Source organism: Loxodonta africana, chromosome 3, assembly GCF_030014295.1.
Source record: "Loxodonta africana isolate mLoxAfr1 chromosome 3, mLoxAfr1.hap2, whole genome shotgun sequence".
Lineage (NCBI taxonomy): Eukaryota > Metazoa > Chordata > Mammalia > Proboscidea > Elephantidae > Loxodonta > Loxodonta africana.
In genome coordinates, this window is record NC_087344.1 from 193,536,441 (window position 1) to 193,659,279 (window position 122,839).

Consider the following 122,839-nt stretch of genomic DNA (forward strand, 5'->3'; position numbering starts at 1 on the left):
TGCCTCATAGAGTTTCCAAGGACTGCCTGGTGGATTTGAATTAGGGTAGAGGCCGGCAAATATTTTCTTAAAGGGCCAGAAAACAAATATTTCAGGTATTGTGATTCTCACATTCTCTGTCATACTCAACTCTGCCATCGTAGGGCAAAATCAGCCATAAACAGTATGTAAATGATTGAACGTGGCTGTATTCCACTAAAACTTTATTAAAACAAGTCACATGTCTAATTTGGCCCCTGTGCCAACCTAGCCCCCCAGATTGCAATTTGGCAAACTCAACCCTCTCTCCCTCCCTGCCTTCCCCCCTCCATAGACACATAAAACAGTTGCTGAAGAGTGGAGTCTGACTCATGACATCCCCATATGTGTCAGACTCATAGGGTTTTCAGTGGCTAATTTTTTGGAGGTAGATTAAAAAAAAAAAAAAATTTTTTTTTTTTTTTTTTAGATTGCCAGGACTTTCTTTCAAAAAGTTCTCTGGGGGGGGGGGAGCTAAGATGGCTGACTACGTAGAAGCTACCTCGAATCCCTCTTGCAAAAAAGACTCGGAAAAACAAGTAACTCGATCACATACATGACAAACTATGAACCATGACCATCAAATACAGATCGAAAGAGTTGGCCTGAGTGACAGAGACTCAGACAGTGCAAGCAGGCTGCACACTGACGCGGCTAACAAGAGAACAAGCAATCGTGAGGAAGCAGCGACTGTTTTCAGAACCTGGAGCCAGCGTCCGAGTCAGAAAACCTTGGGGCCAGGCTTTGGACTGGGCACAGGGGAGTTGAGTACGGCATTCTCAGACGGCGCAAACGCAGGACGCAGCCCTAGCCCCCAGAAGTGACCTCTGGGGAAAGCCAGCCAGCGCACGCAGGCAGCGCAGCGACGCAGCTGACAAGAGGAAAAGTCACTGGGAAGCAGCAACTGGTTTTGGAGCCCGGAGCGTGGCATCCCAGCCAGAGAACCTTGGTGCTGGGCTTTGAACTGGGAACGGAGGAACTGACCGTGGCTTCTGAGACAGCACAAGCACAGGATGCAGGCCTGACCCTTGGGGGCAATCTAGACCCAGCCAACACACACAGGCTACACGCCCCTCAGGAATCTCAGATAAAATAGTCATCACCAAGCAAGATAAGTAACTTTGTCTATACTCCTGGGTGCTACTCTCTCCTATCTATCTGATCCCTCCCTTCCCCTTCCCAGGAGGCTTCATTAACATTGGAATTTCCTGGGCCAGGGAGAGAAGTGCTCTGCAGTTTTTCTTTGTTTTTGTCTTTTCCTAACCCATTCTCCTGGCCTGAGAGAAGCAGATACAAAAAACCCAGAGACCAAAAATCTTTCCCTGACTTCCCAAAATTGGACTAAAAATACAGAAGCAGATCCAGCTAAGCATATGAGATCCACAGTCTTGGACTTTCATCCCTACAGGGAACAAGGTGGCTATTAAAATGCAAAGGCCATTCTGATAGTGATCTGACAGTAATTGCTTTAGTGGATTACAGGAAAGACAAGTTTCCCAGGTCTGATATCTCTACCTATTAAACAGAGCCCTCACTGACCCACAATGGGGAACTGAGGGCTGAAGCTCCACCCAAACCACACAGCCTCCTGCCATAGTGGTCTAAGGATAGTGACACCCACCAATCTATAGAGGTACATGCATTGGGTGCCTAAGGTACAGCTGCAGAGCCCATCTACCAAAGTGCTTTAGGAATAGAGACATAACTACCTCACTGGCACTTGGGGGAAGCCTGTCAGCATCCTGACCCCCCTGGAGTGTGACCCCCTGCTGCTGCTAGAATCTGGTGCACACAACCATCACCACTACTCCTCTAAGTGAATAGGTGACAGTCTACACCACACACTTGGTAACTGAAAATCAGATTCTACTCAAGAATAGTGAATAGACTCTTAGGCTTATATATCTGGTAACAGCCCAAACCAGCTGGTAGTGGGACATAAGTGATTCAAAGGCTACAACAATCAAGACAGAGCAATCTAGTACCCATCGACGTATATTGAAAGAAAACAAAACAAGACAAGACTCAGTGAACAAATACAAAATAAATCATTACAATATCTTATAGATGGCTCAGAGACAGCAGTCATTATCAAACCACATAAAGAAGCAGACCATGATTCCTTCTACAACTCCCCAAATTAAAGAATCAAAATCTTTCCCAAATGAAGATACAATCCTGGAATTGCCAGATGCAGAATCTAAAAAACTAATTTACAGAATGCTTCAAGACGTCAGGGATGACCTCAAAAATGAAATGAGGCAATCTACAGAAAAAGCCAAGGAACACACTGATAAAGCAGTTGAGAAATCAAAAAGATTATTCAAGAACATAGTGGAAAAATTAATAAGCTTCAAGAATCCATAGAGAGACAGCATTCAGAAATCCAAAAGATTAACAGTAAAATTACAGAATTAGACAACACAATAGGAAGTCAGAGGAGCAGACTCGAGCAATTGGAATGCACAGTGGGGGATCTGGAGGACAAGGGAATTGACACCAATATAGCTGAAAAAAATCAGATATAAGAATTAAAAAAAATGAAGAAACCCTAAGAATCATGTGGGACTCTATCAAGAAGAATACCTTCCGTGTGATTGGAGTCCCAGAACAGGGAGGGATAACAGAAAATACAGAGAGAATAGTTGAAGATCTGTTGGCAGAAAACTTCCCTGACATCATGAAAAACGAAAGCATATCTATCCAAGATGCTCATCGAACCCCATATAAGATTTATCCAAAAAGAAAAACACCAAGAGACATTATCGTCAAACTTGCCAAAACCAAAGATAAGGAGAAAATTTGAAAAGCAGCCAGGGAGAAAAGAAAGGTCTCCTACAAAGGAGAATCAATAAGTTCAGACTACTCAGCAGAAACCATGCAGTCAAGAAGGCAATGGGATGACATATATAGGGCACTGAAAGAGAAAAACTGCCAGCCAAGGATCATATATCCAGCAAAACTCTCTCTCAAATATGAAGGTAAAATTAAAACATTTACAGATAAACACAAGCTTAGAGAATGTGCAAAAACCAAACCAAAGCTACAAGAAATACTAAAGGAAATTGGTCAGAAAATCAATAATATCAGACACCAACAAAACACAAGGTCACAGAACAGAATATCCTGATATCAACTCAAATAGGGAAATCACAAAAACAAATTAAGATTAATTTTAAAAAGAAAAAAATAGAACAGGGAATCATTGAAGTCATTACATAAAAGATCACAATAACCAAAAAGAGGGACTAAATACAGGAGGCATAGAACTGCCATATGGAGAGGAAAACAAGGTGATATAGGACGATACAAGTTAGGTTTTTACTTAGAAAAATAGGGGTAAATATTAAGGTAACCACAAAGAGGTCTAACAATTCTATAACTCAAAATAAAAACCAAGAAAAACATAGCGACTCAGTAAACATAAATTCAAATACTATGAAAATGAGGAACACACAATTTACAAAGAAAAACGTCTCAGCACAAAAAAGTAACTGAAAAAATGAAATTGTCAACAACACACACAAAAAGGCATCACAATGACAGCACTAAACACGTACTTATCTATAATTACGCTGAACGTAGATGGACTAAATGCAGCAATAAAGAGACAGAGTCTCAGACTAGATAAAGAAACACGATCCATCTATATGCTGCCTACAAGAGACACACCTTAGACTTACAGACACAAACTAAAACTCAAAGGATGGAAAAAAATATATCAAGCAAACAACAAGCAAAAAAGAGCAGGAGTAGCAATATTAATTTCTGACAAAATAGACTTTAAAGTTAAATCCACCACAAAAGGTAAAGAAGGACACCAAATAATGATTAAAGGGACAACAGACCAGAAGATATAACCATATGAAATATTTATGCACCCAATGACAGGGCTGCAAGTTAATAAAGCAAACTTTAACAGAACTGAAAAGTGAGATAGACACCTCCACAATTATACTAGGAGATTCATCACACCACTTTCAGAGAAGGATAGGACTACCAGTAAGAAGCTCAATAGAGACACGGAAGACCTAATTGCTACAGTCAACCAACTCGACCTCATGGACTTATAAAGAACACTCCACCCAAAAGCTGCAAAGTACACTTTTTTTTCTAGTGCACACATAACATTCTCTAGAATAGATCACATATTAGGTCATAAAACAAACCTTTGCAGAATCCAAAACATCTAAATATTACAAAGCATCTTCTCAGACCACAAGGCCATAAAAGTGGAAATCAATAACAGAAAAATCAAGGAAAAGAAATCAAATACATGGAAACTGAACAACACCGTGCTGAAAAAAAGACTGGGTTATAGAAGACATTAAGGAGGGAATAAAGAAATTCATAGAATGCAACGAGAATGAAAACACTTCCTATCAAAACCTCTGGGACACAGCAAAAGCAGTGCTCAGAGGTCAATTTATATCGATAAATGCACACATACATAAAGAAGAAAGAGCCAAAATCAGAGAACTGTCCCTACAACTTGAACAAATAGAAAGTGAGCAACAAAAGAATCCATCAGGCTCCAGAAGAAAACAAATAATAAAAATTAGAGCTGAACTAAATGAATTAGAGAACAGAAAAATAATTGAAAGAATTAACAAAGCCGAAAGCTGGTTCTTTGGAAAAATTACCAAAATTAATAAACCATTGGCCAGACTGACAAAAGAAATACAGGAAAGGAAACAAACAACCCGAATAAGAAATGAGATGGGCCATATCACAACAGACCCAACTGAAATTAAAAGAATCATATCAGATTATCATGAAAAATTGTACTCTAACAAATTTGCAAACCTAGAAGAAATGGATGAATTCCTAGAAACACACTATCTGCCTAAACTAACACAAACAGAGGCAGAACAACTAAATAGACCCATAACAAAAGAAGAGATTGAAAAGGTAATCAAAAAACTCCCAACAAAAAAAAAGCCCTGGTCCGGAAGGCTTCACTGCAGAGTTCTACCAAACTTTCAGAGAAGAGTTAACACCACTACTACTGAAGGTATTTCAAAGCATAGAAAATGACGGAATACTACCAAACTCATTCTATGAAGCCACCATATCCCTGATACCAAAACCAGGTAAAGACACCACAAAAAAAGAAAATTACAGACCTATATCCCTCATGAACATAGTTGCAAAAATCCTCAACAAAATTCTAGCCAATACAATTGAACAACACATCAAAAAAATAATCCACCACGATCAAGTGGGATTTATACCAGGTATGCAAGGTTGGTTTAATATTAGAAAAACCATTAATGTAATCCACCATATAAATAAAACAAAGGACAAAAACCACATGATCTTATCAATCGATGCAGAAAAGGCATTTGGCAAAGTCCAACACCCATTCATGATAAAAACTCTCAGCAAAATAGGAATTGAAGGAAAATTCCTCAACATAAGAAAGGAAAAAAAATTTTTTTTTTTTTAATACAAAGCCAACAGCCAACATAACTCTAAATGGAGGGAGCCTGAAAGCATTTCCCTTGAAAACAGTAACCAGACAAGGATGCCCTTTATCACTGCTCTTATTCAACATTGTGCTAGAGGTCCTAGCCAGAGTAATTAGGCTAGACAAAGAAATACGGGGCATCCGGATTGGCAAGAAAGAAGTAAAATTATCTCCATTTGCAGATGACACGATCTTATACACAGAAAACCCTAAGGAATCCTCCAGAAAACTACTGAAACTGAGAAAAGAGTTTGGCAGAGTCTCAGGTTACAAGATAAACATAGAAAAATCACTTGGATTCCTCTACATCAACAAAAAGAACATCGAAGACGAAATCACCAAATCAATACCATTCACAGTACCCCAAGAAGATAAAAACACTTAGGAATAAACCTTACCAAAGATGTAAAAGACCTATACAAAGAAAACTACAAAGTACTAGTGCAAGAAACTAAAAGGGACCTACTTAAGTGGAAAAACATACCTTGCTCATGGATAGGAAGACTTAACATAGTAAGAATGTCTATTCTACCAAAAGCCATCTACACATACAATGCACTTCCGATCCAAATTCCAATGACATTTTTTAATGTGATGGAGAAACAAATCACCAACTTCATATGGAAGGGAAAGAAGCCCTGGATAAGTAAAGCATTACTGAAAAAGAAGAAGAAAGTGGGAGGCCTCACTCTACCTGGTTTTAGCACATATTATACAGCCACAGTAGTCAAAACAGCCTGGTACTGGTACCACAACAGGCACATAGACACATAGACCAATGGAACAGAATTGAGAACCCAGATATAAATCCATCCACATATGAGCAGCTGATATTTGACAAATACCCAGTGTCTGTTAATTGGGGAAAAGATAGTCTTTTTAACTAATGGTGCTGGCATAACTGGATATCCATTTGCAAAAAAATGAAACAGGACCCATACTTCACATCATGCACAAAAATTAACTCCAAGTGGATCAAAGACCTAAACATAAAGACTAAAACGATAAAGATCATGGAAGAAAAAATGGGCACAACATTAGGAGCCCTAATACAAGGCATAAACAGAATACAAAACATTACTAAAAATGATGAAGAGAAACCAGATAACTGGGAGCTCCTAAATATCAAATCCCTATGCTCATCTAAAGACTTCACCAAAAGAGTAAAAAGACCACCTACAGATTGGGAAAAAATCTTCAGCTATGACATCTCCAACCAGTGGCTGATCTCTAAAATCTATATGATTCTGTTAAAACTCAACCACAAAAAGACAAACAACCCAATCAAAAAGTGGGCAAAGGATATGAACATGCACTTCACTAAAGAAGATATTCAGGCAGCTAACAGATACATGAGAAAATGCTCTCGATCATTAGCCATTAGAGAAATGCAAATTAAAACTACGATGAGATTCCATCTCACTCCAACAAGGCTGGCATTAATCCAAAAAACACAAAATAATAAATGTTGGAGAGGCTGCGGAGAGATTGGAACTCTTATACACTGCTGGTGGAAATGTAAAATGGTACAACCACTTTGGAAATCTTTCTGGCGTGTTCTTAAAAAGTTAGAAATAGAACTACCATACAACCCAGAAATCCCACTCCTCGGAATATACCCTAGAGAAATAAGAGCCTTTACACGAACAGATATATGCACACCCATGTTTATTGCAGCTCTGTTTACGATAGCAAAAAGCTGGAAGCAACCAAGGTGTCCATCAACAGCTGAATGGTTAAATAAATTGTGGTATATTCACACAATGGAATACTACACATCGATAAAGAACCGTGACGAATCTGTGAAACATTTCATAACATGGAGGAACCTGGATGGTATTATGCTGATTGAAATGAGTCAGAGGCAAAAGGACAAATATTGTATAAGACCACTACTATAAGATCTTGAGAAATAGGATAGACTGAGAAGAACACATTCTTTCGTAGTTACGAGAGCGGGGAGGGAGGGAGGGAGGGAGAGGGTTATTTACTGATTAGTTAGGAGATAAGAACTACTTTAGGTGAAGGGAAGGACAATACTCAATACACGGAAGGTCAGCTCAACTGGACTGGACCAAAAGCAAAGAAGTTTCTGGGATAAACTGAATGCTTCGAAGATCAGCGGAGCAAGGGTGGGGGTTTGGGGACCACGGCTTAAGGGGACTTCTAAGTCAATTGGGAAAATAAATTCTATTATGAAAACATTCTGCATCCCACTTTGAAATGTGGCGTCTGGGGTCTTAAATGCTAACAAGCGACCATCTAAGATGCATCAGTTGGTCTCAACACACCTGGATCAAAGGAGATGAAGAACACCAGGGTCACACGATAACTATGAGCCCAAGAGACAGAAAGGGCCACATGAACTAGAGACTTATATCATCCTGAGACCAGAAGAACTAGATGGTGCCCGGCCACAACCAATGATTGCCCTGACAGGGAGCATAACAGAGAACCCCTGAGGGAGCAGGAGAACAGTGGGATGCAGACCCCAAATTCTCATAAAAAGACCAGACTTAATGGTCTGACTGAGACTAGAAGAATCCCAGCGGTCATGGTCCCAAAACTTTCTGTTGGCCCAGGACAGGAACCATTCCCAAAGACAACTCATCCAACATGGAAGGGACCGGACAATGGGTTGGCGAGAGATGCTGATGAAGAGTGAGCTACTTGCATCAGGTGGACACTTGAGACTGTGTTGGCATCTCCTGTCTGGAGGGGAGATGGGAGGGTAGAGAGTGTTAGAAATTGGCAAAACGGTCACGAAAGGAGAGATTGGAAGGAGGGAGCAGGCTGACTCATTAGGGGGAGAGTAAATGGGAGTATGTAGTAAGGTGTATATAAGCTTATATGTGACAGACTGACTTGATTTGTAAACTTTCAATTAAAGGAGAATAAAAATTATTTTTCCAAAAAAAAAGTTCTGGGTGGACTCGAAACTCCAAACTTTTGATTAGCAGCCTATCTATTTAATTATTTGCATCACACAGAGACTTTCTTTCCTTGCGCATGGGTGCAGCTACTTGCACACATTTTATTTTGAATAAAAGTTATCAGACGCTAGCAACTTGACTGCTCCCATTTGTTATGATGCTTGAAAAGCTATCTCTTTCTATCCCAGAAAACACTGATCCAGCCAAAAAGGGTAAATGTCTTTAAAGCAAATAGATGTTCTCCTGCAAGATTTCTCTTATTTGGGCTTCAATGTCCTTTACAAATACAGACTCTTAGAGCCCATATCCACCATGAACCCTGTCTTGGACTTGCAGGCAATGTCTTTTTAAGGCTAGTTTGGCTGGGCTATGGCAGAGATAACTCCAGGCAAACTCCTGGTGAGGACAGTGGTTACAGTGGAAACATTGCATAAGCCCCTTTTTGAGAAAGGAAAATATGAAATCACAAAAATAACCATCCTATTAAGGAGGAAATAAGCTATAACTAAAAGGATGCTGTAAAGCATATGACTTACACCTGGAAGTTTGTTTAGAAACTTTTGTTGTGAGTCTCTTGATTACTGTTGATAAGAGAAACTAAAGGATATAATTATGTACAAGCCAGGGCGGTAGATAAATATGCATACTAAACAAAGTGTAACAAAGTTCTTAGGTAAGATTAACATTAACTGCACTGCAGTCTATTGTAAGCCTAAATCTCATCCATTGTGTTTCTATGCATTCAAGGAAAGAAACAAAGGCTGTATTGGTGTTAATTTTTATTATGCATGTAGACCGCAAACCGTCATGTTTGATATGATTCCTAACCATTATTTGGCAGATTCTAGGGAGTCATAAAGCCTGTTCAGTATGAAAGATTAAGAATGATTCACAAATCGTATTTGTGTTTAATCATTTCAGATGTATCTGAATCTGGTATTTTCCCACCAAAAAAGTAGATAGGTAGGTAGGTAGACAGGTAGGTAGATAGATAGATAGATAGATATAGGTAGATGATGATGATAGATAGATTAGATAGATAGATAGGTAGGTAGGTAGGTAGATAGATAGATAGATAGATAGATAGATAGATAGATAGATAGATAGATAGATAGATAGATAGATGATAGATAGATAGATAGATAGATAGATAGATAGATAGATAGATAGATAGATAGATAGATAGATAGATAGATTAGATAGATAGATAGATAGATAGATAGATAGATAGATAGATAGATAGATAGATAGATAGATGATAGATAAGGCTCAGCCTTTATTTTCAAAATATATATGTCATTCTTGTTGTTAGATGCCATTGGACTTTGTTGAATGTTTTTTCTGCATCAATTGAGATTATCGCGTGATTCTTTCCTTTTATTTATGTGGTGGATTATGTTGATTGCTTTTCTGATATTGAACCATCCTTGCGTACCTGGTATGAATCCTACTTGGTCGTGTTGTGTTCTTTTTTTGATATGATGCTGATTCTATTGGCTAGAATTTTGTTGAGAATTTTTGCATCTATATTCATGAGAATACTGGTCTGTAATTTTCTTTTTTGGTGGTGTCTTTGCCTGGTTTTTTTATCAGGGTTATGCTGGCTTCATAGAATGATTTTGACAGTATCGCTTCCTTTTGTATGTTCTGAAATACTTTGAGTAGTACTGGTGTAAGCTCTTCTCTGAATGTTTGGTAGAATTCTCCAGTGAAGCCCTGTGGGCCACGGCTTCTTTTTTGTTGGGAGTTTTCAGTCTCTTCTCTTGATATGGGTCTGTTCAGATTTTCCACATCATTTTGTGTTAGCTCGAGTATGTAGTGTGTTTCTAGAAATTTATTCATTTCCTCTAGGTTTTCAAATTTGTTATAGTTTTTCATAATGCTCTGTTATGATCTTTTTTGTTTCAGTTGGGTCTGTTGTAATATTCCCTATTTCATTTCTTATTTGGGTTATTTGCATCCTCTTCTGTTTTTCTTTTGTCATATTGGCCAGTGATTTGTCTATTTTGTTGATCCTTTCAAAGAGCCAACTTTTGGTTTTGTTGATTCTATTGTTTTTCTATTCTATATTTAATTTATTTCTGCTCTGATTTTTATTTCCTTTCTTCTAATGACTGTGGGGGATACCACCAGTGTGGTTGCTGGTCTGGGGAGCTGTTCCCTAGTTGAGTGGTGCTTCATAGCCTTTCAAGAAGAAGCAAAGGTGTAACACAGAGCCAGGTGTTTGAGAGAAAGGAGGGGGAGGTAGTGAGATGCATGGATAAAAACAAAAGAAATGGAAAAAAAGCAACATCAGCAACAAATGAATGGCACTCTGGGAGCCAGCCAGTGTGGGTGAGGTGTAGCCAAGCAATGAGAGGCTGAAGCCAGTGCCTCTTGGCCAAGAGACTGTGGCTGGCAGGAAACAGAGGAGGCTCAGCAGCAGGGGGGAGGAGAAAGGGGGGTGGGAAAGCATATATCACTGGTTACCAGGTGCTCTGTCTCCTTCTAGAAGCTCCTATAAACTGCTTTCCCATACTTCCTGTCTGCAGGGTGAATTCAAACAGCAAGGACCCTGCACTTTTCAGCTGGCTGAGCAACTGCAGCCAGCTATGCAGCAAGGGTGGTTGAGAAAGGGGGAGAGAAGGGTGGGGGGTGGGAAAGTATATATCAGTGGTTACTGGATATTCCGTCTCCTGCTGGGGGCTCTGCGAAGCTGCTTTCCCATACTCCCTGTCCGCTGATCTCCAACAGGAATCCAAGATGGCAAATCCGTGTTGTGTTAGCTGATAGGGGACGTCTGTACCCGTTTCTCGTTGCTCTCTTTCCTCTGTCAGTTTCTTGTTCATTCAGTGCTTGGCTGAGTTCTTTAACTCATCGTTTGATGGTTAGGGTTCAAGAGTTAACATTTGTCTCTGCTTTACTTAGTTTTTTGGGTCTTTGCTATGGAGGGATGGTGTGGTGCTTCCATCTAAAACTCCATGTTGTACAGAAGACTCTTGCTGCTATTATAACTGTTGTTCTTTAATTATGTGTTTGATTTTTACTTGTATACAATACAGTTGGCTTTCTTTTCAGTTGAATTGTACCTATCAAGCTTGTTAACTGCTATATTAATTCTAATAATTTATCTGAAGTTCTGTTTATGTTTCAACATAAATTAGAATATCATCTGCAAATAATTTGCAGGTTTTTGTTTTTTCTTTCCAATATTTATACTTCTATTTTCTTTACTCCTCTTTTTTTATTTGCTGCACTAGGCAGTATATCTCTTGAGCAATGATGATTAGAAGTTGTATTAGCCATTAGTCTTATTTTGTTTATGTTCTTAAGGGAATTGATTTTCACTCTTCACTTCTAGATTTGTTGCATGTTTTTACAGGATGCCCTTTAATAGGATAAGGAAGCTTTTTTCTATTTGTAGATTTGTTTTTATTGTTGTTTCTTTCTTTTTTCTAATTAGATAGCAATGCTTCTTGAATATTGGATATTTGAAATGGATATCGAATGTTTTCTTTTTTATTTTTGCATTGAATGAGATAATCATGCTTTTTCCTTTTATTTTGTTAATATGATAGATGACATTATTCAATTTTCAAATATGAAACCTATTTTACATTCTTGAGATAAACCAAACTCAATCATTACCACTTTGTACACATTGTTGGACTTGGTTTAGGAGTACAGTATTGTGGATTGGGGTGGGGAGGTTGCATTTATGCTAATGAGTAAGATTTGCCTCTAATTATTTTTTCATTGTTCTGGTTTTTTTCATTATGGAATATGTGCTAGGCTAGCTTCTTAAACTTTGTTGTTAAATTGTATTTCCAGTGTTTCCATTCTCTGAAAAGTTTATGTAAAAATAAGAATTATCTTTTTCTTCAGTATTTAGTAGAACTCACTTGTTAAGCAACTTGGACCTGATTTTTTTCTTTTCAGAAATATTTTTGACTTCTAATTCAATACAATTCATATTTTTCTATTGCTTGTGAGATTGGTACTGGGAATTTTCAATTTTCTGGAAATGAATCTAATTTAACTTTTTAATGAATTGGCAGTAATAGTATCATTTTATTGTTTTAAACTTTGCTGTACTTGCTGTTGTATTAATTGTTCATATTCAATATTTCTTATTTTTCTCCCCCCCTTTTATTCTTTGTTAATCTTGTCAAAAATTTGATTTTTTTAAACTTTTCTTCCAAGAATCAGCTTTTTGATTTATAAGTCAAATATAAATCTGCTTCTATAGTTATTTTTTTCTTCCTTCTATTTTCTTTGTTTTTCCCCTGTTGTGATTTTTCTGATTTCCTAATTTGGATGCTTAGCTAATTAAATTTGCACATTTCTTCATTTATAGTGTAAACATTTAATTTTATGAATTTCTCTAAGAAGGAGTTTAGCTTCATCCCAAAAGTTTTGTGATTATGATGGTTATTATTGCTCAGATCAAAAAAAAATTTTTTTTTCTTTATAATTTATTCCGAGACTTACAAGATGTTCAGAAGTGTTTTATTTTAATACCAATTATATGAACATTTTAAAGGTTCCTGTGTGGCACAAACAGTTTATATTCAGCTGTTAAACTAAAGGTTGGTGGTTTCAACCCATCCAGAGCCACCAGGTAAAAAACGTGTGGTAATCTGCTTCCTTAAGATTACAGTCAAGAAAAACCTATGAAACACAGTTCTTTAACACATAGGGTTACCATGAGTCAGAATCAACTTGACAGCAACTATTTTTTTTTTTCTTTATGGGCATTTTAAACTTACATAGTTATTTATTTCCAGGTTAATTAAATCATGATTAGAAACTGTGGTCTCTACACTAATTCGCTTAACTGTTTTGAGGCTTTGTCTATGGCCTACCAAAAACCAAACTCAAACCCACTGCTGTTGAGTTGATTCCAACTCACAGCAACCCTATGGCCTAGCGTTTGTTTAATTCTACGTGTGCTTGAAGCCAGTCTATATTCTGTATATCTTCAGTCAGTGGATCTTGTTAATTATTTTCTTCAAATTTTTTATGCCCTTAAAAAAACCCTTGTGATTTATCTGCCTGTTAAATTAAGTACTCAGGAAAGGGTTTTATCAAGCAGTGCTGAAAGCCACAGACTTCCTCAACTGGGCAAGTCCCTTCCACCACAAAGCAGAGAGCAGAGCAGAACACACAGACTTGACAGACTGACTGACAAGGAGAGAGGAAGAGGCTAGATTACTCATGCCTAGTTCCTCCTTCCAAACTCACCAAACAGGTTAGATAAGAGGTTTTCAAACTTTAGTTTGCTTCTGAATTATCTTGATGGCTTGTTAAAACACAGATTGCTAGGTCCCACCCTCAACCTGTCTAATATAGTAGGTCTGGGATACACATCCTCATCAAAAAAAAAAAAAAACACAAACTTGTATGAGTAAAGTTTCCCTGAGGCAATTCCAAGTGGTTTTATAAGCCTTATTTATTCCGTAGGAGCCTTGGTTGCATGGTGGTTAAGAGCTCAGCTGCTAACCAAAAGCTCAGAGGTTCAAATCCACCAGCTGCTCCTTGGAAACCCTATGGAGCAGTTCTACTGTGTTCTATAGGGTTGCTAAAGTCAGAATCAACTTGACGGCAATGGTCCCCGCCCCGCCCCCCCCCCCCCCCCCCCGCCACACACAACTAATCCGTGTCCCCATCTTTGGGGAAGACTCAAAAAGCCTTGTTCACTAAGCAAGTCAAAGAACTGGGTGAAGAAATTATCCTCAAAATATTGGCATAATTTTTGCAACTTTATAACTGTAGAAGACAAAATACTTTTCCAAAAATGACTTTGCAGGCTCGTATAAATAAATCTTGGCTCAAATAAATCATATTTAAAGGATTTTGTCTTTCTAGCCCACATTTAAATAAAAGGTCATTTAAGTAAAATGTAATTTAAATGAAAGGTCCTATGGTCATTATGTGGCCTGATTCCTGTGTTTCACGGAGACTGAAAAATCTGCAACTGACAGGTATGGTAAAGAGGATGAAGACTCAGTCAGCAGGATCGGATTCTCTTTGCTTTTCAAAATGTTGTCCTTCTTTTCTCTTGCCTTGATTGATTAGCAGCTGAGCTCTTAACCACTGCACCACCAGGGCCTCTAGTTAAAAAAAAATATTAGGACCTGTGAAATGTCGGAAAAGACAGTGTAGTCCAGATCTGGTCTAAATGATCAGGGAAAATGTACCTGTGCAGCATCGTTATAGAAAAACCTCAAAATGGACAAACCATTCTAAAAACGGATAAACCATTAGTGATTAAGAACACTCTGTGAGCCCAGTCAGGATGACTGAGTCGGGACGGAAGTCAATGCTACTGTGTTTTACCCCACACAAACTTTCCTCCCAGTAAAATAACTTACAATGAATACTAAGTCATCCTTGCTTAGAAAAAAAGTCTTTGAACATTATTATTTAAAAACAGGAAACAAAAACCTTATCATAAAAACAAACAACAACAACAAAACCTCGCACAGGAGAGATATTTTTCAAAAGAGTTTTCTTTTAGTATTTCCAGTAGACCTGTGGTCATGTTAGCCTGAGACACGGAATGTCATTTGTTGACGCCATGGCTCCATGACTGGTTCGAAGAGAACCTGCAAAGAAGTAGAAACTGAGTACCTAGGTTATTAGGATACCAAAGTCTGAGGCTTGTGGAAAATGTCAGAATAAACACGGTGAGACTTACTTTTGTTTTTCCCATTCTTTCCTTGCCAATCCATGCACTCCCTTCGCCACTTTTCATGACCTCACACCACCGCAGATGCACATACAGTAAAATGGAAAAGTTTATTTCTTGGTGTTAGTCAATATGACCTGCTGCAGCTGTTGCTGCTGCTGTGATGTGTGTGTGTGTGAGTGTGTGTTTGTGTGTATGTGTTTGTGTATGAGAAAGAGGGAGAAATGGCTCTTTAAAACAAAATGTAATTTCTTTGAGAACAGAAATGATGTCTACTTTTTATGTCTCTGCTTTGTTCCCAGAACTAATTTTGCATTCGAGGGATTCCATGAATGGTGCTTCCTGTTGAGTAACCTACATTTCAAATCCAAAAGAGAGAATACATTTTTATAACTTACTTAGATCATCAACACACCCAGAACCCTTCCTCTTCCTCTTCCCCATTAGAAAATAAATTCTCAGCTCCCACTTTAAACATCCTTTTATTGCAGGATCACCCAAGAACACTTGACTCCTCTCTTATGAGTCTTTCTTCCAATTGCTCACCAATTCACATATAAACATTTACTCAAGCAATTCTTTTTTTGCCAGTCTCATTCATTACTTTCTTCTCAGTCTTTCTATAGGTATTCTATCTTGACCATAGCCCCCACAGCCACTTCTATTCTTCTCAAATCACTCAACATAGTTCTACCTTTAAGTTCTAAGTCTACCTAAAAATTTTTACTCACACCCTTATTTTTTTGTTTTGTTATATTTTTCATTTATATATCCTTTCTCCCATTTTAGACAGGCATGGTTTCAGAGACAATATTCTCCTTCCTCTGCACTGCCTAATTTGTCTAAATCCAAGGCTCTGATCATTTTATTTGGCATATGCAGTATGTTTGAGAAACAATTAATGTTCTGTTATATTGTATCTGATTAGCTGATTGACTAATGAACTGATTTTTTTAAATTATTGAGTAGATGGTCTCTGACCCTACAGATCCTCAGGGTCCCTTTAACACAGCCTTAATCCTCTGAATGACTCTCTTCACAGCCTCTTTAACTTCCTTGTTACGAAGGGTATAAATAATGGGGTTAAGGAAGGGGGTAAAAAGAGTGTACACCAAGGCAATAAGCTTGTCCATGCCCTTAGCCGGAATCCCAGGAGGCCCCACATAGACAATGAAGGCAGAGCCAAAGAAAAGGGTCACTACAGTCATATGAGAAGAGCAGGTGGAGAAGGCCTTGGCACGACTGGCAGCTGAGGGCAGGTTCAACACAGTTCTCAGGATGCCCCCATAGAGTCCCAAAATGAGTACAAGGTTGCATGCATTGATCAGTCCAATCACCACAATGTGGACCCAAGCATGCCATTTTGTGTCCACGCATGCCAAACGCATAAGTGGTGCCAGGTCACAAAAATAATGGGCCACCTCCCTCAAGCAGAAAGGAAGAGTGGCTGTGAGACTGGCAGGTACAAGTGCTGCTGAGAAGCCAGCCACCCAAGTGGTCCCTGCTAGCCATAACTGTACCTGTCTGCTCATGAATGCATGGTAGTGGAGTGGGTGACAGATAGCAAGGTAGCGGTCCAGCGCCATGACAGTCAACAAGTAGCACTCAGTCATGCCCAAGGAGTGGAAGACATAGAGCTGGATGAAACACAAAGCAGACGAGATGGGTGAACATCCATGGAGCAAGGTATGCAGCAGTGTGGACACCGTGGTGCTGACATACCAGAGCTCCAAAAAGGAAAGAACATTGATGAAGAAGTACATGGGTGTGGACAGTCCAGAATCTGCTTGAACAAGGACAATGATGAATAGATTCCCTGCCAGGGTGAGGAGATAGATGCACAGGGTCCCCAAGAAGATAAGCGGTTGCAGAGTCCCAGTAGTAGCGAAACCAGCAAGAATGAAATCTTGGGTCGAAGTGTGGTTGGCATGATCTATCATTCTTAGGACTGAGGGGTGAAGACAGAAGATTAATTACTTCAGGCTTCTTTCTCACTTGCGAAATTTCCCAAGAGAAAAGGCAAAGAACACATGAGTTTGAAAGGATCTTACACATTATAAAATCAACTCCCCTCACTTTGTAAAAAAAAGGAACTGAAGACCAGAAGGGAGATGTGATTTACTCTATATCACAATCTGTTCCTGAAAAGTTGGAGTGGCTTCCAGTTTCCCTGATTTGCAAGCCAGTACTTTTCTTATTGTACAGACATGGCACCAGAGTTGCAGGCCCTGGTATTTTCTCCTACATACTCTACCAGGAAAACTGCCAACTCATCTCTTCTACAGCCCCTAATGAAATGTCCCATGATTCTTTAAGCATCCACTTTGTATCCAACGATCAGCTATATTGAGCTGTGGAGAAAAGAAATATATATTTTCTAAGAATTTAACCCTGAGGCTCCTTCAGGGAGCCTCCTTGAAGTTCGGGAATGTTCTCAGTAAGGACTGAAGGAGGATGAGATGGGAAAAGAAAAAAATGAGGCTCCTCTGGTTACAGTCCCTCAACACTCAGAACAGTAGAGCCCAGAAGAGGATATCAGTGAGTAAACAGTGGGCATCTTAAGGAAAGGTTCCCAAAGGGGGCATGCACCAGGAATTACTAACAGGGAAAACTGAGGGGGTTTTGGCCCCAGTGGTGTTTGGTATAGAAGCTCTGTAGTATAAGAGAAGGATCATCCTCTTTAGCAACTGGGCTGATAAACTTGCCCTGCCACTAACTCTCAATGGACATTGGGCTGGGCCATTTCTCCCCTCTTTACCTTAAATCCCTCTTCTCTAAAAGAAGAAGTTTAAATAGATGTTTTATGCTGCTTAAAGCCCTGGTAGTCTATGGCACCCCAAAGTCACCAAAAAATATTTATCGGGTAGGAGTGGGGGTGGGTGGTCAACACTAGTGTCCCAAGAGTTTTTCTCCCACATTCTAATAGGCCTCATCCAGGAAAGGATCAAAGCCCTTTTCTAGTTCTCTTCTTCAACTACTCTCATTTCTGCTTCGCCATCCCTGCCTATTACATGTTTTGATGATATTAGAACTTGTAGCTTTCTCCTTGGAGCCCTTTCTACCCCCAAGGCACTTCCCTATTTATATTTAATACTCATGGAAATGCTAACCTTCCAGAGCCTCCTTACTGTCTATTCCCTGGGGCTGCCTGGTGTAACTAGCTCTTAATAGGGGGTCCTCTGGGGCACAAAGTTAAGCACAGGGAAGTGAAGCAGATCATCGCTACTCCTCAAATGACTTTTCTCAACTCTGCAACTTCATTGTTGGGATCTGGAATCCAATCTCAGAGGTATTTCTCCCTCTGGGTCAGTAGCACTTTTGCAAATCCCACATAGTTTTTCATGATGAGAAAAGATCCATCCCACATGTGCATACATGGAGGCTAACACCTTTAGCTCCCCAGCAGTGAGTCTCATCCTCTTAAAATTCTCCTTGCAAGGAAGTTTGTCATTCATCTTCTCACTCTGATCACTATCAACCTCACCACCATGTGAGCACAATCAACATGACACTACCAGCACTTCTGTCTATGCTGAGCATCTCCACTGCTGTTACTGTCACCACCACCTCTACTTTTAACACATCCATGATCATTTACCCATTAATTCAATCACAGTTTATTGAACAAGTCTTTCTTCCATGGAGCCAAGGTGGGACAGTGGTTAAGAGCTCGGCTGCTAACCAAAAGATCAGCAGTTGGAATCCACCAGCCACTCCTTGGAAACACTATGGGGCAGTTCTACTCTGTCCTATAGGTTACTGTAGGGTCACTATGAGTTGGAATCAACTCAACAACAAAGGATTATTTTTTCTTGTTCCACGGATTCAATGTGTGGTTTCTAATCATCAATCTTTAGTTTAGCAGCTGATAGAAAACCACTTATGCCACCCAGGCTCCTCTTGCATGTGGTACACTGTTCTAAGCTCCCACTATCATTACTTACACCATCACCACCATTATTTTTACCCGGGGTATCCCTATGATGCACATACACTTTTTCATGATCACTTTTATTTCTATCTGTATCATCAATATCTTCATCAAAGTCCTGAAATTGTTATTTGAGCTCTGACCTCAGCTGAGCACTGTAGGCATGTACATAAATGGATATGGAGTCCAGGTAAATTGTAGAATAAAAGTATCTATCTATTCAAAATAGAATATCTATTCAAAGTCCCCAACATGTCTGTCAGTTAGTTGTATTGTGGGGGCTTGTGTGTTGCTGTGATGCTGGAAGCTATGCCACCAGTATTCAGATACCAGCAGGGTTACCCATGGAGAACAAGTTTCAGCTGAGCTTCCAGACTAAGAGAGACCAGGAAGAAGGGCCCAGTAGCCCGTGAAAACCTTATGAATAGCAGAGGAACATTGTCTGATATAGTGCTAGAAGATGAGCCCCCCAGGTTGGAAGGCACTCAAAAGATGACTGGGGAAGTGCTGCCTCCTCAAAGTAGAGTCGATCTTAATGACATGGATGGAGTAAAGCTTTTGGGACCTTCATTTGCTGATGTGGCACAACTCAAAATGAGAAGAAATACCTGCAAACACTCATTAATAATCAGAACCTGGAATGTATGGAGTAGGAATTTAGGAAAACTGGAAATCATCAAAAATGAAATGGAACGCATAAACATCGATATCCTAGGCATTAGTGAGTTGAAAAGGACTGGTATTGGCCATTTTGAATCGGACAATCATATAGTCTACTATGTGGGGAATGACAACTTGAAGAGGAATGGTGTTGCATTCATCGTCAAAAAGAACATTTCAAGATATATCCTGAAGTACAACGCTGTCAGTGATAGGATAATATCCCTACGCCTACAAGGAAGACCAGTTAATACAACTATTATTCAAATTTACACACCAACCACTAAGGCCAAAGATGACAAAATAGAAGATTTTTATCAGCAGCTGCAGTCTGAAATTGACCTCACGTGCAATCAGGGTGCATTGATAATTACTGCTGATTGAAATGTGAAAGTTGGAAACAAAGAAGAAGGATTGGTAGTTGGAAAATACGGCCTTGGTGACAGAAACAATGCCAGATATCGAATGATAGAATTCTGCAAGATCAGCAACTTCTTCATTGTAAATACCTTCTTTCACCAACATAAATGGCAACTATACACATGGACCTCGCCAGATAGAACACACAGGAATCAGATTGACTACCTCTGTGGAAAGAGACGATGGAAAAGCTCAATATCGTCAGTCAGAACAAGGCCAGGAGACAACTGTGGGGGGGAAAAAAGTGGAAGAGACCATTAATTGCTCATATGCAAGTTTAAGCTGAAACTGAAGAAAATAAGAGTAAGTCCACGGGAGCCAAAATATGACTTTGAGTATATCCCACTTGAATTTAGAGACCATCTCAAGAATAGATTTGATGCATTGAACAGTAGTGGCTGAAGACCAGATGAGTTGTGGAATGACATCAAGGACATCATACATGAAGAAAGCAAGAGGTCGTTCATTGAAAAGACAGGAAAGAAAGAAAAGACCAAGGTGGATGTCAGAAGAGACCGTAACACTTGCTCACAAACATCAGGCAGCTAAAGCAAAAGGAAGAAATGATGAAGTAAAAGAACTGAACAGAAGATTTCAAACGGTGGCTCGAGAAGACAAAGCAAAGTATTATAATGACATGTGCACAGAGCTGGAGATAGAAAACCAAAAGGGAAGAACATGCTCAGCATTTCTCAAGCTGAAAGAACTGAAGAAAAAATTCAAGCCACAAGTTGCAATACTGAAGGATTCTATGTGGAAAATATTAAACAATGCAGGAAGCATCAAAAGAAGATGAAAGGAATAGACAGATGCTTCCTCCAGCCATCTTTACAACAAAGACCTGAAAATACAAGTGAAATAAGTATATTTGTGACAAGTTAAGAGCACTGATTATCAAAGGCAAGCTTAGAAAATGAACTGAGGGGTAGGGGGAGGAAGAGAGTTCAGAAGCAGAGAGGAGTTACCGGATCTGAATCACGGGGAGCCCTCAGGCACCATTCCCTGGAGAAGCAGCCAGCCACACAGCCTACTCACACCTCCGAAACCAGAGAAGAATAGCGCTCTTCGCAAAAGCTAAGTACTTGCATATATTTTACTGCCCACCACCCCCTATCCCCACCAAGGCAGCTTCAGCAGCTGACTTCCCTGGGCCTGAGATAGGCCCTTTTGAATACCTAGAGCCAGCCTCCTGGCCTTGGAGAAGGAATAAATTTGCAATTGGGGGGAAAACATAATTTGCCAGCTCCAGTAACTGGAGGAGCTCAGGACAGAAGTGGCTCCTACCTAGGCATAAACAATCTGTGGACTGTGAGTACCTTTCTTCTCTGCATGGACCTGTGTGGGCCTATTTCAGGAGAATAGGCCCTTGTTGGCAGACTCCAACCCTTTCAGCCGTGCGGTGGACAGTTGGGTGTTTGATGTTTGCCATTCCTTTGCATATTAAACAGGGTCCTCACCCACCCACATCAGGGGCATAAGGACTGGTAGCTCCACTCAGGTCACCCAGCCACCTGTGACAGGGGTCCAAGGATAACTTGTACCTCCCAGTCCTTATGACCAAAAACATTGGGTGCCATGGTCCGTCTGCAGGACCTACCTGCCTGTACCCTCTAGGGAACAGGGACATGCTTTCCTCAGAAACACTGGGGGGGGCAATTCTCAGCACCCTGCCTTGAACAAAGAGTGACTCCCTACTGTAATCAGATACCGGTACCTATGCCAATCACCCCTGCCCCTCTAATACTGTAGGACAGAGCCTGTACCACACACTTGATGATCAGATACCTGGACACCTGAACTGAATTCATACAAGAAAACTGAATGGACTCCTAGACTGATATACCTGATAACAACTCTAGCCATCTAGGGACAGGACGTCAGAGCTGCAAAGGTGAGAATAATCAAGCTAGCTCACTCAAGCAACCCATGTGGACATATCAAAACAAAACAAAGCAAAAAGCTATGACACAGAAAGCAAACATAAAATAAACTAGTGCAATAACTTATAGATGGCTCAGAGACAACAGTCAATATCAAGTCACATAGGGAAACAGACCATGATCACCTCAACAAGCTCTCAAAACAAAGAATCAAGGGATCTTCTAGATGAAAGTGCACTTCTGGAGTTACCAGAGGCAGAATACAAAAGGTTAATACACAGAACCCTTCAAGACATCCAGTAGGAAATGAGACAATATGCAGAACAAGCCAAGGAACACACAGATTAAGCAATTGAAGAAATTAGAAAGATTATTCAGGAACTTAATGAAAAATTTAATAAGGTGGAAAAATCCATAGACAGACAGCTATCAGAAAATCAGAAGATTAACAATAAAATTACAGAAGTAGACAGCACAATAGAAAGTCAGAGAAGCAAATATGAGCAAGTGGGAGGCAGAATTTCTGAATTTGAAGATAAAGCACTTGGCACAAATATATTTGAAGAAAAATCAGATAAAATAATTTAAAAAAATGAAGAAACCATAAGAATCATGTGGGACTCTATCAAGAGAAATAACCTATGAGTGATTGGAGTAACAGAACAGGGAAGGATAACAGAAAATACAGAGAGAATTGTTGAAGATTTGTTGGCAGAAAACTTCCCTGATATTGTGAAACACAAGAAGATGTCTATCCAAAATGCTCATCGAACTCCACGTAAGGTAGATTTTAAAAGAAAGTCATCAAGAAGTATTATAATCAAAATTGCCAAAACCAAAGATAAAGAGAGAATTTTAAGATCAGCTAGGGATAAACGAAAAGTCACCTACAAAGGAGAGCCAAAAAGAATAAGCTCAGAATACTCGGCAGAAACCACACAGGCAAGAAGGCAATGAGATGACTTACATAAAAATTGAAGGAAAAAAAATTCCAAACAAGAATCATATATCCAGCAAAACTGTCTCTCAAATATGAAGGCAAAATTAGGACATTTCCACATAAACAGAAGTTTAGGGAAATCGTAAAAACCAAACCAAAACTACAAGAAATACCAAAGGGAATTCTTTGGTTAGAAAATGAATAATAGCAGGTTTCAAACAAAAACTAGAACACTGGGCAGAGCAATCTAAAGTCAACCCAGACAGGGAAATCAAAAAAATAAAGATGAGAAAAAAAAAAAAAAAAAACACTGAAAACAGGGTAACTGTGATGTTATTATGTAAAAGAAGAAAAAATTAAAACAATAAAGAGGAATTAAGAAATGTAGTCATAGATCTTTCATATGGAGAGCAAGACAAGGCGATACAAAGAAATAAAAGTTAGGTTTAAATTTAGAAAAACAAGGGTAAATAATAAGGTGACCACAAAGAAGACAAACTATCCTACACATAAAAAAAAATACAAGAAAAGAATAGAGACTCAGCAGAAGCAAAATGAACAACCCATATGAGGAAAAGACAATATATAAAGATAATCTAGTCAGCACATAAAATTAAGTGGGAAAAAGAAACTGTCAACGACACACAAAAAAAGACATCAAAATGATAGCACTAAATCCATACCTATCCATAATTAAGCTGAATGTAAATGGACTAAATGCACCAATAGACAGTGGCACAATGGATTAAAAAACAGGGTCCGTCTATATGTTGCCTACAAGAGACACACCTTAGACTTGGAGACAAAAACAAACTAAAACTCGAAGGATGGGGGGGAAAAATACATCAAGCAAACAAAAATCAAAAAAAACAGCAGGAGTGGCCATATTAATTTCTGACAAAATAGACCTTGAAGTTAAATCCATTATAAAGGATAAGGAAGGACACAATATAATGATTAAAGAGACAATATACCAAGAAGATATAACCATATTAAGTATTTATGCAGCCAATGACAGGGCTGCAAGATACATAAAACAAACTCTGTCAGCATTGAAAAGTGAGATAGACAGCTCCACAATAATAGTAGGAGACATCAACACACCACTTTTGGTGAAGGACACGACATCCAGAAAGAAGCTCAATAAAGGCACAGAAGATCTAAATGCCACAGTCAACCAACTTGACTTCATAGACATATACAGAACATTCCAGTCAGAAGCAACCAAGTATACTTTCTTTCTAGTGCACATGAAACATTCTCTAGAATAGACCATATATTAAGTAGGTCATAAAGCAAGCCTTAGCAGAATCCAAAACATTGAATATTACAAAGCATCTTCTCTGATCATGAGGCCATAAAAGTGGAACTCAATAACAGAAAAAGAAGGGAAAAGAAATCAAACACTTGGAAACTGAACAATACCCTGCTCAAAAAACACTGCATTATGGAAGACATTAAGGATGGAATAAAGAAATTCATAGAATCCAACGAGAATGAAAACACTTCCTAGCAGAAGTGAGACACAGCAAAAGCAGTGCTCAAAGACCAATTTATATCAATAAATGCACACAAGAAAAAAGGGCCAAAATCAAAGAATTATCCCTACATCTTGAACAAGTAGAAAGAGAGCAAAAAAAAGAAACCCTCAGACACCAGAAGAAAACAAATGATAAAAATTAGAGCAGAACTAAATGAAATAGAAAACAGAAAAACAATTGAAAGAATTAACGAGACCAAAAGCTGCTTTTTTGAAAAAATCAACAAAATTGATTAACCATTGGCCAAACTGACAGAAGAAAAACAGGAGAGGAAGCAAATAACCCAAATAGGAAATGAGATGGGCAATATTACAACAGACCCAACTGAAATTAAAAGAATCAGATTACTATGAAAAACTGTAGCCTAACAAATTTGAAAACCTAGAAGAAATGGATGAATTCCTAGAAACACGCTACCTACCTAAACTAACACAAACAGAGGCAGAACAACTAAATAGACTGATAACAAAAGAAGAGATTGAAAAGGTAATCAAAAAACTCCCAACAAAAAAAACCCTGGTCCGGACAGCTTCACTGCAGATTTCTACCAAACTTTCAGAGAAGAGTTAACACCACTACTACTAAAGGTATTTCAGAGCATAGAAAAGGACAGAATACTACCAAACTCATTCTATGAAGTCACTATATCCCTGATACCAAAACCAGGTAAAGACACCACAAAAAAAAAAAAATTACATACCTATACCCCTCATGAAATTAAATGCAAAAATCCTCAACAAAATTCTAGCCAATAGAATCCAACTGCATATCAAAAAAAAAAAAAAAAATCCACCATGACCAAGTGGGATTCATAGCAGCTATGCAGGGATGGTTCAACATTAGAAAAACAATTAACACAATCCATCGTATAAATAAAACAAAAGTAAAGAATTACATGATTTTATCAATTGATGCAGAAAAGGCATTTGACAAAGTTCAACACTCATTCATGATAAAAACTCTCAGCAAAATACGAATAGAAGGAAAATTCCTCAACATAATAACAGGCATTTTTACAAAGCCAGTAGCCAACATCACCCTAAATGGAGAGAGTCTGAAAGCATTTCCCTTTAGATCGGGTACCAGACAAGGATGCCCTTTATCACCACTCTTATTCAACATTGTGTTGGAGGTCCTAGACAGAGCAATTAGGCTATGTAAAGAAATAAAGGGAATCCAGACTGGCAAGGAAGAAGCAAAATTACCCCTATTTGCAGATGACAGGATCTTATACACAGAAAATCCTAAGGAATCCTTAAGAAAACTACTGAAACTAATAGAAGAGTTCAGCAGAGTATCGGGATAAAAGATAAACATACAAAAATCAGTTGGATTCCTCTACACCAACAAAAAGAACATTGAAGAAGAAACCACCAAATCAATACCATTTACAGTAGCTCCCAAGAAGATAAAATACTTAGGAATAAATCTTACCAGAGGTGTAAAAGACTGTTACGAAGAAAACTACAATACACTTCTGCAAGAAATCAAAGGAGACCTACACAATTGGAAAAACGCTGCTCATGGATAGGAAGACATAATATTATAAAAACGTCTATTCTACCAAAAGCAATCTAGGGATTTAATGCAATTCCCATCCAAATTCCAACGATATTCTTTAAAAGATGGAGAAACAAATCACCAACTTCATATGGAATGAAAAGAGGCCCCGGATAAGTAAAGCGTTACTGAAAAAGAAGAAGAAAGTGGGAGGCCTCACTCTACCTGATTTTAGAACCTATTATACCACCACAGTAGTCAAAACAGCCTGGTACTGTTAAAACAACATATACAGAGACCAATGGAACAGAATTGAGACTCCAGACATAAATCCATCCACATATGAGCAGTTGATATTTGACAAAGGCCCCAAGAGAGTTAAATAGGGAAAAGATAGTCTTTTTAACAATTGGTGCTGTCATAACTGGATATCCACCTGCAAAAAAATGAAACAAGACCCATACCTCACACTATGCACAAAAACGAGCTCAAAGTAGATCAAAGACCTAAATATAAAATCTAAAATGATAAAGATCATGGAAGAAAAAATAGGGACAACATTAGGAGACCTAACACATGGCATAAACAGTATACAAAACATTACTAACAATGCAGAAGAAAAACTAGATAACTGGGAGCTCCTAAAAATCAAACACCTATGCTCATCGAAAGACTTTACCAAAAGAGTAAAAAGAGTACCTACAGACTGGGAAAAAGTTTTTAGCTATGACCTTTCCGATCAGCACCTGATCTCTAAAGTCTACATGATACTGCAAAAACTCAACAACAAAAAGACAAATAACCCAATTTAAAAAATGGGCAAAAGATATGAACAGACAATTCACTAAAGAAGACATTCAGGTAGCTAACAGATACATGGGGAAATGCTCACGATCATTAGCCATTAAAGGAATGCAAATCAAAACTACAATGAGATTTCATCTCACTTCAACAAGGCTGGCATTAATCCAAAATACACAAAACAATAAACGTTGGAGAGGTTGTGGAGAGATTGGAACACTTACACACTGCTGGTAGGAATGTAAAATGGTACAACCATTTTGGAAATCGATTGAAGCTTCCTTAAAAAGCTAGAAATAGAACTACGGTACGATCCAGCAATCCCACTCCTTGGCATATAACCTAGAAAATAAGAGCCTTTACACAAATAGATATATGCACACCCATGTTCATTGTAGCACTGTTTACAATAGCAAAAAGATGGAAGCAACCAAGGTGCCCATCGAGGGATGAATGCTATATTCACACAGTGGAATACTACTCATCGATAAAGAACAGTTATGAATCTGTGAAACATTTAATAACATGGAGGAATCTGGAAGACATTATGCTGAGTGAAATTAGTCTGTTGCAAAAGGACAAATATTGTATAAGAACTGGAGAAATAGCTTAAGCAGAGAAGTGTTCTTTGATGGTTACGAGAGGGGGAAGGAGGGAGGGTGGGAGAGGGGTATTCACTAATTAGATAGTTGAAAGACAACACACAGTACAGGCAAGGTCAGCACAACCAGACAAAGCCAAAGACAAAGAAGTCTCGTGAATAAACTGAATGCTTCGAAGGCCTGTGTAGCAGGGGCAGGAGTTTGGGAACCAGGGTTTCAGGGGACAACTAAGTCAATTGGCATAATAAAATCTATTAAGAAAGCATTCTGCATCCCACTTTGGAGAGTGATGTCTGCGGTCTTAAACACTAGCACGTGGCCATCTAAAATGCATAAATTGGTCTCTACCCACCTGAATCAAAGGAGAATGAAGAACACCAAGAACACAAGGTAATTACAAGCCCAAGGGACAGAAAGGGACACATAAACCACAGACTACATCAGCTTGAGACCAGAAAAACTAGATGGTATCTGGCTATAACCAATGACTGCCCCGACAGGTAACACAAGAGCGAACCCCTCAGGGAGCAGGAGAGCAGTGGGCTGCAGACCCCAAATTCTCATCAAAAAAACCAGACTTAATGGTCTGATTGAGACTAGAAGACCCTGGTGGTCATGGCCCCCAGACCTTCTGTTGACCCAGGACAGGAACCATTCCCAAAGCCAACTCTTCAGACAGGGGTTGGACTGGACAATGGCTTGGAGAGGGATGCTGGTGAGGAGTGAGCTTATTGGATCAGGTGGACACTTGAGACTATGAGGGCATCTCCTGCCTGAGGGGAGAGGGTAGAGGGGGTTAGAAGCTGGCGAAATGGACACGAAAAGAGAGAGTGGAGGGAGGGAGCAGTCTGTCTTATTAGATGGAGAGCAATTGGGAGTATGTAGCAAGGTGTATATAAGTTTTTGGTGTGAGAGACTGAATTGATTTGTAAACTTTCACTTCAAGCACAATAAAAATTAAAAAAAAAAAAAGAAGAAGGAATACGTAGAGTCATTATAGCAAAAAGAATTAGTCAATGTTCAACCATTTCAAGAAGTAGCATATGATCAGGAACCAACAGTACTAAAGGAAGAAGTCCAAGCTGCTCTGAAGGCATTGGCGAAAAACAAGGCATCAGGAACTGACGGAATATCAACTGAGATTTTTCAACAAATGGGTGCAATGCTAGAGGTGCTTACTCACCCATTCCAATAAATATAGAAGACAGCTTCCTGGCCAAGTGACTGGAAGAGATCCATATTTATGCCTATTCCCAAGAAAGGTGATCCAACCAAATGTGGAAATTATAGAACAGTATCATTAATACCACATGGAAACAAAATTTTTCTGAAGGTCATTCAAAAATGGCTGCAGCAGTATATTGAAGGGAACTGCCAGAAATTCAAGCTGGTTTCAGAAGAGGACGTGGAACCAGGGATATCATTGCTAATGTCAGAAGGATCCTGGCTGAAAGTAGAGAATACCAGAAGGATGTTTACCTGTGTTTTATTGACTATGCGAAGGCATTTGACTCTGTGGATCATAACAAACTATGGATAACACTGCGAAGAATGGGAGTTCCAGAACACTTAATTGTGCTCATGAGGAACCTTTACATAGATCAAGAGGCAGTTGTTTGGACAGAACAGGGGGATACTGATTGGTGCAAAGTCAGGAAAGGCGTGTGTCAGGGTTGTATCCTTTCACCATACCTATTCAATCTGTAGGCTGAGCAAATAATCCGAGAAGCTGGACTATATGAAGAAGAACAGGACATCAGGATTGGAGGAAGATTCATTAACAACCTGCATTATGCAGATAACACAACCTTGCTTGCTGAAAGTGAATAGGACTTGAAGTACTTACTAATGTAGATCAGAGTCCACAGCCTTTAGCATGGATTACACCTCAACATAAAAAAAACAAATATCCTCACCACCAGACCGATAAGCAACATCATGATAAATGGGGAAAAGATTGAAGTTGTCAAGGATTTCAGTTTACTTGGATCCACAATCAACAGCCATGGAAGCAGCAGTCAAGGAATCAAAGGATGCATTGCATTGGGCAAATCTGCTGCAAAGGATCTCTTTAAAGTGTTGAAAAGCCAAGATTTCACCTTGAAGACTAAAATGCGCCTGACCTCAGCCATGGTATTTTCAATCACATTACATGCATGTGAAAGCTGGACAATGAGTAAGGAAGAAAAAATGAATTGACGCTTTTGAATTGTGGTGTTGGCGAAGAATATTGAATATACCACAGACTGTCAAAAGAACGAACAAATCTGTCTTGGAAGAAGTGCAGCCAGAGTGCTCCTTAGAAGCAAGGATGGCAAGACTGCATCTTACAATGTTTGGACATGTTGTCAGGAGGGATCAGTCCCTGGAGAAGGACATCATGTTTGGTAAAGTACAGGGTCAGCGGAAAAGAGGAAGACCCTCAACGAGATGGATTGACACAGTGGCTGCAACAATGAGCTCAAGCATATGGATGGCGCAGGACTGGGCAGTGTTTCATTCTGCTGTGCATAGGGTCGCTAGGAGTTGGAACCGACTTGACCGCACCTAACAACAACAACATCTATTCAAAGTAAGCATTTGAATCATTCACAGATCCAAACGTACTTTTATTTTTCAGAATCAGAGACGGGGACAAATTAAAGATAAGAAGGCATCATTAAAGATTAGCAAGTAAAGTATATAGAATGGAAAGCAATCATTTAATCTTCTGCAATCAAACCGGAAAAGCTTCCTGTGGGAGCTGGAGATTTTTGAGCAAAAGGAAAGGAAGTATTTGCTTCTCTAAGTGCTAATGCCTCTTCAGGATTGAAAGAGTCTCTTTGAGTGAAAAAAAAAAAAAAAGAGTATTTGGATAATCACTTTATTTCAATCTTAACCACCTTGAACCTGTATCCTACTTCATCTGAAATATCTGACTTTTCTCCAGTATGGTTAGTTGCAATTACCCTTTCTCTAAATCACTGCATACTCCACAGTCCCCCAAACCCAAACACTCCTCATTTGCAGGCTTATTTTATGAATCTATATAGATGAGCCAACTATTTAGGTTATGCAAATGAGTATTTTTGCTGTACCCAAAGTAGCCATTTTGGTATTTATTTTTATTTCTGCGTAGATTTACATCACATTGGTATTTATACATTCCTTTTCCACAATTTAGACTCTGAGAGAGACTTCCTTCATCTTTGTAGTGTCCAGTTGTATAGTAATGCATTGGCCTTAAACAGGGTAGATTATAAGGACTATGTGCTATCCCTTAGAAGACTCTCAAATGTCACATAAATACCTGATCATAGGACTTATAGAGAAAATCTAGAATCAGTCAGTGCAGAAATACATGCTAAAGGATTTCTATTCTATTTATGGATCAGGAGTAAAGAACTTTGCGGCTTAAAAGTAGCAAGAAGAAGAAGGGTAAAAGTTGGGGGTTTCACAGTATATGCCTTGCTTTGCCCAGAAGGCTGATTTTTCTCTTTTCATGTTATCAGGTGTTAGAAAAAAGTGCTCACTTAGCAGTTTTTCACTCCAGGAATGGGAGGGAGAGAGAAGCGTAAGACCCAATACCCTCAACACGTAATTCATGATTTACGGAGGAAGAAAATGTCTAAAAATACTTACATTAAAAACTTAAGTGAAACTCAGAAATACAAGTGAAAAAGTAAAATGCAAAGTTTCAAAATTTCACAATAATATTGTTAATATTTGAAAAATGTGCATGTTTATTCGAAATTAAAATGAATGGATGAATAATTGATTTAAGGTGATGGGATTATAAGTGATTCTAAAATTTGACTCATCGAAACATTTTAATGCGGTTGTATTTACATGTAATGCATTGCTCAAAAAATGTGTGATTCAAAGGTTAAGAAAAATGATGTCAACTGCACCTAAAATAGTTTGAGAAACAGAGGACATCACAATCATTTATTTATTTACTTAATACATTTACCAAATACCTTTTATGCCCCAGGCCTTATGCTAGCAACTAGGGAAAATGAGAGGCATAAAACATAGTCTTTTCCCTTAAGATGTTTACTGTAGAGTCAGGGAGACAGAGTCCCCAAAGAGCCAATTATCTTTAAAATATAAGTTTTTTAAACATAAGAAAAAATCCAATCACATTCATAGTAAGATAAATTTGCAACTTAATACTACAATGAGATATTACTTCTCAACCTTCATATTTACACAGCTTCAAAAGTTTGGAAATACTTTATTGAAGTTGCTATGGGCAAACACATTTATATCCATTGTTGATGGGGGAACTAAATGGCATAATCTCTTTTGAGGAATATTTAGCAAAATTTACCCAAAGTCATGTTCATTTGCACCATGACCCAGGAATCTCATTTCAAGGAACTTATGTGCAAATGTATGAAATGATGCCTATATAAGGTTACTCACTGTACTGTTTTCAAGAGCCCAGACTGGAAGTGACCCTAGAGTCCTTCTCAACAAGGGACTGATTAAATTAAACAGAATCTCTGGGTGACAAAAATGGAACAGTGCTTGGCTACTAACCAAAAAGTGTGAATCCAACCAGAGGTACCTTGGAAGAAAGGCCTGGTGATCTATTTCTGAAAAATCACAGACATTGAAAACCCTGTGGAGCACAATTCTATTCTGAAACACATGGGGTCACTGTGAGTCAGAATCAACTCCACAGCAACCAGTTTTTTGTTTGTTTAAATTGAAAACACAGAGGAATATTATGAAATTGTTTCTTTTTGTAAATGAGAAGGCACTCTGTGCAAGGAAATGGAAAAGTCTCCAAGATTAAGTAAAAGAAAGCAAGAATAGAACAAAGTATATAGTGTGGTGGCTTATGTCTAAGAATTGGGGATTATGAGATTATTTAAATTTGCTAAGCTTTGCATAAAGACGCTCTTCAAGCACAGAGGAGAAACTTTTGAGGGTGGTTTCTTATCAGGGTTAGAGTGAGGAGTAGAAAGGAGCAGATAGGTTGGGAAGTTGGATCAAGGCTTTCTATGTAAATCTTTTTAGATTGATTTGATTCTTGAACACTGTAAATGTATTATTTGTGGAAGCAAATAAATCGTTTAGAGTAAATAAATACCATAGGAAGTGGTATACTATGGACATTTGTCTTTGTTTGCTCAAGATAACTCTGGTTTATACCTGATGTCCTATGGTAGTTACTTTCTTTTGTATTTTGGTTTGTATTTGTGTTTGGTTTGGGCATCAAGCTATCCGAACACCTAAAGTGGTAGAATGTCAGCCTCAAGGATCGTACAGAGTCTATGGTCTGATTATGCTGTTTTTTAGTCCTGTCTGCTTCCCATTATATCCCCTGCTAGAGTAGCTATCCAGATGTCACAGTGGGAGAAACAGTGCTCCTTGGCCACCTACCTCAATATGTCTTACACTAAGGCATTGCGTTTCAACTTTTTTTTTGTCACAAAACCAACCAAAAAACCAAACCTGTTGCCGTCGAGTCAATTCTGACTCATAGCGACCCTAGTACATGTAAAAAATGATAATATTTGTAACGCACATTGAGGTGAACAGAAAGACTGCTTGCTGCCAGAGCAAATGAGTTTAGTGGCTCCAGGCCCCTCAGGCCCTATCTGACAATAAAAGTTATGACCTATTGAGTCACTGGGTTATTGTATAAAAGGTGTTACATAATATCTGATATTTCTTCCTGTTGGGAAACTCTGCTCTAAACAATATCTAAACTTTATATTCTAAAGGAAGGGACCTGGAGAGGTTTCAAGAGAGAAGATTATGGAATGAAACGGACTGCTTCTGCATGGGGTTATGGGAGGAACACTTAATCTCTACCATACTCATTTGACTCTTAGGAGTTCATGCATTCATTTGTTCATTAATTTGTTCATAAATAAATAACAGGCACTATACTAGAAATCAATGGTGAAATATATGCTGCCTTGTGTTGTTAGATAACTATTTTTATGTCTCCCCAAGAGGGTTGTAAGCTCCCCAGCCTCACTACACAGTATAGGCCCCATGGTGATGGGAACCCACAGGGTTATTAAATAATGCGACCAAAGCCATTGCAAGGGCAAGCAATTTCCAGCCATTCTTTAGTGCTGCCACCCAAGGAAGTAGTTTTCTGTTGTGCCCATGACCACGATTATAAGAAAACCACTTTGCACAAAGTGAGGTTCCGGAGGAGAAAAGGCTAGGAGCTCAAAAGCAATAGACTTAGCAGGCTAGCAGAATGGAGTATTGCACTGTGCATTTAGGGAAAAAGTATAGATTTTGTGAAAGCAGGGAGTACTTCTCAGGACATGGAAGGATGGCTTTGGGCATCTAGATCAAAAGGAAATGCTGCATTTGGAGTGTTACTAATTCTATTACCCCCGCACATAACAAATGTAAGGTTATATATATATATACATACCAAGCATTCTCAAGGAAAAAATCCTCACTGCAAAATATTACGTGAAAAAACTTGAAGCAAATGATTAAATTCTTATGGTGCTTACTGTTCTGTGTGCTTTACACGTGCACACTAATTTAACTCATAAACAGTGTCTGATGAAACTTTCGTAATTGTTCCCATTTTACAGATGAGAATACTGAGGCACAGGGAAGTTAAGTGTATTGCAAGTAAATGGTAGAATTAATGTTTGAACCCAGGGAGGCAGGCTTCAAAGTGCATGCTGTAACCATTACATGGCATTCCTCCTGGGATATTAAAGCTAATTTATTTATTCAACACTTCGTGTATGTTACTTCATTTAATCCTCAGAACACTCTGTTGTAGAAAATTCTTCTATCCTTTTATAAGGAACAGGAAACTGAGGTCAGAGAGAGGTTATGTTTTTTACCCAGGATCATGTAGACAAAAAATGGCAAAACTGGGATTTGGACCAACACCTTTCCCTACCCATCTGGGCCTGGTTCTGGTCCTGCTTTCTTTAGAAGTGTTGCAATTATAGAATCGAAACTCCCCAGGCTGGAAGAAATATGAACATTCATCTACTCCCAGCGTATCATTTGTACAGACAGAGAGAATGAGGCTGAGGTAGCCTTACCAAGGTCCCCCGACTAGGTGGAGTGGGTCTAGGGCTTGAATCCATGTCTCTTTACTGCAGGTTCAGAAATCTATTTTCGTCATCTAAGTATCAGGGTGATTCTTCCTCTTTCAAAGAGAAATTGTGAAGATTAAATAAAAAACGATACTTCACAGCAGATGTCATTGTTTCTGGCTTAGAGTGTACATACAAAAATAGTCGATTTGATTTTTTAGCACTAAGATACATTAGAATGAGGAAAAAAGAGAGAACTTTCAAGACCCATACAGTCATTTAGTCTCAAGGCTTTTGTTCTATCCTTGTCATTATCTGTTCATCCTTTGGCAGATCTTTGACCCTCAATTCACTCATCATTAAAGTGTGGAGATTGAACTTGGGTGGTAATTTTCAAACTCTGTTCAGTAAAGGAGATGGTCGGAAATGAGGGAGAAAAGAAAGTATAAGGAGTGATTAGGGCTTCAGATCCCCATTCCTACTTTCTATTTCCACCTGTTTTCTACTTTGTATGTGCGTGCTCTATATACATGATTTGCAAAGCTTCTTGTTTGTTTGATACTTTTTTTTTTTTTTAATGTGGGGTCAGATAATTTCTAAGGTGTATTCCATGATATCGGAAGACAGCTCAGACTGCAATCACATCTCCAATACCTGCTCTTGTCCCATTACAGACTAAGTTGTTTTCTGTAGTTTCCATTCTCCAATCCCCTTCACTGGGCATCCTCTGATCACTAGATAACCCAGGATGACTGAGTTCCCCAATCTGAAGAGCTCTCTGCCCATAGGTCACTGTTCCACAACTGAAACTTGAAACAAACTATTATTTTAGTCTCCTTTGTGCCTACTTTGTTTGGCACCTTCTCAATTTTTTTTCCAGGAATCCTATCTTGACTAAAGCCCCTACTCCCAGCCTTAGTTAGTCTCCTTTTTCTCAGTAGTGTGCTCTTTCTCTAAGACATCCAAAAAAGCCAAACCAGTTGCCACTGAGTTGACTCCTGCTCATGGTGACCCTGTGTGTGTCAGAGTAGAACTGGGCTTTAAAGGACTTTTAATGGCTAATTTTTCAGGACATCACCAGCCCTTTCTTCTGAGTCAGCTCTGGGTGGACTCAAGGCATCTGGTTAGCAGTGACTGCATTAATTGTTTACACCACCCAGAGACTCTGCTCTAAGACATATGTTCAGCTAGACCCTTTATACCCTACCTAACATTTTGTTTTTGTTTCTCCTCCTTTGTGGCACTTGTCCTACATTCAGTTGGGGTGGAATCAGAGACTATATCTCCTTTCTCTCTACATATTCCAACTCTGATCAACCCAGGACTACATCCTCTTCAGTGAGTGCTTGCAGTGTGTGTGACCAGTGATCTGATTGATTGTTTACTAATGTTTACTTTGACTCTCATCAGATGGTTGCCTAACCAGCTGTTTTTGAGAGTTACCAAAAAGTTGGGCTATGACAGCGGAGATCATCAGGATCCCTTCAAAATAGTCCTGAGCCTATCAGTGACCCTCTTCACAGCCTCTTTCACCTCCTTGTTTCGAAGGGTATAGACGATGGGATTGAGGAAAGGGGTAAGAAGGGCATACATCAAGGCAATAAGCTTGTCTGTACCCTCAGGTCGACTCCCAGATGAACTCACATACACTGTGAAGGCAGAACCAAAGAATAGTGCTACTACAGTCATATGGGAAGAACAGGTAGAGAAGGCCTTGGCACGGCTAGCAGCTGAGGGTAGCTTCAGTACAGCTTTCAGGATGCCCCCATAGAGTCCCAAAATTAGCACAAAGTTGCATCCAGTGGCCACACCAATCACTGTCCCATTGGCCCGAGCATGCCAGCCTGTGTCCACACATGCCAACTGCATCAGTGGTGCCAGGTCACAAAAGTAATGGGCCACCTCCTTCAAGCAGAAAGGAAGAGTGGCTGTGAGACTGGCTGGCACAATTGCTGCTGAGAAGCCAGCCACCCAAGTGGCCCCTGCTAGCCAGAGCTGTATCTGTCTGCTCATGAGTGCATGATAGTGGAGTGGGAGACAGATGGCAAGGTAGCGGTCCAGAGCCATGACACTCAGCAGGTAGCACTCAGTCATGCCCAAGGAGTGGAAGACATAAAGCTGGATGAAGCACAAAGCAGATGAGATGGGTGAATGTCTGTGGAGCAAGGTATGCAGAAGCGTGACCACAGTCGTGCTGACATACCAGAGCTCCAAGAAGGAGAGGACACTGATGAAGAAGTACATGGGTGTGGACAGTCCAGAATCTACTTGAACAAGGACAATGATGAACAGATTCTCTGCCAGGGTGAGGAGATAGATGCACAGGGTCCCCAAGAAGGCAAGAGGTTGCAGAGTCCCAGTAGTAGTGAAACCAGCAAGGATGAAATTTTGGGTCCAAGTGTGGTTGACATGAACCATCATTCCCAGGACTGAGGGGCAAGGACAGAGGACTAGCAATGTAGGCTTCTTCTTTGATTCAGGAAATGTTCCTAATGTCAAGAATGTAGAATGTAATCACCTCTAATTTGCAGTAGAGCAACCAAAGACCAGGAAGCAGAAATGGTTGGTCTCATATCGTAGAGTCTGTTGGTGACTGAGCTAGAACTAGAAAGCAAGGCTCCTGCTCCTCCTGTTTAATTTTTTTTAATAATATTGGACTACAGAGACTCAGACAACTATATTTCTTCTCTCCTCCAACATCAGGAAATAGGAGAGACAGGAAAATTCTGACCTCTCTCTTTCTTATAATTTCCAATGATAAAATAACCAGCAATAATTGGCTGTCAGGAAGAAAAATATCTTCCCCTAAAAAGTGACTGTTGACACCTCTTTCAGGAGGTCCCTCTGAAGTTTGAGGATTTTTCTTTTAAGGACTAGAAGAAGAAGAGATGGGAAAATAAATAATTGCAGAAACTCTGGAAACAATCTCTGAAGGCTAAGGTCCATAGTGCCTAATGATAACTCACCCAGTGGACACATTATGCCTTTTAAAAGATGGTCACTGAAGGAGATATCCACAAGGAAGTCTCAGAGAGAAATCCAATGTGGTCAGAGCTTCCCCTTTCCTCCTAGGAATTGATCTAGAAGACTTGTAGCATAAAAGAAGGCATTTTCTCTGAAGTCACAGGTTTGGCTTTGTAAACGTGTTTTGCCACTAACCGGCAATGCACACTGGGAAACTTCTCTTCACCTAACCTCAGCTTCCTCTTTTCTAAAAAAAAGAAAGTTTAAATAGATGTTCTGCAAGTCCCTTACAGAAGGGATAATTTATTGTTCTCTAAAGTCACTGAAAAATATTTATGGGGAGAGAGTGCCAACATCATTGTTCCTAGACTTTACTTTCTACAACCTAATAAGCATCACCCAGGAAAGGGTCAAAACTTTCTCATAGTTCTCTTCTTCAACTACTCTCACTTCTGCAGCACCATCCCTGCCCATTACCTGATTGTTTTTCATGATATTAGGACTTGTAGCTTCCTCCTCGGTGTCCTTTTTACTCCTAAGTATTTTCCTGATTTATATTCCATACTCCTGGAAGTCTGGCCTCCCAGGGCTTCTTGCTTTGTATTCCCTGGGGCTTCTGGCTGTGAATAACTCTCAAAAGGGGTTACCCTGGGGAAGGAAGTCATGCATAGGGAAGTGTAGCAGACTTTTTCAACTCTGTAACCCTCCTTGTTGGGCTCTGGTATCCATTCCCAGGGGTGTTGCCTCCTCTGGGCCACAAGATCTTTTGCAAATCCCACATTACTGTCCATGATGAGATGACCCGTCTTGCATGTGCTTGTGCGTAGAGAGAGAATAACACCTTCAGCACCCCAGAAGTGAGTCATATCTACTTAAAATTCTTATAAGGAGATTTCTCACCTAGATTCCTCTCCACCCCACTACAATGAGGATTGCTGGATGGCAGGTATCTTAGTCATCTAGTGCTGCTGTAACAGATATACCACAAGTGGATGGCTTTAACAAAGAGAAATTTATTTTCTCATTGTCTAGTAGGCTAGAAGTCCAAATTCAGGGAGTCAGCTCCAGGGGAGGGTTTTCTGCCTCTGCCAGCTCTGGAGGAAGGTCTTTCTCATTAGTCTTCCCCTGGACTGGGAGATTCTCCACGCGGGAACCCTGGGACCAAAGGATGAGCTCTGCTCCCGGTATTTCTTTTTTGGTGGTAGGATGTTCCCACGTCTCTCTGCTTGTAGTTACCAATTGTTGCATTGTTTGAGCACTTGTTGCAGTCACTATATCAGTCCATCTCTTTGAGGGATTTCCTTTTTTTCACTGACCCTCTTCTTTATCAAACATAATGTCTTTCAGGGACTGCTCCCTTCTGATAACATGTCCAAAGTACGTGAGAAGTCTCGCTATCCTCTCTTTTAAGGAGCATTCTGACCGTGCTTATTCCAAGGCAGATTTGTTCAATCTTCTGGCAGTGCATGGTATATTCAATATTCTTTGCAACACCGTAATAAGAAGCCGTCAATTCTTTTTCCGTCCCCCTTCTTCATTGTCCAGCTTTGACACGCATATAATCCAATTAAAAATACCATGGCTTGGGTCAGGAACACCTTAGTCCTCAAAGTGACATCTTCGTTTTTTAATACTGGAAAGGCGTCTTTTGCAGCAAAGTTGCCTAAAACAATATGTCGTTTGATTTCTTGACTGCTGCTTCCATGGGTGTTTAGCGTGGATCCAAGTAAAATAAATCCTTGACAACTTCAATATTTTCTCTGTTTATCATGATGTTGTTTATTTGCCCAGTTGTGAGGATTTTTCTTTTTGTCAAAGTGTAATTCATACTGAAGGCTGTAGTCTTTGATATTCATTAGTAATTACTTCAAGTCTTCTTCACTTTCTGCAAGCAGGGTTGTGTCATCTGCATATAACGGGTTTTTGATGAGTCCCTCTAATCCTGATATCACTTTCTTCTTCATATAGTTCAGATTCTTGCATTGTTTGCTCAGCATACAGATTGAGTAAGTGTGGCAAAAGCATACAACCCTCATGCACATCTTCCCTGGTTTTTAAATGATGCAGTATCACCTTCACTGTTCAAACATCTGCCTCTTCTTTTATGTACAGGTTCCTCATGAGCACAATTAAGTGTTCTGGAATTCCTATTCTTCTAAATGCTGTCCATAATTTGTTATGATCCACAGAGTAGAATGCTTTTTCATAATCAATAAAACACAGGTAAACATCTTTCTGGTATTCACTGCTTTCAGCCAAGATCCATCTAACATCAGCAGTGATCTCCCTAGTTCCATGTTCTCTTCTGAATCAGAGTTAAATTTTTGGCAGTTCCCTGTCGATATACTGCTGCAACTGTTTTTGAATTATCTTCAGCAAAATTCTACTTGTATTTGATATTAATGATATTGTTCATAATTTCCATGTTCTGTTGGATCACCTTTCTTTGGAATGGGCACAAATATAGATCTCTTCCAGTCGATTTGCCAGGTAGCTCTCTTCCACATTTCTTGGCATAGGTGAGTGAGTGCTTCCGGTGCTGCATCCATTTGTTGAAACATCTCAATTGGTATCCCATCAATTCCTGTTTTGCGCCAGTATCTTCAGTGCAGCTTGGACTTCTTCCTTCGGTACCATTGCTTCCTGATCATATGCTAACTCCTGAAATGGTTGAATGTTGACCAATTCTTTTTGGTATAGTGACTTTGTGTATTCCTCTCATCTTCTTTTGATGGTTCCTGCGTTGTTCAATATTTTGCCCATAGAATCCTTCAATACTGCAACTTGAGTCTTGAATTTTTTTTTCAGTTTGAGAAATGCTGAGGGTGTTCTTTCCTTTTTGTTTTCTAACTCCAGGTCTTTGCACAGTTCATTATAATACTTTACTTTGTCTTCTCAAGCCGCCCATTGAAACCTTGTTTTCAGCTCTTTTATGTCATCACTTCTTCAATTCTCTTTAGCTACTCTTTGTCGAAGAGCAAGTTTCAGAGTCTCTTCTGACATCATTTTGGTCTTTTCCCTTTTTTTAATGACCTTTTGCTCTCTACATGTATGATGTCCTTAATGTCATCCCACAATTCATCTGATCTTAGGTCATTAGTCCTCAGTGTGTCAAATATATTCTTGAAATTCTCTAAATTCAGGTGGCATGTACTCACGTTCATACTTTGGCTCTTATGAAGTTGTTTATATTTTCTTTAGCTTCAGTTTGAACTTGCATATGAACGATTCATGATCTGTTCCACAGTTGGCCCTTGACCTTGTTCTGACTGATGGCATTGAGCTTCTCCATCATCTCTTTCCACAGGCATAGTCAGTTTGGTACCTTTGTATTATATCTGGTGATAATATAAATGGGAACTATACACATGGGTGTATAGTTCCCATGTATATTATTGAAAAAAGTTATTTTCAATGAATAAGTTGTTGCCTCACAAAATTCTATTATGCAATCTCTGGCATCATTTCTATCACCAAGGCCATATTTTCCAACTACTGTTCCTTCTTTGTTTCCTATTTTCACATTCCAAACACCAGTAATTATTACTACATCTTGATTGCATATTTGAGCAATTTCAGACTGCAAAAGTTGGTAAAAATCTTCAGTGTCTTCATCTTTGGCCTTAGTGGTTGGTGAGTAAATCTGGATAACAGTCATATTAAGTGCCTTCCTTGTAGGCATATGGATGTTAACCTATCACTGACAGCATTGTACTTCAGAATAAACCCATTGCTGTCGAGTGGATTCCAACTCATAGCGACTCTATAGGACAGAGTAGAACTACCCCATAGAGTTTCCAAGGAGCAGCTGGTGGATTTGAACTGTCAAACTTCTTTTTTTTTTTTTTTTTTGGTTAGCAGCCGTAGTTCACTGTAGCTCTTAATCTCTGTACCACCAGGGCTCCATACTTCAGAATAGATTTTTTTATGATGAACGTGCCACCATTCCTCTTCAATTTGTCATTCGTGGCATAGTAGACTATGTGATTGCCCAAATCAAAATAGCCAATACCAGTCCATTTCAGCTCACTAATGCTTAGGACATCGATCTATTTCAATTTGACAACGTCTAATTTTCCTAGATTCATACTTTGTACTTTCTATGTTCCAATTATTAATGGATGTTTGCAGCTGTTTTTTCTCATTTTGAGTCATGCCACATCAGCAGATGAAGGTCCCGACAGCTTTTCTCCACCCATGTCGTTAAGGTCCACTCTAACTTAAGGGGGCAGCTTTTTCCTAGTCTTATTTTGAGGGCTTTCCAACCTGACAGGCTTGTCTCCCGGCACTTTATGAGACAATGTGCTGCTGCTATTCATAAGGTTTTCACTGGCCAACTCTTTCTGAAATAGACCACTAGGGCCTTCTTCCTACTATGGCTTAGTCTGGAAGTTCCACTGAAGCATCTCCACCTTAACTGACCCTGTTAATATTTGAAATACCAGTGGCATAGCTTCCAGCATCACAGCAACACACAAGCCACCACAGTACAACAGTACAACAAACTGATAGGTGACATAATGGTGTGAGAATTAGAGTTGTTTAAACAACAGAAAAGGATGATTTTTTTCTTGAGAGTTCTACTTTAGAATATAATATAAACTCAACTTTGGAAGAAGACCTCTTTGACTAAAAGCATCTTAGATGTTTGGACAATTATAGGTTCCCATTCAGTCTTTTCCAGCCTTAAGTATAGATTCCACTTCATCTGAAACACCTGACCTTTCTCCAGGGTGTGTTGTTGCAAATGCCATTTCACAAAATTACTACATTCCCACAGTCCTAAACACCAAAAAATCCCTCATATTTAGCCACATTTGTGGATTTTATAAGACATAATCTAATACAAGCTTCTTCTATGCTTTGTAATGGGCTAAATGTATGTCGTCCTGGTTTGGCGTCAAATGAGTATAACAACTGTCTTCTTGTCTTCAGAGAACAATCAATGTGATACTAATACTCATTTATAAAGAACTTCTACACAAACTGAAATCAATGCAAAACATATTCTGAAGATTCAGTATTCTATATGAATGAGGAGGGAAGAGGGGTTTTAGAGTATAATAAGTAGCATGAAGAAGAAAAAAAATTGTAGGGTTCTAAGTTTAGTCCTTACTTAGCTAAAGAAATTGTTTTTCTTTTCACATCAACCCCTATCAGTAGAGAGTGCTCACTAACATTTATCCTGAATTAAGAATGGAGAAAGAGAAAAGAGCAAGGCCCGATGTCTCCCTCAAGGAATGCATGACTTAACAAGAGAGATAGCTGGGAATCCCTGCTATAGTGTTAAGTGAAGAAAGCAGGATTCCATGTGGTTGGTAATATTTGACAAAGGCTATGTTTATGGGAAATGATTAGAAAGGAGTAGATGATTAATTGTGTTAAATAATTTTTATAGTGGTTTTTAATTTTTATTCTTCTGAGTATTGCATATTGTGGTCATATTTACATGTAATGATATTTTTGAAGAAAAAAGATATGATCAAAGATAAGAAAATGTTACATCAAGGGTAGTGAAAAGAGTATGAGCAGAAGGGAAATCACAGTACACTTATTCCTCACTTATTGACTATCCCGTTATTCAACATTTTGCATTTACATCAATAGTAAAAAAATCTATTATTCAACTATTTTGCTCATTAACAATATATGTCTGGCAGTAATGAATGCCAGGGTGTGAAGTGAAAGTAATACTAGCTGTCATGGCTAAGATTATGTGCCAACATGGCTAGGCCATGATTCTCAGTGGCTTGGCAGTTATATAATGATGTAATTTGGAGGTTATGTAATGAGGTAATCATCCTTCATTATGTGATCTGATATAATCATCCTTCATTTTGTGATCTGATGTGGTCATCCTCCATTTTCACATAACTCCAATTTTCAAAAACCACCTGGTCTTTGGAACCCAACCATACCAATAAGTAAGGAGTAAGTGTAATTCTGTTATTCATTCAGCAAATATGTTTATTGAACACTCTCTGTTTCTAATGCCTTACACTAGGGAAAGTGAAATGCATAAAACATAGTCCCTTTCTGCAAGATGCTTAATTTGGAGCGAGGGAGATAGAGTCCAAAATAAGTACTTTTAAAAACCAACCAAAAATGAAAACCAAACATTTCGCCATCAAGTCAATTCCCACTCATAGTGACCCCATTTATTAAAGAGTAGAACTTCCCCCTAGGGTTTTCTTGTCTGTAACCTTAACAGAAGATCTACAGACCTTTATTCCACCGTGCCACTGGATGGTTTGAACCCCAACCTTTAGGTTAGTAGCCAAGCACAAACCATTTGCTCTACAGTGACACTCAAACATATGAAAAGGTATTCAGCCTATCGCATAATAAAACACATACAACTTTAAACAACAGAGAGATACTTTTCTCACCTTTCAGGTTGACAAAAATATAGATGTTTAAAAACACACATTGTTCAGGAGGTTGCAAAGAAGCAGACATTTTCATACATTGACCACAGGAGTACAAAATAGTATAATCTATTTGGAGGAAAATGTACCAATGTTTATGCAAATTACACATTTAATTTGTCCTATGACCCAGCAATTTCATTTTTAGGAATTCATCTTGCAGATATGTACGCACACATGTGAAATGATGTATACACAAAATTATTCATTGTAGCTTTTTCTGTAATAGCAAAAGACTGAAAGCAATCCAAGAACCCTTCAATAGGGAACTCTTTAAATTAATCACACCATGAAGCTGTTTATCAAAATGAGAAGGCACATTCTGCAATGATATCCAAAAAAATCTAGAAGGCACAAAAAGATATTTATATTTGTTTATTCTTGCATAAAGAAACACTATAGGGTTATAGGCAATAGTAATGAAAGTTGTTTCCTATGGCAGAAGTGGGAAGTGGGGGCTGGCAAGGGGAAATAAGAGACAGAGTTAGGAGATGGGAAAACACTCTTCTACATGAACGTTTTTAAGAATATTTTGATTTTTGAAAAATGAAGGTGTTAGGTGCAAGCCGAAAGGTTGGAGGTACAAGTCCACCCAGAGGCACCAAGGAAGAAAGGCCTGGAAATCTACCTGTGAAAAATCAGCCAATGAAAGCCCTGTGGACTGCTGTTCCATTCTGACACACATGGGGTCACCATGAGTCAGAGCCAACTTGATGAAAACAGGTATTATCTAATGAAACAAAAATTTTAATTTTAAAAATATGTATCAATACCTTGCTCATGGATAGGAAGACTTAACCATGTGAAAATATCAATACTACCGAAAGTGACCTACAAAGGTAATACAATCCCAATCCAAATTCTAGCAACTGTCTTTAATGAGTTGGAAAAAATTATCACCACCTTTCTATGGAAAGGAAAGAGGCCCCAGATAAGCAAAACATTACTGAAGAAGAACAAAGTAGGAGGCCTCACACTACCTGATCTCAGAATCTACTATACAACCACAGTAGTCAAAACAGTATGGTACTGGCAGAACTTCAGGCTCATAGATCAAAGGAACAGAATGGAGAATCCAAAAGTAAATCCATCCACCTATGGACAGCTGATCTTTGACATAGGGTGGGAGACCATTAAATGGTGAAGAGAAAATCTCTTTAACAATTGTTGCAGGAGAAACTGGACATCCATTTGCAGAAAAATAAAACAAGATCCATATCTCACACCATACTCAAAAACTAACTCAAAATGGGTCAAAACCCTAAATGTAAAACCTAAAACACAAAGATTACGGAAGAAAAAATAGAGACAATACTAGGGGCCCTAGTACACTGCATAAAGAGAATACTACACATAACTAAAAATGTACAAACAGCAGAAGATAAACTAGATCACTGGGATCTCCTAAAAATTAAACAGTTATGATCATCAAAAGACTTCGCCAAAAGTGTAAAAAGAAAACCTACAGACTGGGGAAAATTTTTTGGCTACAAAACATCTGAAAAGGGTCTAATCTCTAAAATTTTAGCAAACTTCAACACCTCAACAATAAAAAGGCAAACGATCCAATTAAAACATGGGAAAAGCATACAAACATACATTTCACCATGGAAGGCATCCGGGAGGCTAACAAACACATGAAAAGATGGTTGCAATCATTCCCATTAGAGAGATGCAAATCAAAACTACCATCTCACCCTGGCAATAATGGCACCAATCAAAAAAACAGAGAACAACAAATGCTGACAAGGCTAAGGGGCAATTGGAACTCATACACTTCTGGTGAGTCTGCGAAACAGGACACCTACTATAGAAAATGATATAACCCATTGCCCTCGAGTCGATTCCAACTCATAGTGAATTTATAGGACAGAGTAGAACTGTCCCATAGGGTTTCCAAGGAGTGGCTAGTGAATTCGAACTGCCAACCTTCTGTTTAGCAGACCAGCTCTTAACCACTGTGCCATGCGGCTTCTTTAAAAAGCTAGAAATAAAAATACCATACAATCCAGCAATCCCACTACTAGGTGTATATCCTAGAGAAATAAAAGCCGCAACATGTATAGATATATGAACACTCATGCTTATCACAGCGTTATTCACAACAGCAAAAATATGGAAACAACCTAAGCGTTCATCAACAGATGAATGAATAAACAAACTGCGGTATACATGTACAGTGGAATACTATGCAACAATTAAGAATAATGATGAATCAACAAAACATCTGACAACATGGATGAATTTGGAGGACATTATATTGAGCAAAATAAGTCAGTCACAAAAGGACAAATATCATATGAGACCACTATTATAACAAGTCAAGAATAGGTTTTATATATTGAAAATGGTTACCAGGGTTGGAAGTGGGAGTAAGACAGTAGACAAGTGTTAATTCTAGTGAAAGTAAGGCAATAGACAATATGGGGGAAGTCAGCTCAACATGACCAAGGCAAAGGCAGACTCGGAGAGGTACGCGAGAATGAAGCACAACTACAGTAAATACTGTAACATATACAATCCTGCAACAACAGGAATAACAGACAGTAATTTGTGAGTACATATAGGTGAATATATATGCCAAATAGGTAAGGGAGGTCATACTAGAGTACACCCACACACATATACAGTTATGGTTGTGGATATTTCTACAAATGTATTTGTAAATGCTGCATGTATACACTTATATAATAGAACACATGGGGACACAGTTAGAGAAACTACTTAAGCATTGGACTGGATGGCTAAGGCTCATAGTCTCTTGGGACATCTAGCTACATTGGCAAAACACAGTTCATAAAGATAATGTTTTATATCCTAGCCCAGTGAGTAGTGTCTGGGGTCTTAAAAACTTGTGAGCAGACATCTGGTCTTTCCCCATCTGGAGCAAAGGAGAATGAAGAAAACCAAAGACTGAAGGAAGTAATTAGTCCAAAGGACTAATGAAACACCACCAAAAAAAAAAAACTTGTTGCCATTGAGTCAATTCTGACTCATAGCAACCCTATAGGACAGAGTAGAATTGCCCCATAGGGTTTCCAAGGAGCAGCTGGTGGATTTGAACTGCCAACCTTTTGGTTAGCACCTGAACACTTAACCACTGTGCCATCAGGGCTCCATGAACCACACCCTCTTCTAATCTGAGACCAGAAAAACTAGATGGTGCCTGACTACCACTACTGACCACTCTGTCTGGGACCACAATAGAAAGAAGTCTTTGGTTACACAGGGGTAAAAAATGTGGAACAAAATTCAAATTGAAAAAAAAAAAGATCAGACTTAGTGGTCTGAAAGAGACTGGAGGAACCCCTGAGACTATTGCCCTGAGAGAACCTTCTAACTGGAAACTGAAGACACTCCCAGAGGCCACTTTTCAGTCAGGTAATAGATGACAAAAAACCCATTGCCATGGAGTCCGTTCTGACTCATAGCCACCCTATAGGACAGAGTAGAACTTCCCCACAGGGTTTCCAAGGAGCGGCTGATAGATTTGAACTGCCGACCTTTTGGTTAGCAGCCGAGCTCTTAACCACTATGCCATCAGGGCCGCAAATAATAGATAAGACTATAAAATAAACAATAACACCAGTGAAGAATGTGCTTCTTAGAGCACTCGACCATATGAGACAAAAAGGTCAACATTTGCCCAAATCCAAAGATGGGAAAGCAGGGAGGGACAGGGAACTAAACAAATGGAAATGCAGAGCCCAAGGAGGAAATGGGAAGAGTGCTGACATATTGCTGGGATTACAACCAATGTCATGGAACAATCTGTGTAAGAATTATTGATGGAAAAACAAATTTGCTATGTAAATATTCACCTAAAGCACAATAAAATGCCCCCCCCCCCAAAGTCAATACAGTGACACAGTGCAGTCATATACCCTCCTTTGCTCAGGGGAGTTCTGGCTCATGTCTGTTGTTCCCAGGATAGCTGATGATTATTATTAGTGCCATGTTTTATACTTTAAAATATTCAGGCTTGACTTGGGTGATAAACTTTATGAATATTCTAGATGCTAGAATATTAGCCTTGATGCTGCTGCAATGTATGTATGCATGAATGTAAGTATGTGTATATATATATATATATATATATATATATATATAATTTCTCCCCCTTTTTTAGAGTGATAAACCTGATTTAACATGGAAGGAGCCAAAACATGGGTCTCAAGCATTTATCCCAATGTGTCATGCTGACACATTTCTTCCCATTTTTTTTTTTCATATAAAAAACCAAAGCCATTGCTCTTGAGTCTATTCTGACTCATAGCAACCCTATGAGACAGAGTAGAACTGCCCCATAGGGTTTCCAAGAAGCAGCTGGTGGATTCAAATTACCAACATTTGCGCGCGCACACACACAAAAAAAAGATCATATTTGTATGGCACACTGAGAAGAACAGAAAGGCTGCTTGCTGCCAATGGCAACCAGAACAGGGCCTCGCTCTGGTTCCCTCAGGCTTTCTCTAACCACTCAAATGTGAAGGACAGGGAGATCAGTAGCTTAGCCCACCTGTTAGCTGTATTTGCTGGAGCTTTGCCCTGAGGAAGATCTGAAGGAAAGGACCTTGCAAAGTTGCACACAGTAAAAGATTGTGTAAAAAGGGAGAAGAGTCTGGAGCAGCAAATTGACCTGAAAAAGGGGACTGATTCCTGGTGCTGCTATAGGAAGGACACTAAATCTCTCACCCTCTTTAGATCCTTGGGAATTCTTCACTCGTTCATTCATTTATATATGAATAAATACCAGGTATCAAACCAAACCCACTGCTGTCGAGTAGATTCGGACTGATAGTGACCCTATAGAGCAGAGTAGAACTGCCTCATAGAGTTTCCAAGGCTGTAAATATTCAGGGAATTAGACTGCCATATCTTTTTCGCACAGAATGGCTGGTGGTTTCAAACCACAGACATTTTGGTTAGCAGCTGAGTGGTTTAAACACTGGATCACCAGGGCTCCTTGAATACAGGTACTGGCTGAGAAATCAATGGCAAAATATATGCTGTCTGGAGTTCTTAGAGAACTATTTATATCTCCAAAACTGGGTTGTAAGTGCCCCAAACCCACCACACAATATACACCCCACAGTGTTGATTAATGTGACCCAAACAATTGCCAGCAATTCTTTGGGGCTGCCATCAGGGACTTTGGTGATCAAGTAGTATTCTGTTGCCCCAGCAACCACCCCTCAATAAAGGCAGATTGAGGGAACCACAGTGTAGAAGGGCAGAAAGAGTAACAAAAGTATAGAGGCCCAAAAGCCATGTGCTAGGGGAGAGTATAAATTTCACAAAAAAAAGGGAGAAACACACAGGATGATGCAGGGTGTCTTTGGTCATCTAGGTCCCAAGGAGATGCTTGATTTAGAGTTTTACCAACTCTACTGGCCCTACCTGTTGAAAAAATATGAGATATGTGTAAAACTAGGCAAGTTAAAAAAAAAAAAAAACCACACACTTCAGAAATTTATGTGGAAAAATGTTCAGTAATATTAAGCAACTTATATACAGTGCTTACGGATCTGCACGCTTTAAGTGTATAAAATAATTTAACTCTCACAATAATTCTCTGAAGAAGGTTATATTATCGTCCCCATTTAACTGGTGAAGAAACTGCTGTTAAATGAAAGAGGTTAAGTGAGTTGTCCAAGGTCACACAGCAAGTAAATGGTGGAGCTAATGTGGAAAAGCCAGGCAGACAGCCTTTTCTAACCACTACACTGCATTGTTACTGGAGTCGTAAGGATTGCTCTTATTTATTGAAGAAGGTCCCTGGGTGGCACAAATGATTTGCTCTTGACTGACTACTAACCTAAAAGTTAGCAGTTGGAACCCACCCAACAGTTTTGCAGAGGAAAGGACTGGCAATCTCCTTCTATAAAGATTACAGCCAAAAAAAAAAAAAAAAAAACAAAAGCCCTATGGAGCAGCTCTACTCTGTACCAAATGGGGTATCAATTAGAATCAACTCATTGGCAATTGGTGTATGTATTATTTATTGAGTAACTCCTAAGGGTTAGGAACAGTGTTAGCACTTTGCTTGTTTTCTTTCCTTTAATCCTTATAAGACTGGTCATTATCACCTTTTTAAACGTGAGAAAACTAATGTCATATAGAAGTTACTTGAGAATAACATAACAAAATGTGGTAAAATGGACACTTACACCAACACTTTTCTCCTCATTGTTTTGGAGATTCGGACCCTAAACACCTGGACCTAGTTCAGGTACTGCTTTCTTAAAGAAGTTTTGCAGTCATAGAATCAAAACTCCCCAAGCTGGAAGGAATGTGAGCATTCATCTACCCCCAGTCTCTTGTCAAGTTCATCCAGTTAGCTAGAGTGGATCTAGGACTTGGATCCACGTCTTTTTATTGCAAGTCCAGTAATACTTCTTACTTCTATTTTTATTACCTAAAAATTGGGGGTGATTCTTTCTTAGACAGGAGCTATAAAAATTAAATTAAAACTATATATATTTGTGGGTATGTGTAATAGTGGCCGATAGCTACTGTCAAAAAACATAAAATTAAAAGCAAAAATTTATTATTTGAGCAATTATAGAGGAATTAGAAAAATCACTTTATAAAGAATATTCAAGATACATACAGCGACCTGGTCTCTGGCAAGTTCTGCCTGTTTTAGCCACTAATACGCTGTGCATCCTTGGGCAGGTCATGTCATCTCCTGAGCCCTCAGTTCACTCATTTGAAAATGAAAGAGTTGAGCTAGATCATCTCAGCAGAGGAAGTGGTGAGGGAGCCAGTTGAGAAGAAAGGGCATAGGGAGTGGCCAGAGCTCCAGGCCCCCATTTTTACTTCTTGTTTTAGTCTATTTTCTACTTCGTAATTATCTCCTTTATGTATTTTGTTTCTAAGAATGTTTGTTTGAAAACAGGAGTCAGAAGATTTCCAGGGTGTTGTCTTTGATACTGCAAGGGAATTGGGTCTGTTACTTGCTGGGCCTACACAGCAATTGCTGGGCTCATGTGGAAGAGGAAATAACATCCATGGTTTCAGGAGATCTGACTACTTGTGGTGGGCATAGACATGTGTGCATTCTGAGCAGGAAACACAATTTTTGCTCCCATCGAAAGAGTCAACAAGACTAGAGCCTCAGGCATATGATTTTATGTAAGTGCTAAATGATGACATAACTTAATTCAAAACTCCTCCTGATGGTGGTGGCCAGAAAGGATGGAGAAACCTGAGATCCCTGACATTCTGGTGAACCTTCTGTTTCTGCTGTGTCTAACTCAGAAGATGGGTTCTTCAAGAGACCAAGGATGGGACCCTTATAAGACCCTGGTACCACTAATCAAAACAAAAAAGTAAAACCAGGGTCATGATGAGGCGCTAACATTTTCTTAATCTATGATTTATAATTGAGTCTCCTCCCACTTAAAATCCCTTGTATGCCTTTTGCCTTGACTCTAGACTGTTACCCTTACTGAGCCCATCTCTATACCAATGTTTATGTCAATCCTTTGGCTAGAATGTCCTCCTCCCTCTGCTTTTACCTAGGCACGAATACCAGATCTATCATTACGTTGTGATTCTGGACTAGTTACATAGCCTGTCTGAGCCTTGGTTTTTTTTCCATGTATAACTTTATATACGAACTGTATTGGGCTGTCAATAAATAATAATGACTATTACTAATGGTGTTGCTGGTGGTAAACACATAGGAGTTTTATTAAATTACTGAAGGTTGATCTGAATGGACTGAAATATTGGACAGTTTTGATTGTCATCTCACCTGGTCTTAATGGAGAAAGGTTGCACAAGGCTAGAAATCCCCCCTTCTAATGCAGTAGGCACAGGACATTTTGCTACAAAAAAAAAAAAAAAAAGTCCTGTTTTTCTTCAAGTAAGATACTTCAGACTCAGGTCTCTATTGGAAAAAAAAAAAAACTTGCCGTGGAGTCCAGTTCATATTGACCCTCCAGGACAGAGTAGAACGGCCCCATAAGATTTCCAAGGCGTTGATCTTTATAGAAGCCAACTGCCACATCTTTCTCCTGTGGAGTGGCTGCTCTGCTCAAACCACCGAACTTTCTGTTAGCACCTGAGCTCTTAACCACCGTGCCTGCCTCCACTGGAAAAATAGGGAATAATATGTACCTTGTCTTGTCTTGGCTCAAAGGGAGGTGCTACTAAAATGTGTGTGTACTTTGTGAATGTTAAAGAGCTGCACCAATGTACAGGTCAGTAGGAGCAGTCAGAAGGCGGGGGCACTTCTACTCACAAACTGGACAACATGAGATGAGACTGGGGATCTTTGACCAGTGGGTCGAAAACAAGTCTAAAAACCCTTCCTTCTCAGTTTGATCTCGGAAGTTATGGGAAATTGCATAGACTTAGCCAGCCCAGGCTTCAGGTTTCACTTCCTCTTGGCCGAGCAAAGAAGCCATGGACCTATTGCTGAACTATCATGGCCGCACGTAGACTGTTGGGAAAAATTGGATTCCCAAAAGAAAGCATAAGAGCCAGACTTATCCAGCTAAGGGAATCTTCCTGTAAAACTTTTCTTTTGAGCAACTCAGGGGAACAGAGTAAAGTGCAAACAAGTTTGCTAATGAGAAGGCAAACGAGCTGCCTAACTGAGCTGGGGAAGCCAGAGGGAGAGGTAAGGGAACTGTTCCCAGGAGGGACTGTGCCCGCTTAATGAAACACAGCCTCCACTTCAGTAATTATCAGCATTCTCTCTGCAGAGACCACTCCCAACATGAGTCCTGGAACAGGAAGATTTGGGGAGGCCCCTGGTTTCTCCTCTAGGCTCCCTCAGTTAATGCTAATTGGGAACCTGCGACTGCAGACCAGCATGTCAAAGAAGCAGTTCTAGGATACAGCCCATTTAGGAACAACTTCCCCAAGCCTGGTGAGGAGACTGGCCTCCCAGCTTCACCTGAACCGGGTGAAAGTGCCTCCATTTCCTGCATTCAATATGGGGCACTGTGGAGGTGGGGACTGGGAGGCAAGAGGACTAAGCTTTAATCTCCGCTTGGCTCTGCCACTAACTTGCTCTAACTCAAAGCAGGTCACATGCCTTCCTTGACCTCATTTTTAAAATATATATATTAATAAAATGAGATTGGACTTGATGAGTCTATAGTTTTTTGAACTCTAGTTTTTTGAATTCTAATTTTATGAACTATAATAAATGATGTGATTTTTATTCTGATACCCAAGTAACAGCATTAAGAGCCAAGAATTTAGTAGCCTGACTTCTGCTTTAAAAAACAAGCAAAACACATACACACACATACACAAAGGTCTGTGAGTGTAAGGGAGAAGTAGGAGACATGAGAGTAAAAGAAATATGTTCCAAGCACCAAACAAAAAGAAAAAAAGACAGAGGTGGATACCATCGGGGTTCAAAGAAAGGAGGGATTTGCCATTCTTGCTTCCTCTTTCAGAATATTTTAAAACTATCATTTCCCTTTTTGGAAAAAATCGTTTCCTTTAAGTGGAAAAAAGAAAGGCTGTTTTAATCTGCCTGTCTGCACAGCCTATCTGTCCATGGCACGGTTCTCACAACTACCAAGAAATCAGAACATAAGTGCAATTTTTAATGATGGTAATAATAGTATTGTCATAGAAAATGTAGTCAGAAAACCTGGGATTTGAAATCAATTCCACAAATCAGTAGTTACAAAATTAGTGCAAATTAGCTAGCTTCCCCCACCCCTGCATCCTTTGCAAAACCGGAAATATTAATAACATCTACTAGCAAGTTTGTTGGGAAAATCAAGTAAGGTAGTTTATGCTGGCAAGTAGTAAGTGCCAAACAAATACAACCTAACCTTGTTGATGGCTATAATTATCAGCACCATAGTTGCATGTCTAATACATAAGCGTATCAGTTCGTTGAAGAGTTCAACAAAGGGCTAAAATCACAAACAAGCTTTAGCTCTGTGGGGTCACAGTGCCCCTTCAGAAGCCCTGCAGCTACTCACAGACCAAGCTCCTTAAACGCAGTCAGACACACTTCTGAAACTGACCCAAACTCAGTTATCTTCGAAGAGCTGAACTCCTCTTCTGACAAGGGGCCATCAGACCACAATGCTCTTTTTAAGATACCCTGAAGAGAGCCCAACTGGAGACATATGGTGTCTTAACTAATGCATGTTAGCCTTACCGAGTTATTGGAAGGAATCGGGGACTTTGAGAAAGGTTCCAGATCAAAGCCTGGCCCAGATCAGAAGTTCAATTAATATCTAGTTCCTGAATCTTGAGAGGAGGAATAATGTATTATTTCTCATCTTTGTGTCCCCAACATTCTGACGTATTTTAAGGTGATCAATAAATACTGATTAAACTAAACACAGTCGGACATGCACAAAATGCAACCTAGCTCAAAAATGAAACCACTTAACAGTTAAATTCACTGTTTTTGTGTTTCATTTCTTCTCTTTCTTTAGTAACTTGAAATGAAATGTAGTCATTTCTTTCAAAGTTTTCATCATGTACTTTTTTTTCTTAATCCTGTAGTTCTTTTAATTTTTAGTAATAAAAATGAATGTGTTATGGTATTTAAAGATAGCTGAAGGTGTCTTTGGTTAAGATGGCTCAGATTACTAAAGTCCTTATCACAGTGTATAAACTTTTGATCACCACAACTCACACTCACAGGTTTGAATGCAAGCTTTGGTCTGCTTATTTGTGCTACAGCAAAGACACCTTCTAAAAACCCAAACCCGTTGCCATCGAGTTGATTCTGACTCATAGCGATCCTATAGGCTAGAGTAGAACTGCACTATGGGGGTTTCCAAGGCTGGTGGATTTGAAATGCTGACCTTTTGGCTAGGAGCTAAGCTGTTTATCACTGTGCCACCAGCTTAAAAATAAATAGGAATTCCTCAAGAAGACACAGGGCAGAAAATGATGTTACAAGGCTGTAGCTAGAATTGAGAATGATGACATGTCTGCAGTGAGAGAAAGTGTGGTAAATATGGAGAGAAGAGGGATATGAGATAAAACTGTTAACGGTAGACATGGCCCAGACCAGGGAAGTTTTTTTTTTTCTCTCTCTCTCTTTTCTGAGGTTAGGAATGTGGATGGTGATAGGCTGATAATTATGAATACACACCCATATTCTAATACCCAGAATCTGTGAATGTTACCTTATGGAAAAACAGTGATTAAGAATCTCAAAATGGAGAGATTATCCTGGATTATCTAGGCAGTCCCTAAATGCCATTCTATGCATCCTTACAAGAGAAAGACAGAAGGAGATTTGATACACAAAGAAAAGCAGACAATATGGACATGGAGGAGAGAGAGATTTGAAGATGCTGGCTTTGAAAATTGGACTGACACAGCCACAAATCAGGGAATGCTGGCAGCCACCGGAAGCTGGAAGAGGTAAGGATTGGATTCTCCCCTAGAGTCTGAGAGTCACTCTGCTGGTACCTTGATTTGGGCTCAGTGGTACTGATTTTAGAGAACGGCCTCCACAACTGTGAGAGGATAAATTTCTGTTGTTTAGGTCGCCAATTTAGAGGTGATTTGTTAGAGCGACAGTAAGAAACTAACATAGGCATTTTGTCATAGGAAAACAGAATCATTTAAAGCATTTAGGAAACAAGTGACCACCTCCCTTTTTTTTTTTTAACAGACTTTAGAAATAGTATAGGAATCACCTAAGAATAAAAACACAACTTGAATGCATCATGTTCCTGGTCCAGGTGGCAGAATGGTTGAGCAATGAAACTGATTTTCTTGTGAAGGAAAAGCAGAGAGTCTCATTGGCCTAGTGACTGATTTCAAAGTGAATGCCTACATCAACTTGGTCAGTCGAGCCTCCCTGACTTACTCCTGCTTCATAGAGTCATCTAGATAGTTTCCAAATCAAGACTCAACTCTCTCCTCCGTGACCCTAGTTTCGATTAAGATGATTTGCTTTTTTCTTTAGATGACCGCAGGGTCCCTGGGAGGCATGAATAGTTTGCATTCAATTAATAATTTAAAGATTGACAGTTTGAATACATCCAGTGACACCACAAAAGAAAGGCCTGGTGATGTGCTTCTGCAAAGATTACAGCCAGGAAAACCCCATGGAGCAGTTCGATTCTGTAACACACGGGGTCACCATGAGTTGGAATTGACTCAATGGCAATGAGTTTGGTTTTAGTTCTTAGATGACCACAGATCATGCACCAACATTAGCTGTCTTTTGGGACCCTTTTTCAGGCATGGTCTCATCCTGCTTGCAGATCAGCTAGAGAGGTAACACAATGCTGTCTTCTTGCTGGTACAGTTTATTTGACATATCAAAGCTTATTGTACTGTAGAGTGCAAACACTGTCCCTAAAACACATACGTATACACATTGAGGAAAAAGATAGTTTATAAGACCCCAGCTCTCCTTTAAGCTCAGAGCTCTTGCAGAATCTGATGGTCTTCAATGCTGTCATGATGGGAGCTCACTTGCACTTGACTTTATCCATGCATAACTCAGAAAGGCCAGAGTGATCACGAGATTTAATCATCAAAGTAATGCCGCCTAGTCATAGTAAAGATGACAGCCAGGGTATAATTGTTTTTGATATTTGAGAAAGGATTTACATATTTGCAATGGTCATTTGCCTCTGTCAAGCCCCAGCTTTGTCAACTATTAACAACTGGGTAAATGCTTCAGGAAATATTTATACCAAAAGTGATTTCATACAAGATTCACCTCTACTCAGGAGGGTAATTGAGAACTGATAGCCATGTCTGGGGTCTTAAAAGCTAGTGAGCGGCCATCTAAGATGTATCAATTGGCCCCCACTTACCTGGAGCAAAGGAGAATGAAGAACACCAAAGACACAAGGAAAATATTAGCCCAAGAGACAGAAAAGGCCACATAAACCAGAGACTCTGTCAGCCTCAGACCAGATGAACTAGATGGTGCCCAGTTATCACCAATGAACACCCTGACAGGGAACACAACAGACAGTCCCTGATGGAGCAAAAGAAAAGTGGAGTGCAGAACTCAAATTCACGTGAAAAGACCAGACTTAATGGTCTGACTGAGACTGGAGGGACCCCAGAAGACATGGCCTCCAGACTCTCTGTTAGCCCAGAACCGAAACCATTCTTGAAGCCAACTCTTCAGAGAAAGATAAGACATAAAACGATACTCATGCAGAGTATGCTTCTTAGCTCGAGTAGATACATGAGACTAAATGGGCAGCTCCTGTCCAGAGGTGAGACAAGAAGGCAGAAAGCAACAGGAGCTGGTTGAATGGACACAAGAAACCTGGGGTGGAAAGGAGGAGTGTGCTGTCACATTATAGGGAGAGCAACTAGTGTCACATAATGATTTGTGTAGGAACTTTTGTTTGGGAAACTAACTTGAACTATAAACTTTCACTTAAAGCACAATAAGGAAAAGCAATAATAAAATAAAAAGAACTGGCGGGGGCGGGGGGAAGAACTGATAGCCATAGATGCTTCTCTAAGATCTCCTGCCACTGCCACTCTGTGAATTGGAAAGGAGGGAGACTTGGCTGGTAACGCACCTGTCCCCTTTGATATCTTGAGGCTTATTCAAAGGGCTATAATTTCTCCTAACCCACATACACATATGTCATCTGGCCAATAGAGTTACAAGGTTGAAACTCCTTTCGGTCACTGATATTTGTAACTAAAAAAAGTAAAGAAGAAGCGCTTTGCTATTATTTTTCCTTGTAGCTAAGATTACTTATCCACAGACAGGAAACTACAGTTTCCTCAGACTGGTGAAACAGAAAGCTATGAAAATTGATAGGTGGGGCCTCAAAATTGTGTCTTAAGTACATAACTCCTTTCTTCTTAGGAGTTAGCATGGTGTGACTTGGACATCAACTACTAAGTTTTCAAGTCACATATTGTCTAGCCTTTGACAAATTTATAGTACCCTATTTAGTCAGTCTCTAGAGAGCCTTACTGATTTCACTTTCTTCTCTTACAAGATAAACCGTGATTCCTGTGTTTCTGAAGATCTCGAGATCTAGATTACTGTGAAAGAAGTCTCCAGTGAGGTGAGTCCTATGAGATGTTCTGTAGAGATCTGCATACCTAGTTGACAACCACAAAATCACAGAGGGAGAATTAATTATGGAGTTGTCTGGGAGAAGAGGGACTGGCATCAACTGTATTTCAGAGAAGTGGAAACTGCAGTAGCTTGATTCTATCTAATCCTTACCCTTTCTACATAGAAAACAGATGTTCTTTAACCCACTACAAGTGTAGGCTGAACAAAGCAAACTGCGTTCTAACTATTTAGTGATAGTTGCCCTTGAGTAGCTCTGACTCATGAAAACCTTCTGTGTAACAGAACAAAGCACTGCGGAGTTCTGTGCCACCTTCATGATCATTTGTATGTCTGAGCCCACTGTTGGGACCACTGTGTCAATCCACCTCTGGAAAAATTTCTCTCATTTTCACTGACCCTCTAATTTACCAAACGTTTTTCTTTTTTCAGTGTTTGGTCTTTCCATTTTGACAACAGGTAGTTTTAAAATTAATTCTCTGTGTGTATATTAGAATAGTTGATATTTAGAGGAAGGCTTTAGTTTTTTCAGCTGGAGGGTAAGGAGAAATCTTGGTGGTTGTGATGGGACCTGAGTAAAAGACAAGATAAGCGGCATGAGAGAAGTATCATGAAATATTAAGGAAAAAATAAATCAGGATATAAAGCTGAGTTATATGTTATCATGTACTTTGGACATGTTATCACCAGGACCAGTCCCTGGAGAAGGACATCATACTTGGAAAGGGAGAGGGTCGGCGATAAAGAGGAAGACCCTCAAAGGGATGGACTGCCACCAGGACTGCAACAATGAGCCCTGACATAGTAATGATTGTGAGGATGATGCAGGAACTGCAGTGGTCCATTCTGTTGTAGATAGGGTCTCTATGAGTCAGAAACAACTCAATGGCACCCAACAGTGACGAAACAATATATATAATTTGTGTATATATAAATATACATATATATGTAGAGAGAGTAATATTTACTAAGTCTTGTCCTGCTGAGTAGTGTATTGAGTAATGTAAAGTAATATAAAATAATAACATAATAAATACTTATTTTATTAGGTAAAGGCACAATTAATTTCATAAAATGAAAATTTTATCATTATGTAGTGAAAAATCTACCTCTACTGATACTCTTTTTCTAAAAGTTTACTTTAAAATATACTATTATAGCTAAGGAACCCTGGTGGTGCAGTGGTTAAGAGCTCAGCTGTTAACCAAAAGTTCAGCAGTTTGAATCCACCAGCTGCTCCTTGGAAATCCTATGGGGCAGTTCTACTCAGTCCTATAGGGTCTTTATAGTGTCATTATGAATCAGAATCAATTAGAAGGTAACGGGTTTGGTTTTTTGGTTTTATTATAGCTAAACCTGTTTTCATGTAGTTAAGAGTTTACACAATGTAATTTTTTTCCAACTTTGTTTCCAATCTTAAATGAATGTATGATTTATTTGTATTTTGTCAACAAAACATTAGCTGGATTTTATTTTAAATCCAAACTCAAAAACTTTGTTTCTTAGCTGGAGAGTTTAGCCCATTTACGTATATTATGATACAACGCTCACCACCTACCGATTTTCATAGCTCTCTATTTCACTAGTCAGATAACCTTAACAGTCTCTTCTGTGTAAATGAGTAATCTTAGCCACAAGAACCAGTATCAAAGTGCTCCTTCTCGGCTTTTTTAAGTTACACATATCAGTGGCTGAAAAGAATTCCAACATTAGAACTTTCCTATTCTGCTGACTTACATGTGGGTCAGGAGAAACCTATAGCCCCATGAATCCTGCTCCAGGTATCAGTGGGACAGGTAGTCACCCAGATAATTCTCTCTCCTTTGCTGTTTACAGAGTTTTCACTTTATTTGTAATATCTTCAGTATCACTAGAATGTGTCTTTCTGGGGATTTATTTTAACTTGTTTCTGCCATCATATATTGTTTCAATTTGTCACGTTTATTCTATGCTCCATTTTCCTTTTTTGTCAAGATAAAAACATTTTTTGTATCTATCCTTCCCTTAAAGGCAAATGCTTTACCCAACTTTCCTATCCTCTTGTCCCCCTCCCTGCACCTCACTCTGTTGATAGACTTTCTGCTTTCCGTCTTTTATTCTGGCTATTTATTTTTAAGACGCTGAGAAACTTAATATTTGTTCACTCATTTCCCTTTTTGGCCTTCAGTGTTGTTTGGCTTTATTCATTTTCTTATTGAATAGTTCTTCCCAAATAGTTGTGGGCATGGTCTTAGTAGTGCAAAATTTCAGAATCTTTGACTCTCAGAGAATAATTTTTTTAAGCTGTAACGTTTAAATGGAGCCCTAGCGATACAGTGCTTAAGAGCTCTCCTGCTAACAAAAAGGTCGCAGTTCAAATGCAACAGCTGCTCCTTGGAAACCCTATGGGGCAGTTCTACTCTGTCATATAGGGTTGCTATGAGTCAGAATTGACTCTATGGCAACAGGTTTAGTTTTTGGTTCTTAACATTTAAATAACATTTCACTAGGTATAAAATTTTAGTTTCAAAAAATTATCTGAATATCGGGTCAGAGAACCTCTTCTGAAACCCTTGGACAAGATATGTTTGGAATTCATTTTTTTGGTTTTAGAAAGTCTACTTGGGAGTCCCTGGTGGTGCAAAGACTTAAGCACTTGGCTACACGCCAAAGTTTGGTGGTTTGAACCCGTCCAGAGATGCCTCAGAAGAAAGAAATGGTGATCAACTTTTGAAAGATCACAGCCATTGAAAACCCTGTGGAGCACAGTTCTACTCTGACACACACTGGGCACCATGAGTCAGAATCGATTAGGCCACAACTGGTAAAATGGCTACTTAATGTACACACTCTATCATCACTATTGCATAAGTGACCAAATGGAGGTAGCATCAGCACTCCAAAACCAAATGCATTACTATTTCTGCAGCAAATTATTTGACTATTCACACTAATGTAGACTGAATAGAGATTATAAATGGCTACGTATCACTTTCCATCAAGTTTTATTTTGTAAATATATTTTGTTGCCACACTCCTCAGCCCCTTCCCCTCAAAACATATTTCATTTTTATAGTGTTTTGGAATTACCAATGGAATTTTTGGACAAGTATTATATAAACATTATTCTATGCTATCTCTGGAGTCAGTTTTGCTATTGAGAATCAGTTTTGATCTCATTCTTAAATCTTTGTATGTCATCACATTTTCATCTCAGAAAGTTCTCAGAGTCTTGGTGTGGGTTTTTCCTTCACTCTATGGGTCTGTTCCATCTGATGTCATTCATTTGCCCTCAGCAAGAAACCAATTCAACCAAACAGGAATTTGACCATACAAATTGTATAAAAGTTACCCAAAGACATGGTCCCTAAATGAAAAGAGCTCATGAATTAAAACAGAATATTGGAATCCATACTGAGTGGTGTCATCAGCGGAGTATACAGATGCTGAAGAGACCCCAAGGAATGACAGTCCAATATGGAAGCTTCCAAAGACCAAAAGGAGAAAGAAAGAAACAACTGTTGCCATTGAGTTGACTCCAACTCATGGCAACCCCTTGTATATCAGAGTAGAACTATGCTACAATGTTTTCATTGATTAATTTTTTGGAAGTAGATCTCCAGGCCTTTCTTCCAAGGAGCCTCTGAGTAAACTCAAACCTCACCTTTTGATTAGAAGCTGAGGGCTTTAAGTGTTTGCACCATGCAGAAGACAAAGAATCAGCTAAGTCTTGAAGGCTGTATGCAAGCTAATCAGAGGAAGAAAGGTGGGGATGGTTTTCCAGGCAATATTGAAGGGCATTAGCAAAGCCAGGAGGACTATAAAAGCAATATGTTCTGTTATTTCTATAGCTTAAGATACATGAAATAGAAAAGCGAGGGAAGTAATAAAGAAAAAGATTATTCAAGGACTTCTAAACCATCATGTCTTAGTTATCTGGTACTGCTATAACAGAAATACAAGTGGGTAGCTTTTACAAACAGAAATTTATTCTCTCTCACTCAGTCTAGGAGGCTAGAAGTTCAAATTCAGGATGTCAATTCCAGGGAAGGGCTTTCTCTTTCTGTCTGTTCTGGGTGAAGGTCCTTGTCATCAATCTTCCCCTGGTCTAGGAGCTTCTCAGCACAGGGACGCTGGATCCAAAGGACATGTTCCCCTCCTGGCTTTTCTTGCTTAGTGGTTCTGAGATTCCTCTTCCCTATGCCTGTTTCTCTCTTTTGTATCTCAAAAGAGATTGACTCAAGATACAACCTAATCCTGTGGATTGCTCCTACCTCATTAACATAACTGCCTCTAATCCTGTCTCATTAACGTCATAGAGGTTAGGATTTACAGCACTAGGATAATCACATCAGATCACAAAATGGTGGACAACCACACAATACTGGGAATCATGGCCTAGCCAAGTTGACACATATATTTTGGTGACACAATTCAATCCATACTACACAATAAAAGACAAAAATTTTTTCCTAAAGAAAGTAGGAAATTATTAAAGGATTTAAGACAGATAGAGCCATGGGTTTCTAGAAAGATAATTGGTTGCCTGGAATGTACTATTTAGTGAAAGTAAGACTAGAAGGAGTAAAGTAAGTGACTGTAAAAAATAATCAAAGCCCCCAAAATAAATGCTGCAATTCTGCACTAGAGAGCAAGTAGAAGTCTAGCAAAGTGGCATTGATATAAGTACATATGCCACAAAGGACATGCCCTGAGCTTCTGGGAGAGAGGATGTTAATAAGAGCTGGTTAGGGAAAAGCCAAGTGGACTAGGGTAGGCTCTCCAGCATGGAACTGCCATACTGTGGCAGATGCATTTTCCTGTAAAGCTAGAGGCTGCACCCATTTTGCACGTAGGCCATTTCAGTCATAATGGGGGATCACTAAGCAGACACTAAAGGCCAGGCTTCAGCCTTAATAAAGAATGAGGAGAGGAACCAGAGATTTTGACATTACATAATCCACAATCTAAATTAAACAACTATTTTCAGTCCTTCCATCACACAAAGCCTGGTGGTGCAATGGTTAAGTGTTTGTCTGTTTACCAAAAGTCAGCAGTTCAAATCTACCAGCCACTCCTTGGAAACCCTATGGGATCACTATGAATCAGAATTGCCTCGATGGCAACGGGTTTGGTTTGGTTTTTTTTTGGTTTCCACCACATATACCCCTGATCCAATTCAACTATCATCATTAATAGGGAAGAATTTCTTAGAACTTCTAAATGCAGCAGTTCTCAACCCACTTCACAGTGACACAGCTGGTGATTTGGTGATTGTATTTTCTCTTTGTCACACATATCCATTCACAACACATTGGCATTGACTACTCACTCACACAGGCATATCCAGTCCTTTAAACTCTGTATAAATGTGCAACACAGCATGTTGTTTTTCTCTTTCAGACTTAGCTGTAACTTGAAAGATGGGAAATGAATATAAGAAAATTGTCCTACTGAATGAATTGGATGATATCGATGATTATTCCTTTAAAATACTTAAGAATTTCCTGGCCCGTGATTTACAATTGACAAAAAAAATGGAGGAAAAATATGGTAGAACTAAGATTGCCGACTTGATGGAAGAAAAGTTCCAAGGTGCTGCCTATAGAATGCTTAGAAGAGCAAAGTTAAAAGGTAATAGGAGAGTTCCCCTCACTCCAACCAATCCTACACTCACAGATCCTTGAATAGAACCTTGCCTTTGTCATAGCTGAGATATACCTTTTCCAACTTAAGTCTCGGTAGCCACAGTAATGGTGGAACCTAGGAAGCCAAACGGTTTACAAATTATGTCTTTCCCTTTCCTGTAATGAGGGTTGGTGCATTTTGGAGGATGTATTTGGGGTTTGGGAGTCTTGGTGGCATAGTGGTTTAGAACTTGGCTGCTACCAAAAGGTCGGCAATTCAAATCCACCAGCCGCTCCTCAGAAACCCTATGGGGTAGTTCTGCTCTGTTCTATAGGGTCGCTGAGTCAGAATCAACTCGATGGCAATGGGTTTATTTGAGGTTCAGGTAAAGAACAAAAGGCAGAGTAAATTGATGAGAAAAGCTGAGATTACCAGTACATTAGAAAAGTTAGAGAAAGACAAAATTTACAAAAGTTATGCTTTCTTTAAAATGTATTTACAGTTAAGCAATTACTGCACTTGCTCTCTATTGAGACTATTTACTCCATCATTATTATACTCTCTAGTAACATACATGAGGTGAAACTTACCTACCTGTGAAATCACTAGGCTTAAACAGAACATTTTTGAAAAAATCAAAGGCCAATATCCCCAGCTTTTAACTTCACAAATCAGGCCATATTTCATATAATTTGGTTTCCATGATTTAAGCAGATCTTCTGTAGAAAATGAACCATGAGTCAGTATCAAGAAAACTAGATTTTTAAAAGGACAAGATAGGATAAGAGGGTCAGGAAAAAGTTTGACTGACATGCATGATTGTTTAGAGGATGGGATGAACATGTTCATTGTACAGGGCTGTGAAGGAAACACATAAGATGTGCCCATGTTGCTTCTTTGGTCACCACGTAACCAGACTCTGCTAATGAAGTAGAGGTGGGCAAACAATGTCTTAATCCACAAGCAGGAGTTGGGAAGAAATAGTGGTGAAATTCCTTCAGCTTCCTTAGACTAGCTCCTCTGGGTTTATTGTGTCTTCCTTTTTCTGCATTAGTTACAAAGGATATTGAAGAAAAGATAATTTTAATGAAAAGCAGCAAGCAAGAAACAGCAGGTTCTGCAATGCCTACATTCACCATGAAAGAAGGTCAGGTAAGCCTGAGGAAGGACAGGCTTGAAGTCTCACAGAAGAAACTTCCACGATGGCTCTTGCACTCATTCTCTCCATTAAGGTACTTGCTTCTTTGTTAATATTCCAACACAATTTGTATTTATCAAAATGAGTAACTACTGATCATCTCCTTTGTGCTAGGCTATGAGCTAGGCACTATAATGAATGTGATGGAAATATCTGGGGCATAATTATCCCTTTTGTTACTATTGTTTTAATTGTATACCAGCCACTTTTTATGCCTCTGGACCTCAGAGGTAAGACTTTATTAAGGTTCTAATGCATTCAGTGTCAAGGTGGGTCCCTTTTGAAACTCGTGAAGCTGAGAAGGCCACAGTTGGAGACTCATTGTTGTATGGGTTGATCATTCTATTAGGTGATGCTACCTGGATGTGTTAAGTTTTGTAAACTTTTGCCTTTTTTTCATTTATTTCTGTGAGATAAGGCTTGTAAGCATAATTATGGCTTTCTTGTGTGATGTTAAAGGTTTATTTTTTTTCCTGTGTCACACTGGGAAAACGAGGGGTTCCCCATGTAGCCTAATGGAAAGGAGCGCGCTTTGAATTATCAACCTAGATCTCATAGGCATACTGTCACGCCACAGATCAGTGGCACCAAAGTGCTACTCGCCTCCTTGGTGGCTTGTATTACCAGATCATATTTCTCAAAATCCATATTATCAACCTAAAATTTAAACACACTCATTAGCGAGCATGCATTTCAATAGTGAAAACATGCCATAAAAAAAATTAAGGGGAAAAAAATCTAGTAACAAAAGGATTATGGTATTGTAATCCCATTATAAATATAGGTTATCAATTAGACTGGAAAAAATCTTTTCCATGTGTCTTAGTCATCTAGTGCTGCTATAACAGAAATACCACAAGTGGATGACTTTAACAAAGAGAAGTTTATTCTCTCATAGTCCAGTAAGCTAGAAGTCCGAATTCAGGGCGCCGGCTCCAGGGGAAGGCTTTCTTTCTCTGTTGGCTCTGGAGGAATGTCCTTGTCATCAGTCTTCCTTGATCTGGGAGCATCTCAGCGCAGGAACTTCAGGTCCAAAGGACACTGTCTCCCACCACTACTTTCTTGGTGGTATGAGGTCCCCATGTCTCTCTGCTTGCTTCTCTCTTTTGTATCTCAAAAGAGATTGGCTTAAAACACTACCTAATCTTCTAGACCTCATCAATACAACTGCCACTAATCCATTTTATTACATCAGTGATAAGATTTACAACATATAGGAAAATCATATACAGTGGTGGACAATCACACAATACTGAGATTCATGACCCAGCTCAGCTGACAGATATTTTTTGGGGGCACAATTCAATCCATGACACAAACCTTGATCCTTTTAATTCCAGTGCCCTCCCCATTCTACCGCAGAGGTGATTAGAGGAGTAATATGTTTGTTAAAGGAAACTTTCCCTTTGTTTAAGCAAGCACTCATGCCCACCTCTTACCTACTGGACATCTCTTCAGGTTATAGAATGGAAATTCCTGGAGTTGCCATGACATCCCTTCAGATAGAACCTACTGCAAAATAATAAAAATATGCTGTGCTTCATTTTGATACTGAAAACCATTAGTGTTAAAAAAAATCTATTTTCAGAAAAAAAAAAATACAGCCAAGGAGAAGCCTGTAGCCAAAAAGAAGAAGGTTTCCCAGGAGCAGAGTCAGCCTCCCTGTCCTTCAGGAGCCAGCTCATCGGCAACCGTGGGTCACTCCCCACCTCCTCAAATCTCATCACCAACTCCATCCTTCACTTCTTTAACTGAGGTACTTTCTTCCTGCTCCTCTTTTCCTCCATTTTCTACAACCAAAAATCAGGACTCGAACCTCAAAATTCTAATCTCATGTTTTACCTAAAAATAAGTCCAATAATTAGTTAATAAACCAAATGCATATACTGAGAATTCACTACCTTTTAATCTTTTGTTGTTACAATGGACACTTGATGAAGTTGGCACTATTTCGAATCTCAGAAAGTCTTCTCTTTTGTGTTGTCCCAGGAGGAGAGCCAGAGAGGTGCAGCATTCACGCCAGTGCAGGGGAAGACAGCAGAGTGACCATTAACAACTGCTCCAATCTGTGTCATACTTGATCCCTTTGCTCACTAATCCATTATCGTTTCTTAAACACACCATACTCATTTCTTTTTCAGAGTTTTAAATACCATGTGCCTCTTAACTGGAAATTTCTTGATTTGACAAAACCTATCGACCCTTTGGATCCCAATATTGATATCCTTCTAGAGGGAGTTCTTCCTGAGACCCCATGCAGACTATGTGAAAACTTCATGGTGTTCAATTTGGAAGCACCTTATATTTTACTTTTTAACACTTATAACAACCGTAGTTAGTGAATGCTTGTTTACCCCTCTTGACTACGAGCTCCGAGAGTGGGGGAACCCTGTTGACCTTGTGAACCAATGTAACCTAGTGCCTAGTTTTTTGCCTGCCTCACAAGAGACTCTCAATAAATATATTTACTTACTGCAATAATGAAAACTAAGTACTATAATAATAGTCAGCATAATTAAGGATAAAATTCAGATTGTTAAATCCAGTAAAGGAAGTGATATCAATTTTTTTTTTTTTTTTTTATCAATAGGGAGGCTCAAAGAATGCAAAAACAAAGTAAAAAAGGAGATGGAAGAGGGAAAGGAGCTGAGGAGTTGGAAAAATATAGGTAGAAGGAAGACCATATGCCATGGATTGAATTATGTCCCCCCAAAAGTGTGTATATCAACTTGGTTAGGCCATGATTCCCAGTACTGTGTGGTTTTCTTCCATTTTGTGATTATAGTCTTATGCTGAGAGGATTAGGGTGGGATTGTAACACCACCCTCACTGGGGTCACCTCCCTGATCCACGGTAAAGGGAGTTTCCCTGGGGTGTGGCCTGTACCACCTTTTATGTCTCAAGAGATTAAAGGAAAGGGAAGCAAGCAGAGAGTTGATGACCTCATACCACCAAGAAAGCATCACCAGCAGCAAAGCATGTCCTTTGGGAAGATTGAGGACAAGGACCTTCTTCCAGAGCCAACAGAGAGTGAAAGACTTCCCTTGGAGCTGACGCCTTGAATTTGGACTTTTAGCCTACTTTACTGTGAGGAAATAAATTTCTTTTTGTTAAAGCCATCCACTTGTGGCATTTCTGTTACGGCAGCACTAGATGACTAAGACACCATACAAGACCATATACCAATGACTGAAGATGAAAGGAAAGGACTGCATTTTATATTTCCATTTCTGTTTATTCTTATTAGATTTGACTGATCTCAATAGTGGACTTTTACTCTTTTACTATTTCTCTCATTCTAATAACACATGAAAACTCAAATGATTCTTATACCACGTGGAGAAGTTTTGATTTTCTTTTCTTCTTTTTCTCTGACTACACACGGAATGAAAAAGATTTTGTGTCCTGGAAGGAAAACCAAAAAACCAAAATCAAACTTGTTGCCATTGAGTTGATTCTGACTCATAGCCCTCCTACAGGACAAAATACAATGCCCTATAGGGTTTCCAATGAGCAGCTGGTGGCTTTCAACTGCCAACCTTTTGGTTAGCAGCCAAACACTTAACCACTGTGCCACCAGGGCTCCAAAGGAAAACCATAATACTGTAAACAATATCTCTGTCTCCCCCATCTCTGTCTTTCTTTCTTTCTCTCTCGTTTGCATTCTATCTACACCACTGAAACATGATTTTTTTTTTTAATTTTATTGTGCTTTAAGTGCAAGTTTACAAACCAAGCCAGCCTCTTATACAAAAACTTATATACACCTCGCTATATACTCCTAGTTGCTCTCGCTCTAATGAGACAGCACACCCCTTCCCTCCACTCTCTATTTTCATGTCCATTTGGCCAGCTTCTGACCCCCTTTGCCCTCTTACCTCTTCTCCAGACAGGAGCTGCCCATGTAGTCTCATGTGTCTACCTGATCCAAGAAGCTTACTATTCATCAGTATCATTTTCTATCCCATAGTCCAGTCCAATCCCTGTCTGAAGAGTTGGCTTTGGGAATGGTTCCTGTCTTAGGCTAACAGAGGGTCTGGGTAATGTGACCTTTGTGGTCCTTCTAGTCTCAGTCAGACCATTAAGTCTGGTCTTTTTATGAGAATGTGGGGTCTGCATCCCACTGCTCTCCTGCTCCCTCAGGGGTTCTCTGTTGTGTTCCCTGTCAGGGCAGTCATCAGTTGTAGCCAGGCACCATCTAGTTCTTCTGGTCTCAGGCTGATGTAGTCTCTAGTTTAAGTGGCCTTTTCTGTCTCTTGGGCTCATAATTACCTCGTGTCTTTGGTATTCTTCATTCTGCTTTGCTCCAGGTGGGCTGAGAAAAATGGATGTATCTTAGATGGCCACTTGCTAGCATTTAAGACCCCAGATGCCACTGTCCAAAGGGGGATGCAGAATGTTTTCTTAATAGATTTTATTATCCCGATTGACTTAAAAGTCTCCTGAAACCATGGTCCCCAAACTCCCGCCCCTGATACGCTGGCCTTCGAAGCATTCAATTTATTCAGGAAACTTCTTTGCTTTTGGTTTAGACCAGTTGTGCTGGCCTAGCCTGTATTCTGTGTCGTCTTTCCCTTCACCTAAAATAGTTCTTGTCTACTATCTAATTAGTGAAAACTCCTCTCCCTCCCTCCCTCCCTCCCTGCTCTCGTAACCATCAGGGAATATTTTCTTCTCTGTTTAAACTATTTTTCGAGTTCTTATAATAGTGGTCTCATACAATATTTCTCCTTTTGCAACTGATTAATTTCACTCAGTGTAAAGCCTTCCAGATTCCTCCATGTCATGAAATGTTTCACAGATTCATCACCATTCTTTATCAATGCGTAGTATTCCATTGTGTGAATATACCATAATTTATTTATCCATTCATCCATTGATGGGCACCTTGGTTGCTTCCATCTTTTTGCTATTGTAAACAGTGCTGCAGTGAACATGGATGTGCATATATCTGTTAGTACAAAAGCTCTTATTTCTCTAAGATATATTGCAAGGAAGGGGGGTTGCTGGACTGTATGGTAGTTCTATTTCAAGCTTTTTAAGGAACCGCCAAATTGATTTCCAAAGTGGTTGTACCATTTTATATCCCCACCAGCAGTGTATAAGTGTTCAAGTCTCTCCACAACCTCTCCAGCATTTATTATTTTGTGTTTTTTGAATTAATGTCAGCCTTGTTGGAGTGAGAGGAATCTCATTGTAGTTTTGATTTGCTTTTCCCTAATGGCCAATGATCATGAACATTTTCTCATGTATCTGTTAGCTACCTGAATGTCTTCTTTAGTGAAGTGTCTGTTCATATCCTTTGCCCATTTTTTAATTGGGTTATTTGTCTTTTTGTGTTGAGTTTTTGCAGTCTCGTGAAGATTTTAGAGATCAGACTCTGATCAGAAATGTCATAGCTAAAAACTTTTTCCCAATCCGTAGGTAATATTTTTGCTCTTTTGGTGAAGTCTTTGGATGAGCATAGGTGTTTGATTTTTAGGAACTTCCAGTTAACCAGTTTCTCTTCTGCATTGTTAGTAACACAATTATTTTAAGACTAGAAAAATGTTTATAACCAACAAATCAAGAAAAAATGTTAGCTTTCAATTTCTTGAAACTCTGCCACCCAGATATTACCAATTTTTCTCCATAGTCTTTTTGATATTACTCTTCATAAGTAGATTTATAATTTCCCCAAAGTGGTTTCATACAATGATCAATATTCTATCACCTGTTTTATTAATTTAACATACCAGGACTGTATTTCCAAAATATCCCTAGGCATAGTAATGATAACCTTTGACTTTTGTGGTTTTGTGTTTTTGGTGGTCAACTTTCATTTTCAGTACTACTCAAGATTTTCACTATTTTAATTTTCTTTGGCTATTTAAATTATTACAGGATATATTTCAATTTATATTTTATTCTAACCTGTCACATAAGTCAGTTCAGGACAATGTTATCATCATCTATCACTCTCTGTTTCTGTAACTGAAGATTACAGTTTACTTCTGAAAGATCATTCTGTTTAAACGAGGGTGTTCTAATTTCTGTGCCTGTTATCTTCTACCTTAATCCCTCTGGCTAAATTATACCAGTGCATTATCATTACCTTTCTGCCAAGCAACCTCTCTCCAGCCTAGCCCTAGTTGCAAATATCTGTGAAGGTTTTTGAGGCCCAGTGCTGGCACTGAGGTTTCTCTTATTGGAAAATGACTATGTATTTCCTGCTCAAATTTCTAAGCTTATTTTCCTGTGTCTCTCAAATACAGAATCAAATACAACAGGCCTGTTGTCAAACAGCTACCAGAAAAAAATGTTCTCCAAAAGGGCCCAGAGCTAGTGCTGGTACTGAAAACAACAGAGCCATTTGAATATGAGTCTCCGACAACGGGTAAAACATGATGTTTCGCTACAGTGGCTACAGAGAATAAATTCTTCCAGTTAAAGGTTTTCAACACCAACCTAAAGGAGAAGTTCACCCCAAGGAGGGTCAATTGCCTTAGCAGATTATGTTGAATTCAAAGAAATATTGGAGATAAATGAAACATCATCTGTATATGAAACTGGTCCTGATCAAAGGCTTGAGGTCCCAAACAGAATAATCAAAAGAGCAACAGAAACTCCCAAAATCAATAATTTTCAAAAGCAAGCATCAGGAACATTACTCTATGGGTTGTTTATGTTACTTAAGGTAATTCTGAAGAATTATTTTTTAAATTTTCTCTGCCAATATCTAAAATTAAGTGTCCAGACTTGCCAAAAATAGCATTGCCTACTGACTAAATACTGGAAATGAAATTCTTTTTTAAAATATTCACTAACACCTTGGCATTTGCCAATGATTTTATCTCTTTGAGTTCTACCCAAACCAAATAAACAATAATTTCACGCTAAGTTATGATAAATTTACTTTGAATAATTGATTGACCTACCAAGCTTGAAGTCTGTATGTAAATGTTATCACAGCAATTAATGGATTGGTTGGTCTTCCAGGAATAAAAATACATTGAACAGTTAGGGATGTGATCTAAGCATTCAGTGCTGTTTCCTCTAATTGATTCATTTATTCACTTATTCATGAAGAGATTATTCTCTTATTCATGATTAATCTTATTCATGAATAGATTATTGAATTGAGAAATATGAAATTGCATGATATTGGAAGTTAAGGTAACCTAATCCCCTCAGTTACAAAAATAGACAAATAAATAAAGGCACACACAGACAACGTTACTGATATGTCCATGTCCAAATTCAGGATACAAGTTAGGGTACCACGTTAAATTAAAAAAAAAACTACAAATTTACATAAACTCAACTGACATCTTGTATGAATGACTGCTTCAAAACTCCTGTAACTGTCTTCTAGGATAGCTTTTTATTTTACCTGCTTTACATTTTGGACACACTCTTGAAGAGACCATGCTTATAAACACAATCATAAAATTGATAAGCAATGGCTTCAATGGGTGAAACATTATGGAGTGTGAGCTGAGGGACCTAGATCCATAGAGACAAGAAATTGGATTACAGTGAGTAAACTGAAAAGAATTAGTGAGTTATTAGAAACTTAATTGTATACAGATTTCTCATAATCTTCTAAATATTGAACAATAGTTGCATATGTCCATTCATTTCTGCTTAGGCACAGGAGCGAAGATGTCCACCAAGAATTTCTGATTCTTCTACACCCAGATACTTTAAGCCAATGTCAGCTTCTTTGGAGATGGAAGCAGGTGAAAACAGAAGATAATACACTGTTCCAGAAATGTCAGGCATTAAAACGTATAGAACAGGAAATGCTACAAAACAGTTTAAATAAAAGGAAGGAGCTCTGAGATGACCTGTTCCCAGCTCTGTGTACTTCTGTATTTGTAATTACTTTCTTAAATCTTGTACTTACTCTCTCATGAGGGTTATCCAGAAACTGGACATTAGTTTTCTGTTGCAGAAAACAGTGAATAAGAAGAACACAATCTATGAAATACAGGATAATACAGGAAAGATGGATGTAGTGGGGGATGGAAAATGGCAGAACATCAAAAGTGAGGAAAGAGATACACTTCAATTCTTTTGCTTTCAACTAAGAACAATTGAATACAAGCTGAAACTGATGTGTGGGATTCATAGTTTCATCAAGGTGAGAACTGGGTAGAGGAACGTTAGTTGGCCAAAGAGGCAAATAATTTGGTTTAGGCTTTGGGAACACCAAATTCCTGATTTATTGTACATACACTCAACAGGTGGCAGGAAAAATAGAAACAGTGCCCTTGTACTCGTTTTTAAGTGGGAGAATTTTTAAGAAGATATTGAGCAAACGACCTATAGATTTATAAACACAGATTTTTAAAAGGGTATGATACTATCAGTAGTAAAATATTTGTAAAAATTAGTAAAGTACTGAAGTAATTTCACATAGTGCTCAAGAGACTTTAGAATAAGACATACCTGCTTTGATTCCTAGCTCTAACACTTACTTGCTTTATTATTTCTCTCTAAAATAGGAAAGTCTTTACCTCTTAGAGGTTTGATTTAAAAGTTGAATGGAATAATATATACATATTACTTGTCTCAGTGCCTAGGACATCATGAGAAATCAATCTAAGGTAGGTACTATTTTTCTTACCAAGGTAAATACATTGGAAAGAATTCTGGACAGAAAATACAAAAAAAAAAAAAAGTAAAAGATCATAATGAGTTCCCTACAACTGAAATGAGGTAGATGTGGAACATTATGGAAAGATGGGGCAGGAGGGTAAAAAATGTGCCAGAGAGTACAGTTTTTCCTTAGAAGTGGTAACAAATTGAAAGATTTTCTGCAGAAGAATGCTGTCTTTGTCTGGGTTCTCTAGAGAAGCAAAACCTGTAAAGCATAAAAAATATATAGAGAGAGAGAGATTTATATCAAGAAAATGGCTCACACAGTTGTAGAGGCTGGAATATCCCAAGTCCATGGTTAAGGTTTTTCCTGATTCACTTAGCCATAGGGACTGGCAAGCCCAAAATTGGTAGTTTTGAGAGTAGGGCTCTTGTTCAAAGGCTGTGAAGATCAACTAATCCCAAAGATTGACAGGCAAGACCGAAGGTAAGTTGCTAGCTCAAGTTTCAAGAACTGGAGATCAGATGATCCTGCCAGCTGCAGGATCCAGAATGAGCAAAAGCCCACAGGACTTGCCAGAATATCCACTTATATGCAATGCAGGACACACTCCCAAGGAAACTCCCTTTCAACTGATTGGCTATTCACAGCAGATCCAATCATGGAAGTGATCACATAATATCAAATATCATCATGAAAGTGATCACACCATCATACAGCTATCAAATCACTGAGAATCATGACCCAGCCAAGTTGACACTCAACCTTAACCATTACAAATGTCATGCCTGATTATTTGACATTTTAGAAAAAATATGTCCTAGCAACCAACTGCAGACATGCATTAGAGAGAGAGTAGGTTTAGAGGTAGAAAGATGAAACAGGTGTAGTGGTAAGCTGGAGTCTCCTCATTTGGAGAATATAGAGAGCTCATTGTTAAATATTCCAGAATCATGGAAGCTTGTTGTTAAACCTCTAGCATCTTGAAATCAGCCATGGTGGGAGTATTTATACCACCCAAATCTGTAAATATTACAAATCTGGAGTTTGTTTAAAATTGGAGATTTTGGTTCCTGGGACAACTCAGAAAGCTCTTCCAAAAATCTAGGTGAGAAGGAGAAAGACCAGAAGGACCTTGATAGTGAAAAAAAAAAAGGGGGGGTTTTTTTTTTTTAATAGTAGATTCTCACAATTTTTTGACTAATTATAGTGATGATGGTGAAATAGAGAAAAGATTCAAGGATCATTAAGGGTTTAATAAGACAATTGCAGCAATGGTCCTTCTATTCATTAAGATTGAAAATGCAGGAGAAGAACATGATTCAAGGAATAAAAAATGTATTCTCTGTTGGGGAGGTTAAATATGAGGTACCTACAGGATATGCAAAAAATTTCTAACCTTCATTCTGGAGATATATAGATCTGGATATACAGATGTCAAGCAAAAAGTAATTTTGCACTAAATGCTCATATATTTGTCAGTTCAGAGTTGATTGTTAAAGTTGCAGTTTTGGATGATACTGCCCTAAATAATACAGTAACATACATTTATGCTAACAGGAAACACTTATTGGACATTCTCCATGGGCTGGTAACTATTCATTCTAAGAACTGTGTATATATTAACTCAATAAATCCCTGCAAAAAATAATGATGAGGATATAATTATTTTTCCAATTTCATATATAGATTCAGTTGCTCAGAAAAAGTAAGTACTTGGACCTAACTGGCACAACTAGTAAGTGATGGAAGTGAGACTTCAGCCCAGGCTGTCAGACTTCAGAGTCCAAATGTTTTGGGCAAGCTAATGATATCAAAGACTTGAGGATGAAGCCATGGAAAAGACTGGAGTTTTGGATTGCCCTGAGGTAGAGGATAATACAAAAAGATAATTTAAAAAAGTGAACAGAGAGCACAGAAAAACTGGGACATATGTATAATAAGCAACAACAAAATACTTAATGGGGATGTAATGCTGTCACAAGTGATCAGGGGATTTCAGTCTCTTGGAATAATTTCATCTTAGAGCAAATGCATAATCCTTTAGTGAAATGTACATTGTGGCCCACAGGTGAAAGATAATTTAATAAATTCAGTAGGACTATGTAAGCCTATTTAATTTTTATATCTAAATTGTAAATTAGATTGCTTTCTTTTATAAAATCTTCTTGCTAAACTCTTCTGAGTTTTCTTTGAATACTACAAACCAAGAAATCCAAACTCAATATCATTGAGTCGAGTCCAACTCATAGCAACTCTATAATATAGTTTGGTTTCTTAACATCCATGAGGTAAAAAAAATAAAATTTCCTATTTTGAAGACTGTTGATCTCCAAAAGTGCCAGATGTGGTCTCTTTAATCCAGTAGTGAGCTCCTTGCTACTGCTCTGTGATGTCAAGTTGATTCTGACACATACCGACCTTATACGTCAGAGTAGAACGGCCCCATATATTTACCTAGGGTGTCATCTTTATGGGAGCAGATCTCCAGATCTTTTCTCCATTGGCGCTGTTGGCCCATACTCAAATCACCAAGCCCTGTGCCCTTTCAGAGTGTTTAGTTGGTCCAGAGAAAAGAGTTTCTTTTTGTTAACATATCCATCACGGTTCCAGAAAGGGAACATTTGCTTAATTGTCCTCTCTGGAAGATGCCATTTTGTGCAAGAAGCTTCCTTATCTCTGCCTGGTGTAGAATGTCTGACCCCATTCATTTGATGTAGTAGATCACCTCCTTTATAGTTCAGGAAGCATATTTTCTTCTCACATTTTAAAAAGTGTGGATTCCAGACTAAAATTACTAAAGTCAAAACATGCATAAAATAATGTGATGGTTAAGATTGTGTGTCAACTTGGCTGAGCCATTATTCTTATATATGATCACCCCCATGATGGGATCTGCTGTGAGTTGCCAATCAGCTGAAAGAGAGTTTCCTTGGATATGTAGCCTGCATCTGAATATAAGTGGACGTTCTGGCTTTTGCCCTTTCTGGATCCTGCAGCTGCCTCTTGTTTGTCTAACCTCTGGTTCTTAGGACTTGAGCTAGCAGCTTACCTGCCCATCCTGGAATTCTTCAATCTTCATGGCCTGTGGGAAAGAGTCCTGTTCTCTGACCTACTGATCTTGGGTTCACTGGCCCCTGCAGCTATGAGAATCAGGAGAAGCCTTGTGGTCTTGCCTGTGATCTTGGGATTCGTTGACCTTCACAGCCTGTGAGCAAGAGCTCTGCTCTCTGACTTGTTGATCTAGGGTTTGCCAGTCCCTGTGGCTGAACCACAGACTTGGAACATTTCACCATCTACAATTGCATGAGCTGTTTCTTTGATATAAATCTCTTCATATATATATATATATTTATATGCTTTACTGGTTTTGCTTCTCTACAGAACCCAGCCTGAGACATTTGGTACTGAGAGTGGTCCTAAAAAAAAAAAGAGAGAGACAAAATTGTTAAGGATGAGTTTTCTAAGTTGTTTCTCAAGTCTGGTTAGTCTTAAAGATGTTAATGACTCTGCTTCCAGCAGTAAAGAGGACCCTGCTAATCCATGGCATGAGGTGGCAATTCAAATATGCAAAATATCATCACCAATAGATCAGGTATTGGTGAAAGGTGAGGCTCTGGGTGATAGCATATAAGATACTTTTCTACAATTTTGTCATAATGAGAAGAAGTATAAGAAAGCTGGTTGGTTGGTCCTGTTCTCCTACAAACTGGTGAAAGAAAGAGATGCACTCAGAGCTTCAGAGTCAAAGCTCAAGTGCCGCATAAATGACCTCAAAGTTTCCTCTTGTGCTTTGAAAAGAAAGCCTTATTTCTGGTAGTAACGGAGCTGATATTGTCGAAAACCAAACTCAGAGTCTTATTGTAAGAGTGATTGAATTACAATACCAGCTCAATTGCCAACTTCGAGGGGTGTTTGAAGTTAAAGTGAGGGCATCAATGGGGAAGAAATCAGATCCTGAAACTTGGGATGGGGACATATGGGCAGATAATCAGGAAGCTGGAGACAGGGAACCCCTAAATTCCATTGAATTACTCCTCTCAACAGAACTACTCCCATCTGAAGAGATTGCTTCATGTTTGTCTGCTACACCACCCTGCCCAGAAAAACTATTTGCCCCTCCACTTCCATCTAGTGAGATTAGCCCTTGCCCAGTTGTCGCTAAGGAGCCCTTGCCTGAGTCATTGCCTGGGGCATTGCCTGAGGCAGATGCTTTACAAGACAATGCTGGTTGTTCTCAAAACAATGCCACACTACTGATTCTGGCTTCTAGACCTATAACTAGACTTAAGTCCCAAAGAGCCCCAAAAGGTGAAGTACAAAGTGTGACCCAGGGAGAGGTACGCTAAACTCTTGACAAGAGACAAGTTCTTGACAAAAGACAAGAACTGCTTGACTTTTCTAATATGTACAAACAGAAACTCAGGGAATATGTGTGGGAGTGGCTATTACAGGTATGGGATAATAGTACAAGGAACATAAAGGTGGATGAGTCTGAGTTTATTGATATGGGTCCACAAAGCACAGAGTCTTCATTCATTGTTTCAGCTCAAGAAGTTAGGAAAGGATCTAATAGTTTATTTGGTTGTGTTGCAAAGACATGGATTACACAGTGGCCTACACGAAATCAAGTTGAACTACCAGACCTGCCTTGGTACATTGTAGAAGAAGGTATCCAAAGGTGTGGGGAAATTGGCATGCTAGAATGGATTTATCAGGTTAAACCCATGGATCCGCACATGGAATGCCCAGAGGACACACCTTTTACCAGAACTATGAGGAACAAATTTGTGAAGAGAGTCCCAGCATCCTTGAAGACTGCTGTGATTGCTATTTTATGTAAATCAGATTTGACAGTGGGAACTGCCCTAACTGAATTAAGACACCTAATACAATGGTGCTGATTGAACCCCATGATAGTAGGGGCCAAGTGGCAGCACCCAGTCAACAAAGATAAGGTTGGTGTAGTTATAGTTATGGACAGCAGAGTCAAAGCAGTAACCAGAATAGTCAGACCTGTATGGACTTACGGTATTGGCTACTTAGTCATGGTGTCCCGAGGAGTGAAATACTAGGGAATCTACTAAATATTTACTTGATCTGTACAAACAAATAAATTCTAGGTCAGGTGAATGGCAGCCTAACTCGAATCACCAGAAGAGAGAGTCACAGTCCCTCAATCAATTCCCAGACTTGAGTGAGTTTAAAGGCTTACAACCCCCTGAATAAAGGGGAGCCCAGGTACCCTTGAGGAAGGACTCCAATACACTGCCAAAAATTTGTACTGATAATTTCTCTCCCAGCCTTTCCCAAAGGGATCTATGACCTTTGTTCTTTGGGAAAAAGCAAATAATCAGACTTTTGGGGGATTACTGCATACTGGCTCTGAACTGACACTAATTCCAAGAGACCTAAAACATCACTGTGGCCCACAAATCAGACAGCAGGCATATGGAGGTCAGGTTATTAGTGGAGCCTTGACTCATGTCCATCTCACATTAAGTCCAGTGTGTCCCCAAACGCATCCTATAGTGATTTCCCCAGTTCCAGAATCCATAATTGGGATAGATATACTTAGCAACTGGCAGAACTCCTACACTGGATCACCAACAAATGGAGTAAGGGCTATTATGGTAGGAAAAGCCAAGTGGAAGGCATTAGAACCGCCTATACCAAGGAAAATAGTAAATCAAAGGCAATACCACATTCCTGGAGGAATTTCAGAGATTACTGCCACAATCAAGGACTTGAAAGATGCTGGGGTGATGATTCCCACTACATCCCCATTCAACTCGCCTGTTTGACCTGTGTGAAAAACAGATGGAGCCTGGAGAATGACTGTGGATTACTGAAAACTTAACCAGGTGGTGAGTTCAATTGCAGCTGCTGTTTCAGAGGTAGTTTCATTGCTTGAGCAACTTAATACATCTTCCGGTACCTGGTATGCAGCTATTGATCTGGCCGATGCATTTTTCTCCATACCTGTTTCAAAGAACCACCAGAAGCAGTTTGTCTTCAGCTGGCAAGGCCAGCAATACACCTTCACTTGCCTGCCTCAGAGCTACATCAACTCCCCAGCCCCGTGTTGTAATTTAGTGTGCAGGGATCTTGATCATCTTTCCCTTCCATAACACTTCACACTGGTACATTACATTGATGACATTATGCTGATTGGACCTAGTAAGGAAGAAGTGTCAATTACTCTGGACTTATTAGTGAAACATTTGTGTGCTAGAAGATGGAAAATTAATTCCACAAAAATTCAGGAACCTTCCACCTCAGTGAAATTTCTAGGGATCCAGTGGTGTGGGGCATATTGAGATATTTCTTCGGAAGGATCAGTGATTGCATCTGGCTGCTCCCACAACTAAAAATGAGGCACAATGCCTAGTGGGCCTCTTTGGATTTTGGAGGCAACATATTCCTCATTTGGGTGTGCTGCTCCAGCCTATTTATCATGAGACTCGAAAAGCTGCTGGTTTTGAGTGGGGCCCAGAACAAGAGAAGGTTCTGCAACAGGTTCTGGCTACTATACAAGGCACTCTGCCACTTGAGCCATATGATCCAGCTGATCCAATGGTGCTTGAAATGTCTGTGGCAGACAGAGATGCTTTTTGGAGTCTTTGGCAGACCCCTAATGGTGAATCACAATGTGGACTCTTAGGATTTTGGAGCAAAGCCCTGGCATCCTCTGCAGATAACTACTCTCATTTTGAGAAACGGCTTTTGTCTTATTACTGGGCCTTAGAAGAGACTGAAAAAAGTTGCATCTTAGCAGTAAAATTAATGCGATATGCTAAAGACTACTCTAGACCTTTCCTAACAAAGCCTAAGGCCAAGCCTCAACATGATTCAAAGAAAAGATAGAATCCAAGTCCTTCCAAGATAGACAGCTTCAGGAAATATCTTGTAATCTACATAAATCTATTATAACAAATCATAAAACCAAGTCTACAAGTTTGTGTGATCAGGCAATAACTGAAATGCCTATGAGAATCACAGGAGCCCTGGTGGTACAGTGATTGAGCACTCAGCTGCTAATCAAAAGAGTTCAAATCCACCAGCCGCTCCTTAAAAACCCTATGGGGCAGTTCTACTCTGCCCTGTAGGGTCACCATAAGTCGAATTGACTTGAAGGCAGTGGGTTTTTTTATGAGAATCACAGCAGTAACAACAAAACAACAACAAAATCTTTCAAAAGATTTAAAACTATCCAGTCTATACAACATACCATTAATAATGTGTATTATACAGTCTAAAATTAGTAGAATAGCAGAGAAAAAAGAAATTGTGACCCATGTTTAGTGGGTGGGTGGAAGCAGCCAATAGAAATTGATGACGGGATGGCTCAGATGTTGTGTTTAACAATGTCTTTAAAGCAGCTGTTATAAACATTAATAAAATTTGAAAATAAAATATACTCTAATAATTAAAGGCAAATATGACCTGAATAAGTACATAGATAGAGAGACACAGCAGAGAACTAATGTAATTCTAGAACTGTAAATTTCCATAATTGAAAATAAAGATTCACAGGATTGACTTAATAGTAAATTGAAGATTATAGAAGAATGAATAAATGAATTCGTTGATTAATCAATAGAAATTATTTACTCTGAACTGCGGAGAAAAAAGAATTTAAAAAATAAATGAAATCTACAGTAACTATGTGAAAACAGCAAAAAACATCTAATATATAAATAATACAAGTCCTAAAAGGATAAGAGAATAAAAATGAAGCAGAAAAAAAATTCTGAATAAAAAATGGCTGAAATTTCACAAATATTTTGAAAAATATTGACTTACAGAACCAAAGATTCAACCAACCCCAAGCTGATAAATACAAAGAAAAACCATGACTAGGGACACAATAGTCAAATTGCTGAAAAACAAATGATACGGAGAAAATATTTAGAGTTGCCACAGGCGGAAAGATTTTAGTAATGAGACTAAACCCCATTGCTGCTGAGTCGATCCTGACTCACAGTGACCCTATAGGGCAGAGTAAAACTGCCCCATATGGTTTCCAAGGCTGTAATCTTTACGGAAACAGACCGCCACATCTTCATTCCTGAGGGAAGGCTGGTTGTTTTGAACTGCAGACTTTTTGGGTAACAACTGACCGATCAACCATTATGTCACAAGGGCTCCCTGTAATGAAACTGCTTCTCATTAAAATTCACGAAACTGAAACGTTGAACAAAGCAGAAATAATTAGACCAGGATTTTCAATTGCTAATTTTTCAGAAGTAGATCACCAAGCCTGTCTTCTGAGGTACCACTGGGTGGACTTGAACCTTCTGATTAGCACTGAGCGTGTTAATCATTTGCACCACCAAGGGACACTTCTCTAAGACATCTGTTCAGCTAAAACATTTGCACTGTTCCTGGTTTTTTCTTTTTTTCTTTTGTAGCATTTGTCCTCCATTAGGTTGGGATGGAATCAGAGGCCATAGCTCCTTTCTCACTACATATTCCAGTGCTCATCATCCCAGGACTAGGTCCTCTTGAATAGATGTCTGTAGCATGTTTGACCAATGATCTGATTGATTCCATTACATTAACTCTCACCAGAAGGTTGACTAACTAGCTGATTTTTATACTTACCAAAAAATTGAGCTATGACAATGGAGATCACCAGGGTCCCTTTAAAATACTCCTGATCCTATCAGTGACGCCCTTCACAAACTTCTTCACCTCCTTGTTGTAAAGGATATATCAAGCATATATTAAGGTAATAAGCTTGTCTATACCCTTAGGTTAACCCCCAGGTGAAGCTACACACACTGCGAAGGCAGAACCATAGAATAGTGCTACTACAGTCATATGGGAAGAACAGGTAGAGAAGGCCTTGGCACAGCTGGCAGCTGAGGGCAGCTTCAGCAAAGCTTTCAGGATGCCCCCATAAGAGTCCCAAAATGAGCACAAAGTTGAACTCAGTGGCCACACCAATCACTGTCCCATGGACTTGAGCATGCCAGCCTGTCTCCACATATGTCAATTATATTAGTAGTGCCAGGTCCCAAAAGTAATGGGCCACCTCCTTCAAGAAGAAAGGAAGACTGGCTGTGAGGTTGGCTGGCAAACTGGTGCTGAGAATGGCACCTGCTAGCCATAACTGCTGTCTGTCTGTTCATAAGTGCGAAGTAGTGGAGTGGGAGACAGGTGGCAAGATAGCAGTCCAGAGCCATTACACCCAGCAGGCAGCACTCAGTCATGACCAAGGAGTGGAAGACATAGAGCTGGATGAAGCACAAAGCAGACGAGATGGGTGAACGTCTACGGAGCAAGGTATGCAGCAGCATGAGCACCGTGGGTCTGACATACCAGAGCTCCAATAAGGAGAGGACACTGATGAAGAAGCACATGGGTGTGAACAGTCCAGAATCTTTTTGAACAAGGGCAATGATGAACAGGTTCCCTGCCAGGGTGAGGAGACAGATGCACAGGGTCGCCAAGAAGGTAAGAGGTTGCAGAGTCCAAGTGGTAGTGAAACCAGCAAGGATGAAACTTTGAGTCCAAGTGTGGTTGGCCTGATCATTATTCCCAGGACTGAGGAAAAAAGGACAAAGGATTAGCTGTGCAGGCATGTTCTTTGATTAAGGAAATGTTCTTAGTGCCAAAGATGTAGAATCTGAGCACCTGAAAGGAACATAGACATTATCTAATCAATGCACCTCATTTTTCAGTAGAGGAACTCTGGGATTAGAAATCCAGGCCCCTAATCCTCTAGTATAAACTTTTTTATATAATACTGGGTTCCAGAGATTCTGACAACTATATTTCTTCTCGCCTCTATGTTCAGGAAAGAAGAGAGAGGGGAAAATTCCTACCTCTCTCTCCCCTATAATTTCCAATGATAAAACAACCAGAAATATTTGGCTGTTAGTGGAGACAAATATGCCCCTAAATACTGACTGTTGATATTTTCTTAGGGAGCTCCTCTGGAGTATGTAGATTGTTCTTTTAAGAACTAGGAGAAGAGATGGGAAAAGAAATAAATGCAGAAACTCTGAAAACAATCTCTGAGAGCTCAGGTCCATATTGCCTAATGATAACTCACCCAGTAGACACACTGTGCCTTTTAAAAGATGATCACTGAAGGATACAGACCAGAAGTCTCAGAGAGAAAACCAGTGAGGTCAAAGCTCCCCTTTTCCTCCTAGGAATTGATCTAGAAGCCTTGTAATATAAAACAAAGAACTTTCTCTGAAATCATGGATTTGGTTTTGTAAACTTGCTTTGCCGATAACTGGCAATACGCTCTGAGAAGCTTCTCTTCACTTAACCTCAATTTCCTCTTTTCTAAAATAGTGAAGGTTTAAATAGATATTTTGCAAGTCTCTCACAGAAGGAATAATTTATTGCTCTCTAAATCACTGAAAAATATTTATGGGGAGGGAGTGTCAACACCAATGTTCCTAAAGTTTTCCTTCCACAGCCTAATAAACCTCACCCACGCAAGTGTCAAAAGCTTCTCCTAGTTCTCTTCTTCTACTGTTCTCACCTCTGCTGCAACATCCTTGAAGACTCAGGTGTGCCTGACCCAAGCCATGGTGTTTTCAATTGCCTTATATGCATTATAAAAATGGACAATGAATAAGAAAGACTGAAGAAGAATTGAAGCCTTCGAATTGTGGTGTTGGTGAAGAATATTGAATATACAACAGACTGCCATGAGAAGGAATAAATCTGTCTTGGAAGAAGTACAACTAGAATGCTCCTTAGAAACAAGGATAGTGTGACTACATCTCACATACTTTGGACATATTATCAGGAGGAATCAGTACCTGATAAAGTGGAGGGTCAGCAAAAATGAGGAAGGCCTTCAATGAGATGGATTGACACAGTGGCAGCAACGATGGGCTCAAGTATAACAATGATTGTGAGGGTGGTGCAGGACCGGACAATGTTTCATTCTGTTGTACATACTGTCACTGTGAGTCGGAACCAAATCTACAGCACTTAACAACACCACCACCTATATTTCATACTCCTGGAATTCTGGCCTCCCAGGGCCTTCTTGCTGTGCATTCCTTGGAGTTGCCATCTGTGACTAGCTCTCAAAAGGGGTTCCTCTGGGAAGGAAGTTGGGCATAGAAAAGTGTAGCAGACTTTTCTCAACTCTGCAACCCTCCTTGTTGGGCTCTGGTATACAATCCCAGGGACTTTGCCTCCTCCGGGTCACTAGAGCTTTTACAAATTCCACATCACTGTTCATGATGACAGACGATCCATTTTGCATGCCCCTTTGCACACATAGAAAATAACAACTTGGCCTTTTTGCATTAGTTGCCATGCTCAAGCCCAAATTTGCTGCCACTGTATCGGTCCATCTCATTGAAGGTTTTCCTCTTTGTCACTGACCCTCTACTTTTAACAACATGATGTCCTTCTCCAGGGATGGATCCCTCTTGATAATATGTAAATTCTTGTAAGTATACTCCCCATCTAGATTCCTCTCCACTCTACTCCACTCCGAGGAGGATTGCTGGATGGCTGGAGACAAGTATATCATCAGTTTGCTCACTACTAACCTTACCGCTGTATGAGAATAATCAGTAGCAGCACCATCACTTCTGCTTTGATTACGTCCATCTCCATCATAATCACCACCACCACTATCTTCATTTTGTCCATTGTCATTTATTCATTGATTCAATCATTACTGGATACCTACTATAGTCCATGCACTGTTCTAAACCACCACCTCCAGCATTCCTACCATTATTTATACCACTACCACAATTATTATTTTATGCAATTTCCACAAGATGCTTATCCACTTTTACATCATTGCTTTCATTTCAATCACTGTGAGTATCATCTCTATAAAGCCTTATCATCTTTGTATGAACTATGAATTTGACTTGGCACTATGTATAAGCATGAACTGGATCCATATAGAGGCTGTATATGTAATAGACTGAAAGCATTAATCCATTGAGGGTGTTATGGAGTGAATTGTGTCCCCAAGAAGTGTGTCAACTTGTTGGAAATCCTAACCTCTATGATGTTAGCGAGGCAAGATTAGAGGCAGTTATGTTAATAAGGCAGGACACAATCTACAGGATTAGGTTATATCCTGAGTTAATCTCTTTCGAGATATAAAAGAGAAAAGCTAGCAGAGAGGAGAGGGATGTCCTACTACCAAGCAGGAAGAACCAGAATCAAAGTGTGTGCTTTGGACCCAGGACCCCAGGGCTGAGAATCTCCTCAACTGGGGAAGATTGATGACAAGGACCTTCTCCCAGGGCTGACAGAAAGAAAGCATTCCCTAGGAGCTGGCACCTGAATTTGGACTTCTAGCTCCCTAAACTGTGAGAGAATAAATTTCTCTTTGTTAAAGCCACCCACTGTGGTATTTCCATTATAACAGAACTAGATAACTAAGAGGATAACGGATTTGTATCTACCCTGTCCTATAGGGTCGCTATGAGTCGGAATCGACTCGACGGCACTGGGTTTGGTGTTTTTTTTTTTTTTTTTTTGGTTTATCATTTGTAGATCTAATTGTAAGTCTAATTGTGGTTTAATTTTTAGGAATCAGAATCAGAAGGCAATATAATAGCAACATTAAATTGGATATAAGGACATTGACCAAGAAAATTTGCACATAAACTTAGTAAAAACAATTGACTCTCCTCAGAACAACCTGGAAAATTTTCCCATGAGAACTAGAGTTGTTTAAACAACAGAAAAGGATATTTGGTTTTGAGAGTTTTACTTAGAAAATAATGTAAAGTCAATGTTGGAAGAATACCTGTTTGAATAAAGAAATCTCAGAAGCTTAGACAATTAGAGGTTCCCATTCAGTCTTTTCCATCCTTGAGTATAGATTCCACTTCATCTGAAACACCTGGCCTCTCTCCAGGATGTATGGTTGCAACTACCATTTTGCAAAATTACTGCATCTCCACAGTTCTCAATACCAAAACACCCCTCATCTGCAGCCCTATCAGACATAATCTGTAGCAGATATAATCTGATACAGACTTCTCCTGTGCTTTGTAATGGGCCAAACAGATGTTGTCTTGGCTTGGTATTAAATGAGTATATTATAACAACTATGTGCTTGTCTTTGGAAACTAATCAACGTGATACTAATACTCATTTATAAGAAACATCTACACAAAACAAAACCGATGCAAAATGAATGCTTAAAGTTTCAGCATTCTATATGAATGAGGAAGGAGGGTTTTTAATTATAAGTAGCATGATGAGGAAAAATAAAAGTTGGAGGGTTCAAAGTGTAGGCCTTGCTTAGCTGAGGAAATTGTTTTTCTTCTCATGTCATCCCCTATAAGTAGAGAGTGTTCACTTAACTTTTATTCTGAATTAGGAATGGAGAAAGTGAAAAGAACAAGGCTCAATGACTCCATTAAGGAATCCATGACTTAGCAAGAGAGATAGCTGGGGATCCCTACTATAGTGTGAAGTGAAGAAAGCAGGATTTCAAAAGTACCAATATTTGAACATGTGATTGCTAATATTTGAACAAAGCCTATGTTTATAGGACATGATTAGAAAGGAATAGATAATTGTTTTAAAACAATTTTTATGAGTGGTTTTTAATCCATTTAAGTGTTCTACATTGTGGCCATGTTTATGTGTAGTAATATTTTTGAAGAAAAAAAATCATCCAAAGATGAGAAAAGGTTATATCAAGTGCAGCCAAAATAGTATGAGAAGAAGAGAAATCACAGCAATTATGTTATTCATTCAGTATATACATTTCTTGAACATCGTCTTCTATTTCTGATGCTTCATACTGGGAAAGTGAAATGCATGAAACATAGTCCCTTTTGTCAAGATGCTTAATTTTCAGTAAAAAAGACTGATCCCCCAGGGAGCACAACAGAGAACCCCTGAGGGAGCAGGAGAACAGTGGGATGCAGACCCCAAATTCTCATAAAAAGACCAGACTTAATGTTCTGACTGAGACTAGAGGAATCCTGGTGGTCATGGTCCCCAAACCTTCTGTTGGCCCAGGACAGGAACCATTCCCGAAGACAACTTATCAGACATGGAAGGGATTGGACAATGGGTGGGAGAGAGATGCTGATGAAGAGTGAGCTACTTGTATCAGGTGGACACTTGAGACTGTGTTGGCATCTCCTGTCTGGAGGGGAGATAGGAGGGTAGAGAGGGTTAGAAACTGGCAAAACGGTCACAAAAGGAGAGACTGGAAGGGGGAAGCGGGCTGACCCATTAGGGGGAGAGTAAGTGGGAGTATGGAGTATATAAGCTTATATGTGACAGACTGACTTGATTTGTAAACATTCACTTAAAGCACAATAAAAATTATATAAAAAAAAAAAAGACTGATCCCCAAACAGGCATTTACAAATCAACCAAAAACGAAAACCTTTTGCCATTTGGTCGATTCCCACTCATGAGAATATTTTCATATATTACAGATCAGAACTGCCCTATACGGTTTTCTTGGCGGTAATCTTAACAGAATATTCTAGTCCTTTCTTCTTTGGTGCCACTGGGAACATTTGAACTGCTAACCTTTAGGTTTGTGGCCAATCGCAAACCATTTGCACCACCAAACCAAAAAAAAAAAAAAACCATTGCCATCAAGTCTATTTTGACTTACAGCGACCCTATAGGACAAAGTAGATCTGCCCCATAGGGTTTCCAAGGAGCAGCTGCTGGGTTCGAACTGTTGACCTCTTAGTTAGCAGCCAAGTTCTTAACCACTGTGCCACCAGAACAGTTAAATATATGAAAAGATATTCAGCCTAACTCATAATAAAATACATATAACTTTAAACAACACAGAGATGGTTTTCTCACCTTTCAGGCTGACAAAGATCTAGATGTTTAAAAACACACATTGCTGGGGAGGCTGCAAAGAAACAGATGTTTTCATACATTGCTAGTACAAAATAGTATATTTGGAGGAAAATGTACCAATATTTATGCAAATTACACATTTAATTTGTACTATGACCCAGTAATCCCACTTCTAGAAATTCGTCTTGCAGATATGTGTGCACACATATGTGAAATGACGTGTACACAAAGTTATTCATTGTAGCTCTGTTTGTAATAGCAAAATACTGAAAGCAACGCAAGAGCCCTTCAATAGGGGACTGGATAATTAAACACACAATGGCACACCATGAGGCCGTTTACCAAAATGAGGAGGCAACTTCTGCAGCGATATGTAAAAATATCCAGACGGTACATAAGAATGTTCATATGTGTTTATTTTTGCATAAAGAAACACTGCAGAGTTATACCCATTGCTGTCGAGTCGCGGCAACCCTATATTCAGATTAGAACTGCCCCATAGAGTTTCCAAGGAGCGACTGGTAGATCCAAAGTGTGGACTTCTTGGTTAGCAGGTGAGCACTTAACCTCTATGTCAGCAGGGCTCCTACAGGGTTACAGGAAATAGTAACAAAAGTTGTTTCCTATGGCAGAGGTGGGGAGTAGGGGCTGGCAAGGGGAAATAAGAGGCAGATGGGGCTGGGAGGTGGAGAAACACTCTTCTACATGTACCTTTTTAGGAATATTTTGATTTTTCAACAACGAAGGCATTAGCTGCAAAGCATAAAGTTAGAGGTTCAAATCCAACCAGAGGCATCTTGGAAGAAAGGCCTAGAAATCTGCTTGTGAAAAAGAGCCATTGAAAAACCAGAGTTCTACTCTAACACACGTAAGGTCATCATGAGTCAGAGCCAAATTGGCTAAAACAGGTATTATTTAATGAAACAAAAATTTTCATTTTTATGTCCTGGTTTGCTCAGGAGAGTTCTGGCTGATGTCTTTTGTCCAGAATAATTGTTGTGAGTGCCCTATTTCATTCTTTAAAATGTTCAGGCTTGTTTTGGATGATAAACGGTATGAAAATCCTGGATGCTAGAATGTTACCCTTGGTGCTTCAGCAAAGTGAGTAGTCCGAATATATGAATATATTTTTTTTCCATCTAGAGTGATAAACCTGATTTAACATAGAAGGAGCCAAAACCTGGGCCTCAAAGGTTTACCCCGAAGTGTCACACTGACACATTTCTTCCCATTTCTTTTTCATATCATAGCACATAAAAGTGATAATATTTGTATGCCACACTGATCTGAGCAGAAAGGCTGCTGGCTGCCAAGGGCAACCAGTCCGGGGGCTCTGCTCCCCTCAGGCTTTCTGGGACCACTCAAAGGGTCAGAGACAGGGAGATCAGTAGTTCAGCACACCTGTTAGCTGTATTTGCTGGAAGCTTGGTTTTTTTTTTTTTTTGCACTGAGGATGATCTGACAGGAATGACTTTGGAAAGCTGTACAGAGTAAAAGTTTGTGAAGTAAAGGGGGTGGGGAGTCTGGAGCAATGAATTGACATTAAAAAGGAGATGGCTTCCTGGTGACGTTATAGGAGGGGCATTTAATCTCTTACCCTGTTTAGAACCTTAGAGGTTCTTCATTCATTTATTCATTCATTCATTCATAAATGAATGAATACTAACTACTGGCTTAGAAATCAATAGCAAGATGCATGCTATCTGGAGTTCTTAGAGAACTATTTATAGCTCCACGACCGGGTTGTAAGTGCCCCAAACCCACCACACAATATAGACCCCACAGTGCTGATTAATGTGACCCAAGCAATCGTCAGCAATTCTTTGGGGCTGCCACCAGGGACTTCATTGGTCAAGTAGTATTTTGTTGCCTCAAGGACCGCCCGTCAATCAAGGCAGATGGAGGGAACCACAATGCAGAAGAGCAGAAAGAGTAACAAAAGGATAGAGAACCAAAAGCTGTGCACTAGAGGAGAGTATAAATTTCATAAAAAAAGGGAGAAATACGCAGAATGCGGGAGGGTGACTTTGGACACCTAGGTCCAAAGGAGATGCTTGATTTGGAGTTTTACCAATTTTACTGACCCTACCTGTGGAAAAAAATATGAGCTACGTGTAAAACTAGGTGTGTTCAAAAAGAAAAGAAATTCCTACTGCAGAAATTTATGTGGAAAATTTTTCAGTAATATTAATGAACTCATACATATTGTTTACTGTCCTGCATGTTTTAGATGTATAAAATAATCTAACCCTCACAATAATTCTCTGAAGAAGGTTTTATTATTGTCCCCATTTAACAGCTGAAGAAACTGAGGCAGAAAGAGGTTAAGTGAATTGTTCAAGGTCATACAGCAAGTAAGTGGTAGAGCTAATGTGGCAGAGCTGGGCAGACAGGCTTCAAAGTAAGTTTTCTAACCACTACACTGCACTGTCTCTGGAATAGTAAGGATTTTTATTATTTATTGAAGACGGTCCCTGGGTGGCACAAATGATTTGCGCTTGACTGCTAACCTAAAGTTTGGCAGTTGGAACCCACCTAGAAGTTTTGCAGAGGAAAGGATTGGCGATCTTCTTCGATAAAGATTATAGCCAAAAAACCCTGTGGAGCAGTCATACTCTGTAATAAATGAGGTCGCCATGAATTGGAATCAACATGACAGCAATAGGTATATGTATTACTTATTGAGTAACTTCTAAGGGTTGAGAACAGTGTTAGGCACTTTGCTTGTTTTCTTTTCTTTAATCCTTATAAGACTGGGTAGTGGTCATTATAATCTTTTCAAATACGAGAAAACTGATGTCATATAAAAGTTACTTCAGAATTACATGGCAAAATATGGCAAAACAGGGATTTGGACCAACACTTTTCTCCTCACTGTTTTGGAGATTCGGACCCTAAACACCGGGCCTAGTTCAGGTACTGCTTTCTTTAAGAAGTGTTGCAGTCATAGAATCAAAACTCCCAAGCTGGAAGGAATGTGAGCATTCATCTACCCCCAGTCTCTCACTTTGCAAAGAGAATGAGGCTGAGGAAGTCTTGCCAAGTTCACCCACCTAGCTGGAGTGGATCTTTCTTCTTACAAGTCCAGTAATACTTCTTACTTACATTTTTATTATCTAAAAATTGGGATGATCCTCTCTTAAAAAACAAACAAAAAAAGAAAAACCAAACCCAGTGCCATCGAGTCGATTCCAACTCATAGCAACCTTATAGGACAGAGTGGAACTGCCCCCACAGAGTTTCCAAGGAGCACCTGGTGGATTTGAACTGCAGTCCCTTTGGTTAGTAGCCGTAGCATTTAACCACTACGCCACCAGGGTTTCCTTTCTTAGAAGGTATAAAAATTAAATTAAATTAAAAACTATATGTGTGTGTGTATGTATGTGTATGTGCATGTAAAAGCAGCTGACAGTTACCGGCATAAAACATAAAAATAAAAAGCAAAAATTGATATTTGAGCAATTATATAGGAATTGGAAAAATAATTTCATAAAGAACATTCAAGATACATACAGTGACCTTGTCTCTGGCAAGTTCCACCTGTCTTAGCCACTGATACACTGTGCATCCTTGGGCAGGTCATGTCACCTCCTGTCTTAGTCATCTAGTGCTGCCATAATAAAGTCGATGGCTTTAACAAAGAGAAATGTATTCTCTCACAGTCTAGTAGGTTACGTGGCCAAATTCAGGGTGTCAGCTCCAGTGGAAGGCTTTCTCTCTTTGTCGGCTCTGGAGGAAGTTCCTTGTCCTCATTCCTCCCCTGGTCGAGGAGCTTCTCAGGCACAGGAATCCCATGTCCAAAGGATGCACTCTGCTCCTGGTGCTGCTTTCTTGGTGCTATGAGGTCCTCAACTCTCTGCTTGTTTCCCTTTCCTTTTATCTATTCAGAGATAAAAGGTGGTGCAGGCCACACTCCAGGGAACCTCCCTTTACCTTGGATCAGGGAGGTAACCTGAGTGAGGGTGGTGTTACAATCCCACCCTAATCCTCTCAGCATAAAATTACAATCACAAAATGGAGGGCAACCACACAATACTGGGAATCATGGCCTAACCAAATTGACACATATTTTGGGGGGGACACGGTTCAATCCATGACACCTCCTGATCCCTTGATTCACTCATCTGAAAGTCAGAAGGTTGAGCTAGATCATCTCAGCAGAAGAAAGTGGTGGGGGAGCTGGTTGAGAAGAAAGGGCACAGGGAGTGGCCAGAGCTTTGGGTCCCCATTTCTACTTCTTAATCCATTTTCTACTTTGTACTTATCTCCTTTATATATATTTACTTCCAATGCTGCTTTTTTTTTTAAACTTGAAATTAGGGGGTCAGATGATTTCTAGGGTGTTGTCTTTGATATTGCAAGGGAGCTGGGTCTGCTAATTGCTGGGCCTATGCAACAATTGCTGGACTCATGTGAAGGAGGAAATAACACCCATGGTTTCAGATCTGACTATTGTGCTGGACATAGGCATGAGTGCATTCTGAGCAGGAAACACAATCTAATGTCCCCATCAAAAAGGTCAACAAGACTAGAGCCATACAGATTGAGGCATATGGACTGAGGTTTAGGAAATGAGTGCTAGATGATGGCATAACTTAATAGAGAAAGGGTGGACAGGGCTAGAAATCCCCCTTCCCGTGCAGTAGGCACACGACACTTTGGTGCAATGAAGTCCTGCTCTTGTTCTGAGTAAGATACTTCAGCCTCAGGCTTCTATTGGAAAAAAAGAAAAAAATGCCACCTAGTTCAACTCATATTGACTCTCTGGGACAGAGTAAAATTGCCCCATAAGGTTTCCAAGTCTGTGATCTTAATGGAAGAGACTGCTACATCTTTCTCCTGTAGAGCTGCTGGTAGGTTCAATCCACCCACCTTTCGGTTAGCAGCTGAGCTCTTAACCATTGTGCCACCAGGGCTCCTCCTTTGGAAAAATAGGGAATAGTAATATGTACCCTCTCCTGCCTTGCCTCAAAGGGAGACACTGCTGAAATATGTGTATGCTTTGTGAACATTAAAGAGCTGTGTCAATGTATGGGTCAGTAGGAGTTGTGTGTGGAGGGGAGAAGAGAGCAGAAACCGGGGGAACTTTTACTCAGAAGCTAGAGAGCATGACATGAGCCTAGCGATGTTTGTGCAGTGTGTCCAAAACAAGTCTAAATACCCCTCCTTCTCAGTCTGACTTCAGGAAGATATGGTAACTTGCATAGGCTTAGCCAGTCTGGGATTCAACTTTCACATCCCTCTGGTTAAGCAGAGAAGCTATGGTTCCATTGCTGAACTAACACAGCCACACGTAGCCAGTTAGGTAGGACTCGCGTTACTGGATGTCCCAAAGGAAAGCATGAGAGCCAGACTTATCCAGCTAAGGGAATCCTGTAAAACTTTTCTTCTGAGCAACTCAGGGGAACAGTGTAAAGTGCAAACAAGTTTGCTAATGAGAAGGCAAACAAGCTGCTTAATTGAGCTGGGGAAGCACAGCCTCCACTTCGGTAATTATCAGCATTTTCTCTGCAGTGACTCACCCAACGTGCATCCTGGAACAGGAAGCTTTGGGGAGGCCCCAGGTTTCTCCTCTGGGCTCCCTCAATTAATGCTAATTGGGAACCCTGGACCACAGAACAGGATGTCAAAGAAGCAGCTCTAGGATACAGCCCATTTAGGAAAAACCCCCCCAGGCCTGATGAGGAGACTGGCCCCCAGCTTCACTTGAACCATATGGAAGTACAACCACTTCCTGCATTCATTAGCGGGCACTGTGGAGGTGGGGATTGGGAGACAGGAGGACTGAGCTTTGGTCTTGGCTCCGCCACTGACTAGCTCCAACTCAAAGCAGGTCATGCACCTTCCCTAACCTAATTTCTTTCTTTCTTTTTTTTTTTTTAATAATTTTTATTGTGCTTTAAGTGAAAGTTTACAAATCAAGTCAGTCTCTCACACAAAAACCCATATACACCTTGCTACACACTCCCAGTTACCCTCCCCCAATGAGACAGCGTGCTCTCTCCCTCCATTCTTTCTTTTCGTATCCTTTTCGCCAGCTTCTAACCCCCTCCACCCTCTCATCTCCCCTCCAGGCAGGAGATGCCAACATAATCTCAAGTGTCCACCTGATCCAAGAAGCTCACTTCTCACCAGCATCCCTCTCCAACCCATTGTCCAGTCCAATCTATGTCTGAAGAGTTGGCTTCAGGAACAGTTCCTCTCCTGGGGCAACAGAAGGTCTGGGGGCCATGACCACCGGGGTCCTTCCAGTCTCCGTCAGACCATTAAGTCTGGTCTTATGAGAATTTGGGGTCTGCATCCCACTGCTCTCCCTCTCCCTCAGGGGTTCTCTGTTGTGTTCCCTGTCAGGACTGTCATCAGTTTTACCCGGGCACCATCTAGTTCTGGTCTCAGGATGATGTAGTCTCTGGTTCTTGTGGCCCTTTCTGTCTCTTGGGCTCGTAATCACCTTGTGTCCTTGGTGTTCTTCATTCTCCTTTGATCCAGGTGGGTTGAGACCAATTGATGCATCTTAGATGGCTGCTTGGTAGCATTTAAGACCCCAGACGCCACTCTTCAAAGTGGGATGCAGAATGTTTTCTTAATAGATTTTATTATGCCAATTGACTTAGATGTCCCCTGAAACCATGGTCCCCAGACCCCTGCCCATGCTACGCTGGCTTTCAAAGCATTCAGTTTATTCAGGAAACTTCTTTGCTTTTGGTTTAGTCCAATTGTGCTGAACTCCCCTGTACTGCGTGCTGTCTTTCCCTTCACCTAAAGTAGTTCTTATCTACTATCTAATTAGTGAATACTCCCACCCTCCCTCCCTCCCCCCCCCATAACCACAAAAGAATGTTTTCTTCTCAGTTTAAACTATTTCTCAAGTTCTTATAATAGTGGTCTTATACAATATTAGTCCTTTTGCAACTGACTAATTTCACTCAGCATAATGCCTTCCAGGTTCCTCCATGTTATGAAAAGTTTTACAGATTCATCATGGTTCTTTTTCGATGCGTAGTATTCTATTGTGTGACTATAAAAAAAAAAAGAATATACCATAGTTTATTTATCCATTTATGGGCACCTTGGTTGCTTCCGTCTTTTTGCTGTTGTAAACAGTGCTGCAGTGAACATGGGTGTGCATATATCTGTTTGTGTAAAGGCTCTTACTTCTCTAGGATATATTCTGAGGAGTGGGATTGCTGGATCCTATGGTAGCTCTATTTCTAGCTTTTTAAGGAAGCACCAAATCGATTTCCAAAGTTGTTGTACCATTTGACATTCCCACCAGCAGTGTAGAAGTGTTCCAATCCCTCCACAGCCTCTCCAACATTTATTATTTTGTGTTTTTTGGATTAATGCCAGCCTTGTTGGAGTGAGATGAAATCTCATTGTAGTTTGGTCTGCATTTCTCTAATGGCTAATGATCGTGAACATTTCCTCATATATCTGTTACCTACCTGAATGTCTTCTTTATTGAAGTGTCTATTCATATCTTTTGCCCATTTTTTAATTGGGTTATTTGTCTTTTTGCAGTTGAGTTCTTGCAGTATTATGTAGATTTTAGAGATCAGGCACTGATCAGAAATGTCATAGCTAAAAAGTTTTTCCCAGTCTGTAGGTACTCTTTTTACTCTTTTGGTGAAGTCTTTGGGTGAGCATAAGTGTTTGATTTTTAGGAGCTCCCAGTTATCTAGTTTTTGTTCTACATTCTTCATAATGTTTTGTATACTGTTTATGCCATGTATTAGGACTCCTAACGTTGTCTCTATTTTTTCTTCCATGATCTTTATCGTTTTAGATTTTATATTTAGGTCTTTGATCCATTTTGAGTTAGTTTTTGTGCATGGAGTAAGGTATGGGTCTTGTTTCATTTTTTAGCAGATGGATACCCAGTTATGCCAGCACCCTTTGTTAAAAAGACTGTCTTTTCCCCATTTAACTGTTTTGGGGCCTTTGTCAAATATTAACTGCTCATATGTGGATGGATTTATGTCTGGATTCTCAATTCTGTTCCATTGGTCTATGTATCTATTGTTGTACCAGTATCAGGCTGTTTTGACTACTGTGGCGGTACAAAAGGTTCTAAAATCAGGTAAAGTTAAGGCCTCCCACTTTGTTCTTCTTTTTCAGTAATGCCTTATTTATCCGGGGCCTCTTTCCCTTCCGTACGAAATTGGTGATTTGTTTCTCCATCTCGTTAAATAATGTCTTTGGGATTTAGATTGGAATTGCATTAAATGTACAGATGGCTTTTGGTAGAATAGACATTTTTATAATGTTAAGTGTTCCTGTCCATGAGCAAGGTATGTTCTTCCACTTATGTAAGTCTCTTTTGGTTTCTTGCAGAAGTGTACTGTAGTTTTCTTTGTATAAGTCTTTTACATCTCTGGTAAGATTTGTTCCTAAGTATTTTATCTTCTTGTGGGCTACTGTAAATGGCATTGACTTGGTCATTTCCTCTTCGATGTTCTTTTTGTTGGTGTAGAGGAGTCCAACTGATTTTTGTATGTTTATCTTGAATCCCGATACTCTGCTGAACTCTTCTATTAGTTTCAGTAGTTTTCTGGAGGATTTCTTAGAGTTTTCTGTGTGTAAGATCATGTCATCTGCAAACAGAGATACTTTGACTTCTTCTTTGCCAATCTGGATGTCCTTTATTTCTTTATCTAGCCTAATTGCCCTGGCTAGGACTTCTGGTACAATGTTGAATAAGAGTGGTGATAAAGGGCATCCTTGTCTGGTTCCTGTTCTCAATGGGAATGTTTCCAGGCTCTCTCCATTTATTGGTAATGTTGGCTATTAGCTTTGTATAAATGCCGTTTATTATGTTGAGAAATTTCCCTTGTATTCCTATTTTGCTGAGAGTTTTTATCATGAATGAGTGTTGAACTTTGTCAAAAGCCTTTTCTGCATCAATTGATAAAATCATGTGATTCTCGTCTTTTGTTTTACTTATTTGGTGGATTAGATTAATTGTTTTCTAATGTTGAACCATCCCTGCATACCTGGTATGAATCCCACTTGGTCATGGTGAATTATTTTTTTGATATGTTGTTGAATTCTATTGGCTAGAATTTTGTTGAGGATTTTTGCATCTATATTCATGAGGGATATAGGTCTATAATTTTCTTTTCTTGTGGTGTCTTTACCTGGTTTTCGTATAAGCAATATGGTGGCTTCATAGAATGAATTTGTTCTGAAATACCTTTAGTAGTAGTGGTGTTAACTCTTCTCTGAAAGTTTGGTAGAAATCTGCAGTGAAGCCGTCCGGACCAGGGCTTTTTTTGTTGGGAGTTTTTTGATTACCTTTTCAATCTCTTCTTTTGTTATGGTTCTATTTAGTTGTTCTACCTCTATTCGTAGTAGTTTAGGTAGGTAGTGTGTTTCTAGGAATTCATCCATTTCTTCTAGGTTTTCAAATTTGTTTGGGTATAGTTTTTCATAGTAATCTGATATGATTCTTTTAATTTCAGTTGGGTCTGTTGTAATATCGCCCATTTCGTTTCTTATTTGGGTTATTTGCTTCCTCTCCTGTTTTTCTTCTGTCAGTTTGGCCAATGGTTAATCAATTTTGTTGATTTTTTCAAAAAAGCAGCTTTTGGTCTTGTTAATTCTTTCAATTTTTTTTCTGTTTTCTATTTCATTTAGTTCAGTTCTAATTTTTATTATTTGTTTTCTTCTGGTGTCTGTGGGTTTCTTTTGTTGCTCTCTTTCTATTTGTTCAAGTTGTAGGGATAGTTCTTTGATTTTGGCCCTTTCTTCTTTTTGGATGTGTGCTTTTATTGATATAAATTGGCCTCTGAGCACCGCTCTTGCTGTGTCCCAAAGGTTCTGATAGGAAGTGTTTTCATTCTCATTGGATTCTATGAATTTCTTTATCCCATCCTTAACGTCTTCTATTTCCAGTCTTTTTTGAGCAGGGTATTGTTCAGTTTCCAAGTGTTTGATTTCTTTTCCCTGCTTTTCCTGTTATTGATTTCCACTTTTATGGCCTTATGGTCAGAGAAGATGCTTTGTAATATTTCCGTGTTTTGGATTCTGCTAAGGCTTGCTTTATGACCTAATATGTGGTCTATTCTAGAGAATGTTCCATGTGCATTAGAAAAGAAAGTATAGTTGGTTGCTGTTGGGTGGAGTGTTCTGCATATGTCTATTAGGTCAAGTTGGTTGATTGTGGCATTTAGATCTTCCGTGTCTTTATTGAGCTTCTTTCTGGATGTCCTGTCCTTCACCAAAAGTGGTGTGTTGAAGTCTCCTACTATTATTGTGGAGCTGTCTATCTCACTTTTCAACGCTGAGAGAGTTTGTTTTATGTATCCTGCAGCCCTGTCATTGGGTGCATAAATATTTAATACGGTTATATCTTCTTAGTGTATTGTCCCTCTAATCATTATATAAGTGTCCTTCTTTATTGTTTATGATGGGTTTAACTTTAGTCTATTTTGTCAGAAATTCATATGGCCACTCCTGCTCTTTTTTGATTGTTGTTTGCTTGATATATTTTTTTCCAGCCTTTGAGTTGTAGTTTATTTGTGTCTCTAAGTCTAAGGTGTGTCTCTTGTAGGCAGCATATAGAAGGATCTTGTTTGTTAATCCATTCTGCCACTCTCTGTCTCTTTATTGGTGCATTTAGTCCATTTACATTCAGGGTAATTATGGATAGGTATGAATTTAGTGCTATCATTTTGATGTCTTTTTTGTGTGTTGACAGCTTCTTTTTCCCACTTGATTTTATGTGCTCAGTAGATTTTCTTTATATATTGCCCTTTCCTCATATTTGTTGTCAATGATTTTGTTTCTGTTGAGTCTGTATTTTTCCCTTGTATTTTATTTTGACGAGTAGGATAATTTGTCTCCTTTGTGGTTACCTATTATTTACCCTTGTTTTTCTAAATTTATAACTTTTATTTCTTTGTATCACTGTATCTTTCTCTCTATATGGAAGGTGTATGGTTACATTTCTTAGTCCCTCTTTATTATTTTAATGTTGTCTTCTTTTATATAATAACATCACCATTGGGATGTTAGGCTTTTTTTTTTTTAATCTTGCTTTGTTTGCTCCGGGAATGGTGCCTGAGGGCTCCCCACGATTCAGGTCGGATAACTCCTCTCCACTTCTGAACGGTCTCTTCCTTCCCCTGCCCCTCAGTTTGTTGTCTAAGCTTGCCCTTGATGATCAGGGCCCCCAGCTTGTCACAAATATACTCGTTTCACTTGTTTTTTTGGGTCTTTGTTGTAAAGAGGGCTTGAGGGAAGCATCTGTCTATTCCGCCATCTTGGCTCCACCTCCCTAATTTTTTTTTTAATACATAAAATGAGATTAGAAGTGATGAATTCTATCACTTTTTTGAACTGTAATTTTATGTACTATGATAAATGGTGTGATTTTTTTCTGATACACATGGTAGCAACATTGAGAACCAAGAAATTAGTAGGCCTGACTCCTCCTTTAAAAAACAAATAAACAAAAAACTATTTTTGATTGTGAGGGAGAAGGAGGGTTGTTATGAATTGAATTATGTCCCCCCAAAATACGTGTTATTAATCCTAACCTGTATGCCTGTAGTTATAACCCTATTTGGTAATGTGTTGTCTTTGTTATGTTAATGAGGCAGGATTAGTGTTGTGTTTATCTTGAACCAATCTCTTTTGAGATATAAAAGAGGCTAAACAAGCCAGCAGAGCAGAAATGGGTCAAGAGAGATGCCAAGCCCCATGGAGATCACTAAAGAGCAGAAGTTTAGAAGAGATAAATACCTTCCTCCAAGCTGACAGAGAAAGAAAGTCTTCTCCTGCAGCAGGCACCCTGAATTTGGATCTCTAGCCTCCTAAACAGTGAGAAAATAAATTTCCGTTTGTTAAAGCCTCCCGTTGAGGCTATTTCTGTTACAGCAGCATTAGATAACTAAGACTAGGGGACATAAGAGTAAAAGAAATAACATGTCCCAAGAAACAAACCAAAAGAGAAAGGGGGAAAAAAAAGAGGGGGACATGACATTTGAGTCCAAACAAAGAAGGGACTTAACTTTCTTGCTCCCTCTTTCAGAATATTTTAAAACTATCATCTCATTTTTAGGAAAAAAAAAACTATGATTTCCTTTAAATGAAAAAAAAAAATGCTGTTCTGATCTGCTTGTCTGCACAGTTCTGCTTGTCTGTATATTCATGCCACCACTTTCAGGACTACAAGTGCAATTTTCAATGATGATCATAACAGTATTGTCATAGAAAATGAAGCCAGAAAACTTGGGGCTTGAAATCAATTCCACAAACTAGCAGTTAAAAAATTTAGTGCAATTTAGCTAGCGACTCTACCCTCCCCACGCTTGCATCATTTGCAAAGCTGGAAATATTGATAATACCTGCTTGTAAGTTTGTTGGGAGAATCAAGTAAGATAATTTATGCTGGCAAGTAGTAGGTGCTACAGGAATACAATTTAACCTTGTTGATGGCTATGATTATCTGCACAATAATTACATGTCTAATACCTAAAGTTGATTCCTTACACATAAGAGTATCAGTTCGTTGAGTTCAACAAAGGGCTAAAATCACAAACGAGCTTTAGCTCTATAGGGTCACAGTTCCCCTTCAGCAGCCTTGTAGCTACTCACAGACCAAGATCCTTAAAAATGGTTAGGAACACTTCTGAAACTGACCCAGGCTCAGTACTCATTGAAGAGCTGAACTCCTCTTCTGACAAGGGGCCACCAGACCACAATGCTCTTCCAAAGATGTCCCAAAGAGAACCCAGGTGAAGATATATGGTGTTTTAAGTAATGCATGTCAGCCTTACTGAGTTATTGGGAGGGTCCTGATCAAAGACTGGCCCAGAGCAGAAGTTCAATTAATATCCAGTTCCTGTCTTCTTCTCTGTTAGGAGAGCTCAGATTACTAAAGTCCTCATCACAGCGTAATCACATTTGATCACCACAGTTCATACCCACCGGTTAGTATGCAAGCTTTGATCTTCTTGTTTGTGTTATTACAAAGACACCTTCCAAAAATCCAAAGCTGTTGCTATTGAGTCGATTCTGACTCATGGAAAGCCTACAGGACACAGCAAAACTGTCCCATAGAGATTGCAAGGAGTGGCTAGTGGATTCGAATCACTGACCTTTTGGTTCGCAGCTAAGCTGTTAACCAGTGTGCCACCAGGGCTCCAAAGACACCTTCAGTTACTTTTAAATACCATAACACATACATTTTTATTAGTAGAAATTAAAAGAATTACAGGATAAAAAAGAAGTATGGGATGAAAACTTTGAAATAAATGACTGTATTTCTTTTAGTTTCAAGTTACTACAAGTTATTACATACACAAAAAAGCAAATTTAACTGTTAATGGTTTCAATTTTGAGCTAGGTTGGATTTTGTGTGTGTCCGACTGTGTTTAGTTTAACCAGTATTTATTGATCATCTTAGTATATATCAGACAGTTGGTGACACAAAGAGGAGAAATAATACATTATCCCCCCCTCAAGATTCTTTCAACACAGGGTGGGAACACAGAGAAGCAAACAGAAAATGTCAATATAATATGACACATGCTAGGACATAGGAATACATAAGGTGTTACAGAAATGCCCAAAGGCGAGCATTTGCCCTTTCTGTGTTGGGCAACAAAAGTTTCCCCATGAAGATGAAGCCCGGGCATGACCATCTGAAGGAAATATAGCGGACAGCAAAGTGAGAAACTTGGGAATAGCATTTCAGAACGTGAGAAGATAATGAACAAATGTATTAAGTCATGAAACAATATGCTGTGTGAGGAGGGATTGGAAGTAGGGGGACCTGAAACTGTCAGATATTTCTGGAACAGTAAGGTAAGAGGCAGGGACTGACAGGAAATAAGGTTGCAGAAGGTCCTTGAGGATCAAGAAAAAGAATTTGGACTTCATCCTATGAGTGATGGATGATCGCTGGAGTATTTTAAGAGAGGAATGTTTCTGGCTTCAGGTAGCATAAAACGTTAAACAAAATGACTTAAGATATAAGAAATTTGTAACAAGATTCTGTAATTGGGACAAGACAGTTAAATCATTGGTTCAGTGATGTCTTCCATGAAACATTCCTCTTACCATCCTCAACCCAGCTCTACCTCCCCTCACTCCAAATGAAAACATAAACAAACATAGTCAGAAAACAAAAACAAACAGGCATTTCGTCCTGGACATTTTTTTTATTACCAGAGGGAAAAAAAATGTTTTTTATATTTTTTTATTTCCCTACGCAAGCCTCTCTATTTCGGCACCATTAAATAGAAATGGGTCATACAAGTACTCGTCAAACAACTGCTGAAAAAGGTTGGAATTTGGGGTCTACCTGGATAATCCAGGGTAATCTTTTTAACCTCAAGATTCTTAATTTAATCACATCTACAAAAACTTAATCATGTAAGGTCATATTTACAGGTTCTAGGTCTTAGGTCTTCATGTCTTTGGGGCCACCGTTCAGCTCATCACCATAGTCAAGAAAAGTCTATGAAGTGACCTTTATGGGATTTTTTTTTTTTAGCCTAAAGAAACACAATAAAAAATTTAGTTTGCATTCATATTCATATTACAAATTTAAACCGCACTAATCATTAGAATTTTCAAGGATATCCACTTCTGTTCTAGACAACGATTATGTTCCTAAATGTTGGCATTTTCTTATTTTATTCAGAACATGTTCTACATTCTACTTTGGTGAGTAGCTTCTGAGGTCTTAAAAGCCTTTGAGCGGCGTTTAAAATACTTCACTGGTCTCACCCATTTAAGAGCAAGGGAGAATGAAGAAACTAAAGACACAAGGAAAGATTAGTTCAAAGGACTAATGGACCACAACTACCACGGCCTCCTCCAGGCTGAGCCTGGTACAACCAGATGGTACCCGGCTACCACCACTGACTGCTCCAAAAGGAATCACAATAGAGGGTTCTGGACAGGGCTGGAGAAAAACATAGAACAAAATCTTTGCTCACAAAAAAAGACCAAACTTACTGACCTGACAAGGACTAGAGAAATCCCGAGAGTGTCACCCCCAGACACTGTTTCAGCTTAGTAATGAAGTCACTCCTGAGGTTCACACTTCATACAAAGATTAGACAGGCCCATAAAACAAAATGAGACTAAAGAGGCATGTCAGCCCAGGGGCAAGGACTAGAAGGCAGGAGGGAGCAGGAAAGCTGGTAATGGGGAGCACAAACTCGAGAGGGGAGAGTGTTGAAATGTCGTGGGGTTGTTAATCGATGTTGTAGAACAGTTTGTATCCTGGCTGTTTGATGAGAAGCTGATTTGTTCTGTAAATCTTCATCTAACGTACAAAAAAAACACAGAAGTTCAGTAAAAAAAGGAACACAAACAGAGGATGTGGTATGGGTGAATTTTTTCACAAGACCTTTCTGTCTGTATCTGATAACAAATCAGCTAGCTGTTCAAGGAGTTAGCTGTTAGAAGCCATCATCTGATCGGGTCTAAAAGTTACGTATATGTCGCTAACCAAATGGTTTGTTTTGGTGATTTTTTTTATTTTAACTTTTTTTTTTCTCCTTTGGCTTTAAAAAAAATTGCAACAGAGTATAAGAAATCACACAAGCAAAATTCAAGTCAGTTAATTTATTGAAACATTCAGTCGAAATGGCTCTAAGGCATCACATATCAGTTGTCTTCTAGCCTTTGTACCATGGACACTTGGAATGTGCAAGACTTTCCTCCTCAGAAAACTGTCTCTGCCAAATAGTCACTTTGGGAACCCTCCAAACCTAAAACTTTTTTTCCTCTCTCTCTCTCTTTGACCTATAAAAACAAACCCATTGCCATCGAGTCAAATCTGACTCATAGCAACCCCATAGGACAGAGTAGAACTGCCCCATAGAGTTTCCAAGGAGTGGCTGATGTATTCGAACTGCTGACCTTCTGGTTAGCAGCCAAGATCTTAACCACCACATCACCAGGGCTCCTTTGATCTGTAGGCCCTGAGATATAGCTGAACTACTTACTGATCTTTAAGACCTGTAGACATTTTTCAGGTATCCAGACTATGGCTCACTGTCTATGGTCATGAGGCACTTACGCCTGAATGGGAAAATTTTATCAACTTGATGAATTAAATATTCATCAGAAAGTTATTTTTTATAAGGATAATGTGTTTATCTTTTTTTAAATGTAAACACCTGGCTTATTTTTTTTCTTTTTTGTTGTGCTTTAGGTGAAGATTTGCAGGGCAGATTGGTTTCTCATTGAACAGTTCGTACACGTATTGTTTTGTGACACTGGCTGCCATCCCAGCAACATGTTAGCACTCTCCTCTTCTCAATCTTAGGTTCCCCATTTCCATTCATCAAAGTTATACCAGTTCCCAGGAGATAAAGTTCAAATTCATTCAAATAATATTTAAAGTTCCTCCCAATTTGGGCTCTATCTACCAACACCTTATACACTAGAGCAGTGGTTTGCAAACTGTTTCCATAAAAGGCAAGAGAGTAAATATTTTAGGATCCATAGGCTATTCAGTTTCTGTTGGAACTACTCAACTCTGTCTTTGTAGTATGAACACAGAGAGCCATAACCAATATGTAAATAGATGGACACAACTGTGTTTTAGTAACACTTTATTTGTGGGAAAAAAAAAAGCTGGCATGTTCTGCAGCGTCTGTTGAACAGAATTCTCAGTGAACTTCAATTTGTCTCAGTCAACATTTTCAAGTATTTTTTTTTTATTTTGTTTTCATATCGATAAGACTCATTGACTTTTCATTGCTTTTGCCATTTCCTCAATTCACAAAATAAATCAAAGGTTCAAATGTAACTCATTTATGAATGGAATTAAACGTCAGACACTGAAGAAAAACTATTTTCTTGATGGATGCTCTAAGATACTGTTTCCCAAACAGTGAAATTTTGGAACTCCTGTAAAAAAGTATAAAAAACTAAAACAAACCCATTGACGAAGGGTCAATGTGAACTCATGGCGATCCCATGTGTTTCAGAGTAGAACTGGTCCATAAGGTTTTCTTGGCTAGAATCTTTATGAAAGCAGATCTCTAGGTCTTATTTTTGCAGAACCAGTTGGTGTGTTTGAACCAACAACCTTCAGGTTAGCAGCTGATTGCAAACCATTTGAAGCACTCAGGGACAAAGTATGAATCTCCCAATGAAAGAAGTGGCATTTTCTCCCCTTCTGGTCCAAACTGCTTATAGTATAGTGTTGGCCTACAGAGCATCTGCGGGGTGCTAGATAAAAAGTGGCCAAACCTGGCAGGTTTTAGGGGTTGCAGGGCTTGGCAGAATTGGCAGAGGTGGCCAAAGACAATATGCTATTCAGACATGTTGCGGAGCATATTTGGCAATCCCTGAAGACTGATGTATGCTTTTATTCATATCTTAGCTGCATCACTTACGTTGTCATCATTTGTGTAGCCTGAGGTTTATCTGAGATCACAGAGAAATTGGAAATTGCTGTTTCTAGCTTTTATTCCTACCCTAAAGGTAAGATCTCAGTCCACTCCAATGCCTCCTGAATACATCAGTCTTCAGGAAGTGTCAAATATGCTCCCCAACATGTCTGAATAGCATATTGTCTTTGGCCACCACTGCCAACTCTGCCAAGCCCTGCAACCCCTAAAACTTGCCAGGTTTGGCCACTTTTATCTAGGATGCACAAAAAAAATTAGTAAATCTATTTTGTGGACTCAATAAAGCCTTCATAGTCTTGACTCTTGAAAAATAAATAGGAGTTCCGCAGGAAGAAATGGAGCAGAAAAGGATGTTATAGGGCCATAGGTTAAACTGAAAATGGTGACATGGCTGGAGTGAGAGACAGTGTGGTAAATATGGGAGAGGGAGTAGGAGATAAAGCTGGAACAGTGGACATGTCCCAGACCAGGGAATATTTTTTTGTTTCTTAACCATAGGAACATGGACCGTGGTAGGCTGATAATGACTCAAAAATATACACCTGTGTCTTAATCCCCAGAACCTGGGGATGTTACCTTATTTGAAAAAAAGCGATTAATTTAAGAATCTCAAAATGGAGAAATTATCCTGGATTATCTAGGTGAGCCCTAAATGCCATCACGTGTCCTTATAAGGAAAAGACAGATGGAGATTTGACATGCTAAAAAGAAAACAAAATGAACATGGAGGAGAAAGAGATTTAAAGATGCTGGCTTTGCCCTGGCCTGAACAGCTTCACTGGAGAGTTCTACCAAACTTTCAGAGAATAGTTAACACCACTACTACTAAAGGTATCTCAGAGCATAGAAAAGGATGGAATACTCCCAAACTCATTCTACGAAACCAGCATAACCCTGAGACCAAAAACAGGGAAAAAAAAAAAAAATTACAGACCTATATCCCTCATTAACTTAGACCCAAAAATCCTCAACAAAATTCTAGCCAATAGAATTCAACAACATATCAAAAAAATAATTCACCATGACCAAGTTGGATTCATACCAGCTATGCAGGGATGGCCCAACATTAGAAAAACTATCAATGTAATCCATCATATAAATAAAACAAAAGAAAAGAGCCACTTGATCTTATCAATTGATGCAGAAAAGGCATTTGACAAAGTCCAACACCCATTTATGATAAAAACTCTCAGCAAAATAGGAATAGAAGGAAAATTCCTCAACATAATGGGCATTTTTACAAAGCCAACAGCCAACATCATTCTAAATGGAGACAGCCTAAAAGCATTCCCCTTGAGAACGGGAACCAGACAAGGATGCCTTTTATCACCACTCTTATTCAACATTGTGCTGGAGGTCCTAGCCAGAGCAATTAGGCAAGATAAAGAAATAAAGGGCATCCAGGCTGGCAAGGAAGAAGTCAAAGTATCTCTATTTGCTGAAGACATGATCTAATACACAGAAAACTCTAAGGAATCCTCCAGAAAACTACTGAAACTAATAGAAGAGTTCAGCAGAGTACCAGGATACAAGATAAACATACAAAAATCAGTTGGATTCCTCTACACCAACAAAGAGAATGTCAAAGAGAAAATCATCAAATCAATATCATTTATAGTAGCCCCCAAGAAGATAAAATACTCAGGAATAAATCTAACCAGAGATGTAAAAGATTTATACAAAGAAACTACAAGACACTACTGCAAGAAACCAAAAGAGACCTACATAAGTGGAAAAACATACCTTGGCCATGGATAGGAAGACTCAATATTGTAAAAATATCTATTCTACCAAAAGCAATCTGTACATTTAATGCAATTCTGATCCAAATTCCAATGACATTTTTTAATGAGATGGAGAAAAAAATCACCAGCTTCATATGGAAGGGAAAGAGGCTCCAGAGAAGTAAACAATTACTGAAAAAGAAGAACAAGGTGGAAGGCCTCATGCTACCTGATTTTAGAATATATTATAACACCACAATAGTTAAAACAGCTTGGTATTGGTACAACAACAGATACATAGACCAATGGAACAGAATTGAGAATCCAGACATAAATCCATCCACATATGAACAGCTGATATTTGACAAAGGCCCAAAGTTTGGTTAAGTGGGGAAAAGACAGTCTCTTTAACAAATGATGCTGGCATGACTGGATATACATCTGCAAAAAAATGAAACAAGAGCCATACCTCACTCCATGCACAAAAACTAACTCAAAATGGATCAAAGACCTAAATATAAAGTCTAAAAGGATAAAGATTATGGAAGAAAAAATAGGGACAATGCTAGGAGCCTTAATAAATGGCATAAACAGTATACAAAACAGTACTAACAGTGGACAAACACCAGAAGAGAAACTAGATAACTGGGAGCTCCTAAAAATCAAACACCTATGCTCATCCAAAGACTTCACCAAAAAAGTAAAAATATTACCTACAGACTGGGAAAAAGTTTTTAGCTATGACATTTCCTGTCAGTGTCTGATCTCTAAAATTTATGTGATACTGCAAAAACTTAACAACAAAAAGACAAATAACTCAATTAAAAAAATGGGCAAAAGAAATGAACAGACACTTCACTAAAGAAGACATCCAGGTAGCTAACAGATACATGAGGAAATGCTCATGATCATTAGCCATTACAGAAATGCAAATCAAAACTACAATGAGATTCCATCTCACTCCAACAAGGCTGGTATTAATCCAAAAAACAAAATAATAAATGTTGGAGAGGTTATGGAGAGACTGGAACACTTATACACTGTTGGTGGGAATGTAAAATGGTACAGACACTTTAGAAATCTATTTGGCACTTCCTCAAAAAGCTGGAAATAGAACTTTCATATGATGCAGCAATGCCACTCCTTTGAATATATCCTAGAGAAATAAGAGCCTTTACAAGAACAGATATATGCATGCCCATGTTCACTGCAGCACTGTTTACAATAGCAAAAAGATGGAAGCAACCAAGGTACCCATCAATGGATGAATGGCTCAATAAATAGGGCATATTCACACAATGGAATATCATACATCGATAAAGAGCAATGATGAATCCGTGAAGCATTTCATAACATGGAGGAATCTGGAAGGCATTATGTTGAGTGAAATTAGTCAGTTGCAAAAGGACAAATATTGTATGAGACCACTATTATAAGAACTCAAGAAGTAGTTTAAACAGAGAAGAAAATATTCTCTGATGGTTACAAAAGTTAGGAGGGTGAGAGAGCAGTATTCACTAACTAGATAGTAGACAAGAATTATTTTAGGTGAAGGGAAAGACAACACAGAGTACAGGAGAGGTCAGCACAACTGGACTAAACCAAAAGCAAAGTTTCCTGACTAAACCAAACACTTCGAAGGCCAGAGTAGCAGAAGCAGGGATTTGGGGACCATGGTTTCAGGGGACATCTTGGTCAACTGGCATAATAAAATCTATTAAGAAAATTTGGAGAGTGGCGTTTGGGGTCTTAAACGCTAGCAAGCAGCCATCTAAGATGCATCAATTGGTCTCAACCCACATGGAGCAAAGGAGAAAGAAGAACACTAAAGACACAAGGTAATTATGAGCCCAAGAGTCACAAAGGGCCACATAAATCAGAGACTACATCAGCCTGAGGCCAAAAAACTAGATGGTGCCTGGCTACAACTGATGACTCCCCTGACAGGGTACACAACAGATAATCCCTGGTGGAGCAGGAGAGCAGTGGGATGCAGACCTCAAATTCTCTTTAAAAAGACCAGACTTAATGGTCTGACTGAGACTAGAAGGACCCCAGAGGTCATGGTCCCCAGACATTCTGTTAGCCCAAGACAGGAACCATTCCCATAGCCAACTCTTCAGACAGGGATTGGACTGGGCTCTAAGATAGAAGATGATACTGGTGAGGAGTGAGCTTCTTGGCTCAAGTAGACACATGAGACTATGTGGGCACCTCCTGTCTGGAGATGAGATGAGAAGGCAGAGGGGGACAGAAGGTGGGTTAATGGGCACAGAAATACAGGGTGGAGAGAAGGAATGTGCTGTCTCATTAGGGGGAGAGCAAGGAGTACCTAGCAAGGTATGTATGAGATTTTGTATGAGAGACTGACTTGATTTGTAAACTTTCACTTAGAGCGCAATAAAAAAAAAAAAAAAAGATGCTGGCTTTGAAATTGAACTGATACAGCCACAAATCAAGGAATGCTGGCAGCCACCAGAAGCTGGAAGAGGCAAGGATTGGATTCTCCAGTAGATCCTGAGAGCAGCTCGGCTGATACCTTGATTTTGGCTCAGTAGTACTGATTTTATACAACTGGCTTCTAGGATTGTGAGAGAATAAGTTTCTGTTGTTTCTGTCACCAATTTAGAAGTAATTTGTTAGAGGAACGAGAAACTAGTATAGGCGTTTTGTCGTAGAAAAGGAGAATCTTTAAAAGCATTTAAAGAAAGTAACCACCTTCTTTTTTGTGTGACAGATTTTAGAAATAGTATAGAAATTATTTAAGAATTATTGAAAAAAAAACTTGAATGTATTGTGTTCCTGGTGCAGAGATCAGAATGGTTGAGCAATGAAACTGATTTTCTTATGAAGGAAAACCAGAGCCACGTTCGTCTGGTAACTGATTTCAAGGTGAATGCCTAAATCAACTTGGTCCGTCGAGGCTCCCTGACATACTCTTGCTCATGGAGTTATCCAGACTGTTTCCAAATCCAGATTCAACTCTCTCCTCTGTGACCCTAGTTTGGATTAAGACCATCAGATTTTTTCTTTTCTTTAGATGACCACAGGGTCTTTGGGTGGCACAAATGGTTTGCATTCAATTAATAACCTAAAGATTGACAGTTTGAACAGACCCAGCTGCACCACAAAAGGAAGTCCTGATGACCTGTCTGTGTAGATTACATCCAGGAAAACACCATGGAGCATGGAAAACATCATGGGATCTTGATGAGTCTGAATCGACTCATCTGCAATGGATTTGGTTTTGGTTCTTAGATGATCACAGATTATGTACGAACATTAGCTGTCTTCTGGGACCCTTTTTCAGTCATGGCCTGATCCTGTATGCAGATCAGATAGAGAGGTAACTCAATACTGACTTCCTGCTGATTCAGTTTATTTGACACACCAAAGCTTACTGTACTCTGGAGTGCAAACACTGTCCTTAAAATACACACACACGCACACACACACACACATATACACACACTGAAGAAAAAAATGGTTTATCAGAACCCTGCTCTCCTTGAAGCTCAGAGGTCTTGCAGAATCTGAAAGTCTTCAATGTTGTCATGATGGGAGCCACTTCCACTTGACTTTGTCCATGAGTAATGCAGAAAGGGCAGAATGGTCATGAAATTTAATCATCGAGGTAATGCAGCCTAGTCATGGTAAAGAGGACAGCTAGGGTATAATTGTTTTTGATATTTGAGGAAGGATTTACATATTTGCAATCGTCATTTGCCTCTATCAAGCCCCAGCTTTGTCAACTGTTAATTGCTGGGTGAATGCTTCAGGAGATGTTTATACCAAAAGTGATTTCACAGAAGACCCACCTCCATCCAGGAAGTGCTCTCAAGAACTGATAGCCATAGGCGCTTCTTCTAAGATTGCCTTCTGCCATTGCCACTCTGTGAACCTGAAAGGAGGGAGAATTGGCTGGTGACTCATCTGTCCCCTTTAATACCTTGAATGTTATTCTAAGGGCTATAGTGGTTAAGTGCTCGGCTGCTAGCCAAAATGTTGGCAGTTCAAGTCCACCAGCTGAGAGTCTGACTTAATCGGTAAACTTTCACTTACAGCACAATAAAAAAAAAAAAATCTACCAGCTGCACCCTGGAAGCCCTGTGGGGACCTCTCTGTCCTACAAGATTGCTATGAGTCAGAATCGACTCATCAGCAATGGGTTTGGTTTGGTTTTACAGTTGCTCCTAACCCACATATATGTCATCTGGCCAATAAAGTTCTAAGGTTGGAACTCCTTTCAGCTACAGACATTTATAACTAAAAAAATTAAAGAAGTATTTTGCTATCATTTCTCCTTATGGCTAACATTACAGAGATAAGAAACTGTACAGTTTTTTGGTTTTTTTTTTTTTTGGTCTAGTGAAATAGAAAGCTATAAAAGTTGATAGGCAGAGGCTCAAAATTCTTTCTAAAGTATATAACTTCTTTCTCCTTAAGAGTTAGCATGGTGCAATTTGGACATCAACAATCAAGTTTTCAAGTAAAAAAAAAAAAAAAAAAATTTTTCCTAACCAGTGCCATCTTTCCTTGCTATCTTTCTAAATAGGTCATTGTCTAGGCTTTGACAAGGTTACAGTATCCTACAGTCAGTCTCTGGAGAGCCTTACTGATTTTTCTTTCTTCCCTTACAAGACAAACCATGATTCCTGTATTTCTGAAGAACTCAAGATCTAGATTACTGTGAAAGGAGTCTCCAGTGAGGTGAGTCCTACAGGATTTTCTGAAGAGATCTGGGTACCTAGTTGAAAACCACAAAATCACAGAGGGAGAATTAATTATGGAGTTGTCTGGGAGAAGAGGGACTGGCATCAACTATATTTCAGAGAAATGGAAACTGCAGTAGCTTGATTCTAATCCTTTACCTCTCTGCATAGAAAATGGATGTCCTTTAACCCACTACAGGTGGCCTGAACAAAGAAAACTACATTCTAACTGTTTATTGTTAGCTGTCCTTGAGTCAGCTCCAACTCATGGAAACCTTCTGTGTAACAGAACAAAACATTGCCCCGTTCTGTGCCATCTTCATTATCATTGGTATGTTCCAGCCCATTGTTGCAGCCACCGTTCCAGTCCATCTCAAGAAGCGTTTTCCGTCATTTTTGTTGGCCCTCTACTTTATCAAACATGATGTTTTTTCTAGTGATTAGTCTTTCCATTTTGACTCTAGGAAGTTTGACAACTACTTCTCCAGGTGTCTATTAGAGTAGTTGGTATTTAGAAGAGAACTTTGGTTTTGTTGGTAGGATGATTAGGAGAAATATTGGTGAGTGTGATGGCAACTGAGTAAAAGACAAGATGAGAGAAGCATCATGAAATATTAAGAAAAAAATAAACCATGAAAAAATAAGCCCTAGTGGCACAGTGGTTAAGAGCTTGGCTGCTAACCGAAAGGTCAGCAGTTCAAATCCAACAGCTGCTCCTTGGAAATCCTATAGGACAATTCTACTGTGTCCTATAGGTTCGCTGTGAGTCAGACTCGAATGGATGGCAATGGGTTTTGGTTTTATATATTTATTTTACTAGGTAAATGCATAATTAAAATTGTTTTATCTTCTTGAGGATTGAATATTTTATCGTTTACATAGTGAAACTCTACTACTGATACTCTTTTTCTAAAAGATTATTTTAAACTACACTATTTTTTTTTTATGATAGCTAAACCTGATTTCATTTACAGTTTACACAATATTTTTTTCTAACTGCTTTTCAACTTTGGAAACCCTGGTGATGTAGTGGTTAAGTGCTACAGCTGCTAACCAAAAGGTCGGCAGCTCGAATCCAGCAGGTGCTCCTTGGAAATTCTACAGGGCAGTTCTACTCTGTCCTATAGGGTCTCTATGAGTCGGAACCGACTCAACGGCAGTGGGCTTTGGGTTTCAACTTCAAATGACCTTATGCTTTGTTTGTATTCTGTCAACAAAACTTTAGTTACATTTTGTTTTCAATCCACATTTGAAAACTTTGTCTTTTAGTTGGAGAGTGTAATCCGTTTATATACATTCAAATACAACATTCACCATCTATCAATTTTCATAGCCTTCTATTTCACTAGTTAGGTAAACTGAACAGTTTTTTTTTACTCTGTAAATAAGTAATCTCACCCACAAGAAGAACCAGTAACAAAGTGTTCCTTCTTTGCTTTTTTTGAGTTACACGTATCAGCGGCTGAAAGGAGTTCCAACGTTAGAACTTTCTTATCCTGCTGACTTAAGTTATGGTTCAGGAGAAACCTATAGCTCCTTGAGTCAGGCTCCAGGTATCAGTGGGACAGGTGAGTCACCCAGCTAATTCTCTCCTTTCCAGTTCACAGAGTTTTCACTTTATTTTTTTAATATTCTTCAATATCACCAGAATGTGTCTTTGTGGGGACTTATTCTCAAAATGTTTTAACTTGTTTCAGCCAACACACATTGTTTCAATTTGTAACACTTATTCTATCCTCCATTCTCCTTTTTTTGTCAAGTTAAAAACATTTTTTGTATCTATCCTTCCCTTAGAGACTCTCATATCCTCTGGTCCTCCTCCCTGTACTCTCACTCTGTTGATATACTTCCTGCTTTCTGTCTTTGGTTCTTGATATTTATTTTTAAGAAATTGAGAAACTTAATTATTTGTTCACTCATTTCCGTTTTGGCCTCCAGCATTTCTTGGCTTTCTTTTCTTATTGAATAGTTCTTCCCAAAGAGTTGTTGGTGTCTTAGTTGTACAAAATTTCAGAATCTTTGAATATTAGACAATAGTTTCTTCCTTTCTTTCTTTTTAAAGCTGTAACATTTAAATAACACTTGACTAGGTAAAATATTTAAGTTTCAAAAATTATTGGAATACTTGTTCAGTGCACCTCCTCTGAAACCCTTGGACAAGACATGTTTGGAATTTATTGCTTAGGCTTTAAAAAGGCTATTTGGAGTCCCTGAGTGGTACAAATAGTTAAGCACTTCACTGCAAGCCAAAGATTGGTGTTTCAAACCAATCAAGAGATTCCTCAGAAGAAAGAACTGGTGATCTACTTCTGAAAGATCACAGCCATTGAAAACTGTATGGAGCACAGCTCTACTCTGATACACATGGGGCATGATAAGTCAGAACTGACTTGACTGAGACTAATAAAATAGCTCTTTAATGTATACACTTTATCTTCAGTTTTGTGTAGGTGACCAAATGGAGATAGCATCAGCACTCCAAAATTAAATGCATTACTATTTCTACGTCAAATTTGTGGCTGTTCACAGTTTAAATGCAGAAGAAAATATTCTTTGATGGTTATGAGTGTGGGGAGGGAGGGAGAGGCAGGGGTATTCACTATTTAGATAGTAGACAAGAACTATTTTAGGTGAAGGGAAAGACAACACACAATACAGGAGAGGTCAGCACAACTGGACTAAACCAAAAGCAAAGAAGTTTCCTGAATACAATTGAAGGATTCAAAGGCCAGAGTATCAGGGACGGGTGTCTGGGGACCATGGTTTCAGGGGACATCTACAGCAATAAAAAAAAAAAAAAAAAAAGAGCAATAGGCATAATAAATTCCATTAAGAAAACATTCTGTGTCACACTTTGGTGAGTGGTGTTTGGGGTCTTAAATGCTAGCAAGTGGCCATCTAAGATGCATCAATTGGTCTCAACCCACCTGGATCAAAGGAGAATGAAGAACACCAAAGACACAAGGTAATTCTGAGCCCAAGGGACACAAAGGGCCACATAAATCAGAGACTAGATGGTGCCAGCTACAACCAATGACTGCCCTGACAGGGAACAAAACAGAGAATCCCTGATGGAGGAGGAGAGCAGTGGGATGCAGACCTCAAATTCTCATAAAAAGACCAGGCTTAATGATCTGACTGAGCGGAGAAAAACCCTGAGATCGTGGTCCCCAGACCTTCTGTTAGCCCAAGACTGGAACAATTTCCAAAGCCAACTCTTCAGACAGGGAGTGGGCAGGACTATGGGATAAAAAATGATACTGGTGAGGAGTGAGCTTTTTGGCTCAAGTAGACACATGAGACTATGCGGGCAGCTCCTGTCTGGAGGTGGGATGAGAAGGCAGAGGGGGACAGGAGCTGGCTGAATGGACATGGGGAATACAGGGTGGAGAGAAGGAGTGTGCTGTCACATTGGGGGAGAGCAACTAGGAGTGCATAGCAAGGTATGTACAAATATTTGTATGAGAGACTGACTTGATTTGTAAACTTTCTCTTAAAGCACAATAAAAAAAAATTGTGACTATTCAAACTAAAGTAGGATGAAGAGATTATAAATGGCCACATATCACTTCCTATCAAGTTTTATATTGTAAATATATTTTGTTGCCACACTCCTCAGACCCTAGCCCACAAAAATGTTTTCATTTTTATAGTGTTTTGTGTTTTGGAATTACAGGTATGGAATTTTTGGACAAGTGTTTTATAAATGTTATTCTATTGTCTTGCTGTAGCCAGTTTTGCTGTTGAGAATCAGTTTAAATTTCATTCTTGAATCTTTGTATGTGGTCATATTTTTATCTCAAGAAGTTCTCAGAGTGTTGCTATGGGTTTTTCCCTCACTCTATGGGCCTGTTCAATCAAAGGGCATTAATTTGCCCTCAGGAAGAAACCAATTCAAAGAAACAGAAATAAGACCATACAAATCATATAGACATACCCAAAGACATGATCCTTAAACTAAAGAAACTCATGAATTAAAACAGAATATTGAAACACATACTGTGTACTGAGTGGTGTCAGCAAAGGTGTTTACAGGTGGTGAAGAGACCCTGAGGAATGACAGTTCGCTATGGAAGCTTCCATAAGACAAAAAAAAAAAGTTGCCATTGAGTCAACTCCAACTAGAGTAAACCCCATGTATGTCAGAAAAAAACAAAAACCAAACATGTTGCCGTTGAGTCGGTGCTGACTCATACTGACTCTATAGGACAGAGTAGAACTGCCCCATAGGGTTTCCAATGGTGGATTTGAACTGCTGACCTTTTGGTTAGCAGCCATAGCTCTTAACCACTACACCGTCACTGTTTCCATGTATGTCAGAGTATTGCCGAATTTTGGGGAGATAGATCACCAGGCCTTCCTTCCGAGGTGCCTCAGAGTAGACTTGAACCTCCAACATTTTGGTTAGCAACCAAGGGCTTTAACAGTTTGCACCACCCAAAGACAAAGACTCAGCTAAGTCTTGAAGGCTGTTTGGGAGTTAGTCAGAAGAAGAAAGGTGGGAATGGCTTTCCAGGTAACATGAAGGGCATTAACAAAATCAGGTGGACTGTAAAAGCAGTATGTTTTTTATATTTTCTAGAGCTTAAGATACATGAAATAGAAAAGTAAGAGAAGCAAAAGAGAAACAGATTATTTAAGGACTTCTAAACCATGATTGGAAACCCTGGTAGCATAGTGGTTAAGGGCTACGGCTGCTAACCAAAGGGTTGGCAGTTCGAATCTACCAGGCCCTCCTTGGAAACTCTATGGGGCAGTTCTACTCTGTCCTATAGGGTTGCTATGAGTCGGAATCGACTTGAAGGCACTGGGTTTTGTTGTTGTTGTTGTTGTTAAACCATGATAAAGCGCAACAATTATTTTCTAAATAAAATGGGAAATTGTTAAAGGATTCAACACAGATAGGGCCCTGGCTTTATAGAAAGATAATTAGTTACCTGGGAAGAAATATTTAGTGAAAGTAAACCTAGAAGGAGGGAAGTAGAGACCGTTAAAATAATCAATGCCAAAATAAACAAATAAATAAATGCTGCAATTTTGCTCTCGAGGGCAATTAGAAGTCTAGTAAAGTGGCAGTGATATGAGCACATATACCACAAAGAACATGGTCGGAGCTTTAGATTTGATTTCTTGACTGCCGGTTCCATGGCGTTGATTGTGGAGCCAAATGAAATGAAATCCTTGACAACGTCAATATTTTCTCCATTTATCATGTCGTTGCTTATTGATCTAGCTGTGAGGATATAGTGTGTGAATAAGAGCTAGCTAGGGAAGAGCCAAGTGGACTACAGTTGGTTCTCCAGGATGGAACTGCAGTACTGTGGCAGAAGCATTTTCCTGTAAAGCTAGAGGCTGCGCCTATTTTACACATAGGCCTTCTCAGTCATAGTGGGGGACCAACAAGCAGACACTCAAGGCCAGGCTTCAGCCTTAACAGATGATGGGAAAATGAACCAGAGACTTTGACATTATGTAATCCATAGTCTAAAGACAACAACTGTTTTCAGTTCTGCTTCTACCACATACACCCTTGACCCAAGTCAACTATCATCATTAATAGGGAAGAATTTCTTAGAACTTCTGAATGCAGTAGTTCTCAACCCACTCCACAGTGATGCAACTAGTGATTGGGTGATTATATATTTCCCTTTGTCACACATATCCACTGACAACCTGTTGGCATGGACCACTCACTCACATAGGCATAGCCAATCCTTTAAACCCTGTATAAATGTGTAACACTGCATGTAGTTTTTCTCTTGTAGGTTCAGCCATAACTTGAGATGGGAAATGAATGCAAGAAAATTGTTCTACTGAAGGGATTAGAGGAGATCAATGACTATCATTTTTACATAGTTAAGTCTTTACTGGCCCATGATTTGCGACTACGCCAAAAGTGCAGGAAGAACATGATACAATTAAGATTGCTGACTTGATGGCAGAAAAGTTCCCAGGTATTGCCTGTGTGGACAAACTAACAGAATTACTGAAAGATATCAAAGATCTCAAAAAAGGTATTCTTGAAAAGCTTAGCAGAGCAAAGTTAAAAGGTAATAGGGGGACCTCCTCACTCCATCCAACCACATCCTTGAGTAGAACCTTGCTTTGGTCATAGCTGATATATCCCCTTTCCGCTTTAAGACTCAGTAGCCACAATAATGGTGGAAACTCAAATGATAACCAGTTTACAATTTATGTCTTTCCCTTTCCTGTAATGAGGATTGATGTATTTTGGAGGGTGTATTTGGGGTTCATTAAAGAACAAAAGGCAGAGACAAACTGATGAGAAAGGCTGAGATTACCAGTACATTAGAAAAGTTAGAGAATGAGAAAGCAAATTACAATTCATTTAAAAAATATTTACATGTAGCAGTTACTGCACCTGCTGTATAAAGATTTACTCCATTGTTATTATTCTGTCTAATAATAAAGATGAGGTGGGACTTACCTACCTGTGAAATCACTGGGCTTAAACAAAATATTTTAAAAAGCCAAAGGCAGATATCACCAGTTTGCAACATCACAAATCAGATCGTACGTCATAAAATTTGGTTTCTATAATTTGATCAGATCTTCTGTAGAAAATGACCCGCCAGTCAGTATTAAGAACACTAGATTTTTAAAAGGATGATAGGATAAGAAGGTCAGGAAAGAGGTTGACAGACATGCATGGGAGTTCAGAGGATGGGATGCACCTGTTTATTGCACAGGGATGTGAGGAAAACACATAAGATGGGCCCAGGCCCATGTTGCTCCTTTTGCCACCATGTAACCAGACTCTACTAATGAAATAAAGATGGACAAAAGAATATCTTGATCCACAAGCAGGAGTTGGGAAGAAATAGCACTGAAACACCTTCAGCTGCCTTAGACCGGCCCCTCCAGGTTTATTGAGTTGTCCTTTTTCTGCATCACTAAAAAAAAAAAAAAAAAAAAAAATTGAAGAAAAGAGAACAACTCCTATGAACAGTAGCAAACAAGGTAGAACACGTCCTACAATGCCTGCAACCACCACAAAAGGAGATCAGCTAAGCCTGAGGAAGAAGGACAGGCTTGAAGTCTCACAAAAGAAACTTCTGCTATGGCTCTTGCGCTTATTCTCCCTATTCGGGCACTTGCTTCTTGATTAATAATCCAACACAATTCCTATTTATCAAAATGTAACTATTGATCATCTCCTTTATGCTAGGCAATGAGCTAGGCACTATAACAAATATGATGGAAATTTCAGGGAAATGATTATGATATCGTCATCCCATTATAAATATAGATTATCAATTAGACTGGAAAAATCTTTTCCATGCTAACACAAACCTAGATTTTTTTAATTTCAAGTCCAGTGTTCTTCCCATTCAACCACAGAATTAATTAGAAGAATCATGTGTCTGTTTAAAGAAAGTTTCTCTTTGTTTAAGCAACTATTGCCCCCACCTCTTACCTACTAGTTACCTCTTCGGGTTGTAGAATGGAAGTTCCTGGAGTTACCAAGACATCCTTCAAATAGAACCTACTGCACACAATAATAAAAAATATGATGTGCTTCTTTTGATACTGAAAACCAGCAGCATTTAAAAAAAAAAAATCTACTTTCAGAAAAGAAAAAACACAGCCAAAGAGAAGCCTGTAACCAAAACGAAGATTTCCCAGGAGCAGAGTCAGCCTCCCTGTCCTTCAGGAGCCAGCACATCTGCCACCATGGGTCACCCCCCACCTCTTCAAGTCTCATCACCAACTCCATCCTTCACTTCTTTAACTGAGGTACTTTCTTCCAGTTTCTCTTTTCCTCCATTTTCTACAACCAAAAATTAGGAATCAAATCTCAGAATTCTAATCTCATGTCCTACCTAAAAATGACTCCAAAAGTTAGTTAATAAATCAGGTGTATGTACTGGGAATTCATACCTTTTAATCTTCTCTTGTCACAGTGGATACTTGATGAAGCTGGCATTCTATCTGATCTCAAAAAGTTCTCTTTTGTGTTGTTCCAGGGGGAGAGCGAGAGAGGTGCAGCATCCACACCAGTGCAGGTGAACACAGCAGTGGGACCATTAACTACTGCTCCAGTCTACTTCATACTTGTCTCCTTTGCTCACCAACCCATTATCATTTCTTCAACACACCATGCTCCTTTCCTCTTCAGAGTTTTTACACATCATCTTTCTCCTACCTGAAAATTTCTTAATTTGACAAAACCTATCAACCCTTTGGGTCCCAATATTGCTACCCTTCCAGAGTTAATCCTTCCTGAGACCCCACTCAGCTTACATGAAAGCTTCATGGTGTTCAATTTGGAAGGACCTTATGTTTTACTTCTGACCACTTAGGATAACTGTAGTTAGGAAGTGTTTGCCTCCCCCTCTTGACTATGAGCTTCAAGTGTAAGGCTACCCTGTTGGCCTCATGAAGCAATGTAACTTAGTGCTTATTTTATGCTGCCTCTCAGGAGGCTCTCACTAAATATATTTACTTAATGCAATAATGAAAACTAAGTACTATGAGTCGGCATAGTTAATGAAGGAAAAAATGCAGATCATTACATCCAGTAAAAGAGGTGATATCAATATGGAGGCTCAAAGGATGCAAATAAATAAATAAAAATTTAAAAAGGAGGTGAAAGCAGGAGAGAAGTTGAGGAGTTTGGAAGAATACAAGCAGAAGGAAGACCATATACCAATGCCTGAAAATGAAAGGAAAGGACTATATTTTATATTTGCATTTCTGTTTATTGTTTTAGATTTTAGTGTTCGCAGTAGCAGACTTACTAGTCTTTTACAATATCTCCTGTGAGTGGCAGGCTAATAACACATGACAACTCAAATGATTCTTATTCTACACGGAAAGGTTTTTTTTTTTTTTTTTTTTTTGCTGGCTACACACTGAATGAGAGAGCTTATGGGCCACGAAGGAAAATAATAATACTAAACACAATCTCTCTCTGCCCCTCTCTCTCTCTCTCTTTCTTTCCCTGTCCTTTGCATTCCCGCTACAGAAATAAAACATGGTTATTTTAAAACTGGGAAACTTTTTTTTTTAATACAAAAAACATTTACCCACAAAGTCTATTGTGATGCCTGTCAGAGCAGCAGATGGTGATAGCTGGGCACCATCTTGTTGTGCTGGACTCAGTCTGGTGGAGGCTGTGGTACCTGTGGTCCATTAGTCCTTTGGGCTAATCTTTCCTTTGTGCCTTTGATTTTCTTCATTCTCTCTTGCTCCAGATGGGGAGAGACTAGCGGAATATCTTAAATGGCTACTCACAAACTTTTAAGACCCCAGACACTACTCACCAAAGTAGAATGTAGAACATTTTCTTTATAAATTATGTTATACCATGAGTCCACGGCATGATCACCAGCTCTCAGCCCAGTAATTTGGTCCCTCAGGAAGTCTGGATGTCTCTATGCAGCCTCTGGAAACCCTGGTGGCACAGTAGTTAAGAGTTCATTTGCTAAACAAAAGGCCAGCAGTTCGAATCCACCAGGCACTCTTTGGAAACCTTATAGGGACAGTTCTACTCTGTCCTATAGCATCGCGATGAGTCAGAATAGACTTGACGGCAATGGGTTGGTTGGTATGGAGCCTCCATGACCTCACCTGGTCAAGTTGTGCTGGCCTCCCCAGTATTGTGTACTCTCTTACCCTTCACCAAAATTATCACTTATCTATTATCTATTTAGTGTTTTTCCCTCTCCCCACTTTCCTCCCTTGTAATCACAAAAGATTGTTTCTTTTTGTGTGTAAATCTTTCACCAGCTTTTACAGTAGTGGTCTTATACAATATTTGTCCTTTTGTGATCGACTTATTTCATTCAGCATAATGCATTCCAGGTTCATTCATGTTGTGAGATGTTTCACAGATTCATCATTGTTCTTTATCGTTACATAGTATTCCATTGTGTGTATGTACCATAGTTTGTTTATTCATTCATCTAATGATTGGCACATAGGTTGTTTCCATCTTTTTGCTATTGTGAACAATGCTGCAATGAACATGGGTGTACACGTGTCTATTCATGTGACAACTCTTATTTCTCTAGGACATATTCCTAGGAGTGGGATTGCTGGATCATATGGCATTTCCATTTCTAGCTTTTTAAGGAAGCACCATATGTTTTCCAAAATGGTTGTATCATTTTGCATTCCCACCACCAGTGCGTAAGAGTTCCAATCTCCCTGCAGCCTCTCCAATATTTGTTATTTTTTGTTTTTTTTGATACTTGCCGGTAATGTCGGGGTGAGATGATATCTCCTTGTAGTTCTGATTTGCATTTATCTAATGGCTAGTGATCGTGAACATTTCCTCAAGTGTCTGTTAGCCTCCTGAATGTCTTCTTTGGTGGTGTCTGTTCATATCCTTTGTCCATTTTTTAATTTGATTATTTGTCTTTTTTTTGCGGAGATGTTGGTTTTTAGAGATTAGACGTTTGTTGGATTGGTCATCGTCAATTTTTTCCCCCAGTCTGTAGGCTCTCTTTTTACTCTTTCAGTGAAGTCTTTTGATGATGATAAGTGTTTAATTTTTAGAAGATCTCCATCATCTAGCTTATCTTCTGCTGTTTGTGTGTTGCTAATTATGGTTTGTATCCTGTTTATGCCACGTATTATGGTCTCTAGCATAGACCCTTTTTTTTCTATGATCTTTATTGATTTTGGTTTTATATTTAGGTCTTTGATTCATTTTGAATTAGTTTTTGTGTATGGTGTGAGGTTTGGGGCCTATTTCATTTTTTTTTTTTTTTTTGCAGATGAACATCCAGTTTTGCCAGCGACATTTGTTAAAAAGGCTGTCTTTTCCCATTTTATTGACTTTGGGCCTTTGTTGAAGATCAGGTGACCAAGGTGGGTGGATTTACATCTGGGTTTGAATTCTGTTCCATTGGTCAATGTATCTGTCCTAGAACCACTACCAGGCTGTCTTGACTACCATAGCTGTATAGCAGGTTCTGAAGTCAGGTGGCAATGAGTCCTCCTACTTTATTCTTCTGATTCAATAGTGCTTTATTTATCCAAGGCCTCTCTCCT

At 39.2% G+C, this 122,839-nt stretch overlaps 3 protein-coding genes and 2 pseudogenes across 6 annotated transcripts; 2 read left to right on the forward strand and 3 right to left on the reverse strand.

The window, feature by feature from the left end:
* Positions 1–14,236: 14,236 nt before the first annotated feature.
* Positions 14,237–19,260, reverse strand: LOC100660988 (olfactory receptor 10C1-like). Its single transcript, XM_023553970.2, has one exon. It carries the CDS (start codon positions 17,029–17,031, stop codon positions 16,084–16,086), a length of 948 nt encoding a protein of 315 aa, XP_023409738.1. The 5' UTR covers positions 17,032–19,260; the 3' UTR covers positions 14,237–16,083.
* A 14,855-nt stretch (positions 19,261–34,115) lies between these two features.
* LOC100661275 (olfactory receptor 6N1-like) lies at positions 34,116–38,290 on the reverse strand. Its single transcript, XM_023553971.2, has one exon. The coding sequence runs from the start codon at positions 36,807–36,809 to the stop codon at positions 35,862–35,864; it is 948 nt and encodes a 315-aa protein (XP_023409739.2). The 5' UTR covers positions 36,810–38,290; the 3' UTR covers positions 34,116–35,861.
* Positions 38,291–54,521: 16,231 nt separating this feature from the next.
* LOC100661557 (myeloid cell nuclear differentiation antigen-like) lies at positions 54,522–113,385 on the forward strand. Of its 4 annotated transcripts, XM_064282777.1 has the most exons (8): positions 57,523–57,792; positions 63,186–63,416; positions 64,465–64,642; positions 66,197–66,364; positions 72,545–72,733; positions 73,098–73,199; positions 111,747–111,815; positions 113,264–113,385. In XM_064282777.1, the coding sequence occupies exons 3-6, from the start codon at positions 64,613–64,615 to the stop codon at positions 73,122–73,124; spliced, it is 414 nt and encodes a 137-aa protein (XP_064138847.1). In that variant the 5' UTR covers positions 57,523–57,792; positions 63,186–63,416; positions 64,465–64,612; the 3' UTR covers positions 73,125–73,199; positions 111,747–111,815; positions 113,264–113,385. The 4 variants fall into 4 exon arrangements, 1 of the variants encoding a protein (XP_064138847.1); XR_010321568.1 differs by lacking the exons at positions 72,545–72,733; positions 73,098–73,199; positions 111,747–111,815; positions 113,264–113,385 and adding exons at positions 54,522–55,150; positions 66,598–67,191 and having other exon boundaries at positions 57,724–57,792; XR_002786993.2 differs by lacking the exons at positions 72,545–72,733; positions 73,098–73,199; positions 111,747–111,815; positions 113,264–113,385 and adding an exon at positions 67,199–67,446 and having other exon boundaries at positions 57,541–57,792.
* Positions 81,953–85,615, reverse strand: LOC135230565 (olfactory receptor 6N2-like; annotated as a pseudogene).
* Positions 113,386–114,634: 1,249 nt separating the features above from the next.
* Positions 114,635–121,272, forward strand: LOC104846342 (myeloid cell nuclear differentiation antigen-like; annotated as a pseudogene).
* The last annotated feature ends 1,567 nt before the right edge of the window (positions 121,273–122,839 follow it).

Coding starts and splice junctions, on each gene's coding strand:
- LOC100660988 (XM_023553970.2), bottom strand. CDS start 17,031: ATGATAGATCATGCCAACCACACTTCGACCCAAGATTTCATTCTTGCT.
- LOC100661275 (XM_023553971.2), bottom strand. CDS start 36,809: ATGATGGTTCATGTCAACCACACTTGGACCCAAAATTTCATCCTTGCT.
- LOC100661557 (XM_064282777.1), top strand. CDS start 64,613: ATGGCTCTTGCACTCATTCTCTCCATTAAG. Junction 64,643..66,196: donor CACTCATTCTCTCCATTAAG/GTACTTGCTTCT, acceptor ATCTATTTTCAG/AAAAAAAAAAATACAGCCAA. Junction 72,734..73,097: donor GGATTCATAGTTTCATCAAG/GTGAGAACTGGG, acceptor TCTCTAAAATAG/GAAAGTCTTTACCTCTTAGA.